Source organism: Hypomesus nipponensis, chromosome 24 (assembly GCF_054491055.1).
Source record: "Hypomesus nipponensis isolate SF chromosome 24, ASM5449105v1, whole genome shotgun sequence".
NCBI lineage: Eukaryota > Metazoa > Chordata > Actinopteri > Osmeriformes > Osmeridae > Hypomesus > Hypomesus nipponensis.
In genome coordinates this window covers 8,042,705-8,167,500 of record NC_140384.1, presented here as the reverse complement: position 1 = coordinate 8,167,500, position 124,796 = coordinate 8,042,705, and the positions used below count along the sequence as shown (strand labels likewise).

The 124,796-nt window shown below is 45.2% G+C and overlaps 8 protein-coding genes across 14 annotated transcripts; 3 read left to right on the top strand and 5 right to left on the bottom strand.

Annotated features, from left to right (window-relative positions):
* Positions 1-3,182: 3,182 nt before the first annotated feature.
* mvk (mevalonate kinase) lies at positions 3,183-9,835 on the bottom strand. 5 transcript variants are annotated; one of them, XM_084689986.1, is made up of 12 exons: positions 9,699-9,835; positions 9,428-9,521; positions 9,084-9,231; positions 8,838-8,985; positions 7,981-8,136; positions 7,678-7,781; positions 7,484-7,529; positions 7,208-7,298; positions 6,385-6,504; positions 5,966-6,119; positions 5,204-5,312; positions 3,964-4,129 (listed from the first exon to the last, which is right to left on the bottom strand). In XM_084689986.1, the coding sequence occupies exons 2-12, from the start codon at positions 9,503-9,505 to the stop codon at positions 4,096-4,098; spliced, it is 1,188 nt and encodes a 395-aa protein (XP_084546112.1). In that variant the 5' UTR covers positions 9,506-9,521; positions 9,699-9,835; the 3' UTR covers positions 3,964-4,095. The 5 variants fall into 5 exon arrangements, with proteins under 5 accessions (XP_084546108.1, XP_084546111.1, XP_084546109.1 ...); XM_084689982.1 differs by lacking the exon at positions 5,204-5,312 and having other exon boundaries at positions 3,183-4,129; XM_084689985.1 differs by lacking the exon at positions 5,204-5,312 and having other exon boundaries at positions 3,183-4,129; positions 9,711-9,828.
* Positions 9,836-9,974: 139 nt separating this feature from the next.
* On the top strand, positions 9,975-12,085 carry mmab (metabolism of cobalamin associated B). The gene is made up of 9 exons (XM_084690781.1): positions 9,975-10,131; positions 10,610-10,668; positions 10,749-10,842; positions 10,925-10,982; positions 11,088-11,160; positions 11,252-11,349; positions 11,512-11,576; positions 11,711-11,770; positions 11,886-12,085. Exons 1-9 carry the CDS (start codon positions 10,028-10,030, stop codon positions 11,968-11,970), a joined length of 696 nt encoding a protein of 231 aa, XP_084546907.1. The 5' UTR covers positions 9,975-10,027; the 3' UTR covers positions 11,971-12,085.
* Positions 12,086-12,196: 111 nt separating this feature from the next.
* Positions 12,197-16,775, bottom strand: aldh3b4 (aldehyde dehydrogenase 3 family, member B4). Its single transcript, XM_084690780.1, has 10 exons — positions 16,430-16,775; positions 15,668-15,863; positions 15,446-15,556; positions 14,974-15,094; positions 14,781-14,866; positions 14,386-14,467; positions 13,674-14,063; positions 13,291-13,457; positions 13,047-13,146; positions 12,197-12,901 (listed from the first exon to the last, which is right to left on the bottom strand). The coding sequence occupies exons 1-10, from the start codon at positions 16,480-16,482 to the stop codon at positions 12,702-12,704; spliced, it is 1,506 nt and encodes a 501-aa protein (XP_084546906.1). The 5' UTR covers positions 16,483-16,775; the 3' UTR covers positions 12,197-12,701.
* Positions 16,776-16,921: 146 nt separating this feature from the next.
* On the bottom strand, positions 16,922-28,405 carry ube3b (ubiquitin protein ligase E3B). Its single transcript, XM_084690695.1, is given in 29 exon segments — positions 16,922-19,467; positions 19,629-19,721; positions 19,951-20,062; positions 20,231-20,413; positions 20,530-20,588; positions 20,698-20,763; positions 21,055-21,192; positions 21,314-21,424; positions 21,522-21,698; positions 21,790-21,909; positions 22,020-22,119; positions 22,261-22,375; positions 22,474-22,592; positions 22,746-22,917; positions 23,230-23,340; positions 23,343-23,396; positions 23,616-23,782; positions 23,895-24,072; positions 24,264-24,384; positions 24,488-24,593; positions 25,721-25,803; positions 25,892-25,977; positions 26,087-26,183; positions 26,284-26,388; positions 26,478-26,537; positions 26,682-26,799; positions 26,954-27,123; positions 27,594-27,727; positions 28,173-28,405. Coding segments are annotated over 27 exon segments (3,204 nt in total). The 5' UTR covers positions 27,115-27,123; positions 27,594-27,727; positions 28,173-28,405; the 3' UTR covers positions 16,922-19,275.
* Positions 28,406-28,621: 216 nt separating this feature from the next.
* On the top strand, positions 28,622-31,989 carry kctd10 (potassium channel tetramerization domain containing 10). Its single transcript, XM_084690371.1, has 7 exons — positions 28,622-28,742; positions 29,114-29,327; positions 29,427-29,596; positions 29,727-29,813; positions 29,915-29,967; positions 30,084-30,279; positions 30,441-31,989. Exons 1-7 carry the CDS (start codon positions 28,740-28,742, stop codon positions 30,660-30,662), a joined length of 945 nt encoding a protein of 314 aa, XP_084546497.1. The 5' UTR covers positions 28,622-28,739; the 3' UTR covers positions 30,663-31,989.
* A 76-nt stretch (positions 31,990-32,065) lies between these two features.
* On the bottom strand, positions 32,066-44,030 carry myo1ha (myosin IHa). Its single transcript, XM_084690372.1, has 32 exons — positions 43,948-44,030; positions 40,656-40,814; positions 40,452-40,567; positions 40,139-40,337; positions 39,914-39,994; positions 39,617-39,796; positions 39,249-39,347; positions 38,998-39,111; positions 38,830-38,901; positions 38,609-38,728; positions 38,454-38,521; positions 38,245-38,350; positions 37,807-37,887; positions 37,569-37,660; positions 37,070-37,164; positions 36,920-36,966; positions 36,521-36,601; positions 36,071-36,176; positions 35,663-35,780; positions 35,285-35,398; positions 35,072-35,148; positions 34,921-34,989; positions 34,699-34,783; positions 34,393-34,555; positions 34,111-34,194; positions 33,876-33,969; positions 33,387-33,442; positions 33,097-33,232; positions 32,934-33,004; positions 32,712-32,809; positions 32,511-32,610; positions 32,066-32,372 (listed from the first exon to the last, which is right to left on the bottom strand). The coding sequence occupies exons 1-32, from the start codon at positions 43,951-43,953 to the stop codon at positions 32,346-32,348; spliced, it is 3,114 nt and encodes a 1,037-aa protein (XP_084546498.1). The 5' UTR covers positions 43,954-44,030; the 3' UTR covers positions 32,066-32,345.
* Positions 44,031-49,399: 5,369 nt separating this feature from the next.
* On the top strand, positions 49,400-54,477 carry foxn4 (forkhead box N4). The gene is made up of 9 exons (XM_084690373.1): positions 49,400-49,479; positions 51,614-51,795; positions 52,273-52,385; positions 52,655-52,765; positions 52,969-53,096; positions 53,198-53,294; positions 53,407-53,614; positions 53,725-54,114; positions 54,227-54,477. Exons 1-9 carry the CDS (start codon positions 49,400-49,402, stop codon positions 54,475-54,477), a joined length of 1,560 nt encoding a protein of 519 aa, XP_084546499.1.
* A 1,896-nt stretch (positions 54,478-56,373) lies between these two features.
* acacb (acetyl-CoA carboxylase beta) lies at positions 56,374-78,250 on the bottom strand. Of its 3 annotated transcripts, none has more exons than XM_084690431.1 (54): positions 78,069-78,250; positions 77,248-77,299; positions 76,235-76,829; positions 73,384-73,516; positions 72,902-73,040; positions 72,622-72,731; positions 72,448-72,529; positions 71,680-71,778; positions 71,257-71,366; positions 70,927-71,037; positions 70,594-70,803; positions 70,266-70,436; positions 69,917-70,078; positions 69,654-69,817; positions 69,410-69,560; positions 69,197-69,300; positions 68,992-69,073; positions 68,743-68,888; positions 68,450-68,600; positions 68,213-68,347; positions 67,831-67,977; positions 67,394-67,582; positions 67,104-67,204; positions 66,920-67,008; positions 66,647-66,771; positions 66,425-66,538; positions 66,074-66,187; positions 65,898-65,987; positions 65,700-65,818; positions 65,379-65,420; positions 63,866-64,004; positions 63,237-63,344; positions 62,832-62,888; positions 62,671-62,712; positions 62,375-62,590; positions 62,001-62,156; positions 61,458-61,658; positions 61,211-61,366; positions 60,932-61,054; positions 60,404-60,673; positions 60,197-60,294; positions 59,986-60,106; positions 59,744-59,854; positions 59,463-59,606; positions 59,230-59,350; positions 59,014-59,110; positions 58,728-58,824; positions 58,484-58,619; positions 58,154-58,331; positions 57,832-57,944; positions 57,404-57,597; positions 57,099-57,269; positions 56,820-56,956; positions 56,374-56,656 (listed from the first exon to the last, which is right to left on the bottom strand). In XM_084690431.1, exons 3-54 carry the CDS (start codon positions 76,804-76,806, stop codon positions 56,500-56,502), a joined length of 7,305 nt encoding a protein of 2,434 aa, XP_084546557.1. In that variant the 5' UTR covers positions 76,807-76,829; positions 77,248-77,299; positions 78,069-78,250; the 3' UTR covers positions 56,374-56,499. The 3 variants fall into 3 exon arrangements, with proteins under 3 accessions (XP_084546557.1, XP_084546558.1, XP_084546559.1); XM_084690432.1 differs by lacking the exon at positions 65,379-65,420 and adding an exon at positions 64,707-64,730 and having other exon boundaries at positions 78,069-78,249; XM_084690433.1 differs by lacking the exon at positions 65,379-65,420 and having other exon boundaries at positions 78,069-78,249.
* Positions 78,251-124,796: the final 46,546 nt, after the last annotated feature.

The following is a 124,796-nucleotide window of genomic DNA, read 5'->3' as shown; positions in this document are numbered from 1 at the left end:
CTGCACCACTTACCCCAAATATATTATAACATTTACAATTTCCTTTCAAAATAACACTGTCAAAGTATGTCAGAGTGGGTTCTTTCAATCCCAGCCACAGACATGCGGATGCTTCAGAGAGGAAGTGATGTGAACTCTGAACAGTGTGTTTTTAACAGAGCTCTCCGTTCAGCCGCCTTGAAACGGCTCCTTAGGAAGACAGGCAGACAGGATCCCATCCAGCCTCTGTTCTTCTCTCTCGTTCTCTTTTTTTCCATTTCAAACGTCAACGTCAAGGTGTCTGGATTGCACCTGAAAGCCTTGTGAAAAGTGCAGACACATTTCATGCCTCTACATTCAGAAGAACTTTGCCAGAAGGGATTTGCTCTTAAAAACGGAGTAGAGCAGGGCTGAGGGGTGGTATAAAAATCAATGAGGCTCTTCAAAGGCAACAAGAAAACCAGAGCCTTAGCCCGCAATTAAACAAGAGCGCTGGCGGCAGTCAGGGATGACATACTGCTGTGCAGGTGCCCTCCCCTTCACCAAATCAATTACAGGATCAATACAATGACATGATACTATCCCTTCATGGGAAATGCTACGTGAACTCACTCTACCTGCGCAACACTGTGTTTTAAAGCTCAGTATGTTCATACGATCTCTCACTCAACCCTGTCCTGGCGTACGCCCCGAAACCATGGCGTTCCCTCGCGGCGAGGAAAAGACCCGTCGCTTTTCGTAATCAACTCGGTTCTCTATCGATCTGGAAGAGGGGGGTGGGGGATCTGATGTCACCTTCAAAGTATGAGCTACAAAGTATTAAACAGGATGAGGCTTTGCACTGTTCAGACTGGACGTGGGCAGTTCTGTCACACCCCGCTGCTTTAATGGGGTCAGGAGGCCCCTGCGTCGCCACGGTAACCCTCCCCCCACCCACCCCCACTTCCCAAAAGGGCAAACTCTCAGCAAGAGGGTCACAGCGCCCATCATGATTGAAAAACTCTGCAGGGTGAACCGGGGGTGGTGGGGATGGGGGAGTGTGTGTGTGTGGGAGTGTGTGTGTGTGTGGGGGGGGGGGGAGTGTGTGTGTGTGTGTGTGGGGGGGGGGGCTCCTCTAGACTGATGTTGTCCCCGACTGAGCCACAGTGTGGGGGCTGGATGGGGAGGGAAGTGATGGTCCTGTCCCCCGCTGACACGCACTCACCCCCCCACACCCCCCCACACACACCCCACACACACCCTACACACACCCCCACACACCCCCACACCCCCCACACACACCCTACACACCCCCACACCCCCCCACACCCCCCACACACACCCTACACACCCCCACACACACCCTACACACCCCCACACCCCCCACACACACCCTACACACCCCCACACCCCCCCACACCCCCCACACACACCCTACACACCCCCACACACACCCTACACACCCCCACACCCCCCACACACACCCTACACACCCCCACACACCCCCTGCTGAGGCTGCTTCCGCTCAGTCCTGTCACCACGGCCCACCCAGCCAGACACTGATCTCATCATCTCTCCTGCTAACAAGGCACGTGGAAGCACTGAGCACATCCATGACCACACAAGTGCATGAGCATGGATGTGTCGATGTTACAGTGCAAGTACTCAGACAAACATGTCTTCAAGGGACACTAGGCCCTAGAAGGGACAGCGGTGGCACTGTGACAGTCACGTCCAGCTCTGGTCAGAGTTAATGAGTCCTGACATCCATCTCATCAGGAGAAAGCAGAGGGATTGTGCCGGCGTCGCGACGACGGCCATTGTGTTCACACACAACATTGAACATTTCATTATTCTTGCATGAGCAGAGTGCACCGTATCCCCCTGCCTTCAAACAGATACTCGGCGTTTCGGAAACAAACAAACAAACGGGGCGCCTGGCGAAGTCTGTTTCGGTCTCCCCCTCCCTCCAGGACTGCTCTTAAAGACTCGCCCACTGTTTTCATTCCGTCGCTGACATTCTCCCTCATCCTCGACCCCCTTTCCCCGCTCCCTCTGTTATCTGAAATAATGTCAGGGCCTCCTCCTTAGAATCTACTCATCAGAGCAGAAAGAAGCCGGCTCTGACATTGATGACAAAGAAGAAACACCATCTGTGCCTCGCAGGGGGAAAAGGGAGAGAGCAAGAGAGACAGGGAGAACAGAAAGAGCGATAGAAAAGATGGAGAGCGAGGTCAAGAGAGACTGATAGAGACTGAGAGACTGAGAAAGAGAGAGAGAGAGACAGAGAGAGACAGAGACAGAGAGAGACAGAGAGAGACAGAGAGAGAGACAGAGAGAGAGACAGAGAGAGAGACAGAGAGAGAGAGAGAGAGAGAGAGAGAGAGAGAGAGAGAGAGAGAGAGAGAGAGAGAGAGAGACAGAGACTCTGTCTCCCTCATGTCACCCTCGTCAGTGTCATCTCCATCCAAAGCTCAGTGGTAATTACATTCCAGCAGAGGTTAGGGGCGACCGTGTCGCGCACTGCTCTGACGGAAAGTGGACAATTCAAGTGGACAGGAAGGGGGACACACTACACAGGACGTGTCGGGGGGAGCGACATCCCACACACCACCTGAGGAGCAACACTCAGTCATGTTGACACACACACACAAACTATTCATTTATACATTTACTGGGCCATTTATTACTTACATGCATCTAAACTGACCTTTCCCTAATGAGATTCTAAAAAAGATTCCGGGCGACTGCAGAAAGTTCTAGAACGCTTACGGGCGTGAGTGTCTCAGTAAGAAATGGTTCGAGGAGTCCGGAGCGTGTGTTTGTGTTTGTGTGTGTGTGTGTCAGCACAAATGGAAGCGTGACTCAGAGGAGGACACTGGGAGCTGTTGATCCACATTAGAGGAAAGGTAATCCAGAAAAGGCCATCCACTCAGAGCCTCTCTCTCTCTCTGCCCTACAGCATCTCTCACAGACCAAGTCAGCCTACTTACCTAGTTATAACCCACCCACACGCATCTTCACACACGCACACAATGTTACCTAATTAACCCCCTCCACACACACGCTTGTGCGTGACAGAGTTGTAACCCACCCACACACACACACACACACACGTATAGACACGTTACTTAGTTCCAACACACATTAGTGAATAAACCTATTCTTTATATTTAGTCAATTTTGACATGTGACATTTCTGTCAGTACGAAGCTGGGTGTCCATTTTGTCTTGAGTAAGTTGTTTATTTTGGGAAACAAAACAACAGCAGTGACTACATTACTACATTTTCATATGCAAATTGCTTGAACGCAGTAAATAGCAGCAACAATAGTAGTCAACATACACTGACGACATTATTTCAAACCATCCAGAATGTGTCTATTAGACATGGGAAACAGGCCGATTCAGTACAAGTACACTGTCTTCAGACAGCGATAAGCAGTATAAAGCACCATGTCTGCTTGTAGATAAGATACAATCATAAGATTAAGTTCTTTATTTCTAATGAAATCCATAGGAACTCTATTCCAATATCAGTTCTTTGTTGGGATATGTGTGTGTGTTTCTGGTATTTTGCTGCCACCTACTGGACAAAGATATCACACTCATGGAACCGATTGTTCATCAGGCCAAGAGTCATGTGCCCTTCTCATGATTAACTCTTAACTCTCAACAGTACGACTCCAAACTCTGAGCATCACCAAGGAAGTAAGGCTACAACGCCTAATCCTTCAATACTACTAAAAAAATGTATTTCAATAAAGAAAAAACTACAAATGGCGTCATTCAGATGACCCCCGCTGAGGTCAAGGGGACTTGAGCTGGTCTTCTGTTCCAAAGGAAGCGTCTAACTGAGACCCAGGTTGGGTGTACAGGACCCTCCTCCTGCAGGTGAAGAGTGATCCCCTCCCCCCCTGGAAGGCCCTGTCCCAGGGGTCGTCTCTGGGGCGTGGAGGCCTGCCGGCCGGCCTTCTGGTTGGCACGGCCAGGGGCCCAGGGGCCCAGGGGTCTCTGGGTCAGTACTGCAGCAGCAGCTCCAGGGCCTCCTGCTTCACAGAGGCAGCAGCGTGCCACTGCACTCCAGGCCCTCCCAGGCTGGTCTCCCAGCAGTCATATCCACAACCCCGCAGGTCCTCAATGGTGTTCTGGACCACTGAGCTCTCCGTGTCTACACACACACACACACACACACACACACACGTGGGTGCACAGACACACACACAGGCACCAAACGCACACACAAAATATAAACACAAAATAGCACAGTGAGCTAGGCGACACTAGTTACGGTGCCAAACTAACAACATGATTCTTTAGCGGTTAACCAAACCCGGTGATGTGGGCAGTGCGGTGCATGTGTCAAGGAGCCGGTGAGAGCGTTCTTTGTGTGCTCTGGAAGGGGCCCACGGTTTATGACTTCACAACCAAAGACTGTGAGCAGGGCAGCCCTGAGAGAGGAGGTGGCTGAGGAGCTGGTGCAGTAGGCACAACAACAGGCTGAAAGGAGACCCCAGCCAACAAGACTGGTGACCCTCAACACTGGGAGCTATGGAGCCAGCCTCTACAAACACAGGAACACAGTTTACCTTCTTCTGTCACTCAAACCACCAGTGTTACCAGCTCAGGGCTCTTTTCAACACAATGAGGAAGAGGGTAAGGGGGGGGGGGGCGGGGGGGACGTACAGATTGGGGAGGAACTTCTTAATAGCTGCAAAGCGCAAAACAGCGACACTTGCTTCCGAAAAAACGCACATCCACATCATTTAGGGCTATATTTAGGGGGTCTATGACTTATTAAAATGCAATGAGTTCAAGGCTGCGGGCATAAACAAAATCAACTCTACAAATTCAAGCAGGTTCCTGGTTTTGCGTGTGTGCGTGTACGAGAGCGAAAGTGAGAGAGAGAGAGAGAGAGAGAGAGACAGAGAGACAGAGAGAGAGAGAGAAGTGAAAGAAGTGAAAACAGTGCCCTCCAACTCATCAGCCCCGTGATAGCCTGTCACTCAGAGAGCGGAGGCCCGACAGGGGAGCGGGTGATTCAAGGTGACAGGAGAGGAAGTCTCCCCTAGACACACCTCAGCCCAAACCAATCTGTGTCGGGGCCGTATAATCAGCCTGAGCGAGCCATTTCACACATCTCTCTCTCCTTAATGGGGTCAGCATAACAGATAGTGACAAGCAGGCCGACAGCAGCCACACCTTGACGGGAACACAACGCACAGACCGTGGATCCACTCCGTACCTCATCTTATTCTGCTCAGCGGTGCCCTCCCCAGGGCTCGCAACTAACTGTTTCCCCTCACGGTACCGTCCAGAAGGGCAAAATGAACCGTCCCAAAACTGAACTTGACCTGTCACAAAATGTAAACTCTTGTGTTTTTGTATTTTGACATGGTTCTAGGTTATTTAACCTTGACACTATTTAAGTCATTCATACAGTCCTGAGGCTCAAATCAATGTCTGAATTTAAACGTGAACACAATAGAATACACAATTGTCTTGCTTAATTCATGGTGGGGTTAACACAATTCTTGGTGTGGCTGTAGCCCAACTAAACCAAAGCCCAAGTCATTCCCTGATGCCGCCCATGTGGGTAGTAGCTGTATGTTTTGCGTATCTTCAAACTTGATACTACTCGATTGAAGGTGGTTAAACGAGCAATAACAGGACCCACATGGCTAATGTAACTGCCAAAAAGGGAAGAAAAAAAATCCTAACATATCAGTATTGGAATTTAAGGTTTTGATAAAGGTGTGTATCTACATATTAAAGCGCAATGTTTGTGACAATGTTTATTTGTATTAGCTCTACATCCACAATTTTGTGAAATTCTTGACGAGTGTCTCTACCAAGAGCTAGCCGGTCGATAAGGTCAATGTTTTTTGACGTTTTGTTTTGGTTACTAGCGAATAAACCCATATGACTATGACTGGCTGTGGTTTTGGTTGTTCAGAGCTTCGAGGCAGGTAGTGTGACAGCCCTGGTTAGAGTGTGAGGCGGGTACCTGGTCTGAGCAGGGTGATGCCACAGCCCCCTCCCCCGGCGCCCGTCAGCTTGCTGTGGAGGCCCCTGGCCAGGGTGAGCCGGCACAGCACGTCCAGGGCTGGGTGGCCCACGCCCATCACATCCAAGTGGTGCTGGTTGATGTCGATCAGCTCCTGTAGCCAACATGGAGAAGCACCTTCACCGTCAATGCTAGCTAGCGACCCTGCAACACTCACAAGTTGAGCTACCCTCAGGTAAGAAGGATCACAAGAAATATTAGGAAGGCATTCCAAAATGATTAGTATAAAATCGTCAGTTATGATCCTATAGATTTGCTAGTCATGGTCTAAGGACAGCAGCGAGGCTGCCATGCTGCAGACCTAGCCGGCCCAGAAACAGACACAGCGCCCCCTCCAGGGCACTGCGGGGGAGGCCTACCTCCAGAGCGCTGTAGTGCTCAGCAGTGGAGGACACCCTGCTCATGTCTGACAGAGTCTGCTCACACGTACGGGAAACAGCATCCACAGAGTCCAGCACGGGCGTCAGGACCGAGGGGAACTACACATGGGAGGACAGCATCCAACCTGATTAGTTAGACTACACATGGGAGGACAGCATCCCACCTGATTAGTTAGACTACACATGGGAGGACAGCATCCCACCTGATTAGTTAGACTACACATGGGAGGACAGCATCCCACCTGATTAGTTAGACTACACATGGGAGGACAGCATCCCACCTGATTAGTTAGACTACACATGGGAGGACAGCATCCCACCTGATTAGTTAGACTACACATGGGAGGACAGCATCCCACCTGATTAGTTAGTCAACGACACGACAACACCTGATCTTACATCGACCGTGTTTGGTCTCATGCCAGGCAGACACGTATGCCCCGGGGAATTTTTGTTTGCGTTTCTGCGAAAAACGGTGTGTTTCACGGAAGCCTGAAGGGGGCTAATTACGTTTATAAATACCTGAAGTGTAAGTCGTGATTAAAACACCCTGGCCACGACACTGATAGTCTGACACAACAACCCCCCGCCCCCCCCCCCCTCTCAGAGCCGGCACACCTGCTGGCGTCGTCAAGGCAACGGCACACAGGGGCGCGGGCTGAGGGGTTCATTTCCATGTTTTATGAAGGCGCACGGCGCCCAGGGCCTGGAGTGTCTTGGCCCCGCACACAAGCACCGGTCATTACATTAATTACAGAGGAGAGGGCCATCACACAGGGGGAAAGCAGCCATTTTTTAGCACCTTGTTAATTTTGTCCTTCACTCCGGCGACAAGCACCTTGGTGCTGCGGGGGACTTTAGTGTTGGTGAGTAGGATCCTCAGCACGGGGACCCTGGAAGTGGAAAAAACAGACTGTGACTCAGTGACATCGCCGTGATCCTCGTTGGAGACCCTCAGCTCGGACTGGGCACGTCCACGCCAGCTGGGAGTCCCACTTCCAGAGGCCACGGAACACACTAGAAAACAAGTGCGGGCAAAGCTTGTTGACTTTGATGTAAACGCTGCTCGGCACAGTACCTGCTCAGAGGTGTGATCTTCCCAGAGTGATACCTCAAAATGCCCCCTAGGACGAGTCACAAACACAGTTAGAAATGGATGGGGATTGATTCGACCTTACAGTCTGGCTTATATGTGTCTGTATGAGAAACTTGAGTAAGCAGGTGTAAGGGTGTGTGTGTGTGAGGGTGTGTGTGAGGGTGGTGCAGTGTTACCCCATGTCCCCACAGCGTTGTCCACCCCCGAAGGGTTCCCATGGATCACCCTTTCACCCTGGAACGCCCACCTGTTGATCAGCTGCAGGTCATCCTCCCCCCACCTGCCGACACACACACACACACACACACAATATTAAAGTAAGTGACATGCACAAGCCACTTTCTGCCCATACTTAGACTGAACATCTACAGTTCCTCCCTGCAGTGGCTCCCTGTAATCGAATCCCCTCCCCCCTGCTGCAAAACAACCCCCCCCCCCCCTCCCCACACACACACAGATCCTGTGTTCCCTCTGGTTACCTGGCTGTGTCCTCCTGATTGGCCGGGGGGCAGGGGACGTCCCCGCTGGCAGACAGCAGCGCTGCAGCCAGACACACAGAGAAAGCAGCGCTGGAGCCCAGGCCCGCTCCTGTAGGCAGCTCAGACCACACCGCCACCGTCAGGCTGGGCAGGTCGCTGTCCATCAGCCCGGAGCGCCAGGGGGAAAAAAAACACACAGTCCAATCAATTCCAATGCATTACCGAGTGCTTGCTTTTTGCCAGAGCAACAATCGTTGTACGTAAAAGCCTCCAAATGTCGTTTCAGCCTCATGAGACAAGCGGAGGAGACAGGGAGATACACAGCTTTGCTTCCCATTAGGAGCGGCTAGCGTTTATACATGCGAACGAGGCCTGAACCACAGAACTGTCAAGTGTTTGTGGCAGCCGGCTTGTAGGCAGTCAGGAGGATAGTCTGAACTAAACCGGCCTGCTCCTCGCTCCCCCCGCCCCCCCCCCCCTCGAGGGACAAACTATCCAGACTGGTTAGGAAGTGCTGCTGTGCGGCCCACTGCCAGACTCTCATTAGTGTCTGCCTTGTCAGAGCTCGTCTCCCCTCCAGCCCACGCCAGCGCCGTGTCAGCCATGATTACCGCCGGACCACGACTCAGATTGCTGATGCTCCACAACATCAGCCCCGCCCGCTACCCGCTACCCCAGACACTGGCCACCCTCACCCATACAGAGTCTTTATAAAGCTTCACCTGCACTTTTAATAGAGGGTCTGTTTTGTTTTCAGTGTTGGTTCCATGATTGTTGGACAGAATTCACCCCAGGGACAGCTTAATGACTATGTTTATTATGTGTCAGGGGGATGTGTCATGTGATGTGCCTCTTACCCTGGTCCTGCAAAGACACACAGGTAGATGTAGAGGAAGGCCAGGGTGGCCATGCTGCGGGTATCCAGATTACCGTTTGACACACCGACAAAGTCACGCAGTCTCGTGACCATTTCGGCATTTAGCTCAGTGAGGCTTTTCAGATCAGCTGTGAATCACAAAGACAAATGAGGACAATTGATAACATCGAAAAGATGTACTGTGTACATCTTCGGTCGATCAGGAAGTCCTCTTGACGTCACTCACCAACAGAGTCTGGTATGAGCTGCTGCAGTTCCGTCACATCCCAGCTCAGGAACGTGTCGATGTTTAAGAGGTTGATGCACACTTTGCCGTTGGATGTGGCACGCAAACGTAAATATGTCCGTAGGTTTAAACTCACCGCCAGAGCCACCTGGATGACAGGACGAATACAATAGTTCTCGTTTCTGTCAAAAAGCTTTTTTGCAAGTCACTGGCCTCTTATCTGACTACTACCAACACAGTAAAATAATCGTCATAAGGCCCCATCCCCCTAAAACAGGTTCCACGCTCTATATGACACATGTACTGTATATTTGGTTCATTGAGAGGAAGGAAGGGATGCTTACCTTGCCATGCACTACCGCATGTTCGCCGTGGAGAATTGCTTTCCCCGGTGCAGACACGATGCATTCCTTTGCGTGCATTTTTTTTAACTAATGTCTGGGGACAAAGTAAAGCAACGTTCAGATACATTAATGTTTTGTTAGCTGGCTTGGTAAATAAAAAAAAACTGGTTGTTAGCGTAACATACGGTAATTAGCTAGCAAGTTAGCCCTAAGTAGAAAAGTCTGTCTTCGTTTCATATTCATGATTTTTTTAAGAGCACACCCAGATTACCGTTGATTTTACCGGTGCACACGGGTGATAAAACGGTTAAATCCCATAATCTACTGAAGCTTCTTGGTCTGTGAATCAAGTTTTGACATTAGACAGCTGATTGTCAACACAACCACGCTAAGCATGCCTTTGCCTGCCACAACCTATCAGCGCTCGAACTCATATGTACATATCCTTCCCTATCCAATCGGGATTGCGATCTCTCCCTCGTGCCATTGGTCGTGTGATGAAGAGACCGCCCCACAATCTACGGGTGCTCCGGACAGACAGAAAATACGGTCGCTTTTATTGGTCGCTATCTTCATGTGTTCAGCTCAGTTAGGTAAAACATGGCTTCATTGATTACCAAACAAGCTAATCTACGTTGTATCTTTTTGACAGGGAAATGTCTAAGTGGGAATTGGACAAATACATTATTTGGATCACAACGAAGGTGGCTGCGTATACTTATTTTATGCTATTCTATACTATCATGTTTCTACACAGCTAACTTGCTAACGTTAAGGTTATTATGTCTACAACCACAGCATTGTGTCCTTTCAGATATAAGCGAGAAACTATGTAACCGTAAGTGCTGCCTTCGGGTCACATGACCAAAAGGTTCATAACGAACCATCGTTGTGTTTACCCAATTTTACCCAATACAAAAGCAAATAAAAATAATTTTCTTTTAACCTTCGCAATGTGGGGGGTCTGAGACAGCCCAACGGTTAAAAGAAAATGCTTGACTTTGTTTTTGTATGCGGTAAAGTTGTTGCAAACGACGGTTGGTCACAATGACTGATGGGTCAGAATGACCCGAAGATAACACAAGGGTTAAAACGATTAAACCAGTTAATTTGATGCTTTCATTTCCATGAAAGCACAGTGATTAAAACTTCAGTCTAACGCTGCCTTACCTATACCCCCAGTTATGCTACAGAGGGAGACAGTAAGATCCCCAAAATATACACTAAAACTGGAGACAAAGGTGAGTTTAAGGCTTTGAGGCACTGCTCATTGTCACTTTTGTTCCAAATGAAACTCGCCTCATCCTCTCACCGTCCGCAGGTTTCTCAAGCACATTCACGGGAGAGAGAAGACCGAAGGAGGATCATGTTTTCGAAGCGCTCGGAACAACGGACGAGTTGGCATCGGCTATAGGGTGAGTACGTCACAAATTACGTCTTGACCCTTGACCTTGCTCTTCTAAGGGAAATACTTCAAACTTGTGTTGTCCTCGACAGGTTGGCCAGAGAGTTTTGCCTTGACAAAGGTCATACGTTCACAGACCAGCTAGACAAGGTCTGAGTTTCAACCCTTACTTCAGTGAACTTTGGACAATTGATAAACATATACTATTGAACTTTTAACATGGTGCCAATTTTTTTTTTTATCCTCACCCCACAGATTCAATGCGTGTTACAAGACGTGGGATCAAATATTGCCACACCTCGGTCATCCGCAAGAGAAAGTCACATAAGTATGTTCAGGATTGTCCCAACATCCCAGCCTGTGTTCTATTGGGATGCAACATGGTCGAGATGTTAATTTCACTCTTTTTTTTTTTACAGAGAAAACCAAATTCAGTCCTCAGCCAGTAACAGACCTGGAGAACTGGATCGATGCCTTTACAGTAGAGCTCCCACCACTGACTAACTTCATCTTACCCGTAAGTCCTTACTGGTACTGTAGACCATATCTATGGAACACATCTGGACAGCCAAGTCCTACAGCCCTTAAGTAGGCGTAAGGCATCATGGTCTGTTTGTGAACAGTGTTAGGATATTGTGTATCGTCAGTCCTCGACCTGCTTATGACCCCTGTGTTTCAGTCGGGAGGAAAGAGCAGCGCTGCTCTGCACGTAGCGCGCGCCGTGTGCCGGAGAGCTGAACGCAGGTCTGTTTCACCTGCAGCCAATTAGTCTCGACCTGCCGTTTCCAAGAGCTCCCGAACAACCAAACATTCCGATCTTGAATACTGCAGGAAAACAAGTGCAGAATCTGTTTAACAGCCACGTGTTTTTATTCCAGCGTCGCTCCCATCGTCCGTTCAGGAGAAGCAGATCCTGATGTGGCCAGATTTCTGAACAGGTATAGAAACCCGAATGTCTGGTGTTAGCACTGGGTATACTGTATATGATATTAATCATCTGTATTCAGAACATGCTGTGCTGCTGACCAACTTCAACCTTGCGTCCTCCTTCAGACTGAGCGACTACCTGTTCACTGTGGCCAGATTTACAGCTATGAAAGAGGGCAACTCAGAGACTATCTACAAGAGGCCTGAATGACGAGTCTTTCTGAAAACAGATGGACATGCCAATAAGACTGAATTCATCACAGATGTGGTCATGTGAGCGCATAATCATGACATCATGTTTTGAATAAAGACTTGCCTGAATTGGATACAGACACAAATACACAGATCATTTTGTTTGATGAATGTGGATGCCATCTATCAACACCAAAATACTTTATGCAAAGGACTCAATCATTATTTCATTTTTAATTATGAGCATCAGGAAATGTTTATATTTCAGAATCAGCAATCAGGCACACATTGCTAGATATGAATTATTAATCATGTATTTACAGCATGTTTATCACCATAAGAGGAAAATGATGTATTTCAGAGCAAAGTTAATAGCTTGTTTAGGAATAGATCCTTTAGAATAGTAATTACACTTAAGACAAAGCTTGATTATATAACCAGCTGAAAGCGCAATTAATTCAACACTTCTCAAGATCAGACAGCCTTTAAATAGATCAGTTCTGCATCGTGTCGGCACACAACTTCAAATTTCATACGTATCGTTTAATGTTCTACCAACAGCATAGTGCATAAACTGACAACCCCCACAGCATAGTGCATAAACTGACAACCCCCACAGCATGACATCGCCCACCAGACAACCACCCTCACCATCTACTTTGCTGTGCTAAGTGACACATCTGGACTGCCGGGGCAAAGGCCACACCGACCCTGGGTCCACGGCTCCGTCCGCAGCGCTCCCACACCGCCTCACAGGATCTGGCACCACCCCTGGCTCCTCTGGGACAGGGAGCTGGCCCAGGTCATCAGAGACAGGTTGCGCTCCTCGAAGGGCGGGTAGCGCAGGTAGGTGACGCACTCGATGCGCGTGCTCCTGAGCAGGCAGGGCTTCTTGTGGGAGAAGGTGTCGAAGCTGTAGCGGCCGTGGTATGAGCCCATTCCGCTAGAGCCTGGCACATTCAAAACACAACACCGGGGGTCGTTTGAGAAACGCTGACTGACTGGGGAGGTGGTGGAGTGGCCGAGTCATCAACACAGCACCTGCCGCTCTCAGATGAAACACGCGGTCGTGATGCAACGCCGACCAGGACTTACCCACTCCCCCGGAGGGAAGGACCACCATCAGACTCTGCAAGATGCTGTCGTTGGAGCAGAAGCTTCCGCTGGAGGTCTCGCTCATCAGCCTGGAGATCACCTGCAGGGGTGAGAGACGGCGGTGGGGACGGGGTGAGGAGGTCTCCACATCTTCACACTACGGCATAACAACACGTCACTTGATGTGGTTGCTGGTCAGGTGCGTTTGACACGGCGGTGCACAGGGCGCCGTGGCGACCTTCACCTTGCTGTTGCTGGAGTAGGCGTACACACAGAGGGGTTTTTCCCGCTGGTTGATGAAGGCGACGGCCTCGTCCACGCTGCACACCGTCAGGATGGGGAGCACGGGGCCCAGCACGTCCTGCTGCATGATGGGGTCTGACGCCACCACCTCCGTCAGGACCGTCGGAGCTTCAGGGGAAACACGCAAAGGACACAGACACTTGAATAACAATATCCTAGAAAATAATTTCAATTGAATAATATAGTAGAAAATCACAGTGACATCAACAAATAATTTCAAATGAATGAATATATATGAATTCATAAGAATATAGACAATTCTTTTAATTTCATAAATATTTGAAATATGAATTATTATTTTTTTTTGTTAACACTCTCCCCTACCTATGTATTTCTCTGCTTCGTTCACCTGCCCCCCCACAGCCGCCTTGCCAGACCTCAAGAGCAGGTCCCGTGTGCGGTTGAAGTTCTCCAGGTTGACCATCCGTCCGAAGCTACTGGACTCCCGGGGGTCTGTGCCGTAGAACTGCAGCATGCAGCAGCGTAGGGCCTGGAACAGCCGGCTCTTGGCCTCCTCATGACACAGGACGTAGTCCGGCGCCACCATGCTCTGCCCGGCGTTCTGGAAGCGCGCCCAGGCGATGCGGCGAGCTGTGGTGTTGATGTCACACTGCTGGTCCACGTAGCACGGGTTCTTACCGCTCAGGACCAGGGTGACGGGAGTGAGGAGGGGGGCTGCTGCCTGGGCCACCCTGATCCCATCCTCCCTGTTTCCTTGGATGGACCCATGTGGGCCGGGGGGGGGGAGATCATTAGAACCACAATTTCCTTCCCCACGCAAGAGCACAGGGAGCTAAAGGTACAATGACGTTATTTCAGTGCATCAGTGGTGGTCTGAACTTCTCAAGGAGGTTTGTGTTTGCTACTTGTCATTCAGCTGCCTGTGAACTCTTGCTAGGCTACCGAACTACCCAGACTACACATGGGTAGTGTATGTGGTATGTGGTGATTCAGCAAGACACACGTTTACCCGCTATACAGTGACTGAAATAAAAAAATACTAGAGCTATCAGTTTAACCCTTTGCTAATCGTTACCTGTAAAGAAGACATGATCAAATTTCAGGTCCACGACTTCAGCCAAGTCAGTCACCCCTGCCAGGATCACGTGGAAGCACTCCTTCAGAAGAGAACACGGGAGTCAGATGGCTGAGCGGTGAGGGAATCGGGCTAGTCTGACGGTTGCCGGATCGATTCCCCACCGTGCCAAATGACGTTGTGTCCTTGGGCAAGGTACTTCACCCTATGTGCCTCGGGGGAATGTCCCTGTACTTACTGTAAGTCACTCTGGATAAGAGCGTCTGCTAAATGACTAAATGTAAACACACCGAGTTTGGTACAAGAGCAGGTGCCACATTTCAGACGAGTCTCGGTTTCAAACCAGCGGGGGAAACGCCATCCTCCAGGGAACACACACATCAGGAGCCACTCACGGTGTCGAGGTAGGAGGGGACGAGACGGTGAAGGAGCTCCGCCGTGTGAGAGCAGTGTTCTGACGGGTTGAGGATGGCGCAGTTTCCTGCAAAAGCACAACACAACAGATCTGACACGTGCCGCTGACACAAACGCCTTCGTTGACACAAACCTACGACGAGCGACACCCATCAGATCTCCGGCCATCTTCACCTGCGGCGATGGCCCCCACAAGGGGCACCAGACAGAGCTGGGCCGGGCTGTACCAGGCCCCCACGACCAGCACCACCCCCAGGGGCTCACTGACCACCAGAGAGTCGTCCAACGTGGTCGCCTACGCCGTCACAGGACCCAGGAAAGAGGGGCTCATGTGAGTCAGTGAAAATAAAACCACAGTCATGAGTCACAGTCATCATCAGTTGACATGCTGGGTGAATAAAGATGGATGAGCTCAGTCTAAGCCGGGACTGAACAAGGAACGCCTGAAATTCCCACCCCTAATCTCTCTAGAGAACACACGTGCCGTCTCCCGGCAACAAAGCAAAGCATTGTGTGGAGCTAGCCCAATCAGATCGTCTTAGACCTACATAACACCACGTAAACAAGGCCGGGGCGGGTGTTGATAGCTTTTCCATATGACAACCCATGTTCTCGTCATTCCCTTTTCAAGCGAGTGCCATCTTACCAGGTTTTTTTCAACCCGCTGTGGCTCGATCCACTTCATGAGGTTGTTGATGGCGTAGAGAGCCTCGTTCTTCACCGGCATCAGCTCTGACAACACCGTCTCAAACCGGGGCTGGCACACCACAGCAAAACAACAACAACACGTCTCAGAAACCACGCAATAGCCTACCTGTACAAGGCGACCAGACGTTTCCCGTCATCAGCGTCCAGGAGGGTTTCTCACCTTGTGGAGGTCTCTCCCGAGCGCGTCCACAAAGTCACACTCGTGCTCCGTCAACATGCGCAGGATGGCCTCCAACTGTGCCAGTCTGAAGCTCTCCTTCAGAGTGCGTCCAGCCTGGAAGGCAGCTCTCGCCCTCTTCAGAAGCTCAACACTCTCCAGAGCGTTGGTCTTCAAGCAGGGCTCCCCAAGTCTGGTCCTGCACCACACAGATGGCTCACTTTGTTACTGTAAACATCACATACCTTTCAAATGTGGGACAAAGTCAGGGCAAATTACAGACAAATACTACCATTATTAACCATGACCCACCCTCTTGAGCTATACCTCACTACTTTAGTACATGATCACATTTAGTACCGTCTGCATGTTAGCCGTCCGTTCCTCTTGCATGTATAACACGCTCTGGCTTTCCCACCCATGTTGCTCCTGTACAGTAATTCTGTAGAATGTGGGCCTCTTAAATATGTTTGCAGTTTTAAATCTATTAAAGGGTCTAGTTAGGACAGCCCACAGAGTAAGGGGAGAGTGTCAAGAGAATTCAGCCAATCATAAAATGAATACAAAGACAGCCATCAGAAAATGGTACCCCAAACGTTTACCTTCAATCACCCTACGCTGCACTTGGCGACACGGATAAAAACTAATATTTACGCTGTTGTCAGTGAAACTCAAAATTACAATTAACTTAACATTTTCAAGAATGCTTTACAAAGTAGTGTACAGAATCGGAATAAGTCTCCAAAGTTTTCCTCGCACTCTTACCTGCGTAAGGCTTTGAACCATCGCGTTGGAGAAGGACTTGGCGGACTGGTCATGATTCACGGAATGGTCAATTGTTGATTTTTCCCCAAGGCCCGTGATATACGGAACGCTGTAGACCTTTAGCCGGTTTGTAAAATTCGATTCGAGCCTGCGCACTAACACCATAATCCACTCACCCAAACGTTTGGTAAAATAATCGCTTGTTGTTCTCACACATAAATTCATCCAAAACTGACTAATTTAAGCTTCATAACAAGGGCAGCTGTCCATGTCATATAAACTGAGGCGTCTGATTTTTAGTCATTGTTTGAACTTGCGCTGCAGCGCTCAATACTGGATGACGAAAATCAGAAATACCAACAGGTGCATGAAATGATGTGATAACGATGCCTTATGCCTTGAATTCATAAATATGAAACGCCAAGTCAAATCTGACTTTATCGGGACTAACTTTGCACTTTAAAATCGAGTAAATGATACAACATAAGCACGTTTAGGATGTTAAAGATTTTTTAATGAATGGTTAACATACATGACTCAATGTTAATGTTTTACAGCAGAGATAATATCTTACACGTTTCACACAGGAGTCTTTTCAACAACTTTAAATCACATAGTGCAACCCGTTTAAAAGACACTTTTAAAAATGAGACTGTTCGAAAGGACCACGATGACCAATTCCTGGATTTTTTTTTAATTTATAAAAAAGATTTGATACTCATATCGCTAGATTTCATGACATCATTTAAAATTGATGAGAATTATCATCATACACATTAGCTTATGAGGTATCTGTTAGTGTCTCTCTCAATAGGAACAAGTCTCAATGAAGCTCGATTTTTTTATGTAGCGTTACAATTCTCAAGCCACATAACACTGCTTAAATATTTATTTTTGAAAGGGGTAGTTCTACAACACGCATTAATAAGGCCAAAATGATGAGTAAAATGTTGCATTGTCAACAATACCATAAATAGGGAAATAGCTGTCAGAGAGAAAAAATTGTTCAGATTGCCTCCATTTGCGGAATGACTTTTATTTTATTTTTTACTTAAGTAGAGAGACAATGTACAGTACAGACCATTTTAATACCAACTTTTAATATCAACTGCCACACAGGTCACAGATTTCGGCCCATGGATCTTTTAGGTAGAATAGCATTTAACCACTGGACACTATTGGCTGCATACTGGTCAAATCTGTGTGGGAAAGGTGTGGTTACATTTCAGTTAAGCAGGTGATCAACCAACCCATGACATCATGTAGCAGGGCTTGCTCCTTGTTTGAACTCAGTTCCGCATGGCTATAAGGTCCACTGAGAAGAGAGCATCCTTTCAGCCACTGAGAAATGAAACCAGACCGTTCATGGTTGGTGGATTGGCGATGGAGGGTGTCGCTGTAGGATCTCTCCTCAAAGCTGGATCAAGAATCCTAACAAATGCCTTTATCTGTATTTATGGCTTGGTTCCGAGAGACGCAGGAACACTCAAGATGGAACACTCGAGATGGAACACTCCAGATCCAGATGGAACACTCCAGATGGAACACTCGAGATGGAACACTCCAGATCCAGATGGAACACTCCAGATGGAACACTCCAGATCCAGATGGAACACTCACGATGGAACACTCCAGATGGAACAGGTGACATACAGGAGGCAGGTCATGTGACAAATCGCCGGTTGAATCCTTGCAGACGGACTGCGGTTCTTCATCGATGACTTCACTGTGACAGACTCTGTGGGGCGGTGTAGCGACCGGAAACACGGACTAGCGACGCTCTCTGCGTCGCAGTTTGGAACAGCAAATCATACGGAAAGCATTCCAATGACGTCCGATCTGTTTATCTAAAGAAAAAAGATCTGAAGTAAATACTCTGAAGATGCGACAGGACATCCTGCTCTGTGTCAGATGACATGAGGAACATGGGAAATCGCTTCTAGTATTATAATTGCATTGCTGTGCAATATCTGAAGTTCTTATCAGGATGCAGGGTCACATAGAGAAGAGGAGAGACAAGGGGGAAGGGGTTGTGTGTTTACAGAGAGATCAGCCAAGTCGTCCATATTTCACACGTCGAGTAACAAGGGACACAATATCCACATATGGAAACAGGAATGGACACATGACCTGGTCGAGTCATATGACCTGGTCTACTCATGTGACCTGGTCTAGACCAGTCCTCCTTCATGATTGTTGTTGAACATGAGGCAGTGATTTGTCGTCTCTTTATAAAAAGGTGCTTTCATCATGTTCCACAAAGACTCGGAAAGTTGCCTGGATAATATACTCCAGTATAATAAACCATCCCCTGGTCTAGCTTGTGTGGAGAGTCATTTTGCGTGTCTAATGGCTTGCATTGCATCTATATTGCTTTCCAGTTCACTTGACATGGGAGTGTTAGATCCGAGTATCGACAGATCCAGGCCTGAGAGAGAGTGAAAGACAGGGTTCTGGGGAGGGTTGAATTTCAGGGGGGGCGGTAACAGTGGACAGAGCAAGCTCTCCAATCAGACGGCTCGGACGACTTTCCTTCCTTTCCGCTTCATCAGAAAGTCCACAAATTCACACTCAAAGCGACGGCTGCCCTTAAAAAAAAAAACGTCATGGTAGACCTGGGCAGAAACAGGCCAGGGAGCCCTTGGGGGGAGGGTTGGGGGAGGGGAGTGTCTCCCTGGCTGAGGGCAGGGGGGGGACAGAGAGGAGTGGAACTAATCTGGCTTTGACTGGCTGAGACGAAGGGGGATGGAGTGTTCCGCCGACTTGATTTGTTCCGGGCAAGCCTGACCCCTAAGCCTGGATAAAAGGGGGCTTTCCCCAACCCCCTGGCCTCCAGGCTGCCCCAGTTAGGAGAGCTCGAAGCCTGTGTTCATGCTGATGGCGTAGCGCAGCTTGTCCCTCAGGATGCTCTTCTTGCTGTAGTTGGGCAGCTTGAGCAGGTTGAAGCAGGTGGAGGAGGTGGGCAGGCGACCTCCTGGCTCCTTCTTCCTGATGGTGAAGAAGCCCCGGAGGACACTGCCCAGCGTGTCCCCAGTGTCCTGGAGACACACAGACAACAGCTCTCAAACAACCCCAGATAAACAACAGCAGATAAACAGCAGATAAACAACAGCAGATAAACAGCAGATAAACAACAGCTCGTAAACAACATGTCCCCCCTGTTGACGTTGGTGATAAAAAAGAAAAAAAGGAATCTCACCTGATCATCAGAGACCTCCACACAGCGGATGGAGAACGGGGGCTTGAGGTAGGCAAACCCCAAGAGGGGCGGTCTGGAACAGCTGGTAACAAACTACCAAACACAAACAACAACAGAGGATTCACCTGTGAACACGGTCACCTGAGTCACAGCCTCCTTAGAGGCCGGCTGTGGAGGGGAGGCTGGCTGTGGAGGGGAAGCTGGCTGTGGAGGGGAGGCTGGATGTGGAGGGGAGGCTGGCTGTGGAGGGGAGGCTGGCTGTGGAGGGGAGGCTGGCTGTGGAGGGGAGGCTGGCTGTGGAGGGGAGGCTGGTGAGGCTCACCTTGAGGAACATGGCCCTCTCCTCGGCGGTGAAGTCACTAGCCAGGATGTCCCACAGCCAGATGATGACCCTGTGACTGCTGTGGAAGCCGCCGTAGTAAACAGTGTGTTTCCTGGAGACCAGAGGTGGAGAGGTGACATTTCCTTTGTGCCTACATGCATGGTTAATATGGCTGATATCATGCTTAAACAAATAGAGTGCATAATGTATGTACTGTATGAGGACAATACTAAACAAGTGCGCGCCAATGATACACCGGGAAGACAGAGGGGTCACGCACTTGAGGTCGTCCAGGTCGATCTCGGCGTTGTCCCCGGAGACGAGGCGCTGCACCTCCGGGGTGGAGAACATGTGCAGCCACTCGGGGTTGATGATGCTGCGGAAGCCCCTGATGAAGGCTGCCGTCTGCTCCTTGATCTGGGTGTGCATGCGGAAGTGAGCCATCAGGTGGATGTAGCTGATCCTGGAGGGGAGAGGAGACAGTCAGGGATATATAGAGCAAGAATAGGACACCCTAACAAGGGTGTGGAGCGCTGAAATGCCAAAACATCAAACCAAACCAGACATCCATCGGCTCACTTGTTTTCATTGGTGACAGGCATGGTCTTCCCTCCTGGTATCAGCTCGTGACAGACCAGCTGTGAAGGAACATTTCAGAGAGCGTTAAAGGTGTGTCACTTCCTCTACAAGGTGTGTCACTTCCTGTACCTTCACATGTCTACGTGTTCTTGGAAGGCGAGCCCTCACCTGTCCCATGACGTCCTCGTCATACGATAACGTCAGTCCCAGGTCGCCCACGTCCCCGTCATAGCGCTGCGACGCAAACGACCAGATCGACCAATCACAAGAAGACAAACAAGAGGAGAGAAAACCAGGACGTTGTAGAAAGTGAGCGAACAAGGACATCAAAGTGGTATTTCTGGGTCATCAAGGAGACATTTAAATTTGACCTTTTACTCGTTTAGCAGGCATTTACAGGAATATAAAAAAATATAGGAGTCGATTTTAAGTACAGAAGGCCAACGATCAGAGGTGAATCGTTCTAACGGTATCTCGGTGGTCAGAGTCAAGACACTGTATTTAACGGCCACAATAACCACTGACCTTGATGGAGGTGAGGTTCTTGTAGAACTCAGAGTCCAGCGAGGGCAGCTCGTCTATGGAGCTGTAGAAGGTGGTGTGGTGGTGACCGAGGACCTGGCTGAGGAAGAAAGAGGCGAAGGGCACGTCCACCACGATGCCCTGGACACACAAGGTGAAGCTCAAGGTCAGACATGCACCCAGATCATGGCACCAGTTTACCCAGCCGGACCGGGGCATTGTCCTAAGTTGCTGGCGATCGGGAGAGTTTTGTTGGTCGTACCTCATACATGGCTTTTCCCAGCATCTTCCCCACAAACTCAAAGAGCTGAAGGTGGTTCTCGTGAATGTAGGACGTCGGGGAGGGGTACAGCCTCTCGTTTCCACTGGTGGTCTGTCAACCAAATAATAACATCAATCATCATCATCATAAACATCATCAGCACAAAGTCAATCGCCACGGTTACCAGACAGCTGAACGAGCTCAGTACCCTGAAGAGATTGAGTGCTGGGTTGAAGACTTTCTTGATGATCTCTTCCAGGAACTCCTTGAAGACACCGTCCTGGTCGATGCCAGCCTCGTCAACGCCCAGGTCGTTGACGAACTTCACGCGTATGACCCCTTTAATGGAGTTGACAGGCAGCCTGCGGAGCTGGTCGTATCCATCCTGGACACACACAGCGAGGGGTCAAAGGTTAGCGTGGCGGAGACTGTTGCCATCCGCTGCCTGTACAGTAGAAAGAGAGGCAGCTTCATACCTCTAGCATTCGCGAGCGGCGAATGGTGATGTGGGTCACGTGGGGGGAGGCGGAGCTTGTCTCCACCAATCCCAGGCTCTCCTTCTCCTTGGTAACAATGTTCCGGAACAACAAAACCCTCTAAAAGGCAAGAACAACCCATCAGACGCATCACAGGTTGACCGAATGGAGGACAAGAAACGAAACAAACGTTCTAGAAGATGGCTTTTTTCACCCGCGGTGCCCCTTACGTTCTTGTGAGGGATAACGTGAGGGATGTACTGCAGTATCAGCTGGGCTCTCCTCTTGCCCTTCTCCAGCTCCTGGAACAGTAAGCTGGGCTTCAAGTCTCTGGGGGAACCGGAGGAGAGATTAACAGTCAATCCCACCACCACCGTCAGCCAGCGCTCCACGGTGATCCTCTGGGGACAGCACAGATTCGGGGCAGTCTGGATCTGGTCGGTTATCGTGTTATCAAGGCCGGTCACTCACTTGCGCAGCCAGTGGTCCTCAGGGGAGAACTTCCTCCTGCAATCCCTCTCGTAGAGCACCATCTGCCAGCCATGGACACTGTGGAACAGGTCCAGCTTCTCCCCCTTGGCATTTTCTGTCACAAACATGATTAGTTTACATAGCTTAGCTGACAGCTGACGCGGCTGGAAGGGAGGACGGGGGGGGGGGGGTTGGAGCAGGGAATACACTTACCCAAGATGCCATCCCATACCATCTTGTACACGAACGTGTTCAGGAAGAACGATATGGTGACGAGCTCTTCGGTCTTGAAAGAAATCTGCTCCTCGTAAACCTCGATGTCATCCAGGATGCTGCGGCAAACAGAAGGGGACACGGGGTGAGTCGCCGCTACCCACCCAGCCCGCCGCTCATCCACACCAATGTGCTCGCATGCCATTTGAATCTCGCTCTGGTAACGGAGCGTTTCGATTGGACGGGGAAGGTCAGGGGGGGGCGGGGCCTACGTGATGAGGTGTCGAGAGCAGTCGCAGAAGAGCATGAGCATGGCAAGGAGCTGCTTGGACTCGTCCGTGTCGTTGTTCAGACACTCCATGAAGAGCTTGAGGCCCCCCTGAGGACCCAGCTCACAGATGAACGCCCACAGCTTGGGCAGCAGGTCGTCCAGGTAGGTTAGCCCTGAGGACACACCAAGGGACCCAGTGAGTCACTGTACTGGGTGTGTGTGAGAGGGTGAGGGAGGGTGTGAGGGTGTGTGTGAGAGGGTGAGGGAGGGTGTGAGGGTGTGTGTGAGAGGGTGAGGGAGGGTGTGAGTGAGTGAGTGAGTGAGTGAGTGAGTGAGTGTGTGCGTGTGGGTGTGTGTGTGTGAGTGTGTGTGTGTATGTGAGGGTGTGTGTGTATGTGAGGGTGTGTGTGTGTGAGTGCGTGTGGGTGTGTGCGTGTGAGAATGTGTAGGTGTGTGTGTGTGCGTGAGTGAGCTGAGAGACTTACCGGTGAGGATCTGCAGTCGTATCTGTGTGAGTGTGGTGAGGGCCGTCTGGTAAAGCACACAGATGCTGCACACCTTCTGCACTTCCACAGAGTCCACCCTCTTCCCCCCACCGGCTTCAGAATGTTCCGGACGGACGCCGACTTCTGGAACGCCCGCTTGAAAAGGTCTAGGGGAAATGATGTCATATGAAAACATAAAACACTTCCAATTAGTATCAGTGCCCGTTGGCAGCACACACTAATGCAGTGACTCAACATGGCGGCAAACTCGCTTGTATTTATTTGTCACAAAATGTTCATACAAACAACTTATTGCCTGTCCTTGGGGCCTGGGCAATACGCCTGCCGCGTTTCAAAGGCTGTCTTTACAGTTGGATGTGACTCACTCTTGACAGGCAGGTTGTTCTGCGACGTGGTTGGCTGCTGAGGTGGAGGGGTGGGCTCCTGGCTCTCTAGTTTCTTACTGAGGACGTCAGAGAAGAGAGTCCTGATCACAGGAACGCCCCACAGGTACTGCAGCTGCCTGGTGACCAGCGGCATGGACTCATTCAGACTGGGGAGGAGAAGAGAAGGGGGGGGGGAAATAAGGGAGAAACAGAGATATCAGTCTTTTGATTTTCTCTCTGATTGCTTCCACATTCAGACTGGGAGGTTCTCCTACTCACCCGTAGTCTACAGTTTGGGAGAACCAGCCAAGCACCGGGTGCCAGTGTGTGAGGTTGGACTTCTTCTGAGACACGTATCTCTGGCAATAGGACAGCATGTCAGTGAGGTCCTTTACAAAATGGTTGGCCTCTTCCTCCAGCACCTTCTCACTAAGGAAGCCCAGGTGGATTAGGTTTCCTACAGAGGACAAGCAGATCACAGATCAATACAAATCAGATGACCTAGGAAAGGGGACAGTCGGGCAATTTGATAACAAGCATCTCCGAAACGTCGACAAAATGAACCCATAAACCTCCGACCTTAACCCTCCTTCAGAGCTTCATAAGACGAACCTACGTCCAACATCGAAACCAACAAATCTCTCCTACCCAGCAGGCAGAGGGTGTGGCTTCCCTCCAAGCACACGCAGATGTCTCCACACTGCTCCTCGCGGCTGAGGAACAGGATGAACTTCCTCAGGAGGTCGTGAGTCTGGATGGAGGCCATGCACTGTGTCCAGGGAGCACACACGGTACCAGAACCAATCACAATCCACCTCACAACGGAATTCATTAGACCTACATGTGGCCTGTCAGTAAGAGTGAGTGTTTACCTCTGGGGTGAGCACGCTGAGGTGAGAAACGACGGCTGGGACAGACATGATGTGGAGGAGGAAAGATCTCAGGAGGTTGTCCGAGAAGTGAGCAGCGATAACGGGTCTGGAAACAGAAACAGGCTCTCAACACTGTGCATGCTCCTGTCCCTGTTTCTATAGACTGAAACAGGCTCTCAACACTGTGCTGTCCCTGTTTCTATAGACTGAAACAGGTCCTCAACACTGTGCATGCTCCTGTCCCTGTTTCTATAGACTGAAACAGGCTCTCAACACTGTGCTGTCCCTGTTTCTATAGACTGAAACAGGTCCTCAACACTGTGCATGCTCCTGTCCCTGTTTCTATAGACTGAAACAGGCTCTCAACACTGTGCTGTCCCTGTTTCTATAGATTGAAACAGGTCCTCAACACTGTGCATGCTCCTGTCCCTGTTTCTATAGACTGAAACAGGCTCTCAACACTGCATGCTCCTGTCCCTGTTTCTATAGACTGAAACAGGCTCTCAACACTGTGCTGTCCCTGTTTCTATAGACTGAAACAGGTCCTCAACACTGTGCATGCTCCTGTCCCTGTTTCTATAGACTGAAACAGGCTCTCAACACTGTGCTGTCCCTGTTTCTATAGACTGAAACAGGTCCTCAACACTGTGCATGCTCCTGTCCCTGTTTCTATAGTCTGAAACAGGCTCTCAACACAGTGCATGCTCCTGTCCCTGTTTCTATAGACTGAAACAGGCTCTCAACACTGTGCTGTCCCTATTTCTATAGACTGAAACAGGTCCTCAACACTGTGCTGTCCCTGTTTCTATAGACTGAAACAGGTCCTCAACACTGTGCTGTCCCTGTTTCTATAGACTGAAACAGGCTCTCAACACTGTGCATGCTCCTGTCCCTGTTTCTATAGACTGAAACAGGTCCTCAACACTGTGCATGCTCCTGTCCCTGTTTCTATAGACTGAAACAGGTCCTCAACACTGTGCATGCTCCTGTCCCTGTTTCTATAGACTGAAACAGGTCCTCAACACTGTGCATGCTCCTGTCCCTGTTTCTATAGTCTGCCCCATCCATGTGAGCCAGAGTACTGTCCTAAACAGAGTGTGATAAAAGGTCCAAATCTAAATAAGAACAACAACAACCTTGGAGGAAGACAAATCTTGGGTAGGTCTGCTCACTACTGCCTAAACACGGACTACATTTAGTCAAAAGTGGACTAAATGTCCAATGAAAACACACCTTAGTGACAGTGTAAATATTGCTGTAAGTGTGCCCTTGGAGAGAGAGGGCCTGGAGCGGGCCAATCCATTGGTGAGAAGAATCTAACACAGGAAATATTAGGGGTTAAGAACACAATTGGCGGCGCTGAAGTCGTATGACGTATAGACAAGCGAGGGAGAATGAGTGCACCTGCAGAACAGAGTAGAATCCTTTTTGATTCAAATGTCCCATGATGTTCTCGCAGATACGAGTCAGCACTGGTCTGAGAGCTTCCCCTGGCGTGGTGAGAAAGGGGAAACGTGGATCGTTGTGTTTGTCAGACAGCACACCGCGCGTTGGAAGAGAAACAAAATAACTACCATTTGGTTTTAGTATGGAACTGACCTTTTCCTCTCATTATCTTCCAAGTTGAGGGGTCAGTGAAGGTCACCAACATGGTGAGATACAGAGTCACTAGTTTGTTGTCCTGCATGATGTCAGGCTGAGGGACACAGCAGGATATGATGCGTTATAACATTCCAACACCCCAAATCATTCACCTTCAATCGGGAAAGCCATTCAAGCGACTAGGTTTGCGGTACCTTCAACTTCTTCAGCAACTGACAGCAGACCCACAGAACGTCTTTTATCTGTTTGATCCAAGCGATGGTCAGGTCTTTGGAGAGAGCCAAGGACACATACCAAACCTGAACACCAACCGAAATATGAAAAGTTATTAGGATCTGTACAGAAAGAAATCATTTAAGTAATCTAAAGTTGTCAGTTACAGACTTACTTTGGGCTCGTTTTCACCCTCCATACTGGCGAGTATAGAACGACAAAGCTTCTCAAACCGCTGTTGATCCAAAAGAAAGTTTCAACTCATTCATTCAAACAGCACCCAGCACTATATTTCTAGTTTTTAACACTGGTTTGATAAATACCTGCAAAAAATAGACATCACTAAATGACCACCATTATAACAAACAAGCCAACTCACCAGCTTATCATCTTGGCAATATATAAATAATAACTTCCGTGCAATTTTAAAAATGGATAGTGCGTTTCTTTTTGATGTCCCTGCATCAGAGGTTAGGAAGAAGTCGTCCACGTCTTTGCTGTTGAGAAAGAAGGAGAACATGCATCTCATGAAGGAAGAAAAAAGGGCATACGTCTGAGAAAGACCAAATAACAAGACTTCTACCTGAGTCTACGAGTCATCACGGTACATGATGGGAGCCTATTATGACTACATGTCTTGAGAAAACTAACCGTATTTGCTTCTGGAGTGTGCAGCGGCAGATGAATCTTCTAACAAGGGCCTGGATTAGAGTGGCCGCTCTCTCCTTCTCTTTGTAGCCCTTCCTCTCCTCGCGTGCCAGCCTGGCTTTATCCAGGAACTCTGACTTCGAACTCTGAGTTGCACTAAACATTGTGCACCCCTGATAAAGAGACAAGTAAAAAGGATAGGTTTAGGGGGGGTAATAACACCTTGTAAAAGGGATTATGGAAAAAAGTAGTAGTTGACTAGATAGATAGATAGATAGATAGATAGATAGATAGATAGATAGATAGATAGATAGATAGATAGATAGATAGATAAGATAGATACGTTATTAATCCCGTGGGGAAATTCAGGTATCTGTCACAGCTCTCATATTGACAATAATTACAGACAATATGGACAGACAATACGATACAATACAAACAGACAATACGATAAGGTTATGTACAGTGTAGATAAGATGTATAGTGCAAAACAGTGTGGAGTCATATAATTAGAGTTTTATGACAGCTGATTATTTGCTCATATTAGTTGATTTCACAGTATTGTTAGATATTTTTTTTATTCCTACGAGTGTATTGACATGATGATGCCCAAACATCATTCTAACCGGTTGGCTCTCCTTACCCTTCTTCGTAATTTCCCTGCTGGTGTATTCTGGACCTTGTGACTCACGAGGCACTAAGCTTCTCCAGTCACTTTAAGCATTATCGAGATCGACTTCCAGAATAGCCCAGCGAAAACTGTTCAATCTGTCATCTCTGTGGACAATAACAAAATACATATTTAAATAAAATCAACATATTCTGATGCATGGACTTGCACTGTCTTCAACAAGTAAGGCATCGCATAAACGCACATTATGTTTATATCGTTTACACAGATTCTCACTTCCCTGGTAATTATTGTGTTTTCTTAACCTACTGTAACTAATTTTAGAAAGCAAAGCTAGCGCTAGCAAGATAGCTTGACAGCGGACACTAATGTAATGGATACCACTAGCTAGCAAGATAGCTAATAGCTAGCTGGCAATATAACACTTCGTCACACCAATGTCATTCTATAAAGAAAAGCGTTTTCACGAGAATTCAACGATGTTGACCGGCACAAAACAAAACACTATAATTGTCTGCCAATGACATCATTATTGTCAAAGGCCGTAAGTTTTGCAGTTTCAGTATGTAAACAATAACAGAAGAGTCTTACAGTAACTGCAGCCATTAATCCTCCCACTGTCGCACTTAAATCATTCCGAGTTGGATTTCACTTTGCCATGGTGACAATCGTTGAACTTCATCAAATCTTCATATTGCATTGTTTGACACTGGAATATTTGATTTGTATTCAATAAACACCAGCACAGTGTCAGATACGCAGAAGCACTGCTTGGATATCACGTTCGACTGCAATCGCTTGGTCGCGGCTAGAGTGCGTGTGGAACATTTCTTACTGGTCATGTGGACCCGGGGACGAAGATCTGTTACTCATTGAAGTACGGAAATTAATTTCATACATTAGCAAAAAATTATTACATTTATAGGGCATTTTAATCCGTTTGAATCTCTAACGATTGGACGAGTCAAACGCATGTGGTAACAATAAGGAGCATTTAATGTTTTTTGGGTGCACCGCCCCAAAAAAACTTTCACTAATGACGTCATTATAACTGCGCAACAGTCCGGAAGTGGTCAGTCTGCTAGCTAATTCTTACAACGTCTATCTACCTCTTTCAGACTGGTAACCAATTGAATTCTTAAGGCTGTTTGGGGTTCTATGGTAAATATCACAAAATAATCCTTTTGCTTGATTATCATGTATATTTACTTAGGAAATTATTAAATGGATGCTGTTTTCAATGAGGAGGACGGAAGACGTTCTTTGTGTACTGGTTAGTCTCTCGGGCAAGCTAGCAAGTTAGACATTTACCATTGGCTTGCTAGCTAACCTTAGTGTCTGTGATATATTCTAAGCGGCTTGGATTTTATGAATCTATAGTGTGTATTTCTTTTCCCTTTACTTGTTGTATTGGTTTATGGTGTCAGGGCATTAGAGACGGTGGCATTCTGTCTCTGGTTGGTCATCCACAGAGTCTAGCTTAGGTCTGTGTCGGTGCGACGTGGTCAAACATTTGTATTATGTCATAACAGGAAGAGATGTCGGGAGAGAGCGTGGTGAGCACGGGGTTGCCTGCAGCTACGACCCGTACCACTTCGTTCAAAGGCTCCAGCCCCAGCTCCAAGTATGTGAAGCTGAACGTGGGCGGCGCGCTCTACTACACCACCATGCAGACGTTGACCAAGCAGGACACCATGCTCAAGGCCATGTTCAGCGGCAGGATGGAGGTCCTCACAGACAGCGAAGGTAGGCTCCACCCACATCTGTCCACGTCTGTCTGACGTCACGGGGGAGGGATCTGGGGGTTGCGGTCCGAGCCTGACCCCCCCTCACCCCCTCACCCAGGCTGGATTCTGATTGACCGCTGTGGGAAACACTTTGGGACCGTCCTGAACTACCTGAGGGACGGCGCGGTGCCCCTGCCCGACAGCCGGAGGGAGACGGAGGAGCTGCTGGCGGAGGCCAAGTACTACCTGGTCCAGGGCCTGGCGGATGAATGCCAGGCCGCTCTGCAGGTACAGTCCCCCTCCAGACCCCCCCCCCCTTGCTCCGGGACCGCCCTGGGTTGTTCCCCCCACGAGGCCAAGCAGCTGTTGTGAACGCATCTCTTGACGTGTTGCTTGAGGTTCCGTCTCTGTGTTCTAGAACAAAGACGCCTACGAGCCGTTTTGTAAAGTGCCCCTGGTGACGTCATCGAAGGAGGAGCAGAGGCTCATCGCTACCTCTAACAAGGTTATGGTCCTCCAATCAAAGTCCTTCTGTCTGCTGTTGTACCTGCCTGTGTTCTAGGGTTGTTCTGTGATTGGCTGCTGATTTCCACTTTGTGTCTACAGCCAACAGTCAAGCTCCTGTACAACAGAAGCAACAACAAATACTCCTACACCAGGTGACGATTTCTACATTTTTAATAGACGAAAATGATAGATATGGAGCTTATTCATCTTCCCGTTGACGACCTTGTGCCGTGACTAACCTCATATTCTGTCCGTCCTCTGGGCGTAGCAATTCCGACGACAACATGCTGAAGAACATCGAGCTGTTTGACAAGCTGTCGCTGCGCTTCAACAACCGCGTGCTCTTCATCAAGGACGTGATCGGGGACGAGATCTGCTGCTGGTCCTTCTACGGCCAGGGCCGCAAGATTGCCGAGGTGTGCTGCACCTCCATCGTCTACGCCACGGAGAAGAAGCAGACCAAGGTAACGTGCTAGCCTGCCGCGGGCTGACAATAGAAAAGGATCTTCTGATTCTGGATTGGAGCGGGTGTTTTTTGGATCATGGGTTTGTGATGATGATTCGTTCTTCAGAGTGTGTTTGACGTGTCAGCGTCCTCTAAGCTCCTCCCCCCGCCGTTCCTCAGGTGGAGTTCCCCGAGGCTCGCATCTACGAGGAGACCCTCAACATCCTGCTGTACGAGTCCCAGGACGGGCGTGGCCCCGACAACGCCCTCCTGGAGGCCACGGGGGGCGCGGCCGGCCGCTCCCACCACCTGGACGAGGACGACGAGCGCGACCGCATCGACAGGGTTCGCCGGATCCACGTCAAACGGCCCGACGATCGCACGCACCACCACCACCAGTGACGGCTGTCCTATCAAGTAGCATCTCCAGCCCCGCTCCCCCACACTCCAGGAGAGCACTCTGGTGCTGGACTGTCGCCTGTGCCTTACACCCCATGCCCCGCTTGCTTCCCTCTCTCTTCCCTCTCTCTCCCTCTCTCTCTCTCTCTCTCGCTTCCCTCTCTCTCTCTCTCTTCCCTCTCTCTCCCTCTCTCTCTCTCTATGTCTCTCTCTCTCGCTTCTCTCTTCCCTCTCTCTCTCTCTTCCCTCTCTCTCTGTCTCTCTCTCTCTCTCTCTCTCTCTCTCTCTCTCTCTCACTTCCGTCTCATCCTACCACCCTCTAAAAGTTGGCTTGGTGAGCGGGTCCAAATTTAAACTGGTTTGAGGTGGTGAATTCCCTTTTTTTGGTAGTTATTTGATGAGTGTTTTATTGTCTTGTGTTAAGAGGTATCTAGAGGTGTGTCGCTGTTCTGTGTGTCCCAGCAGAGTCTGAGTCTTGAGGTTGTGTATGCGAGTGTATGAACCTGCAGTATTTGTTTTTAATATGAAAATGATTTTATGCATAGTAATGGCTCCAGTAGAAATCATTGTCAATGTGTGTTTATCCGTTTCCCTCCTTACATCCTCGATAAACAGCCAGAACAATAAGAGCCATGCGATACGTGCAGTAGGCAAGTCGGATGTTTATTGTGTAATACTGTTTTGGTATGTCAAACGTGCTGTCATACGTGCTCATTTGTTACTTATTGTAAAGACACCTGATCATGGCAGGGAACCTGCTGTTCCAGAAATCCCCACTAGGAGGCAGTGGTCTATCAGAAGATGGCACCCTTCGTTGTAGCCTTCAGGTCGTGGCCTCATTTGAATTAATTTGTATTGAAATCACAATACCCATTGTTGAATATGTCCCATTTGGAGGTAATGGAAGCTGTAGGCTATTTCAGAGCCCCATAAGACATCTTTTTTTTGATGAATATTTAATTAAGTGTTCCCTAAGTTCCTCGCAAGTGATCATTTCAAAGCTGAGCTGTGGCAGGAGGTGTTGAGTGTTCCAGGGTGATTGGATGATGGAGCCCATGGCTGGAATGAATGAGTGAAACCAGACCCCCTCCCCCCCCCCCCAGTGAAAGAGGCCTGTCTCCCAACAGGCTTTTAACAGCCAGAGGAATTAGACCTGTCCCTCATCATGACATTAAGACACGTGTACTGTGTCCACAAGCCAGATGCAAATGTGTGTCTTTTTAACGAACTTCGGTACTTCTAGATAAATCTGTTTCTACAAACAAACATGCACACAGAATATTTTACATATACTGTATTTATACCTACAATAAAGTATTTATACCAGCTATTTATGATGCTTGTGTTTTTTTAATTTCTCATAGTACAAAATTATGGTACATATGGCTTTAAAAATAGCTGTTACATTGATATATAATCTTATAAAATTAGTGAAAGATGAAGATTGTAGTTGGAAACTACAAAGGGAGATGGTGTAGTTTCTAACATCTATTTCCCCATACAAAACTTAATTTAACTGCTAATTCTTCAGCGACAGAGGAATCACCACCCATGTGTATTGTAAAAGTTCCTTGCATTGAGCTTACAAATTGTATGGATCAGATTGTGGGCCGATTGACGCAAATGACGAACATCCAGCCAAGTAAGTGGGCGAGGTGTGAAGGCTGGTCGCAGGTGTCATCAAGGTCATCGTGCTCTGGTACGAGTCGACACCTACAGTGACCGAAAAACAACATTCATTTACTGATCTGACCCCTTCCAAAAGCACTGGAAGTCTTGACCACACATTGAACCTCTGACCACACCTTGAACCTCTTGACCCCCCCCCCCCCAGGTAAACCCATTCCTCACCACCATGAGGTGGCCATTCTTCGCCTTGTACGCCATTGGCTCCTGTCCAGTGCTGAAGTCCACAGTGTTCTCTTTCCCTGCCTGGAATTCACACTTGATGCTGGAAAAAAAAAATCAACAACAGCACATGACAAGTTCACTCAGGGGTCAAGGGTCGGCCCGGTGGCTTCTGAGAATGTGGTTTCACCTTCTGAACCTCACCTTCCCTGAACCACTTTGATGACGCCCTGCTTGTTAGCCACCACACTGAGTTTGGTCAACATTTCAAACAAGTGGTCACACTGCATGACCAGGTCACCCTAAGGAGCAGTCAATTACAAAAGTTACACCACACATGGAATTAACATGACAGCAAATGAACCGAGGATAAACATGAAGATGACCAGAGACAGATGACCTGTCCAAGAGGTGGATTCACATTACCTTCTGTTTGACATCCTCACATGTAACATGGAAAATGACAACGTTATCAGTCAAGTTACTGACCGACACACCTGCATCCAAAACAAACATTCGCACTGGTCAGTACAGCCTGAAAAGGTGACAGCATTCATGAGATCAAGCCCAGGTAAATAGCCCCGCTCACCTCTGAGGGTGGTGTACAGTACCCGCTGTTTGACTTTGGCTTCCTCCACGATGTACGCCGCTGTTGTGGTGAGGATGAGTTGTCGATCTCTGGGCTTGAAGCCATTCCTGTCATACTTGACCACAGGGACGCTGTACTGTGGGTGGAGAGAGAGGGGGATGAAGAGGGAAGGAGAGAGAGCGAGGTAGAGATGGATCGTACAAGCAGAGGAAGCTAGAGGAAAAGAGCAGCTCTTGTTTTTGTTCTGACTGCTATGGTACACACAAAACCATTCAAATAACATGAGTTACCTTGATGCGTTCGTTGCGAATCATTTGCAGTACTTTCATGTTTATGTCCTGTTCACCTGGGAAGAGAATATGGTGTGATAGGTCAGACTGTATTGTTAACAGTGTGCTGGCATGGTGTGAATCAGAATCAGAAAGGGTTTTAATCACTATGAAAGTTTGCACAGATGCACAGAAAGTTTGCACAGGAATTTACTTTGGCAGGAAGGGGCATGCATTCAACGTATAGGAGTAAATCTTAAATAAGTGATGTAAGTTTAAGTCTAACTATACTATACAAAAGGTGCAAAGTATAATGAACGAATACAAACTAATAGTAAGGGGAGAGGTATGTAGAATAAAATACATTTAAAGTATAAAATAGCTATAATGTAGAATCTAAAAAAAATACAAAAATACAAATAGGGTGCTTAGTGCAAAATGACATGGGTGCAAAAATGGCAAGGGTGCAATATATGTCAATGGTTTAAATGGTTCAACTCCTGTACTGACTGATCCTGGTGTCCAGAAAGGGTTGAGCAACACTGGCTGGGTAGCTATCCTTCTTCCCCTTGAAGATAGCGCTGGTGATAACCTTCAGCTGAAGCTGAGAAAGATAAGAAAAAAACACATTGGAAACATGATGTTTCCATTCGGCAGCATGTAGAGTGAGACTCCACAGCCGCAGCCAAGCTTGGGGGTCTGCAACCCCACGAGTTGTCCTTCTCAAGGCCTCGTGCGGACGTACCTGTGCTTTCCGCTGCGGAGTGATGCCTCGGACGTACTTCCTGACCATGAGACGCATGTTGAGCTGGCGCAGGATCTCGGAGGTCTGTGGGCAGAGAGAGAGAGGAGTGTGAGGCTCATCCTCGACCGGGGTGTCGAGGGACAAGCCTCACCTCAGCCTGGGGTAAAACACAGGCAGCAGTACCATCAGCCTGGGGTAAAACACAGGCAGCAGTACCATCAGCCTGGGGTAAAACACAGGCAGCAGTACCATCAGCCTGGGGTAAAACACAGGTAGCAGTACCTCCTGCATGACAGGTGGAGGGGTGAGCCAGGTGGTCTTGTCCAGAACCGTCTTGGGCAGGCTGGCTTTCAGTCGGTTCAGGTAGCTCTGTCGGACAAACACTAGATATTCTGAGTTGTCTGTTGTCTTGGCTTCCTTCCTGGTCATGTACCCTTTAATAAACCTGGGGTGATAAAAAGGATCGGTCAGCGACAGTAGTGTCTGTATCATAACTGGTGTGAATGTTCCTTCCATAATGGGGGGATGGAGGAGGAGTCTAGATCTGGTTGTGGGGTGATGGATGGTGATTGGCTGGGTGTCTCTTACTTCTTGATGACCTTTACGGCCCAAGCTCTCCTGTCCTTCTCCTTCCTGGCCTGGACTCCTCTCCAGCAAGTCTCAATCTTAGTGGCTGAAGGACAGAACGCACACTGTAACTTTGTCCAGTCAAGCAGATCACGCCGAGTCGACTCGTAGCTCGGATTGTGTCTGTCGAATGTCTTTTGCCTTTCGATTCATTCAGATGATGGAAATGTCTCCTATACTCACCAGCTTCCTTCTGTCTTCTGAATTCTCCCTTCGCCCTGTAGCCCTTGTACTTGGCTTGGAGCCTTGTTGCTGCAGTATCAGCGTGTTATTTAGAAAACAGTTGAATAATAAACCTGCGTACTGTCTGATGAACCTGAACTCAAGGACATACCTAGTTCATGTTTGCATCGCTCGTAGGCGTCCTCCGTGGCAAACAGCGTCCTCGGATGCCTTATGAAGATTTTCGTTCTGAGGCAAAAAGGGAGAAAAAAAAAAAAGGTGTGAACGTTATTCTTCCTTTGTGGTTGAAACCCCAGAGGCTTAAGGAGAAGGCTGGACCAGGCCTGGCCAGGATCCAGGTCATGAGAAGACCAGGACGTCTTACCGGCCCATGCTGTACTCGTGAGGCATGTAGCCCAGGTGTTGGACCAGCACCTCCACACCGTCGCTGGGAACTCCATGCCAATGGGGCCAGGTGGCTGGGCACAGGGGCTTATACCTGTGCAGGGGGGGGGTGGGGGTGGTCATACACCCCCATCACACCATTAGGACCAGTAAGGTCCGCTCTTGTCCAGGTTCACAACAGTAATGATGTAATACTAGATATTTAGTATATAGATATAATGTAGACTATAGATATAATATAAAGATATACTATATGTAAATGCTATGTATGTAATAATAGTGATGAGAGATATAATGCATAATGCATAGCAAGATTGGTCAGTGATGGATGCTGTGAGTGAGATGTCATCTCTGGAACCTCTTTAAGAAGACTTCGTATCGCCGTCGGTACGCAAAGCCGGCTCTCCTGACCCTCAGATGCTCCACCAGGCCCAGGTACTTCACCTGGTGTCTGACCAGTGCATCGTCAAACCGTCCTGCGGTGTGTGTGTGTGAGTGTGTGTGTGTGAGTGAGTGAGTGTGAGTGAGTGAGTGAGTGAGTGAGTGAGTGAGTGAGTGTGTGAGTGAGTGAGTGAGTGAGTGTGTGTGTGTGTGTGTGTGTGAGTGAGTGAGTGTGTGTGTGTGTGTGTGTGTGAGTGAGTGTGTGTGAAGAAGACAAGGGGAAGGTGTTATTGAGGAAAATAGAAGTTGCTAGTCGTGCCACGCTGAAGGGGCGAGGAGAGAGGCAGGAGAGGCAGGAGAGGCAGGAGGTAGTGACTTGGCTGACCTGGCTGCTTGGACTCGTTGGACTTGAGGCAGCGGACATACCAGGCCTCCTTAGCCATGAGGATCTCTGTCAGCCCCAGCAGACTGCTCTTAAACTGCGTGGCCACCTATGGATAAACAGACAAGCCGGTCCCCAACAGTCTGGGTGTCAGACACACGTGGTGGGGGTCAAGGACCAGGCTGGCCCTGACAGAGTGGGGAAAACTGCAAGTTTGGTTCAAGGATATGGATCAAATGAAGTGATTTCAATAACATAACGCTGTTTTTTCTGTGGGTGTTTTGTCAGTGTTTTCTTGGTGTTTTGCTGGTGTTTTGCTGGTGTTTTGTTGGTGTTTTGCTGGTGTTTTGTTGGTGTTTTGCTGGTGTTTTGATGATGTTTTGTTGGTGTTTTGTTGGTGTTTTGTTGGTGTTTTGCTGGTGTTTTGTTGGTGTTTTGTTGGAGCCTGCTCACTGTCTCAGGTCTCCTCCTGCTGTCTGGCTCCAGGCCGGAGAAACACTCCCGCACGATGGTGTTCTTAGAATCCCGCATCACCTGGGAGGCGGTAGAGACACACACACGTAGCACACACACACAAACACACAGAAACATTCAAGCACGCACACACACACACACAGAAACATTCAAGCATGAACACACACACACACATAGAAACATTCACGCCCACACACATACCATTAAGTAGATACTCAAGACTCATCGAGCAGATTTACGGCATTTGCCTCCTGTATTATTTACCAAAAGTCTACAGGAGGGTAAATAATTGAGGAACCAATTGAAAAGAGTCCCCTCCCTTGCCCACATCTTGGTCTCACGTAATCTTCTCTGAGGCACCTGCGCACACACTCTTACCTCTCTCACATTTCTGTACAGAAGGTCGTTGTTTTTGTCGAGAAACCCTTCAAGGAAACACAACCAGAGATAATCTCAGCGTGAGGATGTGTGAGAGAGATGGTGAGAGGGGTCAAGAGATGGTCCAGAGGCTCGAGGAAGGTGTTTTACCTACAACGCAGTAGGTGACCTCCCCGGCGTAGTGCAGGAGACGGAAGTCCCCTCGCTCCAGGGTCTTCCGCGTCTTCTTGTCCGCTAGCATGTGCCTGCAGTCCAGGCGACAGAGAGAGACCGAGGGAGACATAGAAACAGAGAGGGACAGAGAGACATAGAAAACAAAGAGAGACAGAGACGTGCAGACAGACAGACAGAGAGGGGGATGAGGAGGGAGGGAGGGCGGGCTGTAAAGATAGACACTAAGCCTTCTATTCTGTCAACTCACAGGGGGTGACGACAAGCTATCCGTCGGCACAATGTCCCAAGGATTTGGACTTAAGTGATGAGGGGAGGTGAAGGTTTGAGTTACACTGTTTCATTGAGAGGAGCCTTGTATCGAACTAAAGTGGCTGGTGGATGACCAGCCGGACAAAGCCAAACAGAGATGTAGAGTGTTGTGGAGGTTGTGTACACACGGTATCTCTGTAAGCTAGGAAAGCGACCAGGGACTCACGTGACAAAATGCGGGTGACAACCCATCTTCTCCTCCAGTCTCTCCAGGAAGGTGAGGTCTGTCGCTTCCCCCGGCCTCAGACACTCTTCATCCTGGGGGAACAAACTTCATGAGCTCCCCTCCTCCTCCTCGTCCAGCTTCCACTCCTCCCAAGACGAATGTAAACATGCATGATGTGACAGTAGCAAAAAATGTAGATTGAGTGTCGGGACTTTTGGTGCGATGGGATGGCGCCCACCAGAACCGAGATGATGCCTCTGTGCTTCTCCTCCACCAGGTCACAGATGATCTTGTTGTTGAAAAACTGGACCGGTTCCCACTGAGGGGGTAAGGGAAGGAATGATAGAACAGGTCTCACATTCATCAATCACAAAGCACTGAGGATGATAAAAAATAAATAAATAGCTGAATTAAATTTCATAGAGAGTGAGAGTTCAGAAAGTTGGGGAGTCAGATGGCTGAGCGGTTAGGGAATCGGGCTATTGCTCAGAAAGGTTGCCGGTACGATTTCTGGTCTGCCAAAAATGATGTTGTGTCCTTGGGCAAGGCACTTCACCCTACTTGCCTCGGGGGGGGGGGGGGGGGGGGGGGGAATGTCCCTGTACTTACTGTAAGTCGGTCTGGATAAGAGCGTCTGCTAAATGACTAAATGTAAATGTAAAGAGCTGCCGTTTACCTCAATACCCTCTGCCTCATATTCCTCCTGCTCAGCCTTCAGCGTCAGCTGGATGAACAGCTGCTGCAGCTTCTCGTTGCAGTAGTTGATACAGAACTGCTCAAAGCTGCGAGAGAGGAAAACACCTCAGACCACAACTCTCAATCCGTTACGGTGTGTTTTGATCCGACTCGGAGAGAGAAGCAGGTCACAGCGCATGGGGCACCCACCTGTTCACGTAGAAAACTTCGAAGCCATATATGTCCAGCAGCCCTATCACTGTCTTTCTTGATGGGTCCTGAAGACACAGAATCGGTAAATGTGTCATGTGACACAAAACAAGGATGTGCCCAAATGCAACTTCCTCTTTCCTGTCTTTCCTCACCTTGTTCTCCATAGCCTCGTTAATCTTACCGACCAGCCAGGTGAACGTGCGACCGTAGATAGCTTTAGCCAGGGCATCTCTGGCGTAGATGGCGTGGTCCACTGTGAAGGGGCTCAGGACCTGGTTGGAGAAGAACACAAGCGCAAACATACAGATCTCAAGATCTCGATTTTTCCTTCCAAAACAAGGCTCCCTATTGGCTAAAATGCCCCCCTCATCACCTCATCGGTTTTGGCTTCGATCTTCCTGTAGGTGAGTCCCTCCTGGAGCACCCGAGCACTGATTCCCAACAGCTGCAGGAAAGGAAAACATGGTTTTGTAGTTCAGGAGGATTCCAGGGCTGTGGTCAGGTGACCATAAGTCAGAGAGGGGAAGCTGGCGAGGGTTACCGTGGAGACCCAGCCGAGCTCTGCATCGGTGTCCAAGCTGGCGTAGCTTTTACTGTCGGGCTCAAACTGGACGTTCCCCAGGTGGAGAACGCTAGCGATGACCCCAAACAGATGCTGAATGAAGACATGCACACACGCATAGGCACACACAAATGGTGTGGTATGGTTAAATAATATCAATATCAAATCGATAACAATCAATATTGCACTGAATCAATCGTCAATATCTTCCATAAACGGTGTAACTTCACCTCCATGGTCCTCTCGTCAAAGTCCATGATCTGCAGGGCATTCTTCACTGTCTTCCAGTCGTTCCTGTCGTTGATCGAGGGCACGTTGGCACACTCCCCCTGTCAGAGAGAAGCAGCACAGTGTCACCCACATCAGCACCCATCCCCTGCAGACCAGGTCCACATCATCCCCAGCAGACCAGGTCCACATCATCCCCAGCAGACCAGCTCCACATCATCCCCAGCAGACCAGCTCCACATCATCCCCAGCAGACCAGCTCCACATCATCCCCAGCAGACCAGCTCCACATCATCCCCAGCAGACCAGCTCCACATCATCCCCAGCAGACCAGCTCCAGCCCTGGGTCTCAGAGCCGCTGGACACACACCTGGACCAGGTAGCTGTAGTGCTGGCTGTCTCTCTCCAGACCCAGGCGTCGAAGCAGCTCCTCCTCTCCTCCCTCCACCAGCTGGTAGAAGATGTGGAAGTTCCTCTCTCCGTGGTTCTGGTGCACCACCCTGGACTTCTCCAGGAGGTAGCTCAGGATGTGACCCCCCACTGCATCCCCCTGCGTCAAACAGGCAGTTCTTTTAAGATTTGAATTTATATTCGACAGTGTTTACGCTGCCGTTGCTCCTTAGAGCCGTGCTACTGTACTGCTGTCGGAGCGGATACTATAGCTTACCTCGCTGTTAAACTGGATGTCCATGTACTTTCCAAAGCGGCTGGAGTTGTCATTTTTCAGTGTTTTGGCGTTGCCGAAAGCCTGTGCGGAGGAACATGGAGGGACATGACATATGGTGTGTGTGTTTATGTAAGCACAGGACTGCATGCTGTGTGTGTGTGTCATGTGTGTGTGTGTGTGTCATGTGTGTGTGTGTGTGTGTGTGTGTGTGCAGGACAGTCAGACCTCCAGCACAGGGTTGGACACCAGCATCCTGTCTCTGACCCTGTCCAGCAGGGTGGTGCTGGGGCAGCTCACAGCGTAGTACTGCAGGATCTTCTTGGAGGCCTCCGTCTTCCCAGCACCACTCTCTCCGGAGATGAGGATGAAGTGGTTGTTGAGCTCCGTCAGCATGGTGTGGTAGGCGTTGTCTGCCAGGGCGTATCTGGAGAGAAACCCACAGCAGGAGAGAGCGATCCATGCTGGGTTAGATTGGCACTTTGATGAGTGGTGATCAAATGATGCACCTCAACGTGCTCAAACACCATCACATACTCACATGTGCGGTGGCAGCTCAAAGAAGTTGACGCCCATGTAGATATCCATCTGCTTCCTGTTGTAGATGTCAAGATCCTTATAGGGGTTCACGGACACCAGCAGAGTGCCTATGTAGGTCTACATGAGAGACAAACAAGTCAAAAATCAGCCGATCCGACGGGTCGGCTTTTTTTCATTCGTTGTCTGGTTTGTTTCCCGGACGCACGTAGATGAGGTCACCAGTGAAGCGCTTCTTCAGGTTGTCCATAAACGCTGTCTCGCTAGTCTCGTCCAGAAGGACAAAGTCCTGGATGCCCACCCTGTCCCTGGCGACCAGAGCTCCCTCCATGTCCAGCTGTCCCCCAGCTCCCCTCGCCTCGCGGCCCTGCGGACAACCACACGGAAGCAGAGAAGCGTCACCCGCACAGGACGGACAGATTGGCACACGCATAGGCGGAAATCCCGGGGTGACAGGGGGGACACGACCCCCCCCCATCCTGGAAAGAATATCATTTTCATAAACATAAACATAAGGACGTTTCAATAATATTAATAATGTACATTTAACATATTACAACATAGGCTATGTGTTCTACAGCAGTCATGTTGGTGTCCCCCTAAGGAATTGCTCTTGAGAAAATGTCATATAATTGTCCCCCCCAAAATTGATAGCAGATTTTTGCCACCCTGAGGCTTATGCCTCCTGCTGGTTGTGTGCTGATGTTTTACTTCACACATTCACCAGCAGTTTCACTTGTAAGACAAAGTCTTTGTATTTATCAGATATACAGAGTGGCTGTGTCATCTTTTCAACGAGACTAATGAGATGAGGCAATAAATGATCGTGTGGCTAAAATCTTTCTCTCCCGGTCACACAATAACCACAAGCTATCCTGCCTTACGCACTGGCTTTCATGACTTCCTGTGTCACACACAGTTAATAACTTCATCAACTTAGTTCTTTCCGTGCATGCAGCTAACGCGAGAACAGTTCAATTACATTTGCACGTCAGAACCGAGGACATTCACGCAGGTCCAACGAGGGGGATTTAGGTCAAGTTGCAGGGGGCTTGTTGGCGGAGCGCTGAGCAGAAAAAGGCACAGGCGGACTCTCCGGTAGCTCCGCGCAGGGAGGAGGCACCAGGGCCTTACTGGCCTTTGATGCGGGGCCCAGAGCGGACGACCCGGCGGAGCAGACAGGAGCTAATGAACGCTCTGGAGCACATGGGGCTCTTGGCCAGACGCCCACCATCCGGAGCTCACTCACCCCAACCACAACACACCGCAGACCGGGGGCAACCGGGAGAAGGGGAGCCCCAAACAACCTCACCGGCATTTCTCTTTTTCCAAGGGAAGCATAGTGGGAAAAATTCCACCAATCTGTTTTGCATTCTCGACACCAACACTTGGACCAAAGGTTTTCACAGCTTTTGTTGGTTTTTGTGTGTGTGTGTTTTTTCTTCTCCTTTGGAAGGCAGAAGTCCTTTGATTCTCAACTCTCTCTGTAAAACATCTAAAAAAATAATCCATTGGATCTAATTGACACAAAGCCCTGGGTCCTCCTCCCCTACACCCCCCCACCCCCCCTCCCTCCTGCTCCAAAGCCCTGGGTCCTTCTCCCCTACACCCCCCCACCCCCCCTCCCTCCTGCTCCAAAGCCCCCGTTTCTTCAGAGAAAGGCCAAGTGTTTTTGTCCTGTAAATACCACGGAGCAGAGACAAAAAAGATGCTTTTAAAATGCAGTCTACAATCCATTACACATATTCCCCCTGCGTATCCATTCAGTAATTATTCATTAGAAAACATTTAACGTCACAGTGAATTTCACACTGGGCAGTCGCAACACAATGGAGAAGATTTGCCCTATTTTGGGGTGAAGAGGGGGCGGGGGTTGGACAGAGGAAGGGCGAGGGTAGAGGAGGGTGGGAAGGAGGGGCTAGTATTTGTCTGATCTGAGAACCTCTGAAACGAGGCCGTCTTGAGACAACGGGACAGACTAAATAGTGCAGTAACGGTCCGTGCCCCGTTGCTTGCTGTGACAGTCATTTAGTGTGCCCTGACAGGGAACAATAGGACCTTGTTCCAAACAGTCCTGTGCTGTAATTTGGACTTCATTACTCTGCTCACACGGGGCCCCTTGGAGGATGGAGGGGGCCGGTCGGATGAGAGATTTTTTTTCCCTCCACCTGTCAGACCCCCACCCTCCGAATCTCACCCCATCTCCTCAACAATAGCCCTCACCCCCGTATCCCCACCAATAACCCCCTGCCCGACCCCCCCCCCCCCCGCCCCCCCCCCCCCCCCCACTTTAAGCCAATGAGACAGGTGAACAATATCATTGAAGGCACCCTATTTGAGACGTCAGAATCAATCTGGTGATGTGATGGTAGTGGTGCTGGTGTGGGGTATCTGTGACACCTCCTTTCTTCATGGGAACAAACTTCTCCCTCAGGCAGTGCCAGCACACAATATGCAGGGGGAGTGCAGACTACCGACCTGTCATACCTAATCATGACTGGTAGTATGGACAGTGGCACACAGCAGGAACAACATGTGTATGTGAATCACAACACAAACTCTTCTTCAACTCTACTCTTCTCTCTACTCTTCTCAGCTATACTCTACTCTCCTTATTTCCATCTTGCAAAGAACAAAAGTGACCGTAAAGTTATCAAACATTACTGTGAGACAAGACAGAACAGGGTAAATATCGGTTACGCCGTGGAGCCAATCACTCATTGTCAGATCAGGTGAATGGCCTCGCCTGCTCAGACTCCAACCGATTGTCTTTTAATTAAGAGATGGTCCCTCATCGTGGTCTCGAGTGTCGATGTCGCATGACACACAGTGACCTCATCCCTGGGAAAGACGGAAGGAGGCCGGCTGAGAGGGGGAGAGAGTGAGAGAGAGAGAGAGAGAGAGAGAGAGAGAGAGAGAGAGAGAGAGAGAAGGAGGGCAGGACGGAGAGAGAGAGAGAGAGAGAGAGAGAGAGAGAGAGAGAGAGAGAGAGAGAGAGAGAGAGAGAGAGAGAGAGAGAGAGAGAGAGAAAGGAGGGCAGGACGGAGAAAGGGAGCGAGGGAGGGCAGGAGAGGGAGAATGGAGACACACACCAGCAGACCCTGGGCTGCCAGAGCAGGGCCCAGGTGTCCAGGCTCAGCCCTCCGCCCGCCGTGCCCCACACTGGAAACACTTCACTTGACCCCCCTGGATCCTCTTGTGCCCCTCCAGAGGAGAGGCCTCTAGGCCTGTCACAAGCAATCTGTCTGGCCTCCACCACACTGACTGGGCTTCTGCAACACCTACTTATACACACACACACACACAAACACACACACACACAGGCAGCTGCTCCCACCCACAATATGCCTTCTCAGAACCAAGTGCAACAATCAAACAGCTGAGAGATTATTTCTGGAGGTGGAATCCCACCGTTTCAGCTGACTAAGGGTGTAGGTGTCCATCCTGTGTATGGACAAAACCTGCCACATTTCAAAATGCCACGAAACGTCTGATCCTACCTGCATTCTTCAACTATTTTCTTGGTCAGTGTTCAGTGAAGCTCTGACGATGACATCCAAGCCAGCAGCAGCGTCTCTCCTCTACGCAGAGAAATCAGACAGGTGTCCAGAATCTTTCCATTCCAGTGGGCGCAGACAGACCCAGGCCCTGAGGAGGGACAGATGAACGACTGACAGTTAGCCCGGAAACATCCGACAGCGAGGAAATCTTGAATTACAGCCTGGCGTGGTCTGCGGCCATCATACGGTCAGTCAGTCCGTCTGCAGAGAACCAGCAGGGTCTGAACCCACAGTGCCTACAGTACCTGTGTTTCCCTTCACCCCAGAGCAGAGCCAACTGACCCAGGCTAAGGACTCAGAGGGCCGGGTACTTAATCATTCATGTCTTGCGGGGTGGAGAGACAGGGAGATCTTATTCAGTGCTCACCTGGGTATCTAGTGCTTCACTGAGTGTAACACAAAGATGCAGAAACACAATCCAACACAACCCCCTCTCCTTCTCCCGCTCTCGCTCCCTCTCCCGCTCTCTCGGGCTTCCTAGTGGCACGTTAACCACCTCTGCTACCCTCCACATGGAGAGCCTAGGTCTGGTTACTGATCTTTGATTGGGATACCTTACTGGCTTGTTGAAAACTGCCCTCCCTTTCTTCCAGGAAGAGATTGGTGACGAGCTGATATCAAATCTCAGAGCTCTCTGCCCTGATGGAGAGATTAATTCGATGGCAATGAGATTGGATTCAAGAGTTAGATTGCTGGCTTTTTGCCATTGAATAGCCTACTGTCGCTGACTGGGCATGTTTGGAACGGTTGACTGAAGATTGATGTCAGACACCATAAACTGTTTGCACAACATAGTCCTGTGGTCCGACTGACTTAAATGATACAGGATCAGTGTGGTTGTACCCTGAAGAAACGTTGGACGAAGATTGACAGATGATTGATGCAAACTGCTGCAACAGAGTAAACAAGATCAATGCTGACAATCCAGAGCATTGTTCATTGCCTCTTACAAGGAAAAACCTAGAAGGAGTGGTAGTGTGGTAACCTGGTTACCTCAGTAACCTGGTAACCCGCAGGTCCAAACACACGCCCACTTGGGAAACACAGGGATCTGTTTCTTCTGGCCTGATGACCCAAACAAGAGAATAGATCAAGTTTCAATCTATTTACAGTCTTCCGAGCTGCTTCCCTGCATTCCAGTGAAGTTCGACATGATGGATATTCAGCTCGATGTTCAGCCCATTTTAATTATTCACTCGCCACTCCAAAAAGTTGTCAAGGCTACTTTTGGCGGTAGCCCCCACCAGTCCTCAGCCCAGCAATGCTTGTCCAATCTTAACAAGCTTTGCGCTACCCCCTGAGTCTTGATTCAGCACGAGACCCGGCAAATCCAATTACACAGGAGTCAGAGAGGTTGATTTTGCCATTATGGATTCCATGCTGAGAATGAATGTTGATGATAACACTCTCATCTGACAATTACCGGCAAGTCCCCTATTTTTATTATTCTCTTTCCCTCACTCTCTCTCCCTCTCTCTCTCTATCTCTCTCGCTCTCTCTTTCTCTCTCTCTCCTCCTCTCTGTTCCACCGGTCTTCTAATTTTTCTTTCTGTCCCTTTTTCTTTCTTTTCCTTTCTTTCTCCTTTTCCCACTCTCTCATAGTCCATTATTCCTAATTTCCCAGCAGCGTAGCGAAAGCCGGGCCTCATCATTACCCCAGCCCTGGAGACGGGTCAGTGAGGTCACACTCCACAGAAGCTCTTCTTTATGTTCACAACATTTCAAGAAAACATTCTACATTTAGTTCTTACTCATGTCTTAGTAAAGATGTGTTTTAAATGGATTATTTTTACTTTAAAATGTCAAATGTAAAAATAAAATCTGAAGTCTATAACAGTTCCTTTTTTTTTCTTCCTTTTGGTTCCCTCAAAACCAACATGGCAGAAATATAGAGCCTTGAAATGATGAGTTGCAACTCTCCGGAATGCCCTACCTGTCTTCAGGTGTTCCTTGGAGGTGAGGCCACGCCCCGAGGCTCATGTGTGCTGAATCCCAGGAGAACGACAAAAGGACTTTTGCTCCAACATACCCTTTGATCTGTTGAAAAGGCCTGTCTTTTACCCAGCACACTGCACATGCTCTTCACCCGGGTCACACAAAGGTCAACACCATTGACCTCTCCAAACCTTTAAGACGAAGTCTCTATGATCCTCAAGTACAAAAGCCAAAGTGAAAGAGGTCCGGAATGAGCTTTTAGACGGCGGAGTTTAGACCAGCACTGTGTCAGACAACTGACCAGTGAGGGAATCTGCAGAAAGTGATTCTACTTCATCAATGGGATAGCCTGTCTCCCCTGCAGTTCACCCACCTTCATCCTCCTCTCCCCGCCTGATGCAAACAGACAGCTGTTGTGTTGGTGCACTTTGATAGGTGCAGACTCAAAGCAAACTGCATTTCGCCTAACTGTCGTTTGACATTCTTCTGACCCTCGAACATTTCAAGAACATTCCGGCCACTGTTGAAGTTGACCAGGTCACTAACCTCCGGACCAGAACAACCGCATGCCTCGTGGATTCGTTTGCAAAAGCGTTCCAGTGAAAAGATGCCCCCATAAAAGGAGCGTCAACATAAGACCATTCACTACCTTTTCACCAACCCACAGAAAGTACAAATATTCATCTCCTCAGACTTTTTTATTTGACCAGGAGCCCCTTGACCCGGATGCTTGACAGAGCTGACACAGTGACCCTCAGCCCCGCCATCTGCACCCACAGCCCCAGCAGGCTTGACCCTCATCAGAGAAAACAAAGGTCTGGCCAGGACCCTCCATACAGCACCTTGGATAAGTATGGAAGACAGCCACTTCCTCTGCTGCCAGAAGGTCAGACTGGCTGGCAGTGATTCTGCTAGGAATCCTGGAGGGCACTGTCTGTGCCTGCAGGGCAGATTAGAGGGGTGAGGTGACCCCCTTCTCTGGAGGACAGCAGTGTTTTTGGTAAACAGACACAATGGAAGACAATAACATTACTGAGCCTCCATCTTGTTGTTTTTGCTCATTAGTCGGAGGGAGGAATGTCTTCACACTTCAGCCATGGGGAGTCATTCACTGGGACGGTGCAGTCTCCTGCAGGAGGGACACAAGCTTTACTTTGTTTTGGTGGCCTGACTTGGTTGCGTGCAAACGTACGCCTCATGCCCGGGGACTATTTCCAACACAACTGCGGTTGTTTCTACTACTGTGGTAATCACCTTTAGTGCCTAACTGACTTATAAGGGATTCTCACAGTACTATATCTCCTGTTAGCTGGTTACTCTTTGTAATTAGAGTTTCACTCCCAACTCTGAAAAACAAAAGACATTGTGCAAATTCAACAAGTAGACAATAGCGTGTATGTCACATCAGTGTCCTCTTTGGTTTGTTAAACACCACTCATAGGAATATCTCACCCGTAATATCTGCACATGTTTGCACATACCATACTTATGGGAGAGCTGTCTAGAACAATAGTCTGGTCAGACATCTATAGACATGCATGAGTCAGAAAGGAGACTTGGGCCTCCAATCAGAACACTTGTGGAGTAAAGCTCCATGGCTAAGAGCCGTGAACTCCACGGGCTCTAGGACCTACAGAGGTTGAGTCTGTGGGACAGTCTTATTTTGTCCGTTACGTTCATGCATGTAATCATTGATTGTGTCCATTGTGACAGGGCGATTTACCATCTGTAGTGTCCCATGGGGTTGACACTGCAGTCATTGGCTCTATCCCCACAGAATTAAAGGATTTTTTCTCAATTTTATTTTCACAGAACACCATCTGAAAAACATACTGAATGAATATATTATAAAGAGTCAGTCAAAAAATATACAATAAATAAATTACAACTAATATAACATTTGTGTAGAAAACCTTGATGAATTTCCAATGTAATCATATATTGAATTCCTTATATTAAATAAGAGTAAGATAGAGGTGTATTCAGGGGACCCTCTCATGATAAGTGTCAGCTTTACCGCCTGTTGTGTTCTTGGCTCGTGTAGCCAACCCCTGGCTACAGCCCGTGCGCGCCGCCCCGGCTCAATTCCCGCTGCACTACGGAAAAAAACGCGGGTGCAACGGCGGGGAAACAAATTGTCAACAAGCACTCTCTGAAAAATTCACATTCGCTTGAAGCCACAAGTAGCGGCACACACCATCGGAAAAACGGATTCAATAATCGGGATATTACAAACTGGAACTTGGTGACAAATTCTGGAATGTCTCCAATCTAAAAGGAACGTAAAAGATTTGGCTCTTTTATATCTTTGGTTTTATTATTATTTGCATTACTTTAAAAGTATTTCTGTTGATAAAGAATGAGTTCTCAGTTAGGCAACTTTTTTGCTCTAATACGTTGGATTATCAGACAGTGCATTTAAATCTAGGGTTTTGAGAAGTCCCAAACTATTTGCCAGGATCAACCGACTACTGGACAAAAAGTTATGCAATTATTTATGAAATTGCAACTGTCATCTTCTTGCACAAAACCTAGATGGACCTAATAGGGAAAAATGTACAAATAAATGCATGGAGGTGTTGTTAGCCTGCAAACTCACTCTATAACTACGAATGCAATTGAGCAGAAACTTCAGGTTGTTCTCTTTTAGTTCGTTTTCTATGTGTGAACGGTGTGCAGTCTTCAGTGGGACTGTCACGACCAGTTAGATTGGCTCCTGTCACATTTGGGATCCTGCCCTCTCAGCAACAAGAGGGTCCGTGAAAGCGCACTGCGCATGACAGACTGCTGGACAGCTCCAGAGTGGGAAATTTAAAAACAGTTTTGGGGGAAACAAGTGCAGGTCAGTCATTATACTGTACACGGGAACAGCATCCACTAATCTTTTCTTCGCGTTATTCAAACCAGGTAAGTTTATTTAAATTTTACCTATAGCGTGATCATGGCAGAGTAAATAATTTGTAACAAATATTATAATTTGAATATTTCAGCAAGCACAAGTCGCTGATGCGTAAAAAGGGGGCGACGTCTAAGATTTAAAAGTGGAATCAAGTGGGAAAATGTTAAAACTCATCATAATAGTAACATATATATTATATGTATTAGAATAGGCCATTTTGGTTTCTGCATACGTCTCAAATTTAGAGACACTCTATTCGAATTGAAAACAACAATAGGCCTACATATAATGGTATCTATAATAACTAAGCAATGTTGATCATTCTCGTAACCTACTTTGGACTGATCAAATTATCAATAAATATGTTTACGCGGCACTTGCTTATCAGATCAGTTTAGCAGATATGTAGTATGATCAGTGTGCTGTTTAAAAAACAATATGACGTTTACAAAATGTTTTATTAAAAAACATATGGAGTATGATTGGATCAAGTGTTTTCTATTTAGGAACATTTCTAAAAAGTTTTTTGCATTGCAGATAAATCAAACAACACAGGACATGATAGAAAGTGGAATTACAAATAGGATGTCAGGAGTTATAGAAAATTCTGGTCACCATCCTTCTCCCCAGGACTACAGGTAAGGCCCTTGTTGCAAATATTTAATTTCCTAAATAGAAACATCCAAACTCTCCCCAATTATAATTTGTTTCCATCCTTGAAAGCGCTATCCTTTGTGCATACATTTCCTTGACGTATATTCAATAGGCTAAACTAAACTCAAAACTCTGTCAGGGAACACTTTGTGTAACTTCACTATGTATAATCTGAAGGTGGAAGGACAGCTCTTTTTGTCAAGGGGAGGGGTGTCTGGAAATGGAGAGAGACAGTGAGAGAAAGAAAGAGAGAGAAGAAAAAAAAAAACAACAACTGAAGAATAAATGATTTTCAGTCTGAATGGATCTGTCAGAAACCATCAGCTCTGTTTACACTGCTGCTGTCGGCACATGGAGAGACAAACCTCCTGCACTGGGACGGCTGAGGGGGAGATGGGGGGGGGAGACCGGGGAGAGACAGAGGGGTGGGGGGTGGGAGAGACAGGGCTCCCCGGGTCACCAGCGAGGAGAGAAGTAGCTCCCAATTAGGAGGAGGGAGGAGGGAGGAGGGAGGAGGGGGATACTAAGTGTTTAACCTCTGGGAAAGCTCGTGCGTCTGGATGATGGACGGGGGCACCAGCTCAACATGCCTTGCATCAGCCAGCAATTTCTTTATCGTGGGCGTGAGGAGAGAGAGGGAGGTTTCCCAAAAAGTAGCAATAAAGGTGTTGTGTGCACGGAACGGTCCCAACTAGAAAGGCACGCACTGTTTGCGTATGACATCCTTTGTGTAGAGTCACATGTAAGATTAGTTGTGTAAACAACTAATCTTGAATTCCCAGTATAGATATTTCCGACAAAACAAGACTGCCCGTCTCTGTGCAATTTTTGGTCGCACAAGTCAGTGTGTATGTAAGTGTGTGTGTGTGTGTGTGTCAAGGAAGATGACTCAAACTTCAAAGCTCAAGTTGACACAGGTGATGCCACATGTGGTGTTGAGTTTCAGTGCCGCACGAGCCGCCTGTTTATGACCCTTCAGACTGGCGCATGCGAGGTGTCTGAGGACTCGTGCTGGTGCCTGTTCAGCTGATGTCAGGTCCCCAGGTGATAGGGTGAGCGAGCACTGTGACCTGACCTCCAACGAGCACCAGCCCCTCCCCCTGGCCCCCAGGGGCCCGTTGACTGAAGAGGGGGGGGGGGGGGGGGGGGGAGGGAGCAGGATAGGGACTGGAAAGGGACAAGGAAGCAGATGGCATCCTATTTGTCCCTCTTGTATGAGGGCTGTCATTCCAACAGATTAATGCAAGGGCTGGTTAAAACGGCTGAGACAATCAAGGAAGGGTCTGGAGGAAACAATGGGACCACGTGCCACTGGGCAGATTTGTCGTTTGGGACACAATAGGTGATCATTTTTCAATAGACAAGAGGCCAACTGTTACAGCCAGCATGTGCCATCATCCCATGTTTCAAACGATCCCGTGCGTTGTTTACTTATGATTCAGCCAATGGTTGGAGGGGAAATGTGGTCACCTGACGTAGGGTTGATTTTTATTTGGACTTGTAAGAAGAAGGGGAACGAGTGGGGGGGGGGGGGGTGTACTACAGTCAGTGTTGTCATAGCGACCCCAATTACTGAACCCTCTCCACAGTAAGTGTGTGGAGAGAAGACTGGAGGGGGTTCAAGAGGATTCCTCTCTTTTCTTCCTCTGTAGAAAAGAAATAATAGCCGCAAGCTGATCGCCACTCCCCCATGCTCTGACTAAGCAGAGATCTTTTAGAAAAATCTGTATATTGATTTTGTTAATGTACTACATGTATGAAGGAACATAACTAAGGTAACATCTAGCAAGAAGAATTATCCAGGAGTGTAGAATGTATATTTTGAGGCCAAGTAAATATTCCTTATTTTGCAACACTGTGTATATTTTTGCGTGTGTGTGTGTTCATGTTGATGAAAAGGGTACAGATATAAGAAAAGAGTATTGCACTTTTGTTTAATCTTCTTAATCCTAAATCAGATAAAGCCTGGGTAGCTTTCACCAGTCTCCCAGCACCTCCTGACTCCCTGCTAGGGGTTTCTGAATGACCAACTGTTGAGAGTTCCCGTGCAGACGGCAGCTTCACTGTCAGGGTGTGCCATTGAGCCTCTGTGTGTGTGTGTGTGTTCCCTCCGGGCAGACTCCTGACCACAGACCCCTCTCAGCTGCGGGAGGAGAACCTCCCTGGGGACCTGCAGTCTCTGTCCTGGCTCACCTCCGTGGACGTTCCCCGGCTGCAGCAGATGGTGGACGGCAGGGGAGGAGGAGGAGCGGGAGGAAGCCATCCCAACGGGCCCTCCAGCATGCTGGAGCAACAGACAGGTGAGACAGACAGAGAGAGAGACAGGCAGAGAGAGAGACAGGCAGAGAGAGAGACAGGCAGGGAGACAGGCAGAGAGAGAGACAGAGAGAGAGACAAGCAGAGAGACAGGGAGACAGACGGGCAAACAGATAGACAAACAGGCAGGCAGACAGAGACAGACAGACACAGGCAGGCAGACAGGCAAACAGACAGACACAGGCAGGCAGGCAGGCAAACAGACAGATGACAAGCAGGCTGACAGGCAGACACCAGGGTGGGGCTGCCTGCGGAACAAAAAAACCACAAGAACCCAGACCTGTGATGTTAGACGGCCACCACTGGGAATACAAACACCCTTTACAGTTGGAAACACAGAATGCCGTTACAACCAAGCTCGGATCTCTACGACCTCAAAACAACTGCTACAACGCTACCTGTGCTAGACCAGGGCTCGACAGGGCCAGTGAAGAGGGTGACCTGCTTGTGTTCCCCCACAGCTCAGCTCACCAGCATGACCATGCCCGGGGGCCAGGGAGCCCTCATCCACCTGCACAGCAACATGCAGCACAGCCCTCTGGGCATCAACGTCGGCAGCGTCCACAGCGGAAGCGTAAGTCGCCCACCTCCGAGAATGCTCAACTCTGATCTCAATGTGGCAACGTTTTCTACCCAAATGAGTCTGTTTAAATGTGTCAGGTGTTACACAGCAAAAATGGTGTTGGACCTTAAGCTGAGAAGAATAGGAATTTATAATTCATTCCTCAGGGGGAAACTGATATTCAGACATAAGATACAGTTGTAGTTGAAGTCCAGGCCGAAGATATGACAGTTGAGTTTGCGGTGAGTGTATGCTAAGTCAGCCAGGGGTGTGTTCCACAGATGTCTCCATACTCTATGAATGGACAGGCTTCTCCTGGGTTCCAGGGCCCCACCTCTGTCTACCAGCCCACTCCACAGCAAGTGTTCTCCCTCTCGCAGGCTGGCCAGCAGGTAACCTCACCCCTCAGCAGGCTTTAGATACAGACTTCATCATTTTGACATGCTAATCCTCTCCCCCCCTCCTTCCCCCCTCCCTGCCTTATCCCCCTTAACTCCCTTCCTCCACCCCCCTCTCCCCTTCCTGCCTTATCCCCCTTAACTCCCTTCCTCCACCCCCCTCTCCCTCCTTCCGTCTCCCCCCCTTCCCTCCCCAGTGCTCACCTGCTGGGCTTTACAGCAACGTCTCCTTCAACAACCAAAGCCTGTTCACCCAGCCCCGACTGGCTCCCCAGAACCAGGACCTGCAGCCCAAGTCCTTCCCCAAGCCCATCTACTCCTACAGGTGAGCTCCCCCACTGGACACTCTGCCATACGGCACGCAACATCCACATGGAAACAACCAACAGATACCAATGTAGTTTGTCCCTGTCGGTCTATCTGTAGCTGTTTGATTGCCATGGCTCTGAAGAACAGCAAGACCGGCAGTCTTCCTGTCAGTGAGATCTACAGCTTTATGAAGGAGCATTTCCCCTACTTTAAGGTAAGACTAGGCCTTGTGCGCCGCATCATGAAAGGAAGCTCAGGGTATGAAGTGTTGCGTGAGGGCAAGGTGACCTTATCTAAACCCTTGTGTCTCTCGTGTTTGGTTGAAGACCGCCCCGGACGGGTGGAAGAACTCGGTCAGGCACAACCTGTCCTTGAACAAATGCTTTGAGAAGGTGGAGAACAAGATGAGCGGCTCCTCCCGCAAGGGCTGCCTGTGGGCGCTGAACCCCGCCAAGATCGACAAGATGGAGGAGGAGATGCAGAAGTGGAAACGCAAGGACCTGCCCGCCATCCGCCGCAGCATGGCCAACCCAGGTCAGGAGGGGGGGCGAGGGGGGCGCGCACAGCCGACCAGGGGTGAATACAGCCTCCCACAGAAACGCCTCTGAATCTCAACCTCCGCCTTTGTCTCGTTCTTTTCCCAGATGAGCTGGACAGGTTGATCACGGACCGTCCGGAGAGCTGCAGGAGGAAGAACCTGGACCCTGGGATGACCCGCCTGCCCACCTGCCCCTCCACCCACCCTGCCCACGGCCCTCCCCAGCCCGTGGTCACCCTCTCTCTGCAGTGCCTGCCCATGCACCAGCACCAGCAGCTCCAGGCCCACCTCCAGGCCCAGGCCCGGCTGGCCCCCATGTCCCCCATGTCCCCCTCCCCGGCCCAGACGCCCCCCCTCCACGCCGTGTCCGACCTCTCCCACAGCCCCCTCGCCCAGCACCCCGGCAACAAACAGCCGCACGACTTCTACAGTCTCCACGGCGACAACACAGAGGTGGACGCGCTGGACCCCAGCATCATGGACTTTGCTCTACAAGGTGGGTGTGAAATGCACGTTAGAAATATTTCTCTACAGACCCCGTCTGTCGCAGTCTGCCGTAGCTGTTCCGTCAGAGCCGGCCAATGACGACTCTTTGTTGTTCTCCTCAGGTAACCTGTGGGAGGAGATGAAGGACGACAGCTTTAACCTGGAGGCCCTGGGCACCTTCAGTAACTCACCCCTGCGTCTGTCTGACTGTGACTTGGGGACGGCAGGCCTGCCTCCGGGCTCCAGCGGGGGCGCTCTGCCCTTCTCAGACCTGCAGGTGACAGGCCTCTACGCCTCCTACTCTTCCCTGGAGTCCCTCTCCTCTCAGTACATGGGCACGCCAGGCAACAGCAAGCCCATCGCCCTGCTTTAAACCACCACCACCACCACCACCAGGACAGTGGCGAGAGAAGCTGAAGAATCCAAAATGTGCTTTTCTGATTATTGACCCCCCTCCCCCCACCCTTGCTCATCATGACGCCAAAAACATCTTTGACTGAGAAACCAGGTACTATTTGTCCCAGTGTCCAAAGTCATTACTTTGGCTGGGAGGTCTGCAAAATTATTAATTAAAACCACAAACAGAGTAAAATCCCCACAAGCACAAAACTGGAGAAACCAGTGACAGCTTGAAATCAATTTGAAAAGGTAAATTTTTTTAAACTATTACAAATAAATAAAAATGACATTCATGATGTCAACCACTGTAGTCTCTCTGGTGGAACTATGCCTAGCTAAGACTCCAGAACTCTTCTATATCGTAGGTCCATACCGTTTGTTGTCAGATGACTGACACCAGGTTTTGTACTTTCTGCTCCTTTGTGTTGGCAAGCCTACCCATGGTAGTGTAGCTCTCTGTCAAGTCTGTTGTATTGTGCTAGGCAGTATTACTGTAATGTTTAATTTATATTTATAAATGGAGGCTGGTGAGACTGAGGAATCAAGCATCGTCTGCTGTATATATGTGTATGTATGTTCCAAATGCCTATCCGTAAAGAAAAAAAAAGCTTTGATTTAACTGTATTTACCCAAGCATTCGTTCAAAAGTTGCCAGTGTTTGCAAACATTTACCTCAGATTGTTGTCTGAGAGCCTTTGATTACTATTTGACTGCATTCCATACATCCGATAATCTTTTTTTTAATTCACTGCGATTAACATGTTCAGAATGTTGTACATCATGATCGATACACCAACCACAATAAAAGAATATACAAGGGTACACAAGACTGACACTTCATTGAAATAATTCTGTTATAGGCACCACCTTTTTTTAGAGCAACGTAAGATTAGATATTTTTACATTGTCATAGCAACGAGTATGTGTTGATTGAAAGTAAGGCAGCAGAAAGCCATCAGTCATTTAGCCTATAAAACAACTGGCTTCACTATTCCCCTGAGTTGAACAACAGCCATACATTATATTAACCATTACAAAAATAACACAAGAAACACATAGTATCAAGTCATACCTGCACCTGTCAATCTAACTTCTTTCATTGATTGAAATGACCCAAATATATATTTGGGAGGCATTGAGGGTTAAGTCCAGATCTACAGCTCTCAAGTGACATGTACTGAAATCATACTAGCTAACGAACTGTTTTGGGCGTAACAGGAATTTTTTCATCAGTACTAACAGACGACAAAAAAAATAATAAATGGCGGTTAGTACAAAGAAATCTTACTGGACTCTTCAGTTGCATCTCGTAATTTAAACACAATACTGATATACTGAACTGGCTTCAACTAGACAAATGGATCAAGCATTTTGTCATGAATATTCTACACACCACACAGGAGAGTACCTGGTCTTTGGTTGAATGTAGGTCCTGTAAGAGGCATAAACACGCTTCACCACCCCCCTCCCCCCCCCCGCCCCCCACCATCCCACCCCTCAGAGAACCGTAGGTTCATGTCATCGTACTGGCACATATTGTGTCACTTACCTTTTCAAAACACAAATACATCAAAAAAAGAGCTCTTACTACAGAATTAAGAATCTGGACAAATTCGATTCTATTCTCTCTGACACCAAAGCTACCAGTTTCAAATACAGTATGTATGCATTGGCAATAAAAGGCAGAGTTGAGCTGAAAGGCACATGGTCCAATTCACAAATGCATCCATGTGTTGGGGGGAAAAAACCCCACACGTACAGCTTTGTCTAAATCTCCAAATCAAAGATGGCAGCCGCCACAGCATGTAGAGTGAAATGACGGGGATGCGGCCTGTTGTGATGGTGCCAGCCCTGAGAGGTAAACAAACGCTTCTCTTGGATTTGACTTTATTGTCCCACCTACTGTTGGTATAAAGAAGGCAGTGGCACATGCACTGTGCGCTCGCCCCCAGGTGCCCAGGCAGCAGAGGGAGCAGAGGGAGCCTGGCTCCAGGGTCTAGCTGCTGCTGCTGCTGCTGCTGCTGCTGCTGGCGTTGCTGCTGGTGTCCATGGTGGCTAGCAGGTGTGAGATCTTGGCCCTCTGGGATGGAGTGATGCTCTGGCTCATGTGGATGATGCAGTCCATGGCTACCTCAGGGTTGGACTCCACCAGACTAGGACAGGGAAGAACGACCAACAGTGTTACTGACTGTGCAACGAGTTCTACTAGAACAATGGGCCAAATAAGGAGAGTGAGAAAGAGGGACAAAGACCAGGTGTGGGTGTGTATCTATATCTGTACATTGTGTGTGTGTGTGTGTGTGTGTGCGTCCACACCTGCGGATGTGTTTCAGGGCGTAGTCCCTCTTCAGGTACTTGATGTTTTCTCGGATGGCTGATCGCGTGCCGTCCTCGTTGGCTAGATGCTTTTCCAGCCACTCCACCACCACCTGGTTATTGTCCCACTGGTAGGCCTAGACACACACACACACACACACAGACACACAGACACACACTCGATCTCTTAAACGCTTCCCATCAAGACTCATTTGAGCAGAGAAGACCCCATCCTAGCCCTCCTATTGGCTGGTGGTCTGGGTAGTGCTGTCCGCCCACCTTGACGGCGCCCTCCGTCTCCACGAACCAGCGGCGCAGCATGGACTGGATGTGGCCGTTGCCGAGGTCACAGTTGGCCTGAAGGATCTCCCTCGTCACCACGTCCTCCAGCAGGAGGCGCCGGAGACGCCAGTAGAAGAAGCTGCGCACGTTCTTCCACTCCAGGATGTCCTGCAGGAGAAAGAGAGAGGTAGAGAAAGCACCACCACTGTCAGCTTAGTAACTTGGACCCTCTGACTCGCTTTGAATATGGGCGATCCAGAAGCAAGAGCAGGAACCCAATCCAGAGCCCCCGGAGGACTCACAGTGATGACCCCCTTCTCCTGCATCCTGCCGGGGGTGTCGTGGAGGTCCACGAACTGCACCGCCACCTGGTGGTAGATGGGCAGCAGGAAGTCCTCCCTGGCCCTCAGCTGGGCCTCCACATCCCTCCTCTGCTTCTCCGACAGCTCGGGGGTCCCTGCCGGCCCACCAGGAGGGGGAGGGGTCACTTGGTTATCTTATGGGGGGGTGGGGTGGGGGGGGGGTATCAAGAGGGGTTACCATGCTAGCTGTGAAACGAGGGTGAAAGCGTCTGCTAAATGAATGATGTGTAGCGTAGTGTGACTACACTGTGGTGATGACGACACCGTGGAAGCTGAACTATAAACTGGGATGATGATGATGACTAGTTTGGTTTCCCCAGTTGACACTGAGGATGACCGTGGAGGGCGTGGTCAGAGTGGATTCGTACCGAGCTGTTCGGCCAGGCGGCCGTAGACAGAGTCGATCCTGCGCATGGTCTTCAGCAGGTCCTTCCTCCTGAACTTGATCTCCACAGTCCCTTCCGGCTCCAGCACGCCGCCCCTGCACACAGACAGCCCGACAGGGGAGAAGAGCGCAGGTTCAAATCCCCCCCTGTACCATACGTCGCTTTGGATGAAAGAGTCTGAGAGGTAAATGAACACGGTTCGTTCATAGGTCAAGTCAGTGGACAGGAAGTGGGATTCAGCGGACAGGAAGTGGGGTTCAGCGGACAGGAAGTGGGGTTCAGTGGACAGGAAGTGGGGTCTGACCTGCTCTCTCGGTCAGCGTAGAGCTCCATGTAGAGGGGGTTGATGGTGGGGTCGATGACCACCCAGGAGCCGCCCCTCAGCTCAGCGTAGGGAGGGATGTAGACCAGCACGGGCTGACGGAACTCACGCAGTCCCTCCACAATGTAGGCCCCAAACTTCAGCACCTGGTCATACATGTCTGGGAAGCAAGGCAATAATAATGAACTCAAAAATTAAAATGACACTAATAACAAAATAAAAAGAACTAATGAGATCATATCAACCTCAAACTAGGACAACTTGATTATTTGTTTTATTGAATCATTTTATTTGTATTTCTTCGTCTCCTACCCTTCATGCCTCCAGAGAATCCCCTCCAGTTGGCGAACACCATGAGCGGGAGTCTCTCCCGGTTGAAGTCCCAGATGACCTGGGCTGTTTTGAAGGCCGAGTCAGGGAACCACACCTGGCCAGCCTGCTGGATGAGCTGGGGAGAGCGAGGTCACCAGGAGCAGGGTTTACACCAGGGTCACCCTGTACCACCGCCTCATTCGTCCTTACTGAGACATGAAGGCAGACGGGAGAGGACACTCACTTTGGCCTCTGAGTCCAAGTTGGCTGGATCTGCTGGGATGGCGACCTCGACGGTGCGCGTTTCCACGGCGATGACACCAAGGGGAATCCCCCCTAACCTGTAGTTAGTCATACATGAGTTGCGGGCTGGTAGCCACAGGAACTACTCCAATAGTGATACTGAGGTTATATTAAGCCCCATCTAAACTGTCCTTTCTGTTGGGGTACACCTGTGACAGCTTGAGCAAACAGACATGTGATACTCTTTCTCTCTTCTCCAAGTTCTGAAGGAGAGCAGTGGATCTCACCTGGCTCTGCCCACCACCACAGTCTGGGCCCAGGACCCCATGATCTCCATGAACGAGCCCTGGTCAAAGAACCCGCTCTGCCAGGCCCCTTTCACCGCTTAACACACACAAACACACCGGTTAACACACACACACACACACACACACACTCGGGTCTGTGTAGAAGAAACAGCACAGGTATCACCAGCGCTCTGGGATGCATGCAGGGTATCTCACTAGGATGGGCTCTCCCTGCCAGCATCCAGCGAGGGTCGTACGGAGCCTTGGTGGGGGTGAACTCGATCTCTCTCTCCACCGGGTCCTTGGGTGGCATCATCGGCACCGGAGAGCTATTGTTCTGTGGAGAAGACGAGCACAGCTGTCCTTCAGAGACTTCTCAGGGTTTAGTCTGGGACTTAACGTTAGCAGACAGGTTAATCCACTGCTTGGTTGTTGTTGTGTTTGTTTACCTTTGGTAGGTAGGACAGCCACTGCAGGATGGTGAAAACGCCCTCAAAGTCGTCCGGCACGGTGGTGTGTGTGACGCCGTTGTTGTGCATGATCTGAACTCCACCCAGCTGGTTGTTGGAGGTGTACACTTCCCGCCCCAGGACCTGCACAGACACACACAGCAGCCCCGTCAACACACACATCCACCCCCCCAGTCGTCCACCCCCTCTCACGGCTGGTGGCAGACCGTGGAGACGGTTTGGGGCCGTTCCAGACCGCTTCAGACGGGAGGCCAGCAGACCTTGTTGAGGGCTCCAGCTCCGGTCAGGATGATGTGGGAGTTCTCCACCTGAATGACCCTCTGGCCCAGCCGCACCAGGTAGGCGCCGATACCGATGGCCCGGCAGGTCACCTAGGAGGACCAGGACGGATCAGAACAGGGCTTGGACAGAGGGGGTACAGGGCTAAGATCAGGGGGTACAGAGGGTCGGAGAGGGCCCTTGTCCTCCAGGAGCAGTGTGAGGTGTAGGCTCTCTCTGTCACCATGCTGATGGTAACGATCTCCTGGTAGGCCTGGGACGTCTCCCCGGCGATGGTGCCCGACCCCCGCAGGTTCTCCACCCCCAGACCCTCGTCCTTCCCGATGATGTCGGTGATGATGTACCTGCAGGACACCGACGGTGAGTCCGGGTCACATGACCCAGTGTGCGACTTCATGACGTGGGCTCCTAGGGGAGGTTAGAGGGGGGGTTACCTGGACTCTCCTCCCTCCTCCACGTGGTGGCAGTGCACGGCGTTGGTGGAGCTGATGCGCGTGTAGTCCTGGGGCTTGAGGTAAAGGTACTTGAAGCCCTGAGGAGGGGGAAACGGATGACACCATTTCACCCTCGTTAACCCCTCGTTAAACCCTCGTTAACCCCTCGTTACTGCTGCTCATGCGCCGCGATCCCTCCGAGCTGACCTTGTATGGATCCTCCGGGTCGATCCAGGCCACCTGAAACATTTGGCGGATCTCCTCGGCCAGGCCGATGCGAGCCCCGCTATTGGCCGAGATGTAGATGCGAGGTATGCCCTCGGCCCGCGCCAGCTCCGACGCCTTCAGGAACAGCTGGTCCTCCTCCGGCCCGAAGGAGCCGATCATGTAGGTGATGTCGTTGCAGATGACGATGATGTCCCGGCTGTCTGGGTACTCTGGGGTCTTCATCCTCATCCTGAAGGCCACCATTCCCACCTGAGGAAGAGGAGGACGCCAGGGGCTTTAGGGGAGGCATGGAGAGCTGCTGCTGGGGCCTTCACCAGTAACAGAAGAGTGTAATAATGACTATTAATAATGAATTTAATCAGAAGACAGGGGGAATTTGAACCTGAGACCTCTCGATCTGAAGTCTAACTCTCTACCCCAAAGCTGTATCTATCTCCAAGCTCCAGTCATTCCCTTTTGCTATACTAATCCCCCTTGCCATCGAGTGTTGTACTGTACTGAACGGACCTCGTTGTCTCCAGGTTGACGGTTCATCTGCACCAGCTGGCCCTGGGGGTCCAGCACCAGCTCAGAACACATCAACACATCCTTGGGACAGCTGTCGCCTGGGCCCCACAGCTTGAACAGAGCCTGCAACACACAGCACAGGTTAGGAACACAGCTGTCCTTTAAACTAACACCAACACACAGAGAGAGAGACAGAGAGAGAGACAGAGAGGCAGAGAGAGAGACAGATAGAAACAGAGAGAGACAGAAACAGAGAGAGAGACAGAGAGACACAGTCACCTGTCTAAACATCTCGGGGAAGTCGTAGACATAGGTGGTGCCGAGGGTCTGGGCCTGGAAGCGTTTGGACTGGAGGAGGTCCTTGGTCACGTAGGGCGTGTTGATGAGCATGCCATGCAGAGGGCCCTGCTTGTCGCCATAGGAGTGGAACATGATCTAAACACAGAGGACAGCAGCTCAGATCAGGATCATCCCAGTCACTCCCCTGTCCCCCCCTCACTCCGTGGAAGGTTCCGGAGCCCCTTACCTGCCCGGCGAGGTCGGTGACCTCGTTGTAGAGGCTGATGTCCAGGTAGTAGCCCGACTCGTTGGTGAGGAAGAGGCGGACGGGGATGGCGCTGCCGGTGGGCGTCAGACGGATGTTGATCTTCAGCTCGGCCTGCAGCACCCGCAGCTTCCACAGGCGGCTGCCGTAGCGCATCACCATGGAGCGCACCGACTCCTCGATCTGGCCGGTGAGAGAGAGGGGGGAGAGAGAGAGAGACAGAGGGGGGGGGGGGGGGGGAGAGAGAGAGAGAGAGAGAGAGAGAGAGAGAGAGAGAGAGAGGGGGGGGGAGAGAGAGAGAGAGAGAGAGAGAGGGAGGAGAGAGAGATGAGAGAGAGAGAGAGGGAGAGAGAGAGAGAGAGGAGAGGGAGAGGGAGAGAGAGATGAGAGAGAGAGGAGAGGAGAAAGGGGGAGAGGGGAGAGAGAAAAAGAGCAGGGCGTGAGGAGGCGGAGAGGAGTCGTTGCCACACGCGCTTCCTTGCGCCCCTCCGCTAAAGGATGAGGGGAGGGGGGGGGGGCTCTGACCTTGGAGGGGTCCATAATGACGGTGGGGACGAAGTTGAGAAAGATGTGGTTGCAGTCAGTGCGGGCGGTGGTGTTGCTGAAGGCCACCTCCAGCTCGTCCATGGCCTCCAGAAGCAGGCGCTCGCCCTCGTTCTGCAGGTACTCGAACGAAGCCTCCTGGAGGTGTGGGGAGACAACCAATCAGAGAACTCGCCACTCCTGTCCTGCTGTGATGTCACTGTTATCATGTCAAATCATGTCTATTCGAATTAACTTTATCGATCAGGGAGGAAACCAGAATAGACAAGCACCACAGAAACGGAGACAGACTGCTTCTTTCTCCAGCGTCCCTAGATCTTCATAGCAACCCAGAGCTCCCCCCCCCCCCAGGTTACCTTGGTGATGAGGTCTGAGTGGCGGATGATAGCTCGGATGAAGAAGCGGTAGTCGGTGACCTCGGCGCCGGCCTGGACACGGGCGCCCCCGAGGTACAGGTGCATCTTGTGGTTGGAACAGGGCACGGCCTGCAGGTGAAAGTTCCTCATGCGGTTCAGCTCCAGCTGGAAGGCCAGAGCCGGCTCCAAGTTCCGGTAGATGCGGTCTTCCTGGAACTGAGACACACCAACAGGGACGATGGACTGCAGGTCATTTTAAAACACGACGAGGTCACAGAAACGGGTCATTTCCTTACCCCGTCCCTGGCTCTGAACGTGAAATACTTGGGGAATTCTCTCTGTTAACAAAAGAGACATAGTTAGGGAAATTGTAGCTGTTTATTAGTCTGATTGTTAAGTTAAGTTTGATTATTATGTACAAATACTTTGAGCAAAAGGAGAAGTGTTCATGCCTCACCTTTTGTGCAATCAGAAACGTAATCCTTCTGATTCCATAATCAAAGAGTAAGGCTTTCTGAAATAAGAAACACATCATCATATTCATTCCCGTGTACAGCAGAGTTTATGATGTGTTACCTCGAATGACTGACACTGTTAAAAGAACCAACCAGAATATGGCCTCAGATCACCAAGGACTGAGGAGGGAGACTACCTTGGACTGAGTGAAGTCAGCCAGGAGGAGCCTACCTTGGACTGAGTGAAGTCAGCCAGGAGGAGCCTACCTTGGACTGAGTGAAGTCAGCCAGGAGGAGCCTACCTTGGACTGAGTGAAGTCAGCCAGGAGGAGCCTACCTTGGACTGAGTGAAGTCAGCCAGGAGGAGCCTACCTTGGACTGAGTGAAGTCAGCCAGGAGGAGCCTACCTTGGACTGAGTGAAGTCAGCGAGGGCAGTGACCAAGGCATCATCATCCTCTGTGTCAGCAGACTTGATGGAGATGTTAATGATGTGGATGGGGTTCTCCCTCATGTTCTGCAGGGAACACAGGACAGGAAGTGTGACCCCTCTGCAGTGATGGAGCTCAGATGCACCACTGTTCACCAGACGATGATTAACATTGACATTTAATCATTTAGCAGACGCTCTAATCCAGAGCAACTTACAGTAAATACAGGGACATGCCCCCGAGGAAAGTAGGGTGAAGTGCCTTACCCAAGGACACAACTTCATTTAGCTCGGCCGGAAATTGAACCGGCAACCTTCTGATTAATAGCCCGATTCCCTAACCGCTCAGCCATCTGACCCCCATGATCTGTCCCCCCGGCCCTCCCAGCCTCACCCTGCAGTTCTCCTCCTCGTAGAGGGTGGAGCACGCCTCAGAAAACATCGGGCTATCTGTCAGCGGCTCAGCGAAGCTGGTGAGGACCTCGTCGAAGTTCCTGAGAAGTGACCAAGGACAGGAGACCTCAGAAGGGAGCCTCTCCTGGGTTAACCCCGAAGATGGTGGCCCTCCCGCTACAGCACGGACACATAGCAGAGGCTGGGGAAGTCACCTTTGGAAGTCCTCGAAGCACTGGAAGGCCACCATGGCCCCCATGCGCTGGCAGGGGGGAGAGCGCCCCCTCCAGGAACAGCTCGCTGTCCTGACGCTTCATCTCAAACTGGCCGGCGCTGCTCACTGGCATCGCCACCCTGGGGGAGGGAACATGTACACACGCACACGAGTGACTCGCGGGGACAGGCTGGGCCGGGGGGACAAGCAGTCAGCCAAGGGGACCGAGGGAAGGGGGGAGTGTGGGTTTAACTTTAAGTGAACAGCCATCAACCTATGTGGGAGTCAGACAGAGGTAGACTACACCGTGGTGATGAGCATACTGGTCCTGGTCGGCTCACAAAGCTAAACACCGCACAGACATTATTACCGTGGTTACGAATCTATATCCACTTTTCCTCCCGTTACAGGAAGTGACCCGAGTCCTGTTCCAGTGTCTTGATTGAAAGACACTGGACAGATCATATCTATAGAGCCGGCCCCTGACGACAGGAAGCCGATTCTATAGAATCATATTTAGCAAACATCTACACACAAAACGATATGCTTGTAAAAACATACCCAGGGTGTGGTTTTAAGAGGCACCTGCCCCTCAAAAGCAAATGTACACAAAAGTTGAGAAAGGCACCAAAAACAAAGAAAATGAATTACTATCATTATACATTTTTTTTTAAAGCAGGAATTAAGACCAGGACAGGTTATAAGAGTCCTTCAGAGGAGATGTATGGTTGGGTATGAACAACAGGAGGAAAAGCAGCACGGTGCATTCAAGCATGCATTGCTACAGTTTGCGACAGACATGGAGCCAGGCCGTTGGGCTGGCGGAGGAGCTTTTACTCTACCTGTTCAGAGTAGGGCTGCTCCCTCTGAAATCAGATGATTGACAGAGGGTGAGTGTTAGCATAGGATTAACAACCTCAACCTTGCATCACTATTAGGCTGAAGCTCTGTGTGAAGTGCTTTAGTTTGGCACACTAGCGACGGTGATCAACGGTCAAATCATTCGGTAGACGTTAGCCCAACGCAGCTCTAGCCGTTGTTAGGGTCCACTGTGTCACTACATCAAAGTGTGGGATTCACTGGGATCCATTGTGTAATGCATGTTTAGTACAGTATAAAAACGTGAAGGATAAGCTATCACTAAAAGATGTACTCATTCATTCCTAAGACCTTTGTATCTGTTGTTGGTTAATTAGGCCTGTTGTCCTCTTCGTAGGGGCTCTGAAATGTAAACATGGGCTTTTCCTTGTCTGAATAAACTGAGCTATGCCATTTGAAGAGGAACTGGATGAAGGTAAGTGAATAAAAATTATCTGGACTAGCGATGACCTGTGTTACATGGTGCTGAAAACCGCAATGGAGGTTGGGGTTAGGAGGGGGGGGGGGGGGAGTCACCGCAGGGACAGGAGGAAGCCCACTGCACCGTAACCAGGGTTACAGGCCTTATTAGTGATCTCCATGAACAACAGTCAAATCTCCCCAGAGAGGAATGCTGAGTAGGCAGAGTGTTTTACGTGTCTTTTTTGGTGGAGGGAGTCACTCTGGTGATTTGGCCACTTGTGGTTGGAAAACATGGGGGAGGGGGGGGGAACAGGAGCAAGTCAATTAGATTGGCCAGACTAACCGTATGGGCAGAATTTGATACACAGTAACATATTGATTTATATGTCATGGTTGAGGAGCGTGATGAAAGCGTCTAACATAGAGGTCAGTGGGCGTGGTTGGACAGTGTACGAGGTCCGTGGGTGTGGTTGGACAGTGTACGAGGTCCGTGGGTGTGGTTGTCTGTGTGTCTAGCCGCTGTGCTGTGGAGGTGCCGCGGCGTGCCGCCTTACCTGTTAGGATGCGACGAGGGCAGCATGAACTGGAAGTCCACGGCACACGTGCCGTTGTGCAGCTGGTGGTGCTGGAGGCTGTTGAGCTCGTACGCGATGTAACCCCTCCGCACGTACACCTGGAGGAGAGAGAGGAGGCGGGGTAGCAGGGTGAAGAGACCTCGAGCCTGGGCAAGCTGGGTGGTTCACTGGGCTCACCTCCAGGGCAGCCATGCACACTACTCGATTGGAGTGGTAGAAGAAGTTGGGCAACACGTCGAAGATGGAGGTCTCGGATAGGATGAGTTTCTGGAGATTCAAAGAAGTTTTAACCGTCGGTTTTCCAGACAACGATTTTTTCACCGTATATCCAAGCCTGTATCAAGAAGCGTCACCTTGAGGTTTTCAGGGCAGAACTGGTGTCCGTACATGTCGATGGCCGACAGGAAGATGGACTCCACCTGGTTGTGCCTCAGCTCATAGGATGGCAGGTGGGAGGCGATCAGGACCTGGAAAATCAATCAATATTCTTTTATAATAATGTCTCGTCACTGGCTGAACATGTTACAGACTAAACTACGACGAGGGGAACTCCAGCTATTCTGCTTTAGCTATTTGAAGGTCCCATGTGTCTCTCACCTGTCTCTCTGTCTCAGGTGATCTCACCTGTCTGTCTCAGGTCTCACCTGTCTCTGGTCTCACCTGTCTGTCAGTCTCAGGTCTGTTGGACCTGTCTCTGGTCTCACCTGTCTAGCACGCAGTGCCACCTTGGAGTTCTCCATCCTGCTGAGCTGAGTCAGCTCGTTCAAGATGACCATCAGCTCGTCTGCCAGGGTGGGGTCTCTTCCACACAGCTGGTCCTGCACACACACACACACACACACACACAGCATGGTGAGACACTGGACCACTCTGTGTGTGTGTCTGTCTGTGTGTGTATGTGTGTGTTTGTCTCCCTGGAGTCTTACGATGAGCATGGTGACCAGGATGTTCTTCTTGGCAACCTGAGCGTGGGAGAAGATGAACTCCAGCACAGGAGTCATGTCGGGCTTGTACTGTTCCCTCAGGTTGATCACACACTTGTCATAGTGAGCTGTCCAGGGACGAGAGAATGCCAGGCAGGGTCACACACTACATCAGATACGTTTACATTTGACAATTTAACCATTTGGTAACTCCCACTACCGTTAGTCCTGTAAATGAGTACTGTTGACCCTCATTCAAACGTCACACTAAATCACCTTGCTGGAACTGCATCTCCACCTGCAGGTACCTCTTTAGCAGGTCCAGAACCACAGACTTCATGTATCCCCGGATTCCACTGCGGTACCTGTGGAAACAAGCCAACCAGTGAGCCTTCACCCTGGACCAATGAGCAGGCGGGCAGGGCGGGACTTAGAGCAGGCTCCTGTGCTGCGCTCGGACCTCTGCACCAGCTGGACGATGCTCTGGGTGTTCATGAAGAACACCTCCCGGTCGGCTTTCCTCTGGAGCGTGGCCGCATGGCTGTCCAGGACGTTAGCGATCTGAAGCACAAGAAGGGGAGAGAGAGAGAGAGAGACAGAAGAGGCAGAGAGAGACAGAGAGAGAGACAGAGAGATTCAGCTGGTGTTATTCCCATATCTAAATGACGATTCCACCCAGAAGCGCCCTTGTAACCCACGGCAGCGCGGCAAGGCTCGCGGTGCGGCTCACGGTGCGGGCCAGTGACTCACCCTCTGGCTGGGGAACTGGCAGAGCACGGAGGTGATGTTGCTGGCGTACTGGGCCATGACCTTGCGGATGGCCTTCTCCACGGCGGGGGGGAGGCGTCCGGCCACGCTTGTCATAATCTCCTGCAGCTCCAGTAGGGGCAGGGAGGGGTCGCGCAGGGTCCTCATCAGCGTCCACACCCACGTCTTCACCTGCACACGGGAACAACGGCACAGACACGCCCTGAAAGGAGGCTCGCCGACGACTTGGTCGAAAGCGACGAATGGGGGGGGGATTTAAACCTCGGACCTCCAGGCCCACTGCCTGGTAATCCTATGTTGTGGTCACCATATTGAGTGTTGTTTTGAAGGTCCGGGCCTTCACTCTGCACTGTTATGTGTTCACTTATCAGACACATTCATCCTAAGCGAGGGGGATTTGAACCTGAACTATTCCCCACCTTGTTGCTGAAGTAGGGCTCCATGAGACAGTATCCGTCCATGACCTTGACCAGGTTCTCCAGGATACTGTGGAACACTTGATGGAGCTTCTCCCCCACGATGGGCAGAGGCTGCTGGGCCGGCAGGGAGTCTACGTTCAGCTTCACCTGCATCAGGACACACACACAGAGAAAGAGAGACAGAGACAGACAGAGAGACAGAGAGAGAAATAGAGACATAGAGAGATACATAGAGAGAGACATTCACAGAGACAGACAGAGAGAGACAGAGAGAGAGAGACATAGCGAGAGAAAGAGAGACAGACAGAGAGTCAGTCCTGATGTTGTAGGTATCTACAAGCGGTTAGACACCAGTAGGTAGTGTGTGAGTGGGAGGGCTTACCGGGTGGATGCTGCTGGGGTCGTCCAGCTCCATCCTGGCCACCACACAGCCTGGGTCCAGAACCGCCCCGGGTCTCTTGATGCAGTGAATGCAGCCGGACTGCTCCACAGTCAGGGTCATGACCATCTTCATCACCTGCCGTCGGAGCACGGGGAGAATCAGAAGAGCTGGCACTCGCCCCGCTAAAAACCACGTCCCAAGTTGAGAGACGGGACATCAGCAGGCCAGGTGACTAACCTCGATCTCTGCGTAGGGCTGTCCAGCGCAGATATGGCCCCCGTCCTCCACGATGTACTGCAGAAGCTTTCCAGCAGAGGGCGATCTCAGCACCGTGGGGTCCTTCTCTTTCTCAAACATACACGTCTTGTTGCCGACCGTGACGCGGTAGCTACGGCGACCGGGAGAAACAGGCAGACAAGGGCACAATCCGGTGACCTCGCGGGACTAGAACATTTCACTCGGCCTGTCAAAAAAAAACAAACATCCGGAACGTTCCAGTCCAGTGGGGGGGGGGGGGCGGAACCTCTCACCTGTCCACCTCCTCCTTCATGTAGGTGGTGTAGCTGCTGCCGTTGTAGGAGAGCAGGAGGCCTCCATCGCTCAGCCGGTGGACGTCGATCTCGATGTCCGAGTTGTTCATCAGGACGACGTACGTGGTGGGGGACTGGCGGGCAACCTGGGGGATCGACAGTCGTGAGGGGACGGGCCGATGGCAAACGAGAGCTTAGGGGAACGGGGACAGAGAACGGAGGAGGCGGAGAGGTCAAAAGTCACCATACCTTCAGGGAGTATTTGACCCCCTCGTTTATGAGATCCAGGTCGACGGTGTTGAGCAGGCTGGCGGCGGGAAGCACCTGGCCCCTGCAGGTGAACACGTCACACACCGCGTTCACAAAACGACCACAACACTAAATCAGCAAGAGTGGACGATAACAACGTCGGCCAGAGGTCAGGTGGTGTCCAGAGGTCAGGTGGTGTCCTGACCTTTCAAGAGAGTGCAGGAAGTCCGACATGCTCTTCCTGAAGCTGGAGTCGGCCACGTGTAGAGAGCCGCACACAATGCCCAACATGGTGTCAGGCCTCTCGGCCTTCACAGAGAACACAAGATGAAACCACGGTCTCCCGATTCCCGACAGCTATCAGCGTAGAGACACTTTCTCAAAGATCTGCCTTTTAAAAGGCGTAGCCCTACAGTACCTGCACTTTGTCAGCTATGAGGTGATCCAGCCAGCCGGTGTCGATGTCGTTGTTCCTGAAGCTCTCCGTTTCTAGCAGCTTGATGAGGTACTCCACAGTGGTCCTGAAGTCTCCTCTGATAGACAGCTCCTTCATGGCCACCACCATGTTCCTACACACACAGGGAAATATCCCAACCTATAACCCCGTAGCTGACTCAGATAAACAGTAGGTGTCCGTGTGGAGGACCAGAGAGAGAGCTTACGAGATGGCCTCCTCTCTGTTCTCCCCCCAGGAGAAGCAGTGCCCGAACTGGGAGTCGGCAAACTCGTGCAGGCCCCCCGTGGCCCCCACGCTGAAGTAGCCCCACACGTTCTTGCTGCTGCGGAAGTTCAGCTCCTGCACCGTCCCCGAGCTGGGTTTGAAGCCCTGGCGGGAGAGAGAGAGACACGGGGTCGGAGGTCAGAGGTTTGGAACCCGCAGAGTCGAGGATTTCCCATGAATGTCTGGGTTAGGGTTCCAGCCCACCTCGTCTGGGTTCTCGCTGGTTATGCGGGCTGCGATGACGTGGCCTCGGGGGCTCGGAGGGAACTCAGGAGCCTCGAAGTTGATGGTGGTGTCCCCCCAGGGGGCCTCCCCATACAGCAAGCGGATGTCCTTGATCCTGTGTAGGGGGATGCCCATGGCAATCTACCAGGGATGAAACACAGTCAGTGGAAGAAGATGTGGAGCTATCTCACGTGTTATTGAACCTTCCAGAACAGCCCATCGCAACCCTGGCCCTAGGCCCTGGTCCAAACGAAGGATTTGGGGATTTGAACCCTTCAGTGTGAATCCTACTCGAGCCTGGTGGGCGAGCCTGGTGGGCGTGGCCTACCTGGAGCTGGGCGGCGGGCAGGTTGACGTCTCCGATCATCTCGGTGCAGGGGTGTTCCACCTGTAGGCGGGGGTTGAGCTCCAGGAAGTTGAAGCTGCCGTCGTCAGAGAAGAGATACTCCACCGTGCCCGCGCTCACGTAGCCAACCATCTTGGCCATCCGCACCGCGTGCTACCACAGAGAGGACGGACAGGCGGTTCACTCACCACAACCGTGGGAAACCAGGACGTATACAACCCCTTCACGGGTGAGTCAGGTTAAATATCAGCAGGCAGCGATGCCAGTAACCCTGCATGACTTGAACCCCCCCCCCCCCTCCTTTCTTTACCCGCTCCATCTGTTCGAAGGTGGCGGAGGAGGCTATGGTGGCCGGAGCTTCCTCGATGATCTTCTGGTGCCTCCTCTGGATGGAGCAGTCGCGGCCGAACATGGAGATGGCGTTGCCGTACTGGTCGGCCAGGATCTGGACCTCCAGGTGGCGGGCGTGCTGCGCCAGCTGCATGATGAAGATGGGCGAGCCGGGCATCTCTGCCTGGACCTGGGGAGGAGAGAGGGGCGGTCGGGGTGAGGCCTGTGGCCCCTGGGGCCCCTGGGGCCCCTGGCACCCTGTACTGAAGTGCAGGTACGTAGAAAGACCCCTGGTGAGGTGGACTGGACTCACCTGTCTGAAGAAGCTGGCAAAGTTGTCGGCACAGTCCACTTTGCGAATGCCCTTTCCTCCTCCTCCTTCTGAGGCCTTTATTACCACGGGGTAGCCGATCTTCTCCGCCCCCTACAACAACAAAAAACACAATTATTTTGTGCTCCAGGGCAGACCAGTATTGTTATCAAACTGGGAAGAGAAGACTGATGGTGGGGTTGTTGAAATGCCTTAAAGTAGAAAAAAAATGCACTCTCAAGAGTACTTTTGACCAGTTTATGAGGATGACAGACGCATGTCAAGCGTGGAAGCAGAGCGCGCCTATCCTTAGGAAGTTGTTGAAATGCCTACCTCCAGCCCTTCGTCGACGTCACGCACGCAACCGTGCACATAGACCTCTGGCGGCACGCTGATGACATGACCGAAACTCTGGTCCTCCTCGCACCAGTCAACCTTCAGACCTGCAGCCACACACACACCCAGGTCAGAGAACAGGGGACCAACACTGACACCAAGACAACTTGATACACACGAGAATCGGTTCATACTTTTCAAATATATTTATTTCACCTGTTTTTTTTTTTACTTGCTTTCTTTTCAAGAACACTGATAAACAAAATCTGCATGTCTATGTAACACGCACCTTTTCGAATTCTAACACCACAAGAATCACCTAGGTAACGCCCGACACACAAAGACACAGTCTATGATTTGTCCCTGTGTTTCCAGGGGGAGGGGAGGGGGGGGAAGGGAAGGGAAGGGAGGGGGGGTCACCTGAGCCAGTCCAGGGGAGAGTTGGGATGTCTGCAGTCTGGGCCACTATGGAGGACGCCACCTTATCTCCCAGCGCCCACATGGCCTTACTGGACGGCCCTGGAGCACACAGAGCAGAGAGGCCCGAGCACGTCAGAGAGGCCCGTGCACGTTAGAGAGGCCCGTGCACGTCAGAGAGGCCCGTGCATGTTAGAGAGGCCCGTGCACGTCAGAGAGGCCCGTGCACGTTAGAGGTCCGTGGACGTCAGAGGTCCGTGGACGTCAGAGGTCCATGCACGTCAGAGAGGCCCGTGCACGTCAGAGAGGCCCGTGCACGTTAGAGAGGCCCGTGCACGTCAGAGAGGCCCGTGCATGTTAGAGAGGCCCGTGCATGTTAGAGAGGCCCGTGCACGTCAGAGAGGCCCGTGCACGTTAGAGGTCCGTGGACGTCAGAGGTCCGTGGACGTCAGAGGTCCATGCACGTCAGAGAGGCCCGTGCACGTTAGAGAGGCCCGTGCACGTTAGAGGTCCGTGCATGTTAGAGAGGCCCGTGCACGTCAGAGAGGCCCGTGCACGTCAGAGAGGCCCGTGCACGTTAGAGAGGCCCGTGCACGTCAGAGAGGCCCGTGCATGTTAGAGAGGCCCGTGCACGTTAGAGGTCCGTGGACGTCAGAGGTCCGTGCACGTCAGAGAGGCCCGTGCACGTCAAAGGCAGGGCAACACACACACACGCAGCTCCCAATGTAGAACAAGCAGTTCCAAGCAGTCTGGAAGAGGATGAGGTCCTACCTAGAAATGATATTCCTGACTTGTTCAAGAGTTCGGGAAGTTTAGGATTCTCAGAAGCGTGCCCCCAGCCGGCCCAGACAGCCTAGAAAATACAGGATGATTTCACAAGGTCAAGCACAACCAACTCCACTCAGATGGTATCCAGTCTTGTGGTGTTGGGGGTGACTGAACCACCTGTACTGGGATCCTCTTGGCGATGTCCACGATCAGTTCCACGTTAGCATAGTTGTTGTTATTCGCTCCGCCAGGTACAGGTACGTAGTGGTCCGCCATTTTGATGTATTCTACACAAAAAAAAACAGGTGTTATGAAGCTCAGTTCAGAGGAAGTGATCTGTACATATTAAACAGTCTTTTAAATATTACCCAGCTGACTTATTCAGCGTTTAAAGTGTTTCCTTATCGTCGTGGTTCTAGCTTATCAGTGCAATGAGGAAAAAGGGAGGAGTGTTGACCTGCATTGGCCTTCAAGTCTTCGGGTGTAACCATGACAACAAAACGGATGGTCCTCTCATTCCGGAACATTTCGTAGGCCCAACGGCGTATGGAACGCATGCATTTGACCGCAGCTATGCCATTATTAGCTATCAGCACCTAGATATAGGAGAAAATAAAAGTAAAGAAATCTGTAAAAATCACAACAACAAAAAAAGACGTTCAAAATAGCTTTTCTGTGTCATTTTTATCAGCCTAATCGGCAGTAATTTGATCAGTTAGGCCCATCATCTAACAGTCCATTTGGGCATGGCAGTGGAATAACACATTATAATTGGGCCTATGTTCAGAAACATCGTCAGGAAATTCCTGAAAATCTACATCCCTGAAACCCACCCTGTCTCTCTCAACCAGGGAAAAAAAAAAGAGGTACAGATTTTTGTTTCGTTTTTTTCTTGGACACGCTGAAAATGGCTCTTGCAGACAGAAAGGGACGTCTTACCTTATCTATGACTCGGTTTCCACCAAAGCGGGTGACAAACTCAGCTGGCGAGGCCACCGTAAAGTCCCTGTGCACGTCCATTTTCCTGTGTTCACGTCCTTTCTTCACCAAGTGAGGGCCAGACATACTTGGCCTGCAGAGGGGAAAAACTGTTATTATCAAGCTGTACCTCAGCGACAGTCTTATCAAATGTTAGGTTTTATTTAGTCTATAATGTCTGCCTCATCTTCAAACTGCCATGTATCTGTTTTGGAGAAAAGAGCAAGCCTATGTAACCTAGGAGGGGATTCCCCTATACCTGAAGGCAGATAACTAATCCGAAAGTCACAAACCTTCACTGATTTCCAGTGCTGCTGTTTCCTCTTTTAATGAACCTAAACTGCAGCCAATGTGCAGGCTCCATAGATGTTACAGCCTCAATCCAGTTGTTCACCCCCAAAATAAAACTTTACAACACTCATCTTCGACATAAGTCAACCCCTCTCTCGTGTGAGAAAAACCAAACTAAAGTAAACGGTGACAGCTATTTTATAAAGGTGTTGACGTTATCTGGACTCGTACTGTACGCTGTAAATGTTCAGCAGACCACAGCCAATCAAAGGTTAATTTGTTATCAGGGGAAATAAACATTCATGCAGGCCTTTAACCCATTCAAGGGAAGACAGTGTGCTACAAGTTTAATTACGTCAAACCAGGAAACACCCAACTCATGGAAAGAACTAGTGCTATTGCTAACAAACGTTCCTGTGCTGACGTGATTTCATAACTAATAGTCTAGTTTTAGCCCTATTTGCTGCAGTATCAATATAAGATCTATATATAGACCTACATTTGTCTATTCCGTGGTGAAATTCATGAAGTTGGGTCTATTTCCTAATCCTGTATATGGTACAGACAACAGTGAATAGATAACTTAAAAATAGATCACTTAAATGTAAGTGATAACAGAACAGTCAGACTGGGATAGGATTACAAGGAAACATGTCACTTCCATGTTAAAAAGGCTTGCATAAGCATTTCCTCATTATAGTGCGTGCCTACAGATAACAGATCCAATATTCCCTTTTTCAGTCATGAGGCGCAAGTCATTCCGACTAGCCTAACTGAAGCACCCCTGAGCAAAACAAAGAGGTGCTCTTGAAGTGAAGGGAAATCCAAATCTTCCGATGTCAAATAAAGTTAGGATATCAGCTTGGAAACTGTGACTGTAGTTTTGGAGGAGGAGTTGCTAGGGTAGGACCCTTGGCTCTCTGGTCGGAGAAAGAATGAGGATATGGGAAGTTATTTGACTGGCATACCCAAACATGCACATGTGCCCAGCCTCTGTACAGAAACAGTTACATAACAACAACCTGGTTCCTAGTTCTCCCCTCACAATGTGCAGGCAATCTTAACGTCAAACGACAATAACTTTCCAATATAAACATGCTAACCACCAGCCTGCTATCCGTTAAAAACACACACTAAAAACAAGAAGACTGCTGTGTCTTAAACATTCCAGTAATAAATACAGAAGGGGAGGTCGTCTATTGATTGGTGTCAACGGTCTTATCGGGGACTAACCTTTTCAGACACTGAAACCAGTTGAGGCTTTGCTTGGCCTCTCCCTCCATAGCAGATTATGAGACAAATTTGAGATGTGTGGGATCGCTCTGTTGAAACTCAAGACCAAAACAATGCGACCTCCGCCAGTCCCTTTCTCTGAGAAGCCCCTCCCCTCCACCCTCCCACTCACACACCAAAACATCTCTCCCAGACCCATATGAAGGCCAGGGGAGTACAGGCTGTAATATGACTCCTTGATCAACTTTGGTTTGACAAGAAACACTCACAAACTGCGAGTGTTTTTTTTTTAAGCTATATGGAAGAATTCAAAGACTTGTCGCAATCTATGCAACAAGAAAATCCAAACAAAACTAACAAATCCTCAGTAATCCTCAGCATTGAATTAAAACTGTCCATGTTCCTTGCAGAAAGTAGCTTGCACACATGCTGGGCATAGCCTGCAAGCCACTTCACCAGTACTGCCTGCGACAGCTGTCTACTTCACAAGGTTAGAGAGGCACAACAACAACAGCAGCTTTGAGTTCTCTTACCTCTCTCCCTCACAAACGCTTCTTCCGAGGCCATTGAACAAGTGAACAGACAAGCTAATGCTCAACTGAGGGATCATTCATCCATCCCCAGCAATGAACACTGGCCCGATTAAATCAAACAATTTGGGTGATCTGATCAGCTGACCAGCTGCCTGAGCTATCCTTAGTGCTACGAATCAATACTGAGCTAGACAGACCAGCGGGGCAAGCTTCAATCCCTCTTTGCCTGCCAGACGCAACTGTACTCTAAACTGTCAGGTGAAGGTTTACAGGGGAGGTTGTCTGTTCACATGTACAATATATTGTGGCACCCTGGCCTCGGTCCACTGTTTTCAAAGTCAAACTCGGAAAGACACTTGTTCCAATTATAGTGCAGACACAAATGGCATGCGACCAATAACGCAGGTCAGCACGCACTGGTCAGGTGATCACACGCTGGTCATGGAGAGAGAGCACGTGGAAGCAGGAAGATAAATGTTGAGTCGGGCCTATACCCTGATTGTTGAGCAACAGCACTCTCTACTGACACTACAGAGTAATGTCACCCCACCCTCACTCGTCAATTATATATTTGGTTTGAACAGTGATTAGCTCAGATTTGGAGCGGTGTAATGACGAGGTTGCTATGAAGTTCAGAGCAGATTTCACAAAATCCTCTGAGAATAAAATCATAATACATACTCATGTCTTGGATATGCTTTATCATCTTGATTTTTATGCTCAAAAGCACACAGAACAACATGCCCTGTACTCACCTCATGCCAGTGGAGGGTGTGGCTGATGGACCTTTCTGTGGGGGGACAAACTGTGGGGGTGGCATCGGGTCGGACAGGCCACTGGGAGGTTTCGGCCTACCGACCGGAGACTCATCATCTGAAGAATTGTCCTCTGAAGCTCCGAGGATGAACTTGAGGCGAGCTCTACCCGCAGCGTCTGAGCTGAACTTGGGCCTGCTCGCTCTGCTGCCAGCATGGGTCTTGGCTGACGTCAGCGGCTGAGACGTGTGCTTCCGATCGGGCTGCATTTTGGACGAGGTGGCTCCAGGCTGGGGCTCCGCTGGTGTGGACGTGGAGCGTGCCGTGGCCCTGTGGGTCAGGACAGCTTTCTCCTCACCCGCGGTTGAGGAAGCTGCCGGAACCGTGGCCGTGGAATGTTCTGCGTCAGCAGGAGAGTGTGTGGCTTCATCACGCTGCATGTCCTGTTCTGCAGGGGTTCTACAGCCAGGATGAGACTCCTCCTCCTTCAGTGGCATCAGCTTGGTGTTACCAACCCGCCACAGCAACCATGGAATCAGAAAGTTTAATATCGCAAAGAGAAATTGCAGCATTCAACGTCATCCTCTTGTGACAGCTGTCCCAAACCAACGGAGAAAAAAAAAATGCTTTAAGTGGATTAAAATCGAAAAACAATAAACCTATTATTTAGCTTAACATAGCAAAGAAAGCATATCCTGTGAGAAATGTTAGCATTTATGTGAAAAACAACAACTGAACTCTGATTAGGAGACTGTAGACTAGGTAGGTTCCTCTGACCTTTCAAAGTTGAGAAATCTTGTCCCTCTAGATAAGGTCAAGGCTTAGGGTAATTAGATCTAGGATCTATGGTAACTGTCACAAACAGTCATCAGCAGCCAAGACTATTTAATAGTCCTAATAACTCTTAGCATTTCCATGATTAGTCTAGCCCAGATACAGTCATGTGCCAAGGCAAGCCCTGCCAATAATATTACAAATAAGGTGAAACCGGTTAGAATTATTTCACTACAGACCAGTAAACAGTGGCAGCTGCCGAAAGAGACTGTGTGCTTCACAGGAGCCCAGCTGCTTTCGTCCCATATAGAGTAAAGGTCATCAGTATCGGCACCAAGAGGGGAGGGGGAGAGGACAAGCAACACAGGAAAACAAACAACATATCTGTTAGAATCAAACAAACTGTGCGGAAAACACCATACATTATGTGTTAAAAACAATATAACCTATATTGGTATGCGTCTAATTCGTATACGGTCAAAAAACAAGTGTCTATGGAGCTAGTCCGGTGACCTTCTTGAGAGTGAATAAACTCAAGAGGTGTACATTTTTTCAAACACGTCTGATGCTGATGCTAATATAGTGGCATTGTCTAAAACTGTAGTCTTCCTTATTGCAGTTCTTATCAAGATACAGTACAAGTATACACAATACAAGATACAGTGTTGCATATAAACCAACATACATCCGCGGTACACTGAATTTGTTAAGAACCGACTAAACTTCTCAAAATGGTGGGAAGTCCACTAACAAATGTAGCATTTAGACGCCTAATAGATGTAGTGTCATGTTTATTAATTCATGATTACAAACAATAAACAAATTCTTCTTCACAAGTTCTCTAGAAATTCGAGTCTGGGGCAAAAACCCTGAGGGATAACAACAGCTGAAAGCAACATGTTAGCTAGCTGGTCGCATAGGGTGGCTACCAATATTTTCAAGGTTCAAAATTGTAGTTTAACATCATGCATGTCTAGTCTCGCTTTCATGCACAAGCCAGCTTGTACTAAAAATAAGTGTATTTGCGAATTACATCAGCTAGTAGATAGCTCAAGCAAACCTTAGCAGTCTTTGGCACTGGTCTCCTTCCAGTAAATAACAGTGCACCTCCACTAGTAGATCTGAGTGAGAGCAGCCCGCAGTGGAGTCAAAGTTAGGCACATTGTAAGTTGCTACAGACGCAACCAACTTGAACTAGTTACTAAATTGCTTAGCAAACAAAGATTTCATAGATAATTCTGAAGTTGCAAGATGTACACACAGAGCACGTCATCACAAGAAAGTAAAAATTATGTGATTTCCGGGTTCGCCTTAGTTACCATAGTTATGATTCTGAATGCACATACCGAAGCTGTCATATCACGATGGTGCTCTGCTCAGTCGACCATTTCAGCTTTTGCAAACCTACCTGAAAGCAAGCGCACTAAGTATATGGACTTACAAATGGCACAAGTCAAAAGCTTTCAGAATATCAATTTATGCTACACTAGACGAATTAATTTCGAGGCGAAAATAAAATAGCGTAGGCTAAATTGATAAATCAAGAATTGAGAGAAGGCAAGAGCAGCAGTCAAAAGAACAACAGGATGATCAAAGTACGAAAATAAAAGCCCTTGTTTGCGGCATCACGTTAGGGACCGTGTTTAAACTACCTATACAATTATGAAAAATGATAACCTTATAAATATTTGTATTAATATAAAACCTCAAACAGACACCAGAGTAGGCCTATCCTAACAATGTCTATATTCCACAGCCTTTACTTTTTCAATAACGTTTCAAACTAAATGATAGAAAATTGCAAATCTATTAAGATAGTTACTCCTCCCAAATGTTCATAGGCCTACCTTTTTTAAACTTGTGTCCAAAAATCTCAAATATACACTAGATTACTCCAATAAAGTCTGACCTACTTCCACACACTTTGCTTTTTAAATTACTTTTTTTATAATAAAAATTGCAAATCTCTGAAAATAGCATGAAATCCTCGCTAATCTTGATAATTTTTTCAAAATTGTGTTGAAAAATCTCAAATATTAAGATCAGATCATTCAGATTCAAAATAATCAGATCAGATTATTCTAATGATATCTAGCCTACTTCCACACTCTTTAGCCTACCTTTTCAATTGAGTGAGCATTAGCGAGGATTTCATGCTATTATCAGATATTAAAATTTTTTTAAAATCGTAAAAAAAAACTTTATTATAAATAACAGCCGTCGGAATGTGTGACCCCACTGTAACTTCTGAAAAAAAGGAGACAAAACTTCAAAATACAGTTTTGAGATTGTTCACCATTTCTGACGGCCAGAATGTGTAACCCACCAAAAATAAAATTATTTTTTAAGAATTTCGAAAGATGGTTTGGGGTAGTTATTTCATCGATTCACACTAATCTGGAGCCATTCTATCTGATTTAGAGTCATCATGGAGCCATTACCACAGAGGTCACCATTTCTGACGGCCGTCAGAATGTGTGACCCACCAAAAATAAAATGTTTTTTAAAGAATTTGTGTCCCCAACGTAACTGCTTCCTAAAGGTATTACAATTTCGAAAAATGGTTTGGGGCAGTTATTTAATCGATTCACACTAATCTGGAGCGATGTTTTCCCATTTAGAGTCATCATAGAGCCATTACCACATAGGTCACCATTTCTGACGGCCGTCAGAATGTGTGACCCACCAAAAATAAAATGATTTTTTAAGAATGTGTGTTACCACCGTAACTGCTTCCTAAAGGTATTAAAATTTCGAAAGATGGTTTGGGGTAGTTATTTCATCAATTCAAACTAATATGGAGCGATGTTTTTCCATTTAGAGTCATCATAGAGCCATTGCCACATAGGTCACCATTTCTGACGGCCGTCAGAATGTGTGACCCACATAAAAAAAAACGATTTTGTAAGAATATGTGTTCCCACCGTTACTGCTTCCTAAAGCTAATACAACTTCGAAAGATAGTTTGGGGTAGTTATTTCATCAATTCACACTAATCTGGAGCGATGTTTTCCCATTTAGAGTCATTGTAGAGCCATTGCCACATAGGTCACCATTTCTGACGGCCGTCAGAATGTGTGACCCACCAAAAATAAAATGATTTTTAAAGAATTTGTGTCCCCAACGTAACTGCTTCCTAAAGGTATTACAATTTCGAAAAATGGTTTGGGGCAGTTATTTAATCGATTCACACTAATCTGGAGCGATGTTTTCCCATTTAGAGTCATCATAGAGCCATTACCACATAGGTCACCATTTCTGACGGCCGTCAGAATGTGTGACCCACCAAAAATAAAATGATTTTTTAAGAATGTGTGTTACCACCGTAACTGCTTCCTAAAGGTATTAAAATTTCGAAAGATGGTTTGGGGTAGTTATTTCATCAATTCAAACTAATATGGAGCGATGTTTTTCCATTTAGAGTCATCATAGAGCCATTGCCACATAGGTCACCATTTCTGACGGCCGTCAGAATGTGTGACCCACATAAAAAAAAACGATTTTGTAAGAATATGTGTTCCCACCGTTACTGCTTCCTAAAGCTAATACAACTTCGAAAGATAGTTTGGGGTAGTTATTTCATCAATTCACACTAATCTGGAGCGATGTTTTCCCATTTAGAGTCATTGTAGAGCCATTGCCACATAGGTCACCATTTCTGACGGCCGTCAGAATGTGTGACCCACCAAAAATAAAATGATTTTTTAAGAATGTGTGTTCCCACCGTAACTGCTTCCTAAAGGTATTAAAATTTCGAAAGATGGTTTGGGGTAGTTATTTCATCAATTCACACTAATCTGGAGCGATGTTTTTCCATTTAGAATCATCATAGAGCCATTGCCACATAGGTCACCATTTCTGACGGCCGTCAGAATGTGAGACCCACATAAAAAAAAACGATTTTGTAAGAATAGGTGTTCCCACCGTTACTGCTTCCCAGAGCTAATAAAACTTCGAAAGATAGTTTGGGGTAATTATATCATCAATTCACACTAATCTGGAGCATTGTTTTCTAAAGTCATTATAGAGCCATTACCACATAGGTCACCATTTCTGACGGCCGTCAGAATGTGTGACCCACCAAAAATAAAATGATTTTTTAAGAATGTGTGTTCCCACCGTTACTGCTTCCCAAAGCTAATAAAACTTCGAAAGATAGTTTGTGGTAGTTATATCATCAATTCACACTAATCTGGAGCGATGTTTTCCCATTTAGAATCATCATAGAGCCATTGCCACATAGGTCACCATTTCTGACGGCCGTCAGAATGTGTGACCCACATAAAAAAAAACGATTTTGTAAGAATATGTGTTCCCACCGTTACTGCTTCCTAAAGCTAATAAAACTTCGAAAGATAGTTTGGGGTAGTTATTTCATCAATTCACACTAATCTGGAGCGATGTTTTCCCATTTAGAGTCATTGTAGAGCCATTGCCACATAGGTCACCATTTCTGACGGCCGTCAGAATGTGTGACCCACCAAAAATAAAATGATTTTTTAAGAATGTGTGTTCCCACCGTAACTGCTTCCTAAAGGTATTAAAATTTCGAAAGATGGTTTGGGGTAGTTATTTCATCAATTCACACTAATATGGAGCGATGTTTTTCCATTTAGAGTCATCATAGAGCCATTGCCACATAGGTCACCATTTCTGACGGCCGTCAGAATGTGTGACCCACATAAAAAAAAACGATTTTGTAAGAATAGGTGTTCCCACCATTACTGCTTCCCAAAGCTAATAAAACTTCGAAAGATAGTTTGGGGTAATTATATCATCAATTCACACTAATCTGGAGCATTGTTTTCTAAATTAGAGTCATTATAGAGCCATTACCACATAGGTCACCATTTCTGACGGCCGTCAGAATGTGTGACCCACCAAAAATAAAATGATTTTTTAAGAATGTGTGTTCCCACCGTTACTGCTCCCCAAAGCAAATAAAACTTCGAAAGATAGTTTGTGGTAGTTATATCATCAATTCACACTAATCTGGAGCGATGTTTTCCCATTTTGAATCATCATAGAGCTATTGCCACATAGGTCACCATTTCTGACGGCCGTCAGAATGTGTGACCCACATTAAAAAAAACGATTTTGTAAGAATATGTGTTCCCACCGTTACTGCTTCCCAAAGCTAATAAAACTTCGAAAGATAGTTTGTGGTAGTTATATCATCAATTCACACTAATCTGGAGTGATGTTTTCCCATTTAGAATCATCATAGAGCCATTGCCACATAGGTCACCATTTCTGACGGCCGTCAGAATGTGTGACCCACATTAAAAAAAACGATTTTGTAAGAATATGTGTTCCCACCGTTACTGCTTCCTAAAGCTAATAAAACTTCGAATGATAGTTTGGGGTAGTTATTTCATCAATTCACACTAATCTGGAGCGTTGTTTTCCCATTTAGAGTCATTGTAGAGCCATTGCAACATAGGTCACCATTTCTGACGGCCGTCAGAATGTGTGACCCACCAAAAATAAAATGATTTTTTAAGAATGTGTGTTCCCACCGTTACTGCCTCCCAAAGCTAATAAAACTTCGAAAGATAGTTTGTGGTAGTTATATCATCAATTCACACTAATCTGGAGCCATTTTTTCCGATTTAGAGTCATTATAGAGCCATTACCACTTAGGTCACCATTTCTGACGACCGTCAGAATGTGTGACCGACCAAAAATAAAATGATTTTTTAAGAATGTGTGTTCCCACCGTAACTGTTTCCTAAAGGTATTAAAATTTTGAAAGATGGTTTGGGGTAGTTATTTCATCAATTCACACTAATATGGAGCGATGTTTTTCCATTTAGAGTCATCATAGAGCCATTGCCACATAGGTCACCATTTCTGACGGCCGTCAGAATGTGTGACCCACATAAAAAAAAACGATTTTGTAAGAATAGGTGTTCCCACCGTTTCTGCTTCCCAAAGCTAATAAAACTTCGAAAGATAGTTTGGGGTAATTATATCATCAATTCACACTAATCTGGAGCATTGTTTTCTGAATTAGAGTCATTATAGAGTCATTACCACAGAGGTCACCATTTCTGACGGCCGTCAGAATGTGTGACCCACCAAAAATAAAATGATTTTTTAAGAATGTGTGTTCCCACCGTTACTGCTTCCCAAAGCTACTAAAACTTCAAAAGATGGTTTGTGGTAGTTATTTCATCAATTCACACTAATCTGGAGCGATGTTTTCCCATTTAAAATCATCATAGAGCCATTGCCACATAGGTCACCATTTCTGACGGCCGTCAGAATGTGTGACCCACATAAAAAAAAACGATTTTGTAAGAATATTTGTTCCCACCGTTACTGCTTCCTAAAGCTAATAAAACTTCGAAAGATAGTTTGGGGTAATTATATCATCAATTCACACTAATCTGGAGCCATTTTTTCCGATTTTGAGTCATCATAGAGCCATTACCACAGCGGTAACCATTTCTGACGGCCGTCAGAATGTGAGACCCACATAAAAAAAAACGATTTTGTAAGATGGGTTGTTCCCACCTTTACTGCTTCCCAAAGCTAATAAAACTTCGAAAGATAGTTTGGGCTAGTTATATCATCAATTCACACTAATCTTGAGCCATTTTTTCCGATTTAGAGTCATCATAGAAGGATTACCATAGAGGTAACCATTTCTGACGGCCGTCAGAATGTGTGACCAGCAGAAAAAAAAACGATTTTGTAAGAATGTGTGTTCCCACCGTATGTGTTTCCTAAAGGTATAACAATTTTGAAAGATGGTTTGGGGTAATTATATCATCAATTCACACTAATCTTGAGCATTGTTTTCTGAATTAGAGTCATTATAGAGCCATTACCACAGAGGTCACCATTTCTGACGGCCGTCAGAATGTTTGGGGTAGTTATTTAATCATTTCACACTAATCTGGAGCGATGTTTTCCCATTTAGAGTCATCATAGAGCCATTGCCACATAGGTCACCATTTCTGACGGCCGTCAGAATGTGTGACCCACATAAAAAAAACGATTTTGTAAGAATAGGTGTTCCCACCGTTACTGCTTCCCAAAGCTAAAACTTCGAAAGATAGTTTGGGGTAATTATATCATCAATTCACAGTAATCTTGAGCATTGTTTTCTGAATTAGAGTCATTATAGAGCCATTACCACAGAGGTCACCATTTCTGACGGCCGTCAGAATGTGTGACCCACCAAAAATAAAATGATTTTTTAAGAATGTGTGTTCCCACCGTTACTGCTTCCCAAAGCTAATAAAACTTCGAAAGATAGTTTGTGGTAGTTATGTCATCAATTCACACTAATCTGGAGCCATTTTTGCCGATTTAGAGTCATTATAGAGCCATTACCACAGAGGTCACCATTTCTGACGGCCGTCAGAATGTGTGACCCACCAAAAATAAAATGATTTTTTAAGAATGTGTGTTCCCACCGTTACTGCTTCCTAAAGGTATTAAAATTTCGAAAGATGGTTTGGGGTAGTTATTTCATCAATTCACACTAATCTGGAGCGATGTTTTTCCATTTAGAGTCATCATAGAGCCATTGCCACATAGGTCACCATTTCTGACGGCCGTCAGAATGTGTGACCCACATTAAAAAAAACGATTTTGTAAGAATGTGTGTTCCCACCGTTACTGCTTCCCAAATCTAATAAAACTTCGAAAGATGGTTTGGGGTAGTTATTTCATCAATTCACACTAATCTGGTGCAATTTTTTCCCATTTAGAGTCATCATAGAGCCATTACCATAGAGGTAACCATTTCTGACGGCCGTCAGAATGTGTGACCCACCAAAAATAAAATGATTTTTTAAGATTGTGTGTTCCCACCGTAACTGCTTCCTAAAGCTATTAAAACTTCGAAAGAAAGTTTGGGGTAGTTATTTCATCAATTTACATTAATCTGGAGCAATGTTTTCGGATTTATAGTCATTATAGAGCCATTGCCACATAGGTCACCATTTCTGACGGCCGTCAGAATGTGTGACCAGCAGAAAAAAAACGATTTTGTAAGAATATGTGTTCCCACCGTTACTGCTTCCTAAAGCTTATAAAACTTCGAAAGATAGTTTGGGGTAGTTATTTCATCAATTCACACTAATCTGGAGCGATGTTTTCCCATTTAGAATCATCATAGAGCCATTGCCACATAGGTCACCATTTCTGACGGCCGTCAGAATGTGTGACCCACATAAAAAAAAACGATTTTGTAAGAATAGGTGTTCCCACCGTTACTGCTTCCCAAAGCTAATAAAACTTCGAAAGATAGTTTGGGGTAATTATATCATCAATTCACACTAATCTGGAGCATTGTTTTCTAAATTAGAGTCATTATAGAGCCATTACCACATAGGTCACCATTTCTGACGGCCGTCAGAATGTGTGACCCACCAAAAATAAAATGATTTTTTAAGAATGTGTGTTCCCACCGTTACTGCTTCCCAAAGCTAATAAAACTTCGAAAGATAGTTTGTGGTAGTTATATCATCAATTCACACTAATCTGGAGCGATGTTTTCCCATTTAGAATCATCATAGAGCCATTGCCACATAGGTCACCATTTCTGACGGCCGTCAGAATGTGTGACCCACATAAAAAAAAACGATTTTGTAAGAATAGGTGTTCCCACCGTTACTGCTTCCTAAAGCTAATAAAACTTCGAAAGATAGTTTGGGGTAATTATATAATCAATTCACACTAATCTGGAGCATTGTTTTCTGAATTTTAGTCATTATAGAGCCATTACCACAGAGGTCACCATTTCTGACGGCCGTCAGAATGTGTGACCCACCAAAAATAAAATGATTTTTTAAGAATGTGTGTTCCCACCGTTACTGCTTCCCAAAGCTACTAAAACTTCAAAAGATGGTTTGGGGTAGTTATTTCATCAATTCACACTAATCTGGAGCCATTTTTTCAGATTTTGAGTCATCATAGAGCCATTACCACAGCGGTAACCATTTCTGACGGCCGTCAGAATGTGAGACCCACATAAAAAAAAACGATTTTGTAAGATGGGTTGTTCCCACCTTTACTGCTTCCCAAAGCTAATAAAACTTCGAAAGATAGTTTAGGGTAATTATATCATCAATTCACACTAATCTGGAGCATTGTTTTCTGAATTAGAGTCATCATAGAGCCATTACCACAGAGGTAACCATTTCTGACGGCCGTCAGAATGTGTGACCCACAAAAAATAAAATGATTTTTTAAGAATGTGTGTTCCCACCATTACTGCTTCCCAAAGCTAATAAAACTTCGAAAGATAGTTTGGGCTAGTTATATCATCAATTCACACTAATCTTGAGCCATTTTTTCCGATTTAGAGTCATCATAGAAGGATTACCATAGAGGTAACCATTTCTGACGGCCGTCAGAATGTGTGACCAGCAGAAAAAACAACGATTTTGTAAGAATGTGTGTTCCCACCGTATGTGTTTCCTAAAGGTATTACAATTTCGAAAGATGGTTTGGGGTAATTATATCATCAATTCACACTAATCTTGAGCATTGTTTTCTGAATTAGAGTCATTATAGAGCCATTACCACAGAGGTCACCATTTCTGACGGCCGTCAGAATGTGTGACCCACCAAAAATAAAATGATTTTGTAAGAATGTGTGTTCCCACCATTACTGCTTCCCAAATCTAATAACACTTCGAAAGATGGTTTGGGGTAGTTATTTCATCAATTCACACTAATCTGGAGCCATTTTTGCCGATTTAGAGTCTTTGTAGAGCCATTACCACATAGGTCACCATTTCTGACGGCCGTCAGAATGTGTGACCCACCAAAAATAAAATGATTTTTTAAGAATGTGTGTTCCCACCTAACTGCTTCCTAAAGGTATTAAAATTTCGAAAGATGGTTTGGGGTAGTTATTTCATCAATTCACACTAATCTGGAGCGATGTTTTTCCATTTAGAGTCATCATAGAGCCATTGCCACATAGGTCACCATTTCTGACGGCCGTCAGAATGTGTGACCCACATTAAAAAAAACGATTTTGTAAGAATATGTGTTCCCACCGTTACTGCTTCCCAAAGCTAATAAAACTTCGAAAGATAGTTTGGGCTAGTTATATCATCAATTCACACTAATCTGGAGCGATGTTTTCCCATTTAGAATCATCATAGAGCCATTGCCACATAGGTCACCATTTCTGACGGCCGTCAGAATGTGTGACCCACATAAAAAAAACGATTTTGTAAGAATAGGTGTTCCCACCGTTACTGCTTCCCAAAGCTATTAAAACTTCGAAAGATAGTTTGGGGTAATTATATCATCAATTCACACTAATCTTGAGCATTGTTTTCTGAATTAGAGTCATTATAGAGCCATTACCACAGAGGTCACCATTTCTGACGGCCGTCAGAATGTGTGACCCACCAAAAATAAAATGATTTTTTAAGAATGTGTGTTCCCACCGTTACTGCTTCCCAATGCTAATAAAACTTCGAAAGATAGTTTGGGCTAGTTATATCATCAATTCACACTAATCTTGAGCGATGTTTTCCCATTTAGAGTCATCATAGAGCCATTGCCACATAGGTCACCATTTCTGACGGCCGTCAGAATGTGTGACCCACATAAAAAAAATACATTTTGTAAGAATGTGTGTTCCCACCGTTACTGCTTCCCAAATCTAATAACACTTCGAAAGATGGTTTGGGGTAGTTATTTCATCAATTCACACTAATCTGGAGCGATTTTTTCCCATTTAGAGTCATCATACAGCCATTACCATAGAGGTCACCATTTCTGACGGCCGTCAGAATGTGTGACCCACCAAAAATAAAAAGATTTTTTAAGAATGTGTTTTCCCACCGTTACTGCTTCCCAAAGCTAATAAAACTTCGAAAGATAGTTTGTGGTAGTTATGTCATCAATTCACACTAATCTGGAGCCATTTTTGCCGATTTAGAGTCATTGTAGAGCCATTACCACATAGGTCACCATTTCTGACGGCCGTCAGAATGTGTGACCCACCAAAAATAAAATGATTTTTTAAGAATGTGTGTTCCCACCTAACTGCTTCCTAAAGGTATTAAAATTTCGAAAGATGGTTTGGGGTAGTTATTTCATCAATTCACACTAATCTTGAGCATTGTTTTCTGAATTAGAGTCATTATAGAGCCATTACCACAGATGTCACCATTTCTGACGGCCGTCAGAATGTGTGACCCACCAAAAATAAAATGATTTTTTAAGAATGTGTGTTCCCACCGTTACTGCTTCCCAAAGCTAATACAACTTCGAAAGATAGTTTGGGCTAGTTATATCATCAATTCACACTAATCTTGAGCGATGTTTTCCCATTTAGAGTCATCATAGAGCCATTGCCACATAGGTCACCATTTCTGACGGCCGTCAGAATGTGTGACCCACATAAAAAAAAAACATTTTGTAAGAATGTGTGTTCCCACCGTTACTGCTTCCCAAATCTAATAACACTTCGAAAGATGGTTTGGGGTAGTTATTTCATCAATTCACACTAATCTGGAGCCATTTTTGCCGATTTAGAGTCATTGTAGAGCCATAACCACATAGGTCACCATTTCTGACGGCCGTCAGAATGTGTGACCCACCAAAAATAAAATGATTTTTTAAGAATGTGTGTTCCCACCTAACTGCTTCCTAAAGGTATTAAAATTTCGAAAGATGGTTTGGGGTAGTTATTTCATCAATTCACACTAATCTGGAGCAATTTTTTCCCATTTAGAGTCATCATAGAGCCATTACCATAGAGGTAACCATTTCTGACGGCCGTCAGAATGTGTGACCCACATTAAAAAAAACGATTTTGTAAGAATATGTGTTCCCACCGTTACTGCTTCCCAAATCTAATAAAACTTCGAAAGATGGTTTGGGGTAGTTATTTCATCAATTCACACTAATCTGGAGCAATTTTTTCCCATTTAGAGTCATCATAGAGCCATTACCATAGAGGTAACCATTTCTGACGGCCGTCAGAATGTGTGACCCACCAAAAATAAAATGATTTTTTAAGAATGTGTGTTCCCACCGTTACTGCTTCCCAAAGCTAATAAAACTTCGAAAGATAGTTTGTGGTAGTTATATCATCAATTCACACTAATCTGGAGCGATGTTTTCCCATTTAGAATCATCATAGAGCCATTGCCACATAGGTCACCATTTCTGACGGCCGTCAGAATGTGTGACCCACATTAAAAAAAACGATTTTGTAAGAATATGTGTTCCCACCGTTACTGCTTCCCAAATCTAATAAAACTTCGAAAGATGGTTTGGGGTAGTTATTTCATCAATTCACACTAATCTGGAGCAATTTTTTCCCATTTAGAGTCATCATAGAGCCATTACCATAGAGGTAACCATTTCTGACGGCCGTCAGAATGTGTGACCCACCAAAAATAAAATGATTTTTTAAGATTGTGTGTTCCCACCGTAACTGCTTCCTAAAGCTATTAAAACTTCGAAAGATAGTTTGGGGTAGTTATTTCATCAATTTACATTAATCTGGAGCAATGTTTTCGGATTTATAGTCATTATAGAGCCATTGCCACATAGGTCACCATTTCTGACGGCCGTCAGAATGTGTGACCAGCAGAAAAAAAACGATTTTGTAAGAATATGTGTTCCCACCGTTACTCCTTCCTAAAGCTTATAAAACTTCGAAAGATAGTTTGGGGTAGTTATTTCATCAATTCACACTAATCTGGAGCGATGTTTTCCCATTTAGATTCATCATAGAACCATTGCCACATAGGTCACCATTTCTGACGGCCGTCAGAATGTGTGACCCACATAAAAAAAAACGATTTTGTAAGAATAGGTGTTCCCACCGTTACTGCTTCCCAAAGCTAATAAAACTTCGAAAGATAGTTTGGGGTAATTATATCATCAATTCACACTAATCTGGAGCATTGTTTTCTAAATTAGAGTCATTATAGAGCCATTACCACATAGGTCACCATTTCTGACGGCCGTCAGAATGTGTGACCCACCAAAAATAAAATGTTTTTTTAAGAATGTGTGTTCCCACCGTTACTGCTTCCCAAAGCTAATAAAACTTCGAAAGATAGTTTGGGGTAATTATATCATCAATTCACACTAATCTTGAGCATTGTTTTCTGAATTAGAGTCATTATAGAGCCATTACCACAGAGGTCACCATTTCTGACGGCCGTCAGAATGTGTGACCCACCAAAAATAAAAAGATTTTTTAAGAATGTGTGTTCCCACCGTTACTGCTTCCCAAAGCTAATACAACTTCGAAAGATAGTTTGGGCTAGTTATATCATAAATTCACACTAATCTTGAGCGATGTTTTCCCATTTAGAGTCATCATAGAGCCATTGCCACATAGGTCACCATTTCTGACGGCCGTCAGAATGTGTGACCCACATAAAAAAAAAACATTTTGTAAGAATGTGTGTTCCCACCGTTACTGCTTCCCAAATCTAATAACACTTCAAAGATGGTTTGGGGTAGTTATTTCATCAATTCACACTAATCTGGAGCGATTTGTTCCCATTTAGAGTCATCATAAAGCCATTACCATAGAGGTCACCATTTCTGACGGCCGTCAGAATGTGTGACCCACCAAAAAAAAAAATATTTTTTAAGAATGTGTATTCCCACCGTTACTGCTTCCCAAAGCTAATAAAACTTCGAAAGATAGTTTGTGGTAGTTATGTCATCAATTCACACTAATCTGGAGCCATTTTTGCCGATTTAGAGTCATTGTAGAGCCATTACCACATAGGTCACCATTTCTGACGGCCGTCAGAATGTGTGACCCACCAAAAATAAAATGATTTTTTAAGAATGTGTGTTCCCACCTAACTGCTTCCTAAAGGTATTAAAATTTCGAAAGATGGTTTGGGGTAGTTATTTCATCAATTCACACTAATCTGGAGCGATGTTTTTCCATTTAGAGTCATCATAGAGCCATTGCCACATAGGTCACCATTTCTGACGGCCGTCAGAATGTGTGACCCACATTAAAAAAAAACGATTTTGTAAGAATATGTGTTCCCACCGTTACTGCTTCCCAAATCTAATAAAACTTCGAAAGATAGTTTGGGGTAGTTATTTCATCAATTCACACTAATCTGGAGCGATGTTTTCCCATTTAGATTCATCATAGAACCATTGCCACATAGGTCACCATTTCTGACGGCCGTCAGAATGTGTGACCCACATAAAAAAAAACGATTTGTAAGAATAGGTGTTCCCACCGTTACTGCTTCCCAAAGCTAATAAAACTTCGAAAGATAGTTTGGGGTAATTATATCATCAATTCACACTAATCTGGAGCATTGTTTTCTAAATTAGAGTCATTATAGAGCCATTACCACATAGGTCACCATTTCTGACGGCCGTCAGAATGTGTGACCCACCAAAAATAAAATGTTTTTTTAAGAATGTGTGTTCCCACCGTTACTGCTTCCCAAAGCTAATAAAACTTCGAAAGATAGTTTGGGGTAATTATATCATCAATTCACACTAATCTTGAGCATTGTTTTCTGAATTAGAGTCATTATAGAGCCATTACCACAGAGGTCACCATTTCTGACGGCCGTCAGAATGTGTGACCCACCAAAAATAAAAAGATTTTTTAAGAATGTGTGTTCCCACCGTTACTGCTTCCCAAAGCTAATACAACTTCGAAAGATAGTTTGGGCTAGTTATATCATCAATTCACACTAATCTTGAGCGATGTTTTCCCATTTAGAGTCATCATAGAGCCATTGCCACATAGGTCACCATTTCTGACGGCCGTCAGAATGTGTGACCCACATAAAAAAAAAACATTTTGTAAGAATGTGTGTTCCCACCGTTACTGCTTCCCAAATCTAATAACACTTCAAAGATGGTTTGGGGTAGTTATTTCATCAATTCACACTAATCTGGAGCGATTTGTTCCCATTTAGAGTCATCATAAAGCCATTACCATAGAGGTCACCATTTCTGACGGCCGTCAGAATGTGTGACCCACCAAAAATAAAAATATTTTTTAAGAATGTGTGTTCCCACCTAACTGCTTCCTAAAGGTATTAAAATTTCGAAAGATGGTTTGGGGTAGTTATTTCATCAATTCACACTAATCTGGAGCGATGTTTTTCCATTTAGAGTCATCATAGAGCCATTGCCACATAGGTCACCATTTCTGACGGCCGTCAGAATGTGTGACCCACATAAAAAAAAAACGATTTTGTAAGAATATGTGTTCCCACCGTTACTGCTTCCCAAATCTAATAAAACTTCGAAAGATGGTTTGGGGTAGTTATTTCATCAATTCACACTAATCTGGAGCAATTTTTTCCCATTTAGAGTCATCATAGAGCCATTACCATAGAGGTAACCATTTCTGACGGCCGTCAGAATGTGTGACCCACCAAAAATAAAATGATTTTTTAAGATTGTGTGTTCCCACCGTAACTGCTTCCTAAAGCTATTAAAACTTCGAAAGATAGTTTGGGGTAGTTATTTCATCAATTTACATTAATCTGGAGCAATGTTTTCGGATTTAGTCATTATAGAGCCATTGCCACATAGGTCACCATTTATGACGGCCGTCAGAATGTGTGACCAGCAGAAAAAAAACGATTTTGTAAGAATATGTGTTCCCACCGTTACTGCTTCCTAAACCTTATAAAACTTCGAAAGATAGTTTGGGGTAGTTATTTCATCAATTCACACTAATCTGGAGCGATGTTTTCCCATTTAGAATAATCATAGAGCCATTGCCACATAGGTCACCATTTCTGACGGCCGTCAGAATGTGTGACCCACATAAAAAAAAACGATTTTGTAAGAATAGGTGTTCCCACCGTTTCTGCTTCCCAAAGCTAATAAAACTTCGAAAGATAGTTTGGGCTAGTTATTTCATCAATTCACACTAATCTGGAGCATTGTTTTCTAAATTAGAGTCATTATAGAGCCATTACCACATAGGTCACCATTTCTGACGGCCGTCAGAATGTGTGACCCACCAAAAATAAAATGATTTTTTAAGAATGTGTGTTCCCACCGTTACTGCTTCCCAAAGCTAATAAAACTTCGAAAGATGGTTTGGGGTAGTTATTTCATCAATTCACACTAATCTGGAGCGATTTTTTCCCATTTAGAGTCATCATACAGCCATTACCATAGAGGTCACCATTTCTGACGGCCGTCAGAATGTGTGACCCACCAAAAATAAAAATATTTTTTAAGAATGTGTGTTCCCACCGTTACTGCTTCCCAAAGCTAATAAAACTTCGAAAGATAGTTTGGGCTAGTTATATCATCAATTCACACTAATCTTGAGCGATGTTTTCCCATTTAGAGTCATCATAGAGCCATTGCCACATAGGTCACCATTTCTGACGGCCGTCAGAATGTGTGACCCACATAAAAAAAAAACATTTTGTAAGAATGTGTGTTCCCACCGTTACTGCTTCCCAAATCTAATAACACTTCGAAAGATGGTTTGGGGTAGTTATTTCATCAATTCACACTAATCTGGAGCCATTTTTGCCGATTTAGAGTCATTGTAGAGCCATTACCACATAGGTCACCATTTCTGACGGCCGTCAGAATGTGTGACCCACCAAAAATAAAATGATTTTTTAAGAATGTGTGTTCCCACCTAACTGCTTCCTAAAGGTATTAAAATTTCGAAAGATGGTTTGGGGTAGTTATTTCATCAATTCACACTAATCTGGAGCGATGTTTTTCCATTTAGAGTCATCATAGAGCCATTGCCACATAGGTCACCATTTCTGACGGCCGTCAGAATGTGTGACCCACATTAAAAAAAACGATTTTGTAAGAATATGTGTTCCCACCGTTACTGCTTCCCAAATCTAATAAAACTTCGAAAGATGGTTTGGGGTAGTTATTTCATCAATTCACACTAATCTGGAGCAATTTTTTCCCATTTAGAGTCATCATAGAGCCATTACCATAGAGGTAACCATTTCTGACGGCCGTCAGAATGTGTGACCCACCAAAAATAAAATGATTTTTTAAGATTGTGTGTTCCCACCGTAACTGCTTCCTAAAGCTATTAAAACTTCGAAAGATAGTTTGGGGTAGTTATTTCATCAATTTACATTAATCTGGAGCAATGTTTTCGGATTTATAGTCATTATAGAGACATTGCCACATAGGTCACCATTTCTGACGGCCGTCAGAATGTGTGACCAGCAGAAAAAAAACGATTTTGTAAGAATATGTGTTCCCACCGTTACTGCTTCCTAAACCTTATAAAACTTCGAAAGATAGTTTGGGGTAGTTATTTCATCAATTTACACTAATCTGGAGCATTGTTTTCTAAATTAGAGTCATTATAGAGCCATTACCACATAGGTCACCATTTCTGACGGCCGTCAGAATGTGTGACCCACCAAAAATAAAATGATTTTTTAAGAATGTGTGTTCCCACCGTTACTGCTTCCCAAAGCTAATAAAACTTCGAAAGATAGTTTGGGCTAGTTATATCATCAATTCACACTAATCTTGAGCGATGTTTTCCCATTTAGAGTCATCATAGAGCCATTGCCACATAGGTCACCATTTCTGACGGCTGTCAGAATGTGTGACCCACATTAAAAAAAAACATTTTGTAAGAATGTGTGTTCCCACCGTTACTGCTTCCCAAATCTAATAAGACTTCGAAAGATGGTTTGGGGTAGTTATTTCATCAATTCACACTAATCTGGAGCCATTTTTGCCGATTTAGAGTCATTGTAGAGCCATTACCACATAGGTCACCATTTCTGACGGCCGTCAGAATGTGTGACCCACCAAAAATAAAATGATTTTTTAAGAATGTGTGTTCCCACCTAACTGCTTCCTAAAGGTATTAAAATTTCGAAAGATGGTTTGGGGTAGTTATTTCATCAATTCACACTAATCTGGAGCGATGTTTTTCCATTTAGAGTCATCATAGAGCCATTGCCACATAGGTCACCATTTCTGACGGCCGTCAGAATGTGTGACCCACATAAAAAAAAACGATTTTGTAAGAATATGTGTTCCCACCGTTACTGCTTCCCAAATCTAATAAAACTTCGAAAGATTGTTTGGGGTAGTTATTTCATCAATTCACACTAATCTGGAGCATTTTTTTCCCATTTAGAGTCATCATAGAGCCATTACCATAGAGGTAACCATTTCTGACAGCCGTCAGAATGTGTGACCCACCAAAAATAAAATGATTTTTTAAGATTGTGTGTTCCCACCGTAACTGCTTCCTAAAGCTATTAAAACTTCGAAAGATAGTTTGGGGTAGTTATTTCATCAATTTACATTAATCTGGAGCAATGTTTCGGATTTATAGTCATTATAGAGACATTGCCACATAGGTCACCATTTCTGACGGCCGTCAGAATGTGTGACCAGCAGAAAAAAAACGATTTTGTAAGAATATGTGTTCCCACCGTTACTGCTTCCTAAACCTTATAAAACTTCGAAAGATAGTTTGGGGTAGTTATTTCATCAATTCACACTAATCTGGAGCATTGTTTTCTAAATTAGAGTCATTATAGAGCCATTACCACATAGGTCACCATTTCTGACGGCCGTCAGAATGTGTGACCCACCAAAAATAAAATGATTTTTTAAGAATGTGTGTTCCCACCGTTACTGCTTCCCAAAGCTAATAAAACTTCGAAAGATAGTTTGGGGTAGTTATTTCATCAATTCACACTAATCTGGAGCGATGTTTTCCCATTTAGATTCATCATAGAACCATTGCCACATAGGTCACCATTTCTGACGGCCGTCAGAATGTGTGACCAGCAGAAAAAAAACGATTTTGTAAGAATATGTGTTCCCACCGTTACTGCTTCCTAAAGCTTATAAAACTTCGAAAGATAGTTTGGGGTAGTTATTTCATCAATTCACACTAATCTGGAGCGATGTTTTCCCATTTAGATTCATCATAGAACCATTGCCACATAGGTCACCATTTCTGACGGCCGTCAGAATGTGTGACCCACATAAAAAAAAACGATTTTGTAAGAATAGGTGTTCCCACCGTTACTGCTTCCCAAAGCTAATAAAACTTCGAAAGATAGTTTGTGGTAGTTATGTCATCAATTCACACTAATCTGGAGCCATTTTTGCCGATTTAGAGTCATTGTAGAGCCATTACCACATAGGTCACCATTTCTGACGGCCGTCAGAATGTGTGACCCACCAAAAATAAAATGATTTTTTAAGAATGTGTGTTCCCACCTAACTGCTTCCTAAAGGTATTAAAATTTCGAAAGATGGTTTGGGGTAGTTATTTCATCAATTCACACTAATCTGGAGCGATGTTTTTCCATTTAGAGTCATCATAGAGCCATTGCCACATAGGTCACCATTTCTGACGGCCGTCAGAATGTGTGACCCACATAAAAAAAAACGATTTTGTAAGAATAGGTGTTCCCACCGTTACTGCTTCCCAAAGCTAATAAAACTTCGAAAGATAGTTTGTGGTAGTTATGTCATCAATTCACACTAATCTGGAGCCATTTTTGCCGATTTAGAGTCATTGTAGAGCCATTACCACATAGGTCACCATTTCTGACGGCCGTCAGAATGTGTGACCCACCAAAAATAAAATGATTTTTTAAGAATGTGTGTTCCCACCTAACTGCTTCCTAAAGGTATTAAAATTTCGAAAGATGGTTTGGGGTAGTTATTTCATCAATTCACACTAATCTGGAGCGATGTTTTTCCATTTAGAGTCATCATAGAGCCATTGCCACATAGGTCACCATTTCTGACGGCCGTCAGAATGTGTGACCCACATAAAAAAAAAACGATTTTGTAAGAATATGTGTTCCCACCGTTACTGCTTCCCAAATCTAATAAAACTTCGAAAGATGGTTTGGGGTAGTTATTTCATCAATTCACACTAATCTGGAGCAATTTTTTCCCATTTAGAGTCATCATAGAGCCATTACCATAGAGGTAACCATTTCTGACGGCCGTCAGAATGTGTGACCCACCAAAAATAAAATGATTTTTTAAGATTGTGTGTTCCCACCGTAACTGCTTCCTAAAGCTATTAAAACTTCGAAAGATAGTTTGGGGTAGTTATTTCATCAATTTACATTAATCTGGAGCAATGTTTTCGGATTTAGTCATTATAGAGCCATTGCCACATAGGTCACCATTTATGACGGCCGTCAGAATGTGTGACCAGCAGAAAAAAAACGATTTTGTAAGAATATGTGTTCCCACCGTTACTGCTTCCTAAACCTTATAAAACTTCGAAAGATAGTTTGGGGTAGTTATTTCATCAATTCACACTAATCTGGAGCGATTTTTTCCCATTTAGAGTCATCATACAGCCATTACCATAGAGGTCACCATTTCTGACGGCCGTCAGAATGTGTGACCCACCAAAAATAAAAATATTTTGTAAGAATGTGTGTTCCCACCGTTACTGCTTCCCAAATCTAATAACACTTCGAAAGATGGTTTGGGGTAGTTATTTCATCAATTCACACTAATCTGGAGCCATTTTTGCCGATTTAGAGTCATTGTAGAGCCATTACCACATAGGTCACCATTTCTGACGGCCGTCAGAATGTGTGACCCACCAAAAATAAAATGATTTTTTAAGATTGTGTGTTCCCACCGTAACTGCTTCCTAAAGCTATTAAAACTTCGAAAGATAGTTTGGGGTAGTTATTTCATCAATTTACATTAATCTGGAGCAATGTTTTCGGATTTATAGTCATTATAGAGACATTGCCACATAGGTCACCATTTCTGACGGCCGTCAGAATGTGTGACCAGCAGAAAAAAAACGATTTTGTAAGAATATGTGTTCCCACCGTTACTGCTTCCTAAACCTTATAAAACTTCGAAAGATAGTTTGGGGTAGTTATTTCATCAATTCACACTAATCTGGAGCGATGTTTTCCCATTTAGAATCATCATAGAGCCATTGCCACATAGGTCACCATTTCTGACGGCCGTCAGAATGTGTGACCCACATAAAAAAAAACGATTTTGTAAGAATAGGTGTTCCCACCGTTTCTGCTTCCCAAAGCTAATAAAACTTCGAAAGATAGTTTGGGGTAATTATATCATCAATTCACACTAATCTGGAGCATTGTTTTCTAAATTAGAGTCATTATAGAGCCATTACCACATAGGTCACCATTTCTGACGGCCGTCAGAATGTGTGACCCACCAAAAATAAAATGATTTTTTAAGAATGTGTGTTCCCACCGTTACTGCTTCCCAAAGCTAATAAAACTTCGAAAGATAGTTTGGGCTAGTTATTTCATCAATTCACACTAATCTTGAGCGATGTTTTCCCATTTAGAGTCATCATAGAGCCATTGCCACATAGGTCACCATTTCTGACGGCCGTCAGAATGTGTGACCCACCAAAAATAAAATGATTTTTTAAGAATGTGTGTTCCCACCTAACTGCTTCCTAAAGGTATTAAAATTTCGAAAGATGGTTTGGGGTAGTTATTTCATCAATTCACACTAATCTGGAGCGATGTTTTTCCATTTAGAATCATCATAGAACCATTGCCACATAGGTCACCATTTCTGACGGCCGTCAGAATGTGTGACCGACCAAAAATAAAATGATTTTTTAAGATTGTGTGTTCCCACCGTAACTGCTTCCTAAACCTTATAAAACTTCGAAAGATAGTTTGGGGTAGTTATTTCATCAATTCACACTAATCTGGAGCCATTTTTGCCGATTTAGAGTCATTGTAGAGCCATTACCACATATAGGTCACCATTTCTGACGGCCGTCAGAATGTGTGACCCACCAAAAATAAAATGATTTTTTAAGAATGTGTGTTCCCACCTAACTGCTTCCTAAAGGTATTAAAATTTTCGAAAGATGGTTTGGGGTAGTTATTTCATCAATTCACACTAATCTGGAGCGATGTTTTTCCATTTAGAATCATCATAGAGCCATTGCCACATAGGTCACCATTTCTGACGGCCGTCAGAATGTGTGACCCACATTTAAAAAAACGATTTTGTAAGAATATGTGTTCCCACCGTTACTGCTTCCCAAATATAATAAAACTTCGAAAGATGGTTTGGGGTAGTTATTTCATCAATTCACACTAATCTGGAGCAATTTTTTCCCATTTAGAGTCATCATAGAGCCATTACCATAGAGGTAACCATTTCTGACGGCCGTCAGAATGTGTGACCCACCAAAAATAAAATGATTTTTTAAGATTGTGTGTTCCCACCGTAACTGCTTCCTAAAGCTATTAAAACTTCGAAAGATAGTTTGGGGTAGTTATTTCATCAATTTACATTAATCTGGAGCAATGTTTTCGGATTTATAGTCATTATAGAGACATTGCCACATAGGTCACCATTTCTGACGGCCGTCAGAATGTGTGACCAGCAGAAAAAAAACGATTTTGTAAGAATATGTGTTCCCACCGTTACTGCTTCCTAAACCTTATAAAACTTCGAAAGATAGTTTGGGGTAGTTATTTCATCAATTCACACTAATCTGGAGCGATGTTTTCCCATTTAGAATCATCATAGAGCCATTGCCACATAGGTCACCATTTCTGACGGCCGTCAGAATGTGTGACCCACATAAAAAAAAACGATTTTGTAAGAATAGGTGTTCCCACCGTTTCTGCTTCCCAAAGCTAATAAAACTTCGAAAGATAGTTTGGGGTAATTATATCATCAATTCACACTAATCTGGAGCATTGTTTTCTAAATTAGAGTCATTATAGAGCCATTACCACATAGGTCACCATTTCTGACGGCCGTCAGAATGTGTGACCCACCAAAAATAAAATGATTTTTTAAGAATGTGTGTTCCCACCGTTACTGCTTCCCAAAGCTAATAAAACTTCGAAAGATAGTTTGGGCTAGTTATTTCATCAATTCACACTAATCTTGAGCGATGTTTTCCCATTTAGAGTCATCATAGAGCCATTGCCACATAGGTCACCATTTCTGACGGCCGTCAGAATGTGTGACCCACCAAAAATAAAATGATTTTTTAAGAATGTGTGTTCCCACCTAACTGCTTCCTAAAGGTATTAAAATTTCGAAAGATGGTTTGGGGTAGTTATTTCATCAATTCACACTAATCTGGAGCGATGTTTTTCCATTTAGAATCATCATAGAGCCATTGCCACAAAGGTCACCATTTCTGACGGCCGTCAGAATGTGTGACCCACCAAAAATAAAATGATTTTTTAAGATTGTGTGTTCCCACCGTAACTGCTTCCTAAAGCTATTAAAACTTCGAAAGATAGTTTGGGGTAGTTATTTCATCAATTTACATTAATCTGGAGCAATGTTTTCGGATTTATAGTCATTATAGAGACATTGCCACATAGGTCACCATTTCTGACGGCCGTCAGAATGTGTGACCAGCAGAAAAAAAACGATTTTGTAAGAATATGTGTTCCCACCGTTACTGCTTCCTAAACCTTATAAAACTTCGAAAGATAGTTTGGGGTAGTTATTTCATCAATTCACACTAATCTGGAGCATTGTTTTCTAAATTAGAGTCATTATAGAGCCATTACCACATAGGTCACCATTTCTGACGGCCGTCAGAATGTGTGACCCACCAAAAATAAAATGATTTTTTAAGAATGTGTGTTCCCACCGTTACTGCTTCCCAAAGCTAATAAAACTTCGAAAGATAGTTTGGGGTAATTATATCATCAATTCACACTAATCTGGAGCATTGTTTTCTAAATTAGAGTCATTATAGAGCCATTACCGCATAGGTCACCATTTCTGACGGCCGTCAGAATGTGTGACCCACCAAAAATAAAATGATTTTTTAAGAATGTGTGTTCCCACCGTTACTGCTTCCCAAAGCTAATAAAACTTCGAAAGATAGTTTGGGCTAGTTATTTCATCAATTCACACTAATCTTGAGCGATGTTTTCCCATTTAGAGTCATCATAGAGCCATTGCCACATAGGTCACCATTTCTGACGGCCGTCAGAATGTGTGACCCACCAAAAATAAAATGATTTTTTAAGAATGTGTGTTCCCACCTAACTGCTTCCTAAAGGTATTAAAATTTCGAAAGATGGTTTGGGGTAGTTATTTCATCAATTCACACTAATCTGGAGCGATGTTTTTCCATTTAGAATCATCATAGAGCCATTGCCACATAGGTCACCATTTCTGACGGCCGTCAGAATGTGTGACCCACCAAAAATAAAATGATTTTTTAAGATTGTGTGTTCCCACCGTAACTGCTTCCTAAAGCTATTAAAACTTCGAAAGATAGTTTGGGGTAGTTATTTCATCAATTTACATTAATCTGGAGCAATGTTTTCGGATTTATAGTCATTATAGAGACATTGCCACATAGGTCACCATTTCTGACGGCCGTCAGAATGTGTGACCAGCAGAAAAAAAACGATTTTGTAAGAATATGTGTTCCCACCGTTACTGCTTCCTAAACCTTATAAAACTTCGAAAGATAGTTTGGGGTAGTTATTTCATCAATTCACACTAATCTGGAGCATTGTTTTCTAAATTAGAGTCATTATAGAGCCATTACCACATAGGTCACCATTTCTGACGGCCGTCAGAATGTGTGACCCACCAAAAATAAAATGATTTTTTAAGAATGTGTGTTCCCACCGTTACTGCTTCCCAAAGCTAATAAAACTTCGAAAGATAGTTTGGGGTAATTATATCATCAATTCACACTAATCTGGAGCATTGTTTTCTAAATTAGAGTCATTATAGAGCCATTACCGCATAGGTCACCATTTCTGACGGCCGTCAGAATGTGTGACCCACCAAAAATAAAATGATTTTTTAAGAATGTGTGTTCCCACCGTTACTGCTTCCCAAAGCTAATAAAACTTCGAAAGATAGTTTGGGCTAGTTATATCATCAATTCACACTAATCTTGAGCGATGTTTTCCCATTTAGAGTCATCATAGAGCCATTGCCACATAGGTCACCATTTCTGACGGCCGTCAGAATGTGTGACCCACATAAAAAAAAAACATTTTGTAAGAATGTGTGTTCCCACCGTTACTGCTTCCCAAATCTAATAACACTTCGAAAGATGGTTTGGGGTAGTTATTTCATCAATTCACACTAATCTGGAGCCATTTTTGCCGATTTAGAGTCATTGTAGAGCCATTACCACATAGGTCACCATTTCTGACGGCCGTCAGAATGTGTGACCCACCAAAAATAAAATGATTTTTTAAGAATGTGTGTTCCCACCTAACTGCTTCCTAAAGGTATTAAAATTTCGAAAGATGGTTTGGGGTAGTTATTTCATCAATTCACACTAATCTGGAGCGATGTTTTTCCATTTAGAGTCATCATAGAGCCATTGCCACATAGGTCACCATTTCTCACGGCCGTCAGAATGTGTGACCCACATTAAAAAAAACGATTTTGTAAGAATATGTGTTCCCACCGTTACTGCTTCCCAAATCTAATAAAACTTCGAAAGATGGTTTGGGGTAGTTATTTCATCAATTCACACTAATCTGGAGCAATTTTTTCCCATTTAGAGTCATCAGAGAGCCATTACCATAGAGGTAACCATTTCTGACGGCCGTCAGAATGTGTGACCCACCAAAAATAAAATGATTTTTTAAGATTGTGTGTTCCCACCGTAACTGCTTCCTAAAGCTATTAAAACTTCGAAAGATAGTTTGGGGTAGTTATTTCATCAATTTACATTAATCTGGAGCAATGTTTTCGGATTTATAGTCATTATAGAGACATTGCCACATAGGTCACCATTTCTGACGGCCGTCAGAATGTGTGACCAGCAGAAAAAAAACGATTTTGTAAGAATATGTGTTCCCACCGTTACTGCTTCCTAAACCTTATAAAACTTCGAAAGATAGTTTGGGGTAGTTATTTCATCAATTCACACTAATCTGGAGCATTGTTTTCTAAATTAGAGTCATTATAGAGCCATTACCACATAGGTCACCATTTCTGACGGCCGTCAGAATGTGTGACCCACCAAAAATAAAATGATTTTTTAAGAATGTGTGTTCCCACCGTTACTGCTTTCCAAAGCTAATAAAACTTCGAAAGATAGTTTGGGCTAGTTATTTCATCAATTCACACTAATCTTGAGCGATGTTTTCCCATTTAGAGTCATCATAGAGCCATTGCCACATAGGTCACCATTTCTGACGGCCGTCAGAATGTGTGACCCACCAAAAATAAAATGATTTTTTAAGATTGTGTGTTCCCACCGTAACTGCTTCCTAAAGCTATTAAAACTTCGAAAGATAGTTTGGGGTAGTTATTTCATCAATTTACATTAATCTGGAGCAATGTTTTCGGATTTATAGTCATTATAGAGACATTGCCACATAGGTCACCATTTCTGACGGCCGTCAGAATGTGTGACCAGCAGAAAAAAAACGATTTTGTAAGAATATGTGTTCCCACCGTTACTGCTTCCTAAACCTTATAAAACTTCGAAAGATAGTTTGGGGTAGTTATTTCATCAATTCACACTAATCTGGAGCATTGTTTTCTAAATTAGAGTCATTATAGAGCCATTACCACATAGGTCACCATTTCTGACGGCCGTCAGAATGTGTGACCCACCAAAAATAAAATGATTTTTTAAGAATGTGTGTTCCCACCGTTACTGCTTCCCAAAGCTAATAAAACTTCGAAAGATAGTTTGGGGTAATTATATCATCAATTCACACTAATCTGGAGCATTGTTTTCTAAATTAGAGTCATTATAGAGCCATTACCGCATAGGTCACCATTTCTGACGGCCGTCAGAATGTGTGACCCACCAAAAATAAAATGATTTTTTAAGAATGTGTGTTCCCACCGTTACTGCTTCCCAAAGCTAATAAAACTTCGAAAGATAGTTTGGGCTAGTTATATCATCAATTCACACTAATCTTGAGCGATGTTTTCCCATTTAGAGTCATCATAGAGCCATTGCCACATAGGTCACCATTTCTGACGGCCGTCAGAATGTGTGACCCACATAAAAAAAAAACATTTTGTAAGAATGTGTGTTCCCACCGTTACTGCTTCCCAAATCTAATAACACTTCGAAAGATGGTTTGGGGTAGTTATTTCATCAATTCACACTAATCTGGAGCCATTTTTGCCGATTTAGAGTCATTGTAGAGCCATTACCACATAGGTCACCATTTCTGACGGCCGTCAGAATGTGTGACCCACCAAAAATAAAATGATTTTTTAAGAATGTGTGTTCCCACCTAACTGCTTCCTAAAGGTATTAAAATTTCGAAAGATGGTTTGGGGTAGTTATTTCATCAATTCACACTAATCTGGAGCGATGTTTTTCCATTTAGAGTCATCATAGAGCCATTGCCACATAGGTCACCATTTCTGACGGCCGTCAGAATGTGTGACCCACATTAAAAAAAACGATTTTGTAAGAATATGTGTTCCCACCGTTACTGCTTCCCAAATCTAATAAAACTTCGAAAGATGGTTTGGGGTAGTTATTTCATCAATTCACACTAATCTGGAGCAATTTTTTCCCATTTAGAGTCATCATAGAGCCATTACCATAGAGGTAACCATTTCTGACGGCCGTCAGAATGTGTGACCCACCAAAAATAAAATGATTTTTTAAGATTGTGTGTTCCCACCGTAACTGCTTCCTAAAGCTATTAAAACTTCGAAAGATAGTTTGGGGTAGTTATTTCATCAATTTACATTAATCTGGAGCAATGTTTTCGGATTTATAGTCATTATAGAGACATTGCCACATAGGTCACCATTTCTGACAGCCGTCAGAATGTGTGACCAGCAGAAAAAAAACGATTTTGTAAGAATATGTGTTCCCACCGTTACTGCTTCCTAAACCTTATAAAACTTCGAAAGATAGTTTGGGGTAGTTATTTCATCAATTCACACTAATCTGGAGCATTGTTTTCTAAATTAGAGTCATTATAGAGCCATTACCACATAGGTCACCATTTCTGACGGCCGTCAGAATGTGTGACCCACCAAAAATAAAATGATTTTTTAAGAATGTGTGTTCCCACCGTTACTGCTTCCCAAAGCTAATAAAACTTCGAAAGATAGTTTGGGCTAGTTATTTCATCAATTCACACTAATCTTGAGCGATGTTTTCCCATTTAGAGTCATTATAGAGCCATTGCCACATAGGTCACCATTTCTGACGGCCGTCAGAATGTGTGACCCACCAAAAATAAAATGATTTTTTAAGAATGTGTGTTCCCACCTAACTGCTTCCTAAAGGTATTAAAATTTCGAAAGATGGTTTGGGGTAGTTATTTCATCAATTCACACTAATCTGGAGCGATGTTTTTCCATTTAGAATCATCATAGAGCCATTGCCACATAGGTCACCATTTCTGACGGCCGTCAGAATGTGTGACCCACCAAAAATAAAATGATTTTTTAAGATTGTGTGTTCCCACCGTAACTGCTTCCTAAAGCTATTAAAACTTCGAAAGATAGTTTGGGGTAGTTATTTCATCAATTTACATTAATCTGGAGCAATGTTTTCGGATTTATAGTCATTATAGAGACATTGCCACATAGGTCACCATTTCTGACGGCCGTCAGAATGTGTGACCAGCAGAAAAAAAACGATTTTGTAAGAATATGTGTTCCCACCGTTACTGCTTCCTAAACCTTATAAAACTTCGAAAGATAGTTTGGGGTAGTTATTTCATCAATTCACACTAATCTGGAGCATTGTTTTCTAAATTAGAGTCATTATAGAGCCATTACCACATAGGTCACCATTTCTGACGGCCGTCAGAATGTGTGACCCACCAAAAATAAAATGATTTTTTAAGAATGTGTGTTCCCACCGTTACTGCTTCCCAAAGCTAATAAAACTTCGAAAGATAGTTTGGGGTAATTATATCATCAATTCACACTAATCTGGAGCATTGTTTTCTAAATTACAGTCATTATAGAGCCATTACCGCATAGGTCACCATTTCTGACGGCCGTCAGAATGTGTGACCCACCAAAAATAAAATGATTTTTTAAGAATGTGTGTTCCCACCGTTACTGCTTCCCAAAGCTAATAAAACTTCGAAAGATAGTTTGGGCTAGTTATATCATCAATTCACACTAATCTTGAGCGATGTTTTCCCATTTAGAGTCATCATAGAGCCATTGCCACATAGGTCACCATTTCTGACGGCCGTCAGAATGTGTGACCCACATAAAAAAAAACGATTTTGTAAGAATGTGTGTTCCCACCGTTACTGCTTCCCAAATCTAATAACACTTCGAAAGATGGTTTGGGGTAGTTATTTCATCAATTCACACTAATCTGGAGCCATTTTTGCCGATTTAGAGTCATTGTAGAGCCATTACCACATAGGTCACCATTTCTGACGGCCGTCAGAATGTGTGACCCACCAAAAATAAAAAGATTTTTTAAGAATGTGTGTTCCCACCTAACTGCTTCCTAAAGGTATTAAAATTTCGAAAGATGGTTTGGGGTAGTTATTTCATCAATTCACACTAATCTGGAGCGATGTTTTTCCATTTAGAGTCATCATAGAGCCATTGCCACATAGGTCACCATTTCTGACGGCCGTCAGAATGTGTGACCCACATTAAAAAAAACGATTTTGTAAGAATATGTGTTCCCACCGTTACTGCTTCCCAAATCTAATAAAACTTCGAAAGATGGTTTGGGGTAGTTATTTCATCAATTCACACTAATCTGGAGCAATTTTTTCCCATTTAGAGTCATCATAGAGCCATTACCATAGAGGTAACCATTTCTGACGGCCGTCAGAATGTGTGACCCACCAAAAATAAAATGATTTTTTAAGATTGTGTGTTCCCACCGTAACTGCTTCCTAAAGCTATTAAAACTTCGAAAGATAGTTTGGGGTAGTTATTTCATCAATTTACATTAATCTGGAGCAATGTTTTCGGATTTATAGTCATTATAGAGACATTGCCACATAGGTCACCATTTCTGACGGCCGTCAGAATGTGTGACCAGCAGAAAAAAAACGATTTTGTAAGAATATGTGTTCCCACCGTTACTGCTTCCTAAACCTTATAAAACTTCGAAAGATAGTTTGGGGTAGTTATTTCATCAATTCACACTAATCTGGAGCATTGTTTTCTAAATTAGAGTCATTATAGAGCCATTACCACATAGGTCACCATTTCTGACGGCCGTCAGAATGTGTGACCCACCAAAAATAAAATGATTTTTTAAGAATGTGTGTTCCCACCGTTACTGCTTCCCAAAGCTAATAAAACTTCGAAAGATAGTTTGTGGTAGTTATATCATCAATTCACACTAATCTGGAGCGATGTTTTCCCATTTAGAATCATCATAGAGCCATTGCCACATAGGTCACCATTTCTGACGGCCGTCAGAATGTGTGACCCACATAAAAAAAAAACATTTTGTAAGAATGTGTGTTCCCACCGTTACTGCTTCCCAAATCTAATAACACTTCGAAAGATGGTTTGGGGTAGTTATTTCATCAATTCACACTAATCTGGAGCCATTTTTGCCGATTTAGAGTCATTGTAGAGCCATTACCACATAGGTCACCATTTCTGACGGCCGTCAGAATGTGTGACCCACCAAAAATAAAATGATTTTTTAAGAATGTGTGTTCCCACCTAACTGCTTCCTAAAGGTATTAAAATTTCGAAAGATGGTTTGGGGTAGTTATTTCATCAATTCACACTAATCTGGAGCGATGTTTTTCCATTTAGAGTCATCATAGAGCCATTGCCACATAGGTCACCATTTCTGACGGCCGTCAGAATGTGTGACCCACATTAAAAAAAACGATTTTGTAAGAATATGTGTTCCCACCGTTACTGCTTCCCAAAGCTAATAAAACTTCGAAAGATAGTTTGTGGTAGTTATATCATCAATTCACACTAATCTGGAGCGATGTTTTCCCATTTAGAATCATCATAGAGCCATTGCCACATAGGTCACCATTTCTGACGGCCGTCAGAATGTGTGACCCACATAAAAAAAACGATTTTGTAAGAATAGGTGTTCCCACCGTTACTGCTTCCCAAAGCTATTAAAACTTCGAAAGATAGTTTGGGGTAATTATATCATCAATTCACACTAATCTTGAGCATTGTTTTCGGATTTATAGTCATTATAGAGCCATTGCCACATAGGTCACCATTTCTGACGGCCGTCAGAATGTGTGACCCACATAAAAAAAAAACATTTTGTAAGAATGTGTGTTCCCACCGTTACTGCTTCCCAAATCTAATAACACTTCGAAAGATGGTTTGGGGTAGTTATTTCATCAATTCACACTAATCTGGAGCGATTTTTTCCCATTTAGAGTCATCATACAGCCATTACCATAGAGGTCACCATTTCTGACGGCCGTCAGAATGTGTGACCCACCAAAAATAAAAAGATTTTTTAAGAATGTGTATTCCCACCGTTACTGCTTCCCAAAGCTATTAAAACTTCGAAAGATAGTTTGGGGTAATTATATCATCAATTCACACTAATCTTGAGCATTGTTTTCTGAATTAGAGTCATTATAGAGCCATTACCACAAACGATTTTGTAAGAATAGGTGTTCCCACCGTTACTGCTTCCTAAACCTTATAAAACTTCGAAATATAGTTTGGGGTAGTTATTTCATCAATTCACACTAATCTGGAGCATTGTTTTCTAAATTAGAGTCATTATAGAGCCATTACCACATAGGTCACCATTTCTGACGGCCGTCAGAATGTGTGACCCACCAAAAATAAAATGATTTTTTAAGAATGTGTGTTCCCACCGTTACTGCTTCCCAAAGCTAATAAAACTTCGAAAGATAGTTTGTGGTAGTTATATCATCAATTCACACTAATCTGGAGCGATGTTTTCCCATTTAGAATCATCATAGAGCCATTGCCACATAAGTCACCATTTCTGACGGCCGTCAGAATGTGTGACCAGCAGAAAAAAAACGATTTTGTAAGAATATGTGTTCCCACCGTTACTGCTTCCTAAACCTTATAAAACTTCGAAAGATAGTTTGGGGTAATTATATCATCAATTCACACTAATCTTGAGCATTGTTTTCTGAATTAGAGTCATTATAGAGCCATTACCACAAACGATTTTGTAAGAATAGGTGTTCCCACCGTTACTGCTTCCTAAACCTTATAAAACTTCGAAATATAGTTTGGGGTAGTTATTTCATCAATTCACACTAATCTGGAGCATTGTTTTCTAAATTAGAGTCATTATAGAGCCATTACCACATAGGTCACCATTTCTGACGGCCGTCAGAATGTGTGACCCACCAAAAATAAAATGATTTTTTAAGAATGTGTGTTCCCACCGTTACTGCTTCCCAAAGCTAATAAAACTTCGAAAGATAGTTTGTGGTAGTTATATCATCAATTCACACTAATCTGGAGCGATGTTTTCCCATTTAGAATCATCATAGAGCCATTGCCACATAAGTCACCATTTCTGACGGCCGTCAGAATGTGTGACCCACATAAAAAAAAACATTTTGTAAGAATGTGTGTTCCCACCGTTACTGCTTCCCAAATCTAATAACACTTCGAAAGATGGTTTGGGGTAGTTATTTCATCAATTCACACTAATCTGGAGCCATTTTTGCCGATTTAGAGTCAGAGCCATTACCACATAGGTCACCATTTCTGACGGCCGTCAGAATGTGTGACCCACCAAAAATAAAATGATTTTTTAAGAATGTGTGTTCCCACCTAACTGCTTCCTAAAGGTATTAAAATTTCGAAAGATGGTTTGGGGTAGTTATTTCATCAATTCACACTAATCTGGAGCGATGTTTTTCCATTTAGAGTCATCATAGAGCCATTGCCACATAGGTCACCATTTCTGACGGCCGTCAGAATGTGTGACCCACATTAAAAAAAACGATTTTGTAAGAATATGTGTTCCCACCGTTACTGCTTCCCAAAGCTAATAAAACTTCAAAAGATTGTGGTAGTTATATCATCAATTCACACTAATCTGGAGCGATGTTTTCCCATTTAGAATCATCATAGAGCCATTGCCACATAGGTCACCATTTCTGACGGCCGTCAGAATGTGTGACCCACATTAAAAAAAACGATTTTGTAAAAATATGTGTTCCCACCGTTACTGCTTCCCAAATCTAATAAAACTTCGAAAGATGGTTTGGGGTAGTTATTTCATCAATTCACACTAATCTGCAGCAATTTTTTCCCATTTAGAGTCATCATAGAGCCATTACCATAGAGGTAACCATTTCTGACGGCCGTCAGAATGTGTGACCCACCAAAAATAAAATGATTTTTTAAGATTGTGTGTTTCCACCGTAACTGCTTCCTAAAGCTATTAAAACTTCGAAAGATAGTTTGGGGTAGTTATTTCATCAATTTACATTAATCTGGAGCAATGTTTTCGGATTTATAGTCATTATAGAGACATTGCCACATAGGTCACCATTTCTGACGGCCGTCAGAATGTGTGACCAGCAGAAAAAAAACGATTTTGTAAGAATATGTGTTCCCACCGTTACTGCTTCCTAAACCTTATAAAACTTCGAAAGATAGTTTGGGGTAGTTATTTCATCAATTCACACTAATCTGGAGCATTGTTTTCTAAATTAGAGTCATTATAGAGCCATTACCACATAGGTCACCATTTCTGACGGCCGTCAGAATGTGTGACCCACCAAAAATAAAATGATTTTTTAAGAATGTGTGTTCCCACCGTTACTGCTTCCCAAAGCTAATAAAACTTCGAAAGATAGTTTGTGGTAGTTATATCATCAATTCACACTAATCTGGAGCGATGTTTTCCCATTTAGAATCATCATAGAGCCATTGCCACATAGGTCACCATTTCTGACGGCCGTCAGAATGTGTGACCCACATAAAAAAAAAACATTTTGTAAGAATGTGTGTTCCCACCGTTACTGCTTCCCAAATCTAATAACACTTCGAAAGATGGTTTGGGGTAGTTATTTCATCAATTCACACTAATCTGGAGCCATTTTTGCCGATTTAGAGTCATTGTAGAGCCATTACCACATAGGTCACCATTTCTGACGGCCGTCAGAATGTGTGACCCACCAAAAATAAAATGATTTTTTAAGAATGTGTGTTCCCACCTAACTGCTTCCTAAAGGTATTAAAATTTCGAAAGATGGTTTGGGGTAGTTATTTCATCAATTCACACTAATCTGGAGCGATGTTTTTCCATTTAGAGTCATCATAGAGCCATTGCCACATAGGTCACCATTTCTGACGGCCGTCAGAATGTGTGACCCACATTAAAAAAAACGATTTTGTAAGAATGTGTGTTCCCACCGTTACTGCTTCCCAAAGCTAATAAAACTTCGAAAGATAGTTTGTGGTAGTTATATCATCAATTCACACTAATCTGGAGCGATGTTTTCCCATTTAGAATCATCATAGAGCCATTGCCACATAGGTCACCATTTCTGACGGCCGTCAGAATGTGTGACCCACATAAAAAAAACGATTTTGTAAGAATAGGTGTTCCCACCGTTACTGCTTCCCAAAGCTATTAAAACTTCGAAAGATAGTTTGGGGTAATTATATCATCAATTCACACTAATCTTGAGCATTGTTTTCGGATTTATAGTCATTATAGAGCCATTGCCACATAGGTCACCATTTCTGACGGCCGTCAGAATGTGTGACCCACATAAAAAAAAAACATTTTGTAAGAATGTGTGTTCCCACCGTTACTGCTTCCCAAATCTAATAACACTTCGAAAGATGGTTTGGGGTAGTTATTTCATCAATTCACACTAATCTGGAGCGATTTTTTCCCATTTAGAGTCATCATACAGCCATTACCATAGAGGTCACCATTTCTGACGGCCGTCAGAATGTGTGACCCACCAAAAATAAAAAGATTTTTTAAGAATGTGTATTCCCACCGTTACTGCTTCCCAAAGCTATTAAAACTTCGAAAGATAGTTTGGGGTAATTATATCATCAATTCACACTAATCTTGAGCATTGTTTTCTGAATTAGAGTCATTATAGAGCCATTACCACAAACGATTTTGTAAGAATAGGTGTTCCCACCGTTACTGCTTCCTAAACCTTATAAAACTTCGAAATATAGTTTGGGGTAGTTATTTCATCAATTCACACTAATCTGGAGCATTGTTTTCTAAATTAGAGTCATTATAGAGCCATTACCACATAGGTCACCATTTCTGACGGCCGTCAGAATGTGTGACCCACCAAAAATAAAATGATTTTTTAAGAATGTGTGTTCCCACCGTTACTGCTTCCCAAAGCTAATAAAACTTCGAAAGATAGTTTGTGGTAGTTATATCATCAATTCACACTAATCTGGAGCGATGTTTTCCCATTTAGAATCATCATAGAGCCATTGCCACATAAGTCACCATTTCTGACGGCCGTCAGAATGTGTGACCAGCAGAAAAAAAACGATTTTGTAAGAATATGTGTTCCCACCGTTACTGCTTCCTAAACCTTATAAAACTTCGAAAGATAGTTTGGGGTAATTATATCATCAATTCACACTAATCTTGAGCATTGTTTTCTGAATTAGAGTCATTATAGAGCCATTACCACAAACGATTTTGTAAGAATAGGTGTTCCCACCGTTACTGCTTCCTAAACCTTATAAAACTTCGAAATATAGTTTGGGGTAGTTATTTCATCAATTCACACTAATCTGGAGCATTGTTTTCTAAATTAGAGTCATTATAGAGCCATTACCACATAGGTCACCATTTCTGACGGCCGTCAGAATGTGTGACCCACCAAAAATAAAATGATTTTTTAAGAATGTGTGTTCCCACCGTTACTGCTTCCCAAAGCTAATAAAACTTCGAAAGATAGTTTGTGGTAGTTATATCATCAATTCACACTAATCTGGAGCGATGTTTTCCCATTTAGAATCATCATAGAGCCATTGCCACATATGTCACCATTTCTGACGGCCGTCAGAATGTGTGACCCACATAAAAAAAAAACATTTTGTAAGAATGTGTGTTCCCACCGTTACTGCTTCCCAAATCTAATAACACTTCGAAAGATGGTTTGGGGTAGTTATTTCATCAATTCACACTAATCTGGAGCCATTTTTGCCGATTTAGAGTCATTGTAGAGCCATTACCACATAGGTCACCATTTCTGAAGGCCGTCAGAATGTGTGACCCACCAAAAATAAAATGATTTTTTAAGAATGTGTGTTCCCACCTAACTGCTTCCTAAAGGTATTAAAATTTCGAAAGATGGTTTGGGGTAGTTATTTCATCAATTCACACTAATCTGGAGCGATGTTTTTCCATTTAGAGTCATCATAGAGCCATTGCCACATAGGTCACCATTTCTGACGGCCGTCAGAATGTGTGACCCACATTAAAAAAAACGATTTTGTAAGAATATGTGTTCCCACCGTTACTGCTTCCCAAAGCTAATAAAACTTCGAAAGATAGTTTGTGGTAGTTATATCATCAATTCACACTAATCTGGAGCGATGTTTTCCCATTTAGAATCATCATAGAGCCATTGCCACATAGGTCACCATTTCTGACGGCCGTCAGAATGTGTGACCCACATAAAAAAAACGATTTTGTAAGAATAGGTGTTCCCACCGTTACTGCTTCCCAAAGCTATTAAAACTTCGAAAGATAGTTTGGGGTAATTATATCATCAATTCACACTAATCTTGAGCATTGTTTTCGGATTTATAGTCATTATAGAGCCATTGCCACATAGGTCACCATTTCTGAAGGCCGTCAGAATGTGTGACCCACATAAAAAAAAAACATTTTGTAAGAATGTGTGTTCCCACCGTTACTGCTTCCCAAATCTAATAACACTTCGAAAGATGGTTTGGGGTAGTTATTTCATCAATTCACACTAATCTGGAGCGATTTTTTCCCATTTAGAGTCATCATACAGCCATTACCATAGAGGTCACCATTTCTGACGGCCGTCAGAATGTGTGACCCACCAAAAATAAAAAGATTTTTTAAGAATGTGTATTCCCACCGTTACTGCTTCCCAAAGCTATTAAAACTTCGAAAGATAGTTTGGGGTAATTATATCATCAATTCACACTAATCTTGAGCATTGTTTTCTGAATTAGAGTCATTATAGAGCCATTACCACAAACGATTTTGTAAGAATAGGTGTTCCCACCGTTACTGCTTCCTAAACCTTATAAAACTTCGAAATATAGTTTGGGGTAGTTATTTCATCAATTCACACTAATCTGGAGCATTGTTTTCTAAATTAGAGTCATTATAGAGCCATTACCACATAGGTCACCATTTCTGACGGCCGTCAGAATGTGTGACCCACCAAAAATAAAATGATTTTTTAAGAATGTGTGTTCCCACCGTTACTGCTTCCCAAAGCTAATAAAACTTCGAAAGATAGTTTGTGGTAGTTATATCATCAATTCACACTAATCTGGAGCGATGTTTTCCCATTTAGAATCATCATAGAGCCATTGCCACATAAGTCACCATTTCTGACGGCCGTCAGAATGTGTGACCAGCAGAAAAAAAACGATTTTGTAAGAATATGTGTTCCCACCGTTACTGCTTCCTAAACCTTATAAAACTTCGAAAGATAGTTTGGGGTAATTATATCATCAATTCACACTAATCTTGAGCATTGTTTTCTGAATTAGAGTCATTATAGAGCCATTACCACAAACGATTTTGTAAGAATAGGTGTTCCCACCGTTACTGCTTCCTAAACCTTATAAAACTTCGAAATATAGTTTGGGGTAGTTATTTCATCAATTCACACTAATCTGGAGCGATGTTTTCCCATTTAGAATCATCATAGAGCCATTGCCACATAGGTCACCATTTCTGACGGCCGTCAGAATGTGTGACCCACATAAAAAAAAAACATTTTGTAAGAATGTGTGTTCCCACCGTTACTGCTTCCCAAATCTAATAACACTTCGAAAGATGGTTTGGGGTAGTTATTTCATCAATTCACACTAATCTGGAGCGATTTTTTCCCATTTAGAGTCATCATACAGCCATTACCATAGAGGTCACCATTTCTGACGGCCGTCAGAATGTGTGACCCACCAAAAATAAAATGATTTTTTAAGAATGTGTGTTCCCACCTAACTGCTTCCTAAAGGTATTAAAATTTCGAAAGATGGTTTGGGGTAGTTATTTCATCAATTCACACTAATCTGGAGCGATGTTTTTCCATTTAGAGTCATCATAGAGCCATTGCCACATAGGTCACCATTTCTGACGGCCGTCAGAATGTGTGACCCACATTAAAAAAAACGATTTTGTAAGAATGTGTGTTCCCACCGTTACTGCTTCCCAAAGCTAATAAAACTTCGAAAGATAGTTTGTGGTAGTTATATCATCAATTCACACTAATCTGGAGCGATGTTTTCCCATTTAGAATCATCATAGAGCCATTGCCACATAGGTCACCATTTCTGACGGCCGTCAGAATGTGTGACCCACATAAAAAAAACGATTTTGTAAGAATAGGTGTTCCCACCGTTACTGCTTCCCAAAGCTATTAAAACTTCGAAAGATAGTTTGGGGTAATTATATCATCAATTCACACTAATCTTGAGCATTGTTTTCGGATTTATAGTCATTATAGAGCCATTGCCACATAGGTCACCATTTCTGACGGCCGTCAGAATGTGTGACCCACATAAAAAAAAAACATTTTGTAAGAATGTGTGTTCCCACCGTTACTGCTTCCCAAATCTAATAACACTTCGAAAGATGGTTTGGGGTAGTTATTTCATCAATTCACACTAATCTGGAGCGATTTTTTCCCATTTAGAGTCATCATACAGCCATTACCATAGAGGTCACCATTTCTGACGGCCGTCAGAATGTGTGACCCACCAAAAATAAAAAGATTTTTTAAGAATGTGTATTCCCACCGTTACTGCTTCCCAAAGCTATTAAAACTTCGAAAGATAGTTTGGGGTAATTATATCATCAATTCACACTAATCTTGAGCATTGTTTTCTGAATTAGAGTCATTATAGAGCCATTACCACAAACGATTTTGTAAGAATAGGTGTTCCCACCGTTACTGCTTCCTAAACCTTATAAAACTTCGAAATATAGTTTGGGGTAGTTATTTCATCAATTCACACTAATCTGGAGCATTGTTTTCTAAATTAGAGTCATTATAGAGCCATTACCACATAGGTCACCATTTCTGACGGCCGTCAGAATGTGTGACCCACCAAAAATAAAATGATTTTTTAAGAATGTGTGTTCCCACCGTTACTGCTTCCCAAAGCTAATAAAACTTCGAAAGATAGTTTGTGGTAGTTATATCATCAATTCACACTAATCTGGAGCGATGTTTTCCCATTTAGAATCATCATAGAGCCATTGCCACATAAGTCACCATTTCTGACGGCCGTCAGAATGTGTGACCAGCAGAAAAAAAACGATTTTGTAAGAATATGTGTTCCCACCGTTACTGCTTCCTAAACCTTATAAAACTTCGAAAGATAGTTTGGGGTAATTATATCATCAATTCACACTAATCTTGAGCATTGTTTTCTGAATTAGAGTCATTATAGAGCCATTACCACAAACGATTTTGTAAGAATAGGTGTTCCCACCGTTACTGCTTCCTAAACCTTATAAAACTTCGAAATATAGTTTGGGGTAGTTATTTCATCAATTCACACTAATCTGGAGCATTGTTTTCTAAATTAGAGTCATTATAGAGCCATTACCACATAGGTCACCATTTCTGACGGCCGTCAGAATGTGTGACCCACCAAAAATAAAATGATTTTTTAAGAATGTGTGTTCCCACCGTTACTGCTTCCCAAAGCTAATAAAACTTCGAAAGATAGTTTGTGGTAGTTATATCATCAATTCACACTAATCTGGAGCGATGTTTTCCCATTTAGAATCATCATAGAGCCATTGCCACATAAGTCACCATTTCTGACGGCCGTCAGAATGTGTGACCCACATAAAAAAAAACATTTTGTAAGAATGTGTGTTCCCACCGTTACTGCTTCCCAAATCTAATAACACTTCGAAAGATGGTTTGGGGTAGTTATTTCATCAATTCACACTAATCTGGAGCCATTTTTGCCGATTTAGAGTCATTGTAGAGCCATTACCACATAGGTCACCATTTCTGACGGCCGTCAGAATGTGTGACCCACCAAAAATAAAATGATTTTTTAAGAATGTGTGTTCCCACCTAACTGCTTCCTAAAGGTATTAAAATTTCGAAAGATGGTTTGGGGTAGTTATTTCATCAATTCACACTAATCTGGAGCGATGTTTTTCCATTTAGAGTCATCATAGAGCCATTGCCACATAGGTCACCATTTCTGACGGCCGTCAGAATGTGTGACCCACATTAAAAAAAACGATTTTGTAAGAATATGTGTTCCCACCGTTACTGCTTCCCAAAGCTAAAAAAACTTCGAAAGATAGTTTGTGGTAGTTATATCATCAATTCACACTAATCTGGAGCGATGTTTTCCCATTTAGAATCATCATAGAGCCATTGCCACATAGGTCACCATTTCTGACGGCCGTCAGAATGTGTGACCCACATAAAAAAAACGATTTTGTAAGAATAGGTGTTCCCACCGTTACTGCTTCCCAAAGCTATTAAAACTTCGAAAGATAGTTTGGGGTAATTATATCATCAATTCACACTAATCTTGAGCATTGTTTTCGGATTTATAGTCATTATAGAGCCATTGCCACATAGGTCACCATTTCTGACGGCCGTCAGAATGTGTGACCCACATAAAAAAAAAACATTTTGTAAGAATGTGTGTTCCCACCGTTACTGCTTCCCAAATCTAATAACACTTCGAAAGATGGTTTGGGGTAGTTATTTCATCAATTCACACTAATCTGGAGCGATTTTTTCCCATTTAGAGTCATCATACAGCCATTACCATAGAGGTCACCATTTCTGACGGCCGTCAGAATGTGTGACCCACCAAAAATAAAAAGATTTTTTAAGAATGTGTATTCCCACCGTTACTGCTTCCCAAAGCTATTAAAACTTCGAAAGATAGTTTGGGGTAATTATATCATCAATTCACACTAATCTTGAGCATTGTTTTCTGAATTAGAGTCATTATAGAGCCATTACCACAAACGATTTTGTAAGAATAGGTGTTCCCACCGTTACTGCTTCCTAAACCTTATAAAACTTCGAAATATAGTTTGGGGTAGTTATTTCATCAATTCACACTAATCTGGAGCATTGTTTTCTAAATTAGAGTCATTATAGAGCCATTACCACATAGGTCACCATTTCTGACGGCCGTCAGAATGTGTGACCCACCAAAAATAAAATGATTTTTTAAGAATGTGTGTTCCCACCGTTACTGCTTCCCAAAGCTAATAAAACTTCGAAAGATAGTTTGTGGTAGTTATATCATCAATTCACACTAATCTGGAGCGATGTTTTCCCATTTAGAATCATCATAGAGCCATTGCCACATAGGTCACCATTTCTGACGGCCGTCAGAATGTGTGACCCACCAAAAATAAAATGATTTTTTAAGAATGTGTGTTCCCACCGTTACTGCTTCCCAAAGCTAATACAACTTCGAAAGATAGTTTGGGCTAGTTATATCATCAATTCACACTAATCTTGAGCGATGTTTTCCCATTTAGAGTCATCATAGAGCCATTGCCACATAGGTCACCATTTCTGACGGCCGTCAGAATGTGTGACCCACATAAAAAAAAAACATTTTGTAAGAATGTGTGTTCCCACCGTTACTGCTTCCCAAATCTAATAACACTTCGAAAGATGGTTTGGGGTAGTTATTTCATCAATTCACACTAATCTGGAGCGATTTTTTCCCATTTAGAGTCATCATACAGCCATTACCATAGAGGTCACCATTTCTGACGGCCGTCAGAATGTGTGACCCACCAAAAATAAAAAGATTTTTTAAGAATGTGTATTCCCACCGTTACTGCTTCCCAAAGCTATTAAAACTTCGAAAGATAGTTTGGGGTAATTATATCATCAATTCACACTAATCTTGAGCATTGTTTTCTGAATTAGAGTCATTATAGAGCCATTACCACAAACGATTTTGTAAGAATAGGTGTTCCCACCGTTACTGCTTCCTAAACCTTATAAAACTTCGAAATATAGTTTGGGGTAGTTATTTCATCAATTCACACTAATCTGGAGCATTGTTTTCTAAATTAGAGTCATTATAGAGCCATTACCACATAGGTCACCATTTCTGACGGCCGTCAGAATGTGTGACCCACCAAAAATAAAATGATTTTTTAAGAATGTGTGTTCCCACCTAACTGCTTCCTAAAGGTATTAAAATTTCGAAAGATGGTTTGGGGTAGTTATTTCATCAATTCACACTAATCTGGAGCGATGTTTTTCCATTTAGAGTCATCATAGAGCCATTGCCACATAGGTCACCATTTCTGACGGCCGTCAGAATGTGTGACCCACATTAAAAAAAACGATTTTGTAAGAATATGTGTTCCCACCGTTACTGCTTCCCAAAGCTAATAAAACTTCAAAAGATTGTGGTAGTTATATCATCAATTCACACTAATCTGGAGCGATGTTTTCCCATTTAGAATCATCATAGAGCCATTGCCACATAGGTCACCATTTCTGACGGCCGTCAGAATGTGTGACCCACATTAAAAAAAACGATTTTGTAAAAATATGTGTTCCCACCGTTACTGCTTCCCAAATCTAATAAAACTTCGAAAGATGGTTTGGGGTAGTTATTTCATCAATTCACACTAATCTGCAGCAATTTTTTCCCATTTAGAGTCATCATAGAGCCATTACCATAGAGGTAACCATTTCTGACGGCCGTCAGAATGTGTGACCCACCAAAAATAAAATGTTTTTTTAAGATTGTGTGTTCCCACCGTAACTGCTTCCTAAAGCTATTAAAACTTCGAAAGATAGTTTGGGGTAGTTATTTCATCAATTTACATTAATCTGGAGCAATGTTTTCGGATTTATAGTCATTATAGAGCCATTGCCACATAGGTCACCATTTCTGACGGCCGTCAGAATGTGTGACCAGCAGAAAAAAAAAACATTTTGTAAGAATGTGTGTTCCGACCGTTACTGCTTCCCAAATCTAATAACACTTCGAAAGATGGTTTGGGGTAGTTATTTCATCAATTCACACTAATCTGGAGCCATTTTTGCCGATTTAGAGTCATTGTAGAGCCATTACCACATAGGTCACCATTTCTGACGGCCGTCAGAATGTGTGACCCGCCAAAAATAAAATGATTTTTTAAGAATGTGTGTTCCCACCTAACTGCTTCCTAAAGGTATTAAAATTTCGAAAGATGGTTTGGGGTAGTTATTTCATCAATTCACACTAATCTGGAGCGATGTTTTTCCATTTAGAGTCATCATAGAGCCATTGCCACATAGGTCACCATTTCTGACGGCCGTCAGAATGTGTGACCCACATAAAAAAAAAACGATTTTGTAAGAATATGTGTTCCCACCGTTACTGCTTCCCAAATCTAATAAAACTTCGAAAGATGGTTTGGGGTAGTTATTTCATCAATTCACACTAATCTGGAGCAATTTTTTCCCATTTAGAGTCATCATAGAGCCATTGCCACATAGGTCACCATTTCTGACGGCCGTCAGAATGTGTGACCCACATTAAAAAAAACGATTTTGTAAGAATATGTGTTCCCACGGTTACTGCTTCCCAAATCTAATAAAACTTCGAAAGATGGTTTGGGGTAGTTATTTCATCAATTCACACTAATCTGGAGCAATTTTTTCCCATTTAGAGTCATCATAGAGCCATTACCATAGAGGTAACCATTTCTGACGGCCGTCAGAATGTGTGACCCACCAAAAATAAAATGATTTTTTAAGATTGTGTGTTCCCACCGTAACTGCTTCCTAAAGCTATTAAAACTTCGAAAGATAGTTTGGGGTAGTTATTTCATCAATTTACATTAATCTGGAGCAATGTTTTCGGATTTATAGTCATTATAGAGCCATTGCCACATAGGTCACCATTTCTGACGGCCGTCAGAATGTGTGACCAGCAGAAAAAAAACGATTTTGTAAGAATATGTGTTCCCACCGTTACTGCTTCCTAAACCTTATAAAACTTCGAAAGATAGTTTGGGGTAGTTATTTCATCAATTCACACTAATCTGGAGCATTGTTTTCTAAATTAGAGTCATTATAGAGCCATTACCACATAGGTCACCATTTCTGACGGCCGTCAGAATGTGTGACCCACCAAAAATAAAATGATTTTTTAAGAATGTGTGTTCCCACCGTTACTGCTTCCCAAAGCTAATAAAACTTCGAAAGATAGTTTGTGGTAGTTATATCATCAATTCACACTAATCTGGAGCGATGTTTTCCCATTTAGAATCATCATAGAGCCATTGCCACATAGGTCACCATTTCTGACGGCCGTCAGAATGTGTGACCCACATAAAAAAAAAACATTTTGTAAGAATGTGTGTTCCCACCGTTACTGCTTCCCAAATCTAATAACACTTCGAAAGATGGTTTGGGGTAGTTATTTCATCAATTCACACTAATCTGGAGCCATTTTTGCCGATTTAGAGTCATTGTAGAGCCATAACCACATAGGTCACCATTTCTGACGGCCGTCAGAATGTGTGACCCACCAAAAATAAAATGATTTTTTAAGAATGTGTGTTCCCACCGTTACTGCTTCCCAAAGCTAATAAAACTTCGAAAGATAGTTTGTGGTAGTTATATCATCAATTCACACTAATCTGGAGCGATGTTTTCCCATTTAGAATCATCATAGAGCCATTGCCACATAGGTCACCATTTCTGACGGCCGTCAGAATGTGTGACCCACATAAAAAAAAAACATTTTGTAAGAATGTGTGTTCCCACCGTTACTGCTTCCCAAATCTAATAACACTTCGAAAGATGGTTTGGGGTAGTTATTTCATCAATTCACACTAATCTGGAGCCATTTTTGCCGATTTAGAGTCATTGTAGAGCCATTACCACATAGGTCACCATTTCTGACGGCCGTCAGAATGTGTGACCCACCAAAAATAAAATGATTTTTTAAGAATGTGTGTTCCCACCTAACTGCTTCCTAAAGGTATTAAAATTTCGAAAGATGGTTTGGGGTAGTTATTTCATCAATTCACACTAATCTGGAGCGATGTTTTTCCATTTAGAGTCATCATAGAGCCATTGCCACATAGGTCACCATTTCTGACGGCCGTCAGAATGTGTGACCCACATTAAAAAAAACGATTTTGTAAGAATATGTGTTCCCACCGTTACTGCTTCCCAAAGCTAATAAAACTTCGAAAGATAGTTTGTGGTAGTTATATCATCAATTCACACTAATCTGGAGCGATGTTTTCCCATTTAGAATCATCATAGAGCCATTGCCACATAGGTCACCATTTCTGACGGCCGTCAGAATGTGTGACCCACATAAAAAAAACGATTTTGTAAGAATAGGTGTTCCCACCGTTACTGCTTCCCAAAGCTATTAAAACTTCGAAAGATAGTTTGGGGTAATTATATCATCAATTCACACTAATCTTGAGCATTGTTTTCGGATTTATAGTCATTATAGAGCCATTGCCACATAGGTCACCATTTCTGACGGCCGTCAGAATGTGTGACCCACATAAAAAAAAAACATTTTGTAAGAATGTGTGTTCCCACCGTTACTGCTTCCCAAATCTAATAACACTTCGAAAGATGGTTTGGGGTAGTTATTTCATCAATTCACACTAATCTGGAGCGATTTTTTCCCATTTAGAGTCATCATACAGCCATTACCATAGAGGTCACCATTTCTGACGGCCGTCAGAATGTGTGACCCACCAAAAATAAAAAGATTTTTTAAGAATGTGTATTCCCACCGTTACTGCTTCCCAAAGCTATTAAAACTTCGAAAGATAGTTTGGGGTAATTATATCATCAATTCACACTAATCTTGAGCATTGTTTTCTGAATTAGAGTCATTATAGAGCCATTACCACAAACGATTTTGTAAGAATAGGTGTTCCCACCGTTACTGCTTCCTAAACCTTATAAAACTTCGAAATATAGTTTGGGGTAGTTATTTCATCAATTCACACTAATCTGGAGCATTGTTTTCTAAATTAGAGTCATTATAGAGCCATTACCACATAGGTCACCATTTCTGACGGCCGTCAGAATGTGTGACCCACCAAAAATAAAATGATTTTTTAAGAATGTGTGTTCCCACCGTTACTGCTTCCCAAAGCTAATAAAACTTCGAAAGATAGTTTGTGGTAGTTATATCATCAATTCACACTAATCTGGAGCGATGTTTTCCCATTTAGAATCATCATAGAGCCATTGCCACATAAGTCACCATTTCTGACGGCCGTCAGAATGTGTGACCAGCAGAAAAAAAACGATTTTGTAAGAATATGTGTTCCCACCGTTACTGCTTCCTAAACCTTATAAAACTTCGAAAGATAGTTTGGGGTAATTATATCATCAATTCACACTAATCTTGAGCATTGTTTTCTGAATTAGAGTCATTATAGAGCCATTACCACAAACGATTTTGTAAGAATAGGTGTTCCCACCGTTACTGCTTCCTAAACCTTATAAAACTTCGAAATATAGTTTGGGGTAGTTATTTCATCAATTCACACTAATCTGGAGCATTGTTTTCTAAATTAGAGTCATTATAGAGCCATTACCACATAGGTCACCATTTCTGACGGCCGTCAGAATGTGTGACCCACCAAAAATAAAATGATTTTTTAAGAATGTGTGTTCCCACCGTTACTGCTTCCCAAAGCTAATAAAACTTCGAAAGATAGTTTGTGGTAGTTATATCATCAATTCACACTAATCTGGAGCGATGTTTTCCCATTTAGAATCATCATAGAGCCATTGCCACATAAGTCACCATTTCTGACGGCCGTCAGAATGTGTGACCCACATAAAAAAAAACATTTTGTAAGAATGTGTGTTCCCACCGTTACTGCTTCCCAAATCTAATAACACTTCGAAAGATGGTTTGGGGTAGTTATTTCATCAATTCACACTAATCTGGAGCCATTTTTGCCGATTTAGAGTCATTGTAGAGCCATTACCACATAGGTCACCATTTCTGACGGCCGTCAGAATGTGTGACCCACCAAAAATAAAATGATTTTTTAAGAATGTGTGTTCCCACCTAACTGCTTCCTAAAGGTATTAAAATTTCGAAAGATGGTTTGGGGTAGTTATTTCATCAATTCACACTAATCTGGAGCGATGTTTTTCCATTTAGAGTCATCATAGAGCCATTGCCACATAGGTCACCATTTCTGACGGCCGTCAGAATGTGTGACCCACATTAAAAAAAACGATTTTGTAAGAATATGTGTTCCCACCGTTACTGCTTCCCAAAGCTAATAAAACTTCAAAAGATTGTGGTAGTTATATCATCAATTCACACTAATCTGGAGCGATGTTTTCCCATTTAGAATCATCATAGAGCCATTGCCACATAGGTCACCATTTCTGACGGCCGTCAGAATGTGTGACCCACATTAAAAAAAACGATTTTGTAAAAATATGTGTTCCCACCGTTACTGCTTCCCAAATCTAATAAAACTTCGAAAGATGGTTTGGGGTAGTTATTTCATCAATTCACACTAATCTGCAGCAATTTTTTCCCATTTAGAGTCATCATAGAGCCATTACCATAGAGGTAACCATTTTTGACGGCCGTCAGAATGTGTGACCCACCAAAAATAAAATGATTTTTTAAGATTGTGTGTTTCCACCGTAACTGCTTCCTAAAGCTATTAAAACTTCGAAAGATA

Bases quoted from the DNA above. Each gene is read 5' to 3' on its own strand.
- mvk (XM_084689982.1), bottom strand. From the start codon at position 9,505: ATGCACGCAAAGGAATGCATCGTGTCTGCACCGGGGAAAGCAATTCTC. The intron at 7,782-7,980 runs GTAACCAGAGGG...GTGTGTCGGCAG, and splicing joins AATCAGGAGGACACAGCCAG to GTGGGGGGAGGATGACCTGC. The intron at 7,530-7,677 runs GTAACACTGCAC...GACTCGTCCTAG, and splicing joins CAACGCTGTGGGGACATGGG to GGGGCATTTTGAGGTATCAC.
- mmab (XM_084690781.1), top strand. From the start codon at position 10,028: ATGGCTTCATTGATTACCAAACAAGCTAATCTACGTTGTATCTTTTTG. The intron at 10,843-10,924 runs GTGAGTACGTCA...TGTCCTCGACAG, and splicing joins GAGTTGGCATCGGCTATAGG to GTTGGCCAGAGAGTTTTGCC. The intron at 10,983-11,087 runs GTCTGAGTTTCA...CTCACCCCACAG, and splicing joins TCACAGACCAGCTAGACAAG to ATTCAATGCGTGTTACAAGA.
- aldh3b4 (XM_084690780.1), bottom strand. From the start codon at position 16,482: ATGACCAGTCCGCCAAGTCCTTCTCCAACGCGATGGTTCAAAGCCTTA. The intron at 13,147-13,290 runs GTGAAGGTCGCC...TCACCCCTGCAG, and splicing joins CCTACTCCAGCAACAGCAAG to GTGATCTCCAGGCTGATGAG. The intron at 12,902-13,046 runs GTAAGTCCTGGT...TGAATGTGCCAG, and splicing joins CCTTCCCTCCGGGGGAGTGG to GCTCTAGCGGAATGGGCTCA.
- kctd10 (XM_084690371.1), top strand. The intron at 29,597-29,726 runs GTACAGTCCCCC...TCTGTGTTCTAG, and splicing joins AATGCCAGGCCGCTCTGCAG to AACAAAGACGCCTACGAGCC. The intron at 29,814-29,914 runs GTTATGGTCCTC...TTGTGTCTACAG, and splicing joins TCATCGCTACCTCTAACAAG to CCAACAGTCAAGCTCCTGTA.
- myo1ha (XM_084690372.1), bottom strand. The intron at 34,990-35,071 runs GTATGTCCTTGA...CTGATACTGCAG, and splicing joins GCGATGCAAACATGAACTAG to CAACAAGGCTCCAAGCCAAG. The intron at 33,005-33,096 runs GTGAGCGGGGCT...TTTTGGATGCAG, and splicing joins ACTGTACACCACCCTCAGAG to GTGTGTCGGTCAGTAACTTG.
- foxn4 (XM_084690373.1), top strand. From the start codon at position 49,400: ATGATAGAAAGTGGAATTACAAATAGGATGTCAGGAGTTATAGAAAAT. The intron at 52,766-52,968 runs GTAACCTCACCC...TTCCCTCCCCAG, and splicing joins TCTCGCAGGCTGGCCAGCAG to TGCTCACCTGCTGGGCTTTA. The intron at 54,115-54,226 runs GTGGGTGTGAAA...TGTTCTCCTCAG, and splicing joins CATGGACTTTGCTCTACAAG to GTAACCTGTGGGAGGAGATG.
- acacb (XM_084690431.1), bottom strand. From the start codon at position 76,806: ATGCTGCAATTTCTCTTTGCGATATTAAACTTTCTGATTCCATGGTTG. The intron at 70,804-70,926 runs GTGAGTCCAGTC...TCTCCTCCCCAG, and splicing joins TTGCCAGCTTCTTCAGACAG to GTCCAGGCAGAGATGCCCGG. The intron at 61,367-61,457 runs GTAAGGGGCTCC...CTCTGTGTTTAG, and splicing joins TCACCGACCTCGCCGGGCAG to ATCATGTTCCACTCCTATGG.